The 109,407-nt window shown below is 42.4% G+C and overlaps 2 protein-coding genes across 10 annotated transcripts; one reads left to right on the top strand and one right to left on the bottom strand.

The window, feature by feature from the left end:
- Window positions 1–240: 240 nt before the first annotated feature.
- On the top strand, window positions 241–43,814 carry MED23 (mediator complex subunit 23). 3 transcript variants are annotated; one of them, XM_084776430.1, is made up of 30 exons: window positions 241–392; window positions 677–708; window positions 862–949; window positions 3,775–3,899; window positions 4,794–4,905; window positions 5,059–5,157; window positions 6,446–6,547; window positions 8,028–8,097; window positions 9,501–9,613; window positions 12,113–12,208; window positions 12,770–12,787; window positions 17,899–18,099; window positions 20,841–20,984; window positions 22,776–22,921; window positions 24,031–24,276; window positions 25,693–25,835; window positions 27,606–27,780; window positions 28,070–28,233; window positions 30,565–30,689; window positions 31,571–31,776; window positions 31,860–32,040; window positions 33,294–33,464; window positions 33,845–34,061; window positions 35,473–35,709; window positions 36,977–37,142; window positions 37,734–37,806; window positions 38,829–39,043; window positions 39,923–40,043; window positions 40,892–41,023; window positions 42,988–43,814. In XM_084776430.1, exons 1-30 carry the CDS (start codon window positions 354–356, stop codon window positions 43,150–43,152), a joined length of 4,122 nt encoding a protein of 1,373 aa, XP_084632556.1. In that variant the 5' UTR covers window positions 241–353; the 3' UTR covers window positions 43,153–43,814. The 3 variants fall into 3 exon arrangements, with proteins under 3 accessions (XP_084632556.1, XP_084632558.1, XP_084632557.1); XM_084776431.1 differs by having other exon boundaries at window positions 247–386; XM_084776432.1 differs by lacking the exon at window positions 12,770–12,787.
- A 578-nt stretch (window positions 43,815–44,392) lies between these two features.
- ARG1 (arginase 1) lies at window positions 44,393–59,159 on the bottom strand. Of its 7 annotated transcripts, none has more exons than XM_084776435.1 (11): window positions 59,105–59,159; window positions 57,698–57,823; window positions 57,230–57,437; window positions 55,957–56,166; window positions 52,973–53,045; window positions 50,519–50,693; window positions 48,793–48,952; window positions 47,231–47,325; window positions 46,803–46,907; window positions 46,464–46,600; window positions 44,393–46,219 (listed from the first exon to the last, which is right to left on the bottom strand). In XM_084776435.1, exons 4-11 carry the CDS (start codon window positions 56,065–56,067, stop codon window positions 46,050–46,052), a joined length of 1,026 nt encoding a protein of 341 aa, XP_084632561.1. In that variant the 5' UTR covers window positions 56,068–56,166; window positions 57,230–57,437; window positions 57,698–57,823; window positions 59,105–59,159; the 3' UTR covers window positions 44,393–46,049. The 7 variants fall into 7 exon arrangements, with proteins under 7 accessions (XP_084632561.1, XP_084632559.1, XP_084632562.1 ...); XM_084776433.1 differs by having other exon boundaries at window positions 57,230–57,446; window positions 57,704–57,823; XM_084776436.1 differs by lacking the exon at window positions 59,105–59,159 and adding an exon at window positions 58,904–59,077.
- Window positions 59,160–109,407: the final 50,248 nt, after the last annotated feature.

The following is a 109,407-nucleotide window of genomic DNA, read 5'->3' as shown; positions in this document are numbered from 1 at the left end:
AATAATTAATGTGGTATCAACTGCTTCATAAGATCAGCCCTTAACAGACACCCAGTGAACTCCAAACGCGACGCAGCTCCTCTTCCAGCCAGGAGGTGGTGCAAAGGAGAGCTTGTCAGCTTGCGAGCAACCTTTGCACACGGAACCATGTGACAGGGCTACAGGGATCGGAGCGACTTGTAGCGAGTGAGCACCACGCCCTGCTGAGCTTCCGGGCGGGTTCTGAAGGAAGCGACGGAGAAGAGCAGCGGCTTCCTGCCTGTGGCTCCGCCCCTCCGCTCCATTCTTCCCGAATCCAGGGGCTTACCCGCGCCTTGCCCGGCACCCCGGGAGGCCGGGGCTCGACGGTTCCGATGGAGACCCAGCTGCAGAGCATTTTCGAGGAGGTGGTGGTGGGTGCAACTGTCCGTAACCTAGGGCGATGGCTCGGGGAGGGGGAGACTTTGGGTCCAGGCTCTGGGCCTGGGTCGGTTCCTTTCCCGCCCCCTTTGTTTTGACATTGGGCTCTGGACCGGAATGGCGATCCCAGGTCGGCTGTCAGATTCCAGGGAAAGTATTCTTCCCGCCGCGGTCCCGGTAACAGTTCCTTGCCCTAGAGTATTTCTTTAGGGGACATCGCCCACCACATCTTTTGTTATTCGGGTCGTTTACTATTTTTTTGTTTGTTTGTTTGCAGAAAACTGAAATTATAGAAGAGGCTTTCCCAGGGTGAGTATGTGTCGGGCAAGTTCTTGTGATTTTACTTTTGTTCAGATTTATCGTGTTAAGATTTTACTTATGTTGGTTTGGAAGAGTTACAAAATCTGCAGGCTATGTACCCTTTAAAAACTAGTAGCAAATAATGTAGTTTTTGTTTTTCAGGATGTTTATGGACACCCCCGAGGATGAAAAAACAAAACTAATTAGCTGTTTGGCAGCCTTCCGACAGTTTTGGAATGGGCTTTCTCAGGTGAGAGATTTCATGTCTAACATGCACTTAATGCTCTCCTTTTTAAAGTTTTTGTTTGGGGGTTTTGTTTGTTGTTTGTTTTTCCGAGACAAGGTTTCTCTGTGTAGCTCTGGCTGTCCAGGACTCACTTGTAGATCAGGGTGGCCTCGAACTCACAGAGATCCTCCTGCCTCTGCTGGAATTAAAGGCATTAACCATCAATGCCCTTTTTTTTACTTTTCACATCTACTTTGATCCATCTCTTAAGATCATGTAGGAAAGGGAAAAATAAAACTGTCCATCATTTTACAGTTGTATATTTGCTGGAGAACCCGTGTTGAAAGTTCGAGGTAAGTAAGATCACAGTGGGAGGATGTTTTTTAAAAGTTTCTTCCATATTAGATTATATAAGGTCGTTTTTATCCTGTTTTATATATTTGTTCTTCAAATGGAAGCACATGTGTTAACTTTTTCTTGTTAAAGAAAAATGTCTTTATTTAAAAAAAAAAAAATGCCGGGGCTGGAGAGATGGCTCAGTGGTTAAGAGTCCTTGTTGGAGGTGTACAGTGTCTTCTGGCGGTGCACCTGGAAGGGAGTGAGCTGCTGCGCCCTCTTTGCCAGCAGTGGGATTTGCCACCCAAGTGTAGATCCTAAAGACAGCATGTTCCAAGTTTTAAGCTTTTTATTTAAAAAAAAAAAAATACTTGGATGTGAATCGGAAATACATAAGGCAGAGGAGTGGTTCCAAATGCTGGCGCTCCTCCTGCCTTTCCAGTCTGAAGCCAGCAGCCTGGTGTGTGTTCGCCTGTCTGCCGAGGTCTGGGATTAACAGCGTCATATCTCTGCTTCTCTCTGTGAACAGTGCTGGGGCATTGGACGCAGGGCTTCACACATGCTAAGAACACTCTCGTCTCTGAACTATCATGTCCCCACATGCTAGGCACACACTGGTCTCCAAACTACATCTCCAGTCTCAGAATTATTTTTGCAGACTCACCACATGGCATTTGTAGTGTTCAGCAGTTAGCGCCAAACTTTTCTTGCCCTTACTAATAAGTTCTGAAGGTAACTTGTTGAGTTACTTTTTCTTTCTTATTTCTAATAGCAGTCTAACATGTTCTTTTTTTTTTTTTTTTTTTTTTTTTTTGGTTTTTCGAGACAGGGTTTCTCTGTGTAGCCTTGGCTGTCCACCACCACGCCCAGCTCTAACATGTTCTTGAATATCTGTCTACCACATTCTTTACTAACTGTCTACGTACTTTGGAATTTTTCTATCTTTTTTCCAGAGTTTTGCTGTATAGCCCAGGCTAGTCTTGAATTTTCAGCAGCGGCCCCTAGTCTGCTTCTTAGCATGGTAGGCATGGACCACCAGGCTTAGCTAGGTGTTTCTCTTAACTTTTCTACTTTAAATACTGTCATAGTGAATAGTGTTATTGGTCAGGCATAGGATCAGTTACTGGACATAATTTTGATAAATCAACAGATAGTCTACCTACCTTTTTTTTTTTTTTTTTTTTTTTTAGTTATGGAGGGTAGATGTCTAACACACATGATTGGCCTTGAACTCATGACCCTCCAGTCTCTGCGTCCTTGGTACTGGGATAAAAATATGCATAACCACCCAACAATATTTATAATTTTATGGAAATTACCTAATTGTTTCTCATAAGGGCTGTGTAGTTACACTCCCAGTGCTAGCACACGAGTCTTCACTCCTTAGAGATATACCATAGAATGGTATCGAGCACTGAGTAACTTTATCCTGGTAAAACTTCACTTTGTACTTCTTTAAATATTTAGCATCTTCCATACATTTTTAATTTGTCTTGGGCTTTTTTCACTATTATTATTATTATTATCGGTTTTGTTTTGTGTGTGTCACAGCACTTGTGCAGAGCAGAGGTCAGAGGATGAGTGACAAGAGTGTGTTCTCTCTGTCTACTCTGTGGGTTCTGGGAACCAAAGTCAAGAAGCTAACCTCGGCCATAAGGAAGCAAGTGCCTTTGCATGATGAGCATCTCACTAGCCATATTTAATTGTTAGAGGAATCCCCTAAGCATTTAGTAAATTAAGGTGTGACCCTTCAAGTAGCTTATATATGGAGAGAGAAAGCTAAAAATAAAATCGACAAGTCTAAATCGTATGAGGGGCAGTGATCATGTGGAAAAGGAGGCATATACATTCTTCTGGGGTGTCCTGGAATGGGCAGACTTCGATATGAGCATGACTTTTAGTATCATATTTAACTTATAAAAATCTAGACATTTGATTTGTCATGGGATTCACAGTGGGCTCTGATTTGGGTTCATGGGGCTTAGATTCGTTTAAATTTTCATCAGACTGAGGTACCCATCTATATTAGGGTTTTTTCTTTCAACAAATGGAATAATTATATCACCCTATAAAGATACTACTTGTAGTAAATTAAGTGGGTTTTATATTGGCTATGAATTTGTTAATATGATTTTATGGTAGAAGTTTAATCTATTTAATTGTAAGATTTTAAAATTAATATAACAAATACTATATTTAATTAGTTTATTTACTTGGGTACAAGGTCATGCTAAATATAGCTGAGGCTGACTTAGAACTCTGTACACAGCCCAGGATGGCCTTACTTATGCCTCAGCCCCTCAAGTACTAGGCTTATAGGTGTGCACCACCACGCCTGCAGCTAAATATGACTTCCTTCATCTTGCTCTTTTAGGAACTATCTGCATTTACTCATGTTCACAGTGAAATGTTTCATTTATGGTATTAATACATTCCCAAGTATAATATTAGCCATTTATGTTAGTCAGAAATTGTAACTTCAGGCTGCAGTAAGAGCGCTCTCTAATTTTTAGGAGTCACATGAGCAGTGTGTCCAGTGGATTGTTAAATTCATCCATGGCCAGCACAGTCCCAAAAGGATCTCCTTCCTGTATGATTGCTTGGCGATGGCGGTGGAGACTGGCCTCCTTCCACCCAGGTACGTGTGGGTGGGATGAGCGTGGACAGACCTTCCCAGACACGGGTGGAAGGGGCGTGTGCACAACCCATACGTAAGTCAGCTTAAGAGGCAGGTTTTCTGTCTCAGGTGTGATTTGTTTGTGTGCACATGGCCTGATCGCCATGTATCTGGTTGTGCCCGAGGAGGCCAGGAGAAGGTGTTAGATGTTAACAGCTGGTGCGAGCCTCCTGCAGGGGTTCTGAGAACTGGACTCGGGGTTTCTGTGAGAGCAGCATGTGCCCTGCACTGCTGGCTCGCCATCTCCAGCCTTGCTTTCGCTTTATTTTCATAGTGCGTCATAATTACAATCCAGTGTAGCAAGGGCCGAAGTCCTTAAGAAGCTTTCCACACCCAGTCATCTACTGGGACCTGTGTTGGGCTTTCATCCAGGGACTCAGGTGTTGCCTGCTGTGACCTGCCTTTCTCCTAGTTCCATAGAGTTCGAAAGTCTGCAAAAAAGAGTGCAGTCAAGAAGTAGCTGGCTCTGGCCCTGCCCAGACAACATAGACCGTCCCTCTAACTCCCTCAGGGGTGTGTGTCAGTGTCGTTTCTCACAGAAGCTTGTGGAGGCGACAGTGTAATGTGGTCACCTGCTGCCACCTGATAAACGATAAACATTTAGCCAAAAGCTTTTGACAGTGTTGTGTTTTCTAGTGAAACTATGGCATGGTGAATAGCATTTAGGTGGACTTCACATTTGAGCTTTCTTCTAAGTAATACATAGGAAATGTTCCATATTCCTGGAACACTTTCACAGAGTGGTTGTAGAAAGCATGCATGGCATGGCACTTAGAACACCCAGCATCCACAGTCCGTGCCCACTAGGGAATCTGAGGGAGGCTTTCTTGTAACTGGAATCTTTTCCCACCCCAGGATGGTGTGTGAATCGTTGATAAACTCTGACACTCTTGAATGGGAAAGAACACAGCTTTGGGCCTTAACATTTAAGCTGGTTCGGAAAATCATCGGAGGAGTGGATTACAAGGTATTGTTTCCTAATTGTAAGAGGTGGCTGCTTTCAGACAGGGTTGTATTTTCACAGTGTGCATCTTACTTCACATGAGGGAAACAACACAGTTTTTCTCACAAAGGATTTTATGTTTACTTTTTTAACCCATGGTGTCTCCTTACTTATTAGGGTGTTCGAGACCTCCTAAAAGTGATTTTGGAGAAAATCTTGACAATCCCGAATACAGTAAGCTCTGCTGTTGTCCAGCAGCTTCTGGCAGCAAGAGAGGTAATTTAAGTTTGAACGTGCCTCCGTTTCTAGGTCTGGTTATGTGCTTTTAAACTCACAGTGTCTTATGCTGGGGAAATGGCTCAGTGGCTGAGAGCACTTGCTGAAAAACAAGGGAAACAGTTCAGAAACCCAGCACCCATGTGACAAAGCCAGGCATGAGCCCTGCTCCCCCAGCGATAGCCTGTTGTTATGGGACTGTGTCAAAGCCAGGCATGAGCCCTGCTCCCCTAGCGATAGCCCGCCATTGTGGGACAGAGCTAGGCTGGTCAGTGAGCCCAGCAGAGAACAGCAGGCTGGCACCTGATGCTCACCTCTGGCATCTGTGTGCACATGCATAGGTGGGGACAGCTGCACACATGTGCACATACCTCACACAGCACACGCTCACATAACTTGCAGTAGCTATAGAGTATTCCTTCCACTGAAGTAAATCAGTTTTAATCAAGTGCTCTGCCACTGAGCTACATCTCAGCCCAAGTCATTTTTAATAGTGCTGTTGTTTCATAGCTCTTATATTTCAAAAGGAAATTAAAGAAAAATTTAATTTCTCCTAAACAGTTATGAAAGAAGTATAGGTACTAAAGTATTTTAAACCATTATAAGATAGACAGTGGCCACTTTTGTCTTTTTTAACTAATAATAGTATTATAAGAATTTTCTGTTACTGTCTTAAATCTATGAATATTTAAAAGATTTTAAGGTATTAACTACCAACAATGCATTCTGTGGTTAATTACCCTTCATTCTTATACATTATTTAAGAGAATTCCTCTGTTAATATTTTAAAATAAAAATTCTGCTTTTTAAATTGTGTGTGCGCATGTATACGTATATCCTGTGGAACGGTTAGGTCCAGTCGTTCAGCATAGTTCACCTCTCAGTCTTTTGTTTTTGAGGTAGGGTAGCATGTAACTGGCCTAGTTGCGAACTGTTGTGCAGCTGAGCTGAGGATAGGTCCTAACTCCTGAGTCTCCTGTCTCCACTTCCCAAATGTTGGGACATTGAAGATTCACTTAGCCATTTTCACATTAACAGTATACTCTGGCTAACTGGAGTCATGACGTGTAACAGACCTCTTGAACGTATTCATCCTGTCTGGGTACCAGAAGTGAGTCTTTTTAACCTGCATTTTGTGGGTAGCCACACAGATATAAGTACATCGCCAACTGAGCTGTTTGCCCAGCCCTACTTCCTAATTTTTAAATTCTTTTTTGTCATTGCCGTTGTTGTATTTAAAGGTCTTATGTGTGAGTCAGGAGTAATGTTGTCTTTTTGTTTCTTTTAGGTTATAGCTTACATCTTGGAACGAAATGCCTGCCTGTTACCAGCCTATTTTGCAGTCACAGAGATCAGGAAACTATATCCCGAGGGAAAACTTCCACACTGGGTACATTTTGCATTTTCTAAAATTTTAAATTACCATCAAAATTTAATACAATTGTATTGCATGCACACACACACACACACACACACACACACACACACACACACACACACAGAGTATGTCTTAGTTAGGGTTTCTATTGCTATGATGAAACACCATGACCAAAGCAACTTGGAAGGAAAGGGTTTATTTGCCTTACACTTCTATCACTGTGCATCACTGAAGGAAGTCAGGATAGAAAATCAAGCAGGACAGGAACCTGGAGGCAGGAGCCGATGCAGAGGCCATGGAGGCTGCTGCTTACTGGCTTGCTGCCCATGGCTTACTCAGCCTACTTTCTTATAGAGCCTAGGACCACCAGCCCAGGGATGGCCCCATCCACTATGGGCTGGACCCTCCCCCATTGATCACTAACTGAGAAAGTGCTCTACAGGCTTGCCTACAACCTAATCCTATGGAGGTGTTGTCTCAGTTGGGGTTCCCTCCTCTCAAATGGCTCTAGCTTGTGTCAAGCTGACACAAAATTATCCAGCATAATATATATGTCTGTACACACACCACAGCATGAGTGTGAGCTAGGACAGCTTTTCAAGTTGGTTTTTTCCTTTGCCAGTTGTGTGTAGTATTAAAACTTAGGTTATCAGGTTTGCACAGCAAGGTAATTTCACCTGCGGAACCTTTTCACCTCACTGGCCCTTTTGAACATAATGACTTAGGTATCCAGGCAAACACAGGAAAAGGAAGAACAATTCCCCAGAGTGAGAGAGAGGGCTTCCAAAGAAAGGATAGTGCCGTGTGCACATGTCCAGACAGCTACTCTGTCCTTAGATAGTACATATTTTTACTACACGTAATACCTATTTGTGTGTGTAGGGACTGGACACACCATGCCTGTGGCTACAGACCCGAAGTGACTTTGTAGAAGTCAGTTTTCTATCCATGTGTCCCAGGGATCACACTGATGCCATTAGCCTTAGTGTCGAGCACCTTTACCAGTTGAACCATATTTTTAGAATAATATATTTATTTTGTGTCTCTATTAACCCACTGAGATAGTTTGTTTGTTTGTTTGTTTGTTTTTTGAGACAGGATCTCTGTGTTAGCCTTGGCTGTCCTGGACTCCCTTTGTAGACCAGGCTGGCCTCAAACTCACAGCGATCCTCCTGCCTCTGCCTCTGCCTCCCGAGTGCTGGGATTAAAGGTGTGTGCCACCATGTCCAATGACAGTTCTTATGTGCTTAAAAAATATCCAGTTTCATTGACTATGTAAGGATATAGTGGTATGACTTGGCTTAACTTAGGGACACGTGGAGTGACAAGTATTTGGAAGAAAAAGAAAAACACACTAGTCATTAAAAAAATTGTCCATGCCAGGCTTTGTACTAATTCTTTATGCCTAGTTTCTGAATTTTGATAGATGATCACACTGTGCAGAGTAATCTTGATATTATTTTTATATTCATTTGTTTTCTTTTTCTTTTAGTTACTAGGAAACTTGGTATCAGACTTTGTGGATACTTTCAGGCCCACAGCGAGGATAAACTCCATTTGTGGTAAGAGTACAACTTAGTAGATTAGATAAGGCTTGATCCTTAGTGATCTTTAGGAGTCTTTTGGCCTCCTATGAGTGGCTTGCCACTTTGTATCACTCTAGGAAACTAATAATGTTTATTTTCAGGGTTTTGGATAAGGAAGAGGCAGAACTCATAGAATGGTGGAGCTTTCCTGTGAGACCATTCCAGAAGTCGTGTTATGGCTGACTGGAAACACTTTATCCTATTTTGTGTATTTTAATTAGCTAGATACACCTTTCATTTATTTGGTTCTGGCTTTTTAACATAAGGTCTATAAAACTCAGGCTAGCCTGACACTATGTAGGCAAGGGTGACCTTTAATGTCTGATCTGCTGTTTCTACCTCTAAATGCAAGGATTACAGACATGTGCTGCCACACTCTGTTGTAGGGATCAAACCCAGGGCTTCATGCCTGCTCAACAATCTACCATCTGAGCTCCACCCCTGGAAACGCCTCCTATGCCAGACAACTGGGAATGTCAGCTTTTTCTTCTATTGCCATGGTATTGAGAATGCCAGACTTCCAGTCTATGTGACCACACCTTTGCCATTCACTGGCCATTTTAGTATGCACTTTCTTATGTTTGGTATGATATTTGATAATCCTTGCAATGCCCAAATATATTTCCAAATTATTTCTAGGAATTATAGTAGCCTCATAACTGTCTGGGAATACAGATCATTGGTTTGTTTTTTTTTTTTTTTAATGATCACATACTGAGAATTTATGAGTCAGTGCTGTTCTAGACTCTGGGAATATAAAAATAAACTATAAATTCTGGACAGAAAATTCTGAGCTCTCTAGTTTTTGTAACTGAATGGATATTAATATCATTAAATGGATTGCAGAAATGAAGCAGGTTTTAAGAAAGACAATGTTGAGTTTATTTCAGGTAGGTTGAGCTTGCGCTCTCTGTGCGTTATCTAAGTGATGCTGCTGTTGAGGCATCAGGCATATGCTACATCAGAGTCTTCTAGGGACGTCCTGAAAAGAGTTAGCCCTAGAGAAGAGATCTCAGACGGTATTTGGACAGGTCCATCTCGTGAACTTGGTGTTGTGTGCAGTCTGTGGTGGCTTTGCAAAAGCAGAGAGCCAGGAAGATTTGGCTCAGGGACTCTACTTTGCTGACCTCCACCTTAGACACTTAAACAAAATGCACCGGTTTTGCATTTGGAAGCCTTGTACTGATTTATTGTTCAGCCATCTGGAAGAAATACAGGGAATAAAAATTCTCACACTTCAGTTTCCTGGCAATATTGCTAAAGGCATTTTAAACCAGTGCCTGGCTTGGCATGCATATTTATTAAGTATTAAAAGGGGGTGAACGACCTGGTATTGCCTCGGTCAGATTTACATAGAAATGTTTTTGCAATACATACAGGCCGTTGCAGCCTTCTGCCAGTTGTGAACAACTCTGGAGCCATCTGTAACTCATGGAAACTGGACCCTGCAACTCTCCGCTTCCCTCTGAAAGGCCTTTTGCCATATGACAAGGTAAGTATTAAATTCAGTGTAACTTTTGGGCATCTAAGAGCCACCATCTCATATTGTCTAGTGTTCGATGTCAAATTGCCCTTTAATAGTCTAGAGAAGCAAATGTTTTAAAGAAGCATAGCTTATGGCTTACTATATTTCGTGGCGTGTGTTTCGGTTGTGTCTTTGGTTTCCATCCCTTTTGCTAAGGTCTTGCTGTGTAGCCTTGGCTGGCCTGGAACTCTGTAGAGTAGTCCAGCCTTGAGCTTGCAGTGGTCCTCTTGCCTTTGCCTTTCAGTGCTGCCATGGCAGTTGAGGGCTGCACCATGTGGTATGGTTGTTATGTCATTCTGCTACCCCCACATACTCTGTGATGTGTGGATTCACCCCTGGCAAAGTAGTTAGATAAAGAAAACTCTTTAGGAACAGATCTTGTCTAAGGCTATAAATTAAAAAAAAAAAAAAAAGACTCCGAGTTTGAGCTCAAGACATACACCCATTAACATCCCCCCATGGGTACTTACCCTTGTCACATTGGGAAATGGTGGTTAGCCTCAAGAGTACGTTGGGGAACGGTATCTGTTCTCCTTTTTAGATTTCTAAGCAGAAGATTCTTTTCCTAACAGTGATGTTTATGACAAATACGATGTGTCTGAAGTAGTGTTTCTAGGTTTAATACCAAAGCAAAGAGAGTGGTTTTGTAGTCCCTGAAACTGGGAGACTTTGCTGCTAAGGCACAGCATTTGTTTAACTGCACTAATGAGCAGTCTTGCAAACTGTGCTGGGCTTTAGCCTCCTTGTCCTGAGAACTGTACTCACAAAGCCAGTTGTTGTGGCTCATGTCTGTTACCCCAGAACTTAGAGGAATGAGGCAAGAGGACACTGCTGTCCAGGCTATCCTGGGCTTCAGAGTAAGTTCTAGACCAGAGTGATATATTCTGTCTCAAAGAAAACCAACCAAACCCAAGCAAGCAAAACCAAACTGCCCACAAACAACCCTTGCAAACAGCCTCTGTGTCTAACAGACTCCGCTTATTGTGGTTTTGGGGTTTTGATTTGGTTTTTTTGAGACAGGGTTTCTCTGTGTGTCTTTGGCTGTCCTGGACTCACTTTGTAGACCAGGCTGGCCTCGAACTCATAGCAATTCACCTGCCTCTGCCTCCCAAGTGCTTATTGTGTTTTAAATGACCCAAGGAACCCTTTTTTATTTAGTTTTTTGAGATTTTTATATTTATTTTATGTCTGAGTGTTTTGCATGTATGTCCAAATGCCACATGAATGCAGTGCCTGTGGAAGTCATAAGAGGGCATCAGATCCCTGAGAACCAGAGTTGTAGGCTGCCCTGGGGCTGCTAGGACTCGAACCCTGGCCCTTGACAGAGCAGCCATCCCTCCAGCCTCACAAGGAATCCTTGACGGTTACTTCTCGATGGGCTGTGCATGTCTGTCACTTTTGCAGCTGTTTTACAGCACAAGTGGGAGAAGGAGCAACAAGCAGAGGCATGGGGAACCATTTAAAGGGGAAAAGTTTATGAAGGCAGTAATTGTTGTTCACTTCTACCTCACAGTTCCATTAGTACAGTTTTAAAAGCATATCTTAAAAATCAGCTTAAATTGCTCCCCGCCACACATCATTTCTTTCAGAATTCTAAGAGATCTATTTAAAAAAAAACAAAACACAAACAACCAAACAACCATTATACAAATAGTATCTGAAGTAAACTTTGCAGTGACATCAAAGTGATGGCTCTGGCAGCAACACAGAATAAACGTGATCCCTGTGTAGCAAACTGGCGACTCAGACACTCTACAAACATGCAAATCCAGAGTAAGGCAGCCACAATCTGTCTGTTTGTGTTGCACACGAACCAGCTGTACTAGGACTGTGTGCTGTCAGTGAGGAGTCACTAAAGTGAAAGACACAGTACTCCTTTTCTAAAACTGTGTGTAAGTGCTTAAGTCACTTTGACAATTTCACCAGAGAAATGGGACCCAGCAGCTAATATTGAGGGGACAGGCAAGCCACCTGGTGATTGTTTAAAAGTCAGCCAAAAACTCATAAAAGGCTCTCATGGCAGATGTGCCTTTATAGCAGTGCTTCTACAGACTAGAATCAGTTATAAGAAATCATGTGCTTGGAGACATAGAGGGAAATTACCATTTTTGTACAGAAAGGAAGCAAAAACCCTAATGATGGTGTTTCATTACATCTGCGAGATATCCCAAGAACAAAAGGCTTTCTAAACTGAGAGCATGAAGTTGCTGTTTAGGTACACACTCTAAAATGGAATGAGAACATCTGATTCTACTCTTGTCTTGACTTTTAACCCTTAAAACCCTTAAATGAGACAATTAAAGTGGGAACATATAACCCGTAAACGTTAAATATCATTTTTTCCCACTAGATTTTGCCTACTGTGGGAAACAAGTGCCATGGGAGACTTTATTCTTAATTCCGAAAAATTTAAATTCACATTTTGTTCACCTTGATGCAATAATTTCTTTTTTGTTTCCTTTAAAGGATCTGTTTGAACCACAGACTGCTTTGTTGAGATATGTATTGGAGCAGCCTTATTCCAGGGATATGGTCTGCAATATGCTAGGTTTAAATAAGCAGGTACTGTATTATGCTGGAAGCCGATAAAGTCTATAGATCTGCGCTGTTCTTTTCTATCTTCACTGTAGCTAACCGAGCAAAACAGTTAAGAACTCTTTGATGACCTTTTCAGTATACAGTTTATTCAACAATGTCTTCTACTATCATTTATATATTGCATTAAGAATGTTTAAATATAAAGCGAGATATTTTTAAAGTTGGTTTGTTTTGCATTGCTTTTTTTCTATAAGGCCAGCTTCAAGTTACCTTTTGCCAGAGAAACCTACACATGACTTAATCATATTTTTTTGACTTTTTGTTGTTGTTCTTTGGGTGTATTTTTATAACCCTTGATATCTTCAGAGTGGCCGCCTTGCTGAATTTTTCCACTTCTTTCCTTCTTTCTTTCTTTCTTTTTTTGGTGTGTGCTTGTTTGGTTTTGGTGGTCTGACATGTGGGCGGGTTTATGCTGACTTGGGGTTCCTTGAGGCTGGCCTCATAGTCACTGTTTTGTCTTTTCTTTTTTTCTTCCTTTATTTTTGTTCTGTCCTGTCTTGTCCTGCCCATCCTCCAATGCTCTAGACCTTGAACATTGCTCAGGTATGTTCACAACCTTACTGCTGTATTGTGACTAACGATACGCTGGCCGTGTGTGGCCACTGATTCAGTTAGACATACGTGTATGGTCGGGGCTTGAAATTGGCGGAGCCATGCTGAGACCAAGGCCACTGAAAAACCTTCTTGGGATATGAGAGTTCTTTTTGGTGAATGGTTTTTGTTTTTGTTTTTTGTTTTTGTTTTTTTGTTTTTAAATATATATTTTTTGGTTTCTTGTTTTTTAAGAAAGAGACAACACTTGGCACTCAGTAAACCTGACACTTTTTGATGGGTTTTCCCCCGACTCCCATTTTACTCTTTTCATTTTAGGGCTAAAGTTAGCCTGATGGAGTTTTCAGAATTGGAAAGATTAGTGGTAGCCTCTTATCTTTCCAGACTATTAATAAAAACAAATAACAACAACAAAAATACTTGGGTTGATTTGACTAAAAAACCAAAACAATTTTAAAAAGAAAAGAAAAATAAAACATTTTCATAGAGATGCCTTGCTTTTAAAAAGTCGGAGTGGTAAACTTTAAACAGGGAAGGCGTTTTTGGAAACATGGGGATTGACTAAGAAATGTCACACTCTTAGGTGACCCCACACCTCTTGACGAACACCCTTCTTTGTCAGTCTTTGCCAGATGTGTCCTTCTCTTGGCGTGGGCTCCTCAGTGAGGCCCACCCGTGACAGGAGAAAACCACTATGGCTGCATTTGACACGCCAAACTTTTATGAAGTCCTAAGTCTGTTTCAGGACTTTGCACCTTTGAGATTTTAAGCAAAATAGTGGTTCCAATTATTTTTTATAACAATTTTTGAGCCCAGCATATTAAAGTAGATACCAGCGTTTTGATTTTGAGACGACGCTCTTTCTAGGCTCCGAAGGTAGTGAGCGTTGCTGTTTGCAATACCATAGTGAAGGTTGTGCGGTGCTTCCATTGATAAAGCCCTATTTTTACGGACATACGGCTTGGCCATAAAACTTGCTCAGTGTTGAAACTGCATGCCAAACTCACCGCAGTAGCAATACCTCTTTTATTTTCCTTTTTTTTTTTTTCTGCCAAAAATATTACCAAATTTCCTTGTTTGGAGGAGCCTTTGTACATGTGAAACTGAAATTCCTTGACCACTAAAGTCCCCAACATCACCTCCTGCAATCTGTCACATTAACATTTTACATCCCAAGTTAGTAACCCTGCTTCCCTCTCACTTGAGCTAGAGGTAAGTATTAGCTAACTTTGCAAGAATACTTCACACTTTGTTTCAAAACTAATTTTGCAGTGAATGTTAAGTCACACATGACTCGTTTTTTTTTTTTTTTATAATTCGGTGGCTACATGTCATCTGATCTGCAACTACACCTCCCAGATATCTTTAGCTATCTATGGCTCTGCACCACCACCACCCCTTGGGGGAAGGAGGTGGCTATCCTCAAAAAATAGAAATTGACAAAATAATTTCAAGAAAAGTATTTATGATCTGATCATTTTAATAACAAGTTTCAACCTATAAAAAGTTTATGACTAAGACATAAATCCATAAAAAATAAAGTTTATAATGGAAATGCTGATAGAACATTTATTAGTATTGGTCCCACCATAGTGTAAACATTGTCAAAAATTCACAATTCATCAGTAATTGTTGTCACAGGCAACTCTGTAGTAAGAGAGTCTCAGATGCAAGATAATATGCCGAAGTGCCTTGGTATATTATTTTACACATGGAAATAGGATATGAAAGGAGAACATGCAATATAAATCCATACGAATACAAAGAATGAAATCATCTTATTGCATCTTTTATCATTACGGAACTATATATCCTGTGCTGTACTTTCTTGTCCTTTCTCTAACAGTGCAATAATTAAGGCTTGAAAACTTTATGACCTGTCTGTATTGCATTTTCCAGTAGGAATTGGCCTATGGTTAATCCTTAAGTTGGTCAGAGACAGGTCATAAATAGCCACAGTGTGGTGTAGATTGCTGAGCTTAAGCACATAGGAGGAAAAGAAATGTTGTGTTCTGTGTTCACATAAGTTTCTATCTTTTTTCTTACGACTAAAAGCATCACAACTCACTTAGAGTTCTTAAGCTTTTGTATGCGGTGCGAAGGCGCTGGCCACCGGCTCTGAAGTGACTCTGGGAGCCGTTAACCAGCACAGGGATCTGGTTCGAGATTTGTCCTCTCAACTTGTTCTGAGTAGAAAGTATTAAAACTGATTTAAATTACTATTCAGAGTTAACTTAAGCCCTTGTAAGTTTAATTTGTGGAATGTTTAGTGCAAAAGCAAACTGTTATGTAAAAAGTGTCACTTACCACTCAGAAGTGGATATGAGTGAATGCGGAAAAGCATCATCGTGACCAGCAGGCCTGGCAGGAGGAAGGATGGAAACAGGGCGCAGCGGGGCTGAGGGTAGATGGAGTCTAGTTCAGGCTGAACGATTGGATAGGAAAGTGATTTTAAAATACTGAATTTGGATATTCTCGTTAAAACAGATTTAAACTAAATATACATACAGATATGATATAAACTAAGGAATCAACATTTAGGCTAGAGATTTACAAATAAAAGTATTAAGATACCTTAAAAATGTTCACATTGTCCACTTTGAAGTATGAGGAAGACTCTGTTTTAACATACCTATTTTATAGTAATGGAAACTAAAGCAAGCTAAGTGTGGTAGCACACACCTGTAATCCCAGTGCTCAGGAAGTTGAGGCAGGAAGAGAACCTCAAGTTTGAGTTCACCTGGACCTCATAGTTAGTTGTAGGTCTGCCATAGCTATACAGCAAGACCTTAGATTTATTTAAAAAAAAAAAAAAAGAGGAAAAAAAAGCAGGAAATTAAAGCATATTTATTTACATTTTGGGTTTTTGTTTTGCTTGTTTGTTTGTTTTTGAGATAGGGTCTTGCTTAGGTACGATAGGCTGACCCAGAACACTGCATACAACAGGCATACAGCTGTGCCCTTGTGTAAGCTTTACTGCTCTGCCTCCTCAATGGTAGGTAGTCTGGCACAAAAGTTACTTAACAGTAGAAGTATAGGCCATTTATGTCTCAGATCTTCACTATTTTGATGCTGTCAAACTGACAGATAAAGCAATGTGAGTATTCCTGTCTTTATGTTTAGATTTAGGCAATGTACCTGGCTTTATCCAAAATAATTAACCCAATACATATTTGCATCAGATACCAGGCCTTAGGTACCTACCACCTGGTGTATTTGATTCTCAACTGAAAACCTGGGGGGTATTCATGAGATGCGGAAAGACCATCAGCTTTAGCTATAAATCTCCCAATTGCTTTTATTTTGTCAAAATTGTAATATTTCTGGCATTCCTCTTTAAACTATTAACTATGTGACCATCACAACATGCCTGAAAACATGTAGGTAAAAATCCAACCTTTAAAGAAAAAAAAAAAAGCTAATATAAGAAAGGGAAACTCCAAAGTGACTGAGGTGCTAAACACCAATTTTATTTGGTCTCCTCTTTTTTCCTGAAGTAGATTGATGGGAGACTACCGTGGGTGGAGGGATAGCTGACCAATTGGCAAGTCTCCAAAGTAGAAGCAAATTCTCATCACTAGTTTAAAAAAAAAAAAAAAGGAAAGGAAAGGAAAGGGAAAAAAAAGAAAGAAAGAAATTCCTACTGGAAATCCTGGCTTTCCCTCTTTTCACAGATTTTTCTGACTCTTGCATCCTTTGAGCGATCTCGCTGTACACGTGTGTTGTCTGGCCCTCTCTGAGGTTGCTGGTGGTTGGCGGAACTAGTAAATTTCAAGCCCTGGACACAGTAGCTGCATGCTGACTTGAGAGCTAGTCTGTAGTGTTGTCTGTTGCACTCTGCTCGGCTTCACACTGATAGCTACGTTGGGAGGAGGAGGAGTACTGCAGTCTGAACTGGTGGTGTTAATCTCGCTTCCCGTAAGCCTGTAACGTGGTGGAACTGTGATCATGGCCTTGTGGTTTTGGAACAAAATAATATGAAACAACCATTGATGCTTCCTGTTCTGGGTAGATGTTTGTTTTACATGCATGCATCAAGAAAGTGCAGCTATATTGCAGCTTTACAACGTGGAGCTGGCAAAGCATGCAAAGAGGGGGTGCAGTGGATTGTTTTGTTTTCTTCCAAAGTTGTCCCCATTTTGCATTTTTCTACAAATTCAAGATATCATATCCCTTTTTCATGGCAAAAGACACTGATAATTAAATCGAAAGTATAGGGAAAAATCATCTATATTTTAGTCATTGTGCTCACTAGTAAGGCTTCCAACTGCCTGCTACTGAGTAATACAACATTCATAAAGAAAAAATGAAGTTGCTTTTAAAATATGGCTTACTTCTTTTGGTAAAAGTACATTGTAAATCACTTTTAAAAACACAAATCTTTTTGCCTCTAGAAAGGGAAGTTGCATTTTCATTGTTAGTGTTTAAACCAAGTCTTTCTCTCATTTTAGATTTTAAAATGGTCTAATTTAAAAATTAAAGCTGCATTATGTTTGGCCTGCAGAGGTGGGAAGAGCAGGGCTCACTCATGAGTCTGTTTCCTGTTGGTGTGGAAGAGGTTTCCACTCCTTGTCAGCATCGCTTGCTGGCAGCATCGCTCACTGTCCACACAGAAGGGCAGATGCTCTCACGGCTGCCTTACCTCTGCAGTGGCAGAGCTGTAAACTTGGAGTTGTCACTTTAAAACACACAGGGTTATGTCTTACCTCATTTACTTTTTATAAATATTTAATATCAGGAAATGCAGGCCTTTCAGTTTTTGAGTTAAATTGCAAAAATATGGTATCTCCCTATCATGTCCCCTTTAACCTGCTGTGTTGACAGAGTAGTCTACTATACTTTGATTACCTTTTGTCAAATTGGAATAATTCTGTATCAAAATCAAACACTAATTGGAAGCGGGAGACAAGAAAAGATGCTTTCCATGAGCCCCTCCTCTGTGATGACAGGACACAATGCAGCTCTAATAGACTATAGCTAACCATAACCTCAGCTCCATCCTATGCTTCCTGGCCCCTCGTACGACTACTGCCCACTAACTGGTGACATCTGGAACTGACCAGGAGGCTTTTGGAATACTGTATCTAATCTCTGCCCTACAGCACAAGCAGCGCTGCCCTGTGCTGGAGGACCAGCTGGTGGACCTGGTGGTGTACGCCATGGAGAGGTCTGAGAACGAGGAGAAGTTTGACGATGGGGGAACCAGCCAGCTCCTGTGGCAGCACCTTTCCAGCCAGCTCATTTTCTTTGTGCTTTTCCAGTTTGCCAGTTTCCCACATATGGTCCTCTCTCTCCACCAGAAGGTATGACCAGAGTGCACCTCGTCAGAGCCACTCCAACCTGTTTGTACTATGGCTCAGCTGTCTAGCTCAGAGCACTGCCAGACTCTGGGTTCAGAGGGGACAGAAGTCAGAGCCCTAATTTTGACTTGGTTAACCTTTTAATTTCTTTGTTTAAGGCAGGGTGGACTGGTCTAGAAGTCACTATGTAGATCAGGCTGGCCTAAAGCTCAGAGACCTCTGGCTCCCAAGGGCTGGGATTAAAGGCTTGGGTCCCTGTGCCTGGTTTCTGTTTTTTAACTTTTCAATGTAATACTACCAAGGAGTTTTACATTGGAAGGGAAAGGATGTGTATGTGTGTCCAGGTGTAATATATAACTAGTTAGGTGTCTGTTGCTGTGATAAACACCATGACCAAAGGTGATTTGGGAAGGGAAGAGTTTATTTCACCTCGCAATTTACAGTCTATCATGAAGGAACTCATGGCAGGAAACTGGAGCCAGAAACTGATGCAGAGGCCATGGGCGCGTGCAACTACCAGGCTTGCTCCTGTGGCTTTTTTCAGCCTGCTTTCTTATACAGCCCACATCCCACATCAGTCATTGATCAAGACAGTATCCCACAGAGTTACCCACAGGCCAGTCTTATGAAGGCATTTTTGTCATTTGAAATTTTTCTTCCCAAATGACCCTGGCTCATGTCAAGTTGACCAGAAAAATATAAAAGAAACAAACAAAACCAGCCAGCATACCATGGCAGCATGGTTCCTTATAGAATGAGTGATAGGGTGTAGCCCCTAAATGAAGAGTTCAGAACTAGCTCCATCAAAGAGACTTTTAAGCTAATGCTTCAAAGATAAGTCAAATTTTCCCAAGGGAAAAATATAGCAAAGAGCTTTCCTAACAGTAGCATTAGTATTTGGAAAGATAAGAAGTTGTATGAAAACTAGAAAGAAAAATTTATTTAGGATGACATGAGAAAGGAGGGAAGCAAAGAAGGGCGTGGGCAACTTCATGGCCCACGAGAGCTTAGATATTCTTTTGGCAGTAGTGAAGAGTTGGGAAAATAATCACATTGGAAAAAGTACTGCTAATGGCAACATGGAATAAGTTAACAGTATAGAGACAGGTGTGAGCAACACAGTAAGAGTACATTGCAATGGGTTGAGTGAGGTATGTTGAAGGTCTGAACCAATATAGAGGAAGATAGATAGACTGAAAAGTTGTGTAGCACAAGATGACCAGCAAGTATCAGGGTTTAACAGGAAGCTAACATTGATTGGGTGCTCACAGGTTTCTACTTGGTAATGAGCAGAAGGGCAGGACGGTTAGTTCAGGAAAAATAAGACAAGTAGGAAAGTATGGGATAAGCTGGTTTTAGCTATAAGATCTTAGGCACACTGAGTGGAAATAAATAAATGTTACACCATAGCATCACTACAACAAGGATTCTTCTTTATACACATACACACCCTGGTTAAATATGTTCTTTGATGATTTCATACATTTTTATATAGTATGTTCTGTTTGTTCTCAACCCCCATTCTCTCTTATTGCCCTCCCACTTGTGGTAAGCCAGAGTCTGTGTGTGTGGTAAGTGATTTTTCTCTGGCTTTGTCAGCCAAGGAATAAATTGCAGCATAGGTAGAAGGTCCAGAGACTTCTGTTTTTCCTGGTTGGAGTGAGCACCCCAAGTGGTAAACTTTTTATCTGAATACCGAGGTAGATCTCTCTTGCCTGCATGGGCTTAAAGCAGAAGCGTGGGAGGTTCAGCAACCTCTTACCTGCCAGGGTCACTGTTGGAGGGGCTGCAGCAGTGTGCCTCACAGGACCAGGGCCAGGAGGAGGGTCCTGAGTCTTTGCTGGCTGTGTTGGGTACTGGTGAGGCAGGTTGTGTGCATCAGAAACAGTGCTCACACACAGTTTGCCTGCATGTGCTGAGTACTGGCTGGATGGTGCAGGTGTGCACCAGGGCAGCTTGACTATTTACCACAGAATAGAGAATCTTAACTTTATTCCTTGACAGTGCCATGCCCCTTTGCACCCAGTGGTTTCTGTTATAATCTTCAGTAAATGGGGAGACTTGTTTTAACTAGTCCTTGAAGGATTTCAAGGTAAAAGGTAATTTTGGTGAAGTTTTTTTGTTGTTGTTGTTGTTTAGAAAAAATTACATAATACTGAGCTTGATTCTCATGTATATATGATCAATTTAATGCCCTTCAACAGATTTTTTTGATAGTTATGGTTTAAAGGAGCAGAGAAAACCATATAATGTAGCAGGCTATGCATTGTTGTCTGAGTTGAGAATAAGTAGTTACTGAGCACCCACGTTCAGCACCGAGTGTGTTAGGGAGTGAGTGACACTTCGCGAAGGCACTCATGACGAAGGAAGGTCTGTTTGGCCTCACCGTTTTTGAGGTTTTTGTCCGTGGTGGTTTAGCTAAATTGCTTTTGACTTTGTGGTGACACAGTGCATCATGGTGAGGGATGCACTCAAAATGCATACATACCTCATAGCAGCCAGGAAGAAGAGAGAGAGAGAAAGGAAGGGACCACTGTCCAAATACCCGACTGGCCCCTGCCTCCTGAGCATCCCACCATCTTGCAGCATCACCCTGAGCTGAGGACCAGGCCTTAGCATGTGAGCCTTTGGGGGTCAGGTGGGGTGCAGGTTATAACATAAGGCGCTCTGTTGAAGACGAGCTGCAGCTCTGTATGCCCATGTCTCTAGTAGTGTGCACATCCATCCTTTAACACTTCTTACAGTTAGCAGGGCGAGGACTGATCAAAGGGAGAGACCACCTGATGTGGGTTCTGCTCCAATTCATTTCTGGAAGCATTCAGAAAAATGCACTCGCTGATTTTCTTCCTGTCATGAAACTCTTCGATCTGCTGTACCCAGAAAAGGAGGTAAGTTTTACCGAGCACGGAATAGAGCAGTTACATTTATCCATTCACAGCAGACAGATTAAGTTTATCCAATCACAACACAGTGATTGAGTTTATCCAGTTTGTGTGGTCTGGGGTGTACTAGCCCAGTTTGCTTGAGGGAGGCATAACTTATTTTGATGGTTGCCATTTTCTAGAGACACTTTCTGGAAAGTTAAACACAGAGTACCATGGATAGAGCAGTAAACGCCTATCACCTGGGGACACTCCTATTTCATGTTGCCTCTTTCCTCATTATTTTGTGGTTGGTAATGCTGGACAATTTTAATTTTAAAGCAGATTCTAGCTATCTATATTTTCTATATCCACCACATCTTGGGTTTTGGTTTTGGTTTGGTTTTGAGACAGAGTCTCACTGTACAGTCTGCATCTTGTTACATACTCCAGGCAGACCTCAGGTGTGTAATTCTTACACTTTCCTAGTGTTTCAGTGTCTTCAAGATTTTATTTATTTATTTATTATTTTTCTTGTTTTTCTCGAGACAGGGTTTCTCTGTGTTAGTTAGCCTTGGCTGTCCTGGACTCCCTCTGTAGACCAGGCATGCCTCACACTCACAGAGATCCTCCTGCCTCTGCCTCCCCGACTGCTGGGTTTAAAGGAGTGTGCTGCCATGCCCAGCTCACATCTCTGGGGCCGTGGAGGGAGTTGTGTGCATGTGAGCACAGGTAACTGCAGCAGCCAGAGGAGAGCGTCAGGTGGCTTGGAGCTGTTCCTGTGGGTGGGTGCTGGGAACCAGACTCACTCAGATCCTCTTCATGAGCCATCTCTCCCGCCCTTATCCTCCTTTTTTAATCTTGGAAAAACATTTTTTAAATTACACGAATTTCTTTGTTTGTGGGGGTGGGGGACACACATGGCACAACTCATGGTGAGGCTGGAGAACAGCCTCCCGGGAGCAGTTCTCCTTCCACCATGTGCATCTTAGAGAGCAACCTCGGGTTGCCAGGCTTGGTGACAGTCATTTGAGTTGTGTATGTGTTTTGTTTTATAGTGAGACAGTGTCCCCCTGTACAGCTTAGACTATAGTCAAACCCTTCTTCCTCCTGCCTCTTCCACCTATGTGCTGGGATTACAGGACTGTGTGACTACGATCATCAATTTTTTGGTTTTTGTTTCTTTGCTTTTGTTTTTTTTTAACTATATCTTCTTGGAAATAGATATTCTTTGAAGATATTAAGGGACAAAATGATGGGACTAAGTTGCAGTTGGGCAGGAGGAAGTCTTGGTGTGGTGTTGCCCAGTAGAATGTCTGTCCATAGCTATTGTGCACTAAAGAACAAAAGCTACAGGGAGGTAGAGTTTTTGAGAATTTTTCCATAAAGAAGTAATAAGTGATGGAGGACTAGGTGTGTTTAACCTGATTATACAATATGTACTGTACGTGATAACACATTAACATGTACAATTGTGTGTTTTTATTCCTGTCTTAAACATTAAAATGCATTTGTGAGAATTATAGAAATTTTATTTTTGATATATTATCACAATGTTTTATGCTTGAAATGAGTTTAGTTCAGTACTTCCGTGACATGGAAAGCTTGGCTAAACATCTTTTATTTTGTTGACAAGTAGAAACATGCCTAGAACATCTCTTTTTTAAAAAGGCTTATTCTATAAAGTCTCCCATTGTAATGTTGAATAGTCAAAGAGCCAAACTAAGATGGGAGTTTTAAAGAGTTACACCGTAAAGGATTTCTAAGAGACGGGACTATTTACTTCCCATTCATATGGAAGCTAATTATATTTTCCAGTGTATCCCAGTTCCTGATATTAACAAACCACAGTCAACACATGCCTTTGCAATGACTTGTATTTGGATTCATCTTAATAGAAAAGCTCAAAATGACAACTCCAAGCTCCAGATCCCAATACCCCATTCCCTGAAGCTGCACCATGAGTAAGTTGTCTGTAACCTGGAGCTCAGTTTTCTTGTTTCGTTAACAGTGGCTTGTAGACCAGTACTGATCTCAGTATTTGTGATGCTTGATAGCTCCCACGCCGTTCAGAAGGCTGGTTCTTTTTTTTTTTTTTTAATATTTATTTATTGTGTATACAGTGTTCTGCTTGCATGTACACCTGCAGGCTAGAAGAGGGCACCATATCTCATTGTGGATGGTTGTGAGCCACCATGTGGTTGCTGGGAATTGAACTCATGACCTCTGGAAGAGCAGTCAGTGCTCTTAACCACTGAGCCATCTCTCCGGCCCCTAGAAGACTGATTCTTAGTATGTATGTTACAGTAAGGAAATTGTCCTAGGGCAGCATCAGAAGACAGTCTGAGTGGGTCTGCTTATGTGGCTAGGTATTTTCCTATCCATTTTCAAGACTGCTTTGGCTTTTATGTGTTTTAAATGATAACTTAAAGTATCTTGTCTCCTATCAACGTGAGAGTATTTCAGGGTTTCCCAAGTGCTCATGATTTGCACATGATCTCTCTGACTTGGACTCCTTTTCCTCCCTGGGATAGCTGGCATGTTCCTTGAGTGTGTCCCAGAGCTATGATGACTCAGAGACATGCCTGCTTAGGTAGAGCTGTGTGTCAGCCAGGGTGTAGGAGTGGCTGAACTTCCTCCTTAGGACTGCCAGATTGCGTCATGGGAGCCTGTGCATGGTTAGACCCTTGTGTCACTGGGCTTTTATTTTATGAAATATCTGTGATTGTCTTTTCAAAAGTGAAGGCATATGTTATATCTAAACAGGTAATAAATAGAATCTTTTTTATTAATTTATGAGTCATTTCTTCATTCTCTGAAACAGCCTAAAATAATGCATTATGTGTAGTGTATATACTTGACAAATATTCACTAATTGTTAACTTAGGATGAAGTTTCATCTGCAGTATTAGCCAAGCTTTAATCGCAAAAATCCGTATTCACTAGAAACTGTGGTGTCTGTAAGAATAGAGTGTATTAGTAGCTACATATAGTTGAAATTTTTAAAATGCAAGTTAACTTCATGGATATTGTTTGTGTTTTTTTTTTCTGTTTCATATATGTGGTACTTTAGGTTCCTACAGCAGAGTCTGAGAAATAAAAGTTTACAGATGAATGACTATAAGATTGCGCTGCTGTGTAATGCGTATTCCACAAATTCAGAGTGTTTTACGTTACCTATGGGGGCTCTAGTAGAGACTATTTATGGAAATGGAATTATGAGAGTGCCCCTTCCGGGAACAAGCTGTTTGGCCTCAGCATCTATAACCCCCTTACCAATGAACCTCCTGGACTCACTGACAGTGCACGCCAAGATGAGGTGAGTTCTTTTGCTTATTTGGTTTCATATCTGGGAATTGATAAAAGTCCGATATTTTTGTGTTGATTATACGTGTGTATGTGTACATATATGTGTGTGGTCAATGCATTTAAGAATGATTTCTTCACTAAAATGAATATTGTTAGCTACAGAAATTCCAGACTATACAGAGGAACGCGAGCAGATAGTGACTGTATCCTTTTCCTAAGAGATAAGCGTGGGGAAATTTTTGCATATTTTTTCAATGAGTAAATTTATGAATTTATTTTATATCTTGTTGACAAAAAATGAGCTATTTTATCTTTTTTTTCTGTAATAAACATCTTTTCACATATTTTCCCCCAAAACAGTTTTGAATAGGTACAACCAAGTTTCTTCTTCTGAGCTATATAAGCAGCCACTCTACACTGCTGGGCATCGAGGTTTTGGTAGCATCTTCATAGTAAGGAGATGTTGGTGGAGGTCGCCTTTATAGCAGGCATCATGCTGTCTGTAGTTGCACTGGCTTTCAGTTTCTTCTTACATATTTTACTAAACAGTGTACTGAAAGGAGAATTGCTGAGTCCTGGAATTTAAAGTGTTTAGCCTTTTGCCTCATTAAATCACACAGGGACACTTGTAGGGGTGTATCGGATTGCTGGAAGGTAGAAACGCCTCTGTGGGCACTAGAACCCAAGTGCCCAGAGTAGCCAGGCTTGGCCTGGAGGGGAGGTGGCTCTGCATGGTGCGAGCAGGGTGTGTGGAGGCGAGCAACGCCACTGTGGCTTCCATCTTATGGGCAGTAGACTGCTGCCGAAGCGAGGTGTGCAAAATGAGTCTCTGAGAAGGACTAGGCAGTGCAGAAGTTTTTGTTCTCTCAAGCTTTAAGTATTGGCACCACCTTAAGACAACACCGTGTATAGGCCAAACAGACCTGAGTGGGTCTGCAGACACGGTGTCAGCGCTGCAGAAGCCGTGCTTCCCCTCTCATATGGTTGGCATTGCGGCGCCCATGTGGTACTTCACTTGTGCATGTGACAAATCTGAGCAAAGCCCTGCTAGAACCAAGCACTTGGGTCTTAGCAATAACTTTTATGGTAAATGTTTTCTTCAAAGGCACCTAGTTACCTATTTGAAAGGAGAAGCTGGCCAGAAGCTCTCAGGGCATGCATGCTCTTATGGCTTGTGCAGAGAGTGTGCTCTCCCCTGAGCGCAGGGATCCCTATGTGCATTCAAACTACAACACTCCAAGCCCTAAAGCATCCACAGCTCACTCCAGTTGTTCAGGTCATCGTTACCAAGTGTCCGACAGCTCACACGCATGTGAGCCAAGCCATTAGAACCATTTCATTTCAGAGTGATACGTGTTTGCCGCTGAGTAGAGTAGCTCCTGTGTTTATAGAGACGGCTTTTCATTTGGTTCTTTTTTCTCCTCAGCCTTATTCACAGCATTGCAACCAGAGTGATAAAACTTGCTCATACAAAATCCACTGTCGCCTTAGCTCCAGCCCTAGTGGAAACGTACAGCCGTTTACTGGTCTATATGGAAATAGAGTCTTTGGGCATCAAAGGATTTATCAGTAAGCCAAACTTCGTTGCTGTTTCTAATGATTCATGCATTCATTAATTCAAGGAGTCGTCTCCAAGTGCTGAAGATGCAGCAGGGAGCAGATCAGTGGCAGCATGAGGCCAGCCCGCTGAGTCAGGGCCAGGGAGTAAGGCAAGCAAAGGAAGGGTGCACTGTGACAGACGTGTGCAGTAGAGAAGCGCAGAAGGCCAGAACAGGCGTCACTCTTCAGTAGCGAGAAAAGGATACTATGCTGGGCGCGCAGGTGCACTGGGCAGGACTGGCTCTTCGAGGCAGCAGCCCCACTGCTGAACACATCTGTGATCCACAGCCTGGCAGTAGGGAAGAAGGTTTTGTACACTGCAAAAGACAGTGTCTTGTAGGCTTAATCTTCTTAACAACTATATTTTATTATGAGCTTATTAAACAAGCCTACCTCCCTTATAACCCAACTAACCCAAACAATAGGAAAAGGAGATTAAAGAACACAGTAATGAAACCTTAAGGATATCACTTCCGAGGAGCAATTCTCCCTGTGCAGTCAGCAAACCCGCAGTTCAACCTGAGGCCCAGCTGAGCATCTCTTGAAGTGCAGGGATGAGCAGCCAAAACAATCCCAAGTCCTCTTTCTCAAGCCTCTTGTTTTGGGCTCATGTATGTGTGTGTGTGTGTGTGTGTGTGTGTGTGTGTGTGTGTGTGTGTATGTATGTATGTATGTATGTATGTATGTATGTATGTATGTATGTATCTTCTCAGAGTCTCTACTAGGATGTTTTCAGCTGGCAGCATCCAAGCTCCCTCACGAAGTGGTTCAACTTCTAAGGGGATAAACATCCTGTTCTCTCACTAGTCTGTTCCCCATCCCACACTTGGGATCAACACAAAAACATGTTTATCCCACGGTGCATGGTAGTAGTCAGCAATTCTGAGTGATAGGTCCTTCTAGCTAGAAACATTTTTCTGATTAATGTAACCAATAGTTTGAATTTTAATCATGGTAACTTTTTCCCAGATGTGAGTTCAGCTTTCTTTGGATGGAAGAAAGAATGAAAAAGGGACCATATTAGGTTGTTTGTTTGTTTGTTTGTTTGTTTCTGACTTTTTTGAGACAGTGTAGGCCGGCTCCCGACTTTTTATATAGGCGAGTGGTTCTAACCCTCTGTCTCCCCGCTGCTTGGAACTACAGGTGTATGCCGCCATGCCTGATCTTGTTGGCTGCTCTTTTTTTTTTTTTTTTTTTTTTTTGGTGGTGGGAAGTATTTTAATGCTGTGCTAGTTGCAATGGTGTATAGCTGTGGCCTCAGCTGAGGAAGTGGAGGCAGGAAAATGCCTTGCAAGTTCACTGCCAGCCTAGGTGGTGGAGTCCTTGGGTTTAAAGGCCAGCACTATAAGAAAGAGGAGCGAGTCTTCATACTCAAGAAGTTGGACCCCTTCATTCTATAAAGATAACGTAAAAGGTGGACTGAGGAAGGAGGCCGATCAGAAGGGCTTTTACATTTTTGCTTGGTTTTTGTTTTTGTGTAGTTGTTTTCATTTTATTTTTACACATTAGCTCGAGCCTGACTTGTCAAATTCTAAAAAGGAAAGATTAATGTGTGTGTAGACTCTGCACTTTTTACCCCTACAAGTGGAAATATGTATGTGTGTGTGTGTGTGTGTGTGTGTGTGTGTGTGTGTGTGTGTTTTATAGTCATGCTTTTACATCCTGAATGTGGCAGCCTTCAGATAAGTACAGGGCTGTCCTTCTCCTCCTAACTCGTACCTGGAATTCATGCTCTTGTAGGTCAGCTTCTGCCCACTGTCTTCAAGTCCCACGCCTGGGGCATCCTGCACACACTGCTGGAGATGTTCAGCCACCGCATGCACCACATTCAGCCTCATTACAGAGTGCAGCTCCTGAGCCATCTACACACGCTGGCTGCGGTCGCACAGACCAACCAGAACCAGCTCCATCTGTGGTGAGCAGGCCTCAGGCTGCCCATGCTTGGAAGGTCTGGGGGGTGGGGGGGGGAAGGGGAAGTAAAAATGTAATTACTGAAGTGCTGTTTATCTAGGAGAAGGTTTTTCTTGTAGCCTACAAGCTCTCTTTCATCAAATGGTTAAGTCTGCTGCTTCGAATTATACAATTTAGCATCAAAAAGGGAGTTTTTTTTATATCAAAGAGAATGTATAATCTTCATGTTTACATTTTAACAACTATAGTGGAATTTAACTGCGTGCATGTGAACTGTGCATTCCTGCTTTCAGTGTGGAAAGCACTGCACTGAGGCTCATCACAGCACTAGGGAGCTCAGAGGTCCAGCCCCAGTTCACGCGTTTCCTCAACGATCCCAAAACGGTGCTGTCAGCAGAATCTGAAGAGCTGAACCGAGCCTTGATCCTGACCTTAGCCCGAGCAACCCACGTCACAGGTAGTGACCCTGCACGCAACATCAGCAAAGGGCGGCTCCTCTCAGATCGCCTCAGGAGTGTGGGCTCAGGAGACACCTTTCACTGGTTCAGAAAAGCAAGCCAGTTGCTCTGGTCTCTCTCCTCAGAGTCACTTACAAATGGAAGCTCATTGCACCATCATTCTAATTACAGTCTTATGTTTTGTGACTTCTTTACAAAAAATTTGAAATTCCCAAAGATTTTATGAATTTCCATGTATACGTAAAGAAGTATGTTAGTAAGTAAAATGGACACATTTTTAAAAATATTTATTCATTTAAAAATAATGCAGCATGTGACATTAGCCTAAGTAACGTTTATTTTAAAAAGCATTTTCCTCCTTTAATCCCAGTACTTGGGAGGCAGAGGCAGACAGATCCCTGTGAGTTCAAGGTCAGCCTAGTTTACAACATGAGTCCAGGACAGCCAGGGCTACACGGAGAAACCCTGTCTCGAAAACAAACAAACAAACAAAAAAGCATTTTCTTCAACAAAACTTTACTGAGAAGGGTATTGTTTGTCTTGGTTTTTCATTGCCCTTTAGTATCTGGTATAAAAGAACATAGGTGTTTCTCCAGTCTGCTCTGGTAGTTACCTGCTAAAATATGATGGTGCCATTTTGGTTAAAGTATATGAAAGCATGGCTTCTCACAAGCACAAGATAAGGAAGGAAAGGGTTGGATATCTTAGTTAGTTTTTCAGATAATTGTTAGTATCCTTTGTCTAGAGTTGGAGAGTTCCCATTGTGACACCCCAGTCCTGTCAGTGGATCTTGTATGCCTTGCATTGGCCCACTTTTAACATTGAGTACATGTTTAATGCATGTGTCTGGTGTACCTTTATGAATTGATCACTTGGAAAATATTCCGAGTTAAGTAGTTGTAGCAGATGTCAACACATCTCATTAGAGTTTCATCATATTATATTTGTTGACACCACTATAAATTGCTTAAGAAAATCTTTACATCTTGGAAACAATCACACTTATGGTGGAAAGGGATCTTTCCAGTGTCTCATTTTCACCTGAAACATCAAATTTGCCATCTCTAAATGATACTATCATTTATTTCTCTTAAAGCAACAGGCTGGGTTTGCTAATTTTCAAGAGAGTGCCTGCTGAATGTTTAATTTACATAATTACTAAGTTTTCCCTCAGGTCTCTTTTAGCTAAAATTGAAATTCCATGAAATATAGCTGTTGTGCCTCAGCTCTGCCATGTGTGCGCTTTCCCTCCAGATGCCCTGCACCCTGGAACACCTTATACATTCCTCCACACTGAACACTGAGAGTAGGTTCATATGCGAGCATTTTTGCAGCATCATTGACAATATTTTCTTCATTCTTTTTAATTGACACATTTAAAAAATCGTACATATTTATGGGATGCTCCATGATGTTTCCATATATGTGTGTGCATTGTGTAATATTCAAATCAATGTGATAAAAACATTCAAAGTCCTTTCTGATAACTTTAATATTTTTAATTTATAATACATGACAGTGATCTTAACTGAGACCAGCAGCGTTTGCTGTTGTTGAACTCCAGTGGTGTAGAAAAATGTGACTGCATTGTAGTCTGGTGCCTGCTTTGAATTGTGCAGAGCAGGCATTTCACCATCACACCCTTGAGAAAATGCTAAGGATATCTTGGTATTGTTGTCTGCATATCTTTGAATACATCAAATCCTTGCAAGGACAGTGTGGCCAGGTAGAGTAGCACAGCCTGTAATCCTGGCACTTGCAGGGTTTGAGGCAGGAGGATGGCAAGCAGAGGTCAACCTAGACTTCATTGCAAAACTCTATCTCAGAAAAGAAAGAAAGGTAGGAAGGACTCTGGTAACTGCTAGAGATCAGCAGGCCACACTGGGAGAGTTGTTTGTTCAAAAAGGGAAAGAAAAGAGATGGCGCATTTATCAGCTTCAACCAGATTTTTGTAACTTATTTTGTGTAAGTAAACTTCTCTGATTTAGAGATTTACACTTGTGACATGCAGAGCATATATTTGTTTCAGTCCCCAAAGCCAGATGTCTGCTTTCTCAACTCTGTTCTCTTGGCCCAGAAAAGACCTTATTAATGCCCACGTCCTTTGCTGCCTCCTCACTAACTATGCTCATACTTTCTAATAAAAAGCCAAGTCAGTCCTAGTTACCCTAGGGATGTGAAGTAAGAAAGGTTTGGTCCTGAGTGAAGTACAGGTGCACAGTGCATGCACCGCACTGAAACCCTCTCAGTGTGCGTGGCTGCTGCGGGTGGCTTTCTTTGGCAGTATGTATTTGTGGTCACATAGATCTGACTCGTGTCTGTCTGTTTAGATTTTTTTATAGGATCTGATTCAATACAGGGAACTTGGTGTAAAGATATCCTTCAGACCATCATGAATTTTACTCCTCACAATTGGGCGTCACACACCCTTAGCTGTTTTCCAGCCCCTCTGCAGGTAATTCGGTTCTGAATTACATATTAAACACTGAGTGAATCTTCCTTCCAATCACAGTGGCTTTCTGGGGAATTAGTCTTGGTGACATCTAAAGAAAATTGGCAATTTATTTTTTGGAAACACTTGCTTTTACTCCCAAAATCTCTTTAGTCGCTTCTCATCCTACTGAAGATTGAATGTGTTTCTGAAAATGTAATTATTATGGTTTTATTTTTTAAATGAATGGTTTTAGAATCTGACAAGGGTCAACCTATTACCTGAAAAATTATTTCCTAGCACTAAAATGTAGAAAAGTAAACTTTAATGAAACTTCATAGAGTGCATAGAAACAAAATGTGACTGTTGATTTTTTTTAACCATGCAATAAAATTATAGCTGTGGCTTTATAAAAAAGAAAAAGGCAAACCTCGTGTATCTTGTACTTCTCACTGATTTTCCATAACCTCTAGTGAAGCCAAAGTGATGGTTCTCTCATAGCAGATTGATCTGGAAGGTTTTCCAAGCTATAGATTCCTGGCTCTGAGCCTTACAGGTTTGGTTGAGTAGATCTGGGGTAGGGTCTGAGGACAGGCTGAGACTGCCAAGCTTAATAGATCTTTCTTATCGAGATGCTAAATACGTAACCCAAGAAGAAGCAGTCACATTTCCTTTTCTTCTCTTTCTCCCTTTTCTCAAAGATTAGCAAACAATGATTTAAGAGACTATGAAGTCAAGATTGCTTGGAGTTTCTGTTTAAGAAGTACAGAAGAATGCACTAGGCCAGCCTGTGCATTCACTAGTGTCGCTAGTCAGGCTTTCAGTACTGAGTTACTCAATGCTGAGCAGGTTTCTCACCTCACATTACTGTATCTGGTGCCATAAACTCCTGCTTTTCCTTTCAGGCATTCTTCAAGCAAAATAACGTACCCCAAGAAAGTCGTTTTAATCTTAAAAAAAATGTGGAAGAAGAATATAGGAAGTGGAAGTCAATGACCGATGAAAATGAAATCATTACCCAGTTCTCTGTGCAAGGCTTTCCTCCTCTGTTCCTCTGTCTTCTCTGGAAAATGCTCTTGGAGACGGATCATATCAGTCAGATTGGCTATAGGTGAGCCGGAAGCCTGGGTTTCCAGTCCGCTCGACACACAGTGCTCTCCATGAGAGGGTTAACTCTCACCCTCTGCCTTTTAGAGTACTGGAGAGGATTGGGGCCAGGGCCTTGGTAGCCCATGTGAGAACGTTTGCAGATTTCTTGGTGTATGAGTTCTCTACGTCAGCAGGAGGTCAGCAACTCAACAAGTGCATCGAGATCCTTAACGACATGGTGTGGAAGTATAACATCGTCACCCTGGACAGGCTGATTCTCTGCCTGGTAAGGATACACGCGCTTCTAGGCCTTCTCACCTCCTTTGAGGGGTCATGGGAGTGGGAGACTGGTGCTGCATTCTAGCTTCCTTCAAGAGTAAGGAATGTCGAGTTCCATTTCAGTCTTTACCCAGTGTTCAAGTCCTAGAAGACACAGAGTGAGTAGATTTGTCTGGCCTTGTGATGCTTTAAAATACTGTGTTTCTCTGTAGAGTGCTAGCTGTATAACCACTCATTTTGGTAGCCAGAAGTCTAACTGTCTCTCATATATACCCAGCATCCTCTGAGTACTCCCTTGGCTTCTGCTTCTTAGTATGTTTCAAAGAAAGCTAGTTAGTTCAGTAGTTTTGAGTTTTATTTTTATTTTTTTATATGCATGAGTATTTTGCTTGCATTTGTGTTTGTGTACCACATGTGTGCAGTGCCCATGGAGGCCAGAAGAGGGTGTCGGGGAAATATCAGCAAACAGCAGGCAGAACATGACCCTGAGGGATGCAGCATCAAGGAAAGATTGTTGCTTTGAAAATAGTAAAATCCCAAATCAATCAGTTTTACTAATAAAGACTCAGGAGCCAGATGCTGCGGTGAAAACCTGCTAGCTCAGAGAAGAAGAGAAAGCACCCAGCTGACCTTCCTACTCAGCTCACATCCTGAAGAGAAAAGCCAAAAGCCCAGAGCCAAAAGTTTGCTAGCACAGCTGATGGCTCGGGAAGAAAAGGCCTGCTAGCTCACCCAAAAGCCCAGGAGGAAAAAGCAAAAAGCTAAAAGCCAAAAGCCCAAGAGCATAAAAGGCCAGACAGTTCTTTCTGCTTCTCCATGTCTTAAATACTCTCTCAAAGTCTCTCCTACTCTTTAATCCCTGTCAGCTGGTTTCTTGCTCACCTCTTGACCTAGGGTTAACTTTATTAAATCCTGTGTGCAGAAAGCTCTTGGATGAAAGGTGTGTGCTGGGGCTGAGCCACACCGAACAAGAAACAAGTTTTTACAGCTCACAATCTCAGGGTTCATAATGGGATCAAATATGCTACAACAGATTAACTTTAAGGTGAGAATTCCTAGCAGAAGGAGCAGTGAACCACAGCAGGACGGGAAGGATCAAATCATCTTTAGGATTTCTGAAGATTTGGTTTTGGGTAGACTTGACATTTAAGGAAATTATAGTAATATTGAGACTTTGCTGTCTTAAAATGTCTTAAGATGACAGAAGCATATTTGTGGACAGATAGGAGAGTCTCACTTAATTTCTGTTTATTTCCAAAGGCCATGCGCAGTCATGAAGGAAATGAGGCCCAGGTTTGCTATTTCATAATTCAGTTGCTGCTGCTCAAACCAAATGACTTCAGAAATCGGGTAAGCGACTTTGTGAAGGAAAACTCCCCAGAGCACTGGCTGCAGAATGACTGGCACACCAAGCACATGAGCTACCACAAGGTACTGGCGCTGACTGGGCTTGCTCACTCTCTGAAGCAGGGCTGGGGGCTGGGGGCATGCTTCCTTTATGGTCTGTATAGAGCCAGTTGGCTGTAAGGTTATGCTAATGAGTAAGAGTAAACTGTAGCTGCACTTCTTATAGACATGGTTCCGTATATGGTAAAGTTAGCTATAATAGAGATTAGTATGGCTTATCTCTTGGGGAGCTGGGCTGCTACTGATTTAGGGAGCACATGCTTAGTACAAGCTAGTTCTCAGTACCCCAAAACAAAACCAAAATAGTTCTTTATTTATTAGAAAATTAATATTTTCAGTTTTTCTGTAGCTCCTTTAAGTGAGCTTTTCCGAGATACTCTAAATATCTGTTTCCTCACCCACAGAAATATCCCGAGAAGCTGTATTTTGAAGGCCTGGCAGAACAGGTTGACCCTCCCGTGCCAATCCAGTCCCCCTATCTTCCCATCTACTTTGGAAATGTGTGTCTGCGGTTCCTTCCTGTGTTTGATATAGTAATCCACAGATTTTTGGAGCTGCTTCCTGTGTCCAAATCACTGGAGACACTCCTGGATCACCTCGGGGGCTTGTACAAATTCCACGGTGAGCTCGTTCAAGCATTCATCCCATCTAATGCCCTCAGGAACAGATAGGCCGAGCCCTGCCATTGAAGCAGAGGTTCTGCAGGCTTTAGAGCACTCACTGTTAAGAGCTGTGAGATGACGTCCTAAACATGTCACAGGATACATGGCGTGGTGGTGTGAGCTCAGAGCACTATAAACAAAATGTGTCGTGGCAGGCTTCTGAGTGGTACAGTTTGAACTTTTGATATACATGATTTGTATGAGCAAGAGGGACATAAGAATTCTTGAGTCATAAGGAGTCTTTTGGGAAAAAATGTAGAGGTTGGAAGAAAAGATGTATTTGAAGGAAAACTGCTTCCTTGGGCTGAATTAAGAATGCTTATCTAGGAGTTTCAAAATAAGGCTGGGAAAGGAAAGCATACCTTAATGTAAGATCACATTAAGTGCCAGTTTGGGTTTTATAAGCTATAGATGGTGGTCAGCTGGAGGCCATTGCATAAGGTGGGCACACAGGAACCATCATCTTAGAAAGATGAGGTCAAAAGGAGGGTGGATATGCCTTCTCAAAGCTACGTCAAAGCTCTGATGTGTATTAGCCTCTCAAAAAGCTGTGGACCATGAATGAAAACAAAAGATCCAGGAACACGGGGTGCCTGGCCTTGTTTGTATAGGAGACCACTGAAGCTCAGGTCTTGAGACTGGATGTGGGAGGATGATGCCACCTGTGACATGCATGGAGGCTCAGGGCAGCACCATAGGGAAAAGGTCCAGTGACAGGTGTTAGTCCCTGATGTACAGCATCTCCCTTGAAAGCAGAAGTATATTACTATACAGAGCAAGTGTCGGGTCAAAGGAGAATGCCTGTAAAAACAGTACCCTGGCTTAGGGAGCATGGGACTATAGTGTATAACTGTCTCAGCTAATTGGCAGTAGTCTCTAAGCAGGCGCTGTTACAGGTGCTCCAGTGTCCTTCATAGATGCCGCTCTGGGTTCTTGCTCTTTGTCTTTCCTTGCAAATGCAGTGTGGCACTCTGTACCAGGTTCTTTCCTGTCTTCTGTGTTGAGGTTAATTACTGATGTCAGCCCATAGAGACCTGTGCCTCTTACTGTGATAATTTCACAGGCCTTTATCTATGGCTGCTCTAACAAAAGAACGGAGCATCAGTTGACATTTGTTGATTTCTGTCATTTTTGCACAATAAATTTGCAGAGGCAAGTTGTCTACTCAGAATAATGACTGTCCTTAAATGTGTATGATTAGGCATCTTTTGCTTGACTTAGGAGTAAGATGTTCATTGCATGCAATGGTCCAGAGTGTGAAGTCACATCATAATCTGGAGCTGTTCTTAGGTAGCCATGAAAGCACATGGTTCATTTATCACACTTGTTGGTAGCCTGATAAACACAGTGACCCGTTTTCTTCTTGGCAGACCGGCCAGTGACTTACCTGTATAATACTTTGCACTATTATGAAATGTGCCTGAGAAACCGTGACCATCTCAAACGAAAACTTGTCCATGCAATCATTGGGTCCCTCAAAGACAACCGGCCTCAGGGCTGGTGTCTCAGTGATACCTACCTGAAGTACGCTATGAACGCACGCGAAGACAACCCTTGGGTTCCAGAGGACTCCTACTATTGCAAGCTGATTGGCCGGCTGGTAGATAATATCCTTTCTTCTGTCATGTTTCTTCTAGATCCACCCTAAGTAGCAATATTTAGCTTGTAAGAACAGTTCTTAAGATAATGTTTTTATGTGCTTCAGAACCTCATTTTTAATTTTTCTCTTTGAGTTGCTTCGGCCAACCTCAGACCCCTGGCCTCAGGCCATCTTTCTGCCTCAGCTCCCCCAGGAACTAAGACTGGGAGTGCAGACTACTGCATCCACCTTCGATTCCTCTGATGTTTTTGTTTGCCTGTTTGTATTTTTATCTTGAAACAGTCTAGCTATGTAGAGCAGGCTGGCCTTAGACTCGCAGGTATGCCTCCCACAGGCCACGGTTAAAAGTGGCCATGATAGTTAATTTATCTCTAAAAATTTTGAAACCTTAAATTACGTCATCATACTAGATATGTGAGAATTTTCTCTGTTGCTACTCAAGAACAGACTTTATAGGCATTTTTTTCTCGAAGGAAGTCTTACTTCTGCATTAGTACGCTGTCTCCTACAGTATAGCTGTCAGTTTGCTCCTGGAGAGCTTGAGTCTTGTTGCTTTAGACGGATCTTTTAAAAGCAGGTGTAGCAGCACATAGCATAGTCTTAGCTCTGGGGAGGCAGAGGTAGGAAGATTGCTAAGAGTACCAGGCCAACCTAGGCTACATAACAAGAGCCAACATCAGTTGATGAATTAAATAAATATTAAGTCCTTCAGTTCTCTTAAAGAGAACTGCTGTTTAAAACAGCAGTTAACCTTTGAACTAAACAGCTATTGTCTGATGTCAGTTAATTTCATGTGTACAGTTATCAGCACAGTCTACATAACATGTCTGTACAACATACTACTATTGTTTTCTTCAACAAGGAAATGTATTGCCTAAGTTAAAAGGATTGCTCATTTAAAAGTAATTGTCATATGAAAATGTCCTCAAGCTAATAGGATGAAGAAGCCTGGGGACACTCTGGTCCTGTCTCTTGCTGGCATACTGTGTGTTCTGAGAGTCCGCCTGTAAGGACAACCCTTTGTGCTTCATGGGCATCCCTCAGTGTGCCTCAGTCACGCTGTGTTATCTTGTCAGAGTTAGCTTGTGTCTGGTTTTTATTGTTTATCCTTATGTCTTACTGCAGTTAACTCACTTCTTGACAGCCCATAATCAGATAAGCTGATAATCAAATGAGACGCTTACATTGGAATATTTTGAAATCTGTAAACACTATACAGATGTGGGTCATTAATCTCAGACTGATTAAATTGTTATTGCTTTAACCTTTTGTACCTATGGCTGGCAAGTCCCCTGGACCCTTCCCAAACTGCGACTGGAGATTCAATGAGTTCCCCAACCCTGCTGCCCATGCTCTGCACGTCACCTGTGTGGAGCTCATGGCCTTGGCAGTTCCAGGCAAAGATGTTGGGAATGCCCTTCTAAATGTCGTCCTGAAAAGGTCTGTGTCCTTTAATGAAGTAAGAGTCGGTTCTGAAGCTGTTGCTGTCAGGCTTGTGCCCCAAATTGAGCACCATGCATAGTGTCCATCTTTTGGTTCCCACTTTGATCTCTGTGATATAGATGTAAGAGAATGAATATTGGTCATATTCAGAAGACGGAGGTTCACTCGCATTGATACCCCTCATCCGACTTGATAATTAAGTAGGAATAATGTTAACTTGTCATCACCAGGAACAGGGGATATAGCTTGATTTTAGGTATAGCCTGTTTATATCTAAATGATGGGTTAAGTCCCTAGCTACACCCTTACCCACAAAAAGTCTTTAAAAGCTCAGCAAAAAGTAGGGAATAATGATCAAGAGAAAGTATAAATAAATTCAAATAGTCTTTACAGTCCCACAGCTATTATTAAAGGGCACGCACACCAAAAGAACTTATTTTGTGTCTATCAATTTTTTTTAATGTCCTTTGTTGTTTGGAGTTGATCAATTGTGAATCTTCTTAACAACATCTGTTTTCAAAGCAAGATCCTTGGTCAAGTGTGTAGAATGGTTTGATAATGTCGCCTTTTTCCCGTGTCTTCTCACAGTCAGCCCTTAGTGCCAAGGGAGAACATCACAGCGTGGATGAACGCAATTGGTTTGATCATCACTGCCCTCCCGGTGAGTTCCTGACTGGCTTGTACATATTGATGCATTGCTTCTCACTGCCCTCTGTCAGCCAGGGAGAGCTGCACACAGTGAGCATGCGAGTGAGGGGGCCGTCTCACGCTTCAGCCTTTCATACCATCCCTTTTAAAAGTCATAATGAGGCTGGAGTTTACCCCAGTTGGCAGAGTGCCTGCCTAACACACGTGGAGCTCCCTCTGGGTTAGGAAACTTGGTGTGGTGGCACACACCCAATATCACAGCACTTGGAAGGGAGAGGCAGGAAGATTGCAGCCTGTAGTCATCCTCAGGTACATCAACAGTTTGAGGCTAGCCTGGGCGACATGGAACCCTGTCTCAATACATGCACATAATTACAATCACTATTAATATTCTTCTGCCATTCTGCTTCATTTCTAAATGTCTCTGCTAGACTTGCTGATCTCTGCCCGTACCAACTCACCTATCTAACCCTCATGTCTGTCAGAGTATGCTTTGATGGACTTTTGTCCAGTTAACATGCTATGTATCAGCCATTCCTCCCACACACCGTGCTCATCGAGAAACTTTAGGAAATAAGGCGTGGTACCAGAGGGCTTCTTCCCCCGTTTCCCACAAGCGTCTGCAGCCCATGTGATGTCTCCTTTCTCTGACTTCCTCTTCATCGTCTCTTGACCTTTAAATAATGTTGATTAGCACCGTGCTTGCTGCTCTTCTTGGGTGGCTCTGTTATTCCATGTTTTGTTTATATTTTTTCAGGGCATAGTACAGGTGTTTATTTTTACAGGTGTCCCAGGCTTGTCTGTGTAGTAAAATGCTAATAAAGTCAGTTTGCTGTGTGGTAACTATCAGACACTAAATAATACAATCTTCCCCCCAGGTCAGGCTGCTCAGTACAAAGCCAGTCGGCTCTGTTGCAGACTCAGGCCAGATAAATGGGAACCTCGGCGGCTGTTGAAGCACAGCAGCATATGGGCTTTGAGGATGGATACTAGGGACTTGTCTGTTTTTTAACCAGGCTTCCCTCTGATTTAAAGGAGCCATACTGGATTGTCCTGCACGACCGCATCGTGAATGTTATCAGCAGCTCTAGCCTGACGTCAGAGACTGAGTGGGTTGGTTACCCCTTCCGCCTCTTCGACTTCACGGCTTGCCATCAGTCCTACTCCGAGATGAGCTGCAGCTACACCTTAGCGCTCGCACATGCCGTGTGGCACCACTCCAGCATCGGGCAGCTTTCACTCATTCCAAAGTAAATGTTGGAATGTCTTTGTTTTCATAAGTCTCCCTCACAGGGGAGGTGTGTGTGCTTCATACAGTAGAGACCTGGTTAATCTTGTCTGCAGAATTGCTTGTTTTAGTTTCTTACATGTGTAAGTAGTAATATCTGCTGTCTCACTTTTCCACTGTGGCTTCACGAGGCTTAATCAGATCTATGCCTTCCCCAGAGGACAGCACACAAGTCACTTTTGGAACTGAAAAACTGGCCTCAATCTATTTTCAGATTATTTTTGTTGAGCATAAAATGCTATCAATTAGACCTAAATTTCATGAGAATGGCATTTTCATAAATTCTTTTTTCCTTTTAAATAGTTCACCTGGCATTTAATACCTGTACTTTAAGAATTACTTCTAAACCTGAAGTAATTTATTTCAGTTGAAAATGAGAGTAGATGAAGCATGCAAGATAATCAGAGGTACACTTGTTACCAGGAGAGGAATGTGCTCAGATAGACGGAGAATGTGGCCAGTCAGTCATGAGGACCTCAGTTAAAATCACAGCCCACACATGGCTGCACACACCTGCAGTGCAACCCCAGTGCTGTGGGGAGGCATGGGATCAGGAGGATTGCTGGATGCCAGCCCCACCTCTAGATTCAGTGACAGACATCTGACTTCCTCCTCTGGCCTCTGCATACCCACATACATATGTGTACCACATCCACATCCACATCCACATCCACATCCACGAACACAGAATGAAACTATATTGTTACCAGATTAAGTGGAACTTTTGAGAAAAACAATAAGGCTTCTTAAATACTTTTATAAATAGCATATTGACGTGATTCAAAGAATTCAACTGATTTACCTCGATAAGAGGTTTACATTTTTTTTCTTCATCCTTCAGGTTTCTCACTGAAGTGCTTCTTCCTGTGGTAAAGACTGAATTCCAGCTGCTCTATGTGTACCATCTTGTAGGCCCATTTTTACAGAGATTCCAACAGGAGAGAACCCGGTGCATGATTGAGGTAGAGTGTCAGCGGCTTAGTCTCAACAGTCTGTTTCTGGACAAGTGTTCTTCACCAGGGAGGTCAGCCATGAGTAATGGTGTCAGTTTCTGGGGTCTGGGAGCTGCTGGGAGCAGGGCTCAGTGTACCTGCGGGAGGCTTGGTGTGTGCTGTGCTGGGTTGGAGATGCAGAGAGAGTAGGTGTGGTCAAGGATGAAGTTGGATCAAAGGCCAGAGGTACATCTGAGGGTGCAGTGTCATTTAAAATCACGAGGCTGGGTAAGCTCAAGCACTTCTAGAAAATGAGCAAGAACAGAACTTTTAAGTCACCAGCTACCACGGGGCTGGAGATGGCTCAGTGGTTAAGAGCACTGTCTGCTCTTGCCGAGGACCTGTGTTCAGCTCTCAACACCTACATGGCAGCTCACAACCACCTGTACGTCAGTTTCAGGGGATCCAACTTCCTCTTCTGGCATCTTGGGCACCAGGTGTGCACATGGTACACATACAAACACTTAAGATAAATCTTTTACTTTTAGTTAGCTAGCAAATGGAACCAGGAAGCACACTATGGATCTGTGCATCTGTGGGATGCATTTATTGCAGAAACCATATCTAGAAAGGGGATCTATATCTTATTTCTAAGAGAGGCACCAAACTATAAAGAGGCATTTTTTAGTTAGGCCAGTCTGTAGCCAGTGATTCCACTGTAAATTCAGGCTTGGTTGTAGCTCCTGTGTGCATAGAGGTGCATGACCCGTGACTGTCCCTGTGCACACGCGCCATCCCATGTGCCGGTGTTGGAGACCAGACATGTTGTGTAGAATCATTTTAGTCATCTAAATAACCTGACATTATTCGTTGTATAGATTGGTGTGGCATTTTATGACATGCTGTTGAATGTAGACCAGTGCAGCACACACTTAAATTACATGGACCCCATCTGCGACTTCCTGTATCATATGAAGTATATGTTTACTGGTGACAGTGTAAAAGAGCAAGTAAGTAAATTGTATTTTTTAATTTATTTTTACTTTTAGTGATGTTTGACCTATCAAACTTAATATATGGTGATAAATATTTTTGATTGAGTGAATGCTTTAGTTTGGGTTTGGTTTTGTAAGGTATCTGGTGTCAGACTTCCTAAGACCACAAGCAAACATCATTCTAGATACAGTGGTAAAGAAATGACATCTTAGCTTTTCCCTGTGATGTTTGAAACAGAGCACCTGAAAAAACCCCAAGGCACCAGTGAGCAATTGTCTCAACTCAGTAGTCATCTCATCCAGGGAAGCGGTGTTGTCTGGCTGGGGGAGGGGGCATCTCAGTAAAGGAGACTGTAGGACGTCGAACATGCAGTGTCCCACCAGGCTGGGCAACACACTGGTATTTGGAGAGGTTCCAAAGAACACAGTGGGTGCATGCCCTGAAGAACAAAGTCCCAGGGAACGATCTCATCTCCATACTTGGCGAGTGTCAGATTCGTTCTGTGGCATGCGGCACATCATAAGCTCTGTGGTGAAGTTGAAGGGAGACACTCAAACTCAACATGTGAAGAGATCCGTCTCACTAGAGGTGGCCGAAGTGGGAAGACCTCCTTGGCCATGCTTGTGTTCCCGTGTGTAAGAAGCCATCTGAGCTGTTTTGGGGGGAGGGGGAGGCAGATAGCTGTAGGACACCCCTCTGCCCCTCCTGACCACTGTTCCCTTCCCCTTCTGGCAGGTTTCCCGTTTAGTTCTGTTGGGCTTTTCTCCTCCCTAGCTCTGTGAAGCATGCAGAGCAGTGGGCTTCCACACTTGCAGTGTTGTTCTTGGTCAAAGTCACCCATGTGTCTCAGAGAGGTGCTGCTGTGTCAGCATGAGTGCCGGCCTAGTGCTCGCTCCTTGGAGCTGCTGCCGGGAGACTTACGGGGTGACAGCTTTAAGAATTCTGGACTTTTGGTTTCTTTTAAATACACAGAAATATTATAAGAAAGAATGTGCTTTCGTTTTAACCCCAGGTGTAGGGATGTTGGGCTGCTTTGGACTGTCTGCGCTTGTTGACTGTGATTTGCCTCGTGTGGTTTTGCCAGCTGCAGGTCATTTCTGCACTTCTGTGACATTTGGAATTCTGGGAGCTTTTCAGAGAGTACATGAAGCCAAGGCCTCTGAAAGGCATTGGGGGTTGTTGGCCATTTAGGGAGGTTGGTTGCAGTTTGTTAGTAGCCGCAGTCAAAGAAGAAACAAAAGGAAAGAAATTATATTCAATGATGTTCTTAATTACCCTCTCCCCTCTATCCTTGTTTCTCTACTATCTAGTGTTAGGGCGTGAAAAGGGGGTGGGAGGGGGGAACAAAGGATGGGAAAAAGAAGAACGCACAATGTAGCAAAGACCAGCCACAGACATGCGCTTCTTTATACCTTAGCAGTGTCAGAGCTAACAAATATGATCAATGCTTTTTAAAACCAAAAGGTATTCTTTGTATTTGGGCTTAAGTTGACACGAATAAAGCAAAAGGAGACACTGCTGATGGCCTGGTCCTTCCCTAAGATCAAAGAGCATTCAAGCTAAGAAACCTGGGAAAGTGGTGCCTCTGTCTCCCTAGTACTGTGAGTGTGTGACACTGTGGACCGCTGCTGCTTCCAGCTACTGTGTGTGATGAGCCCAAGTATCAAATCAAGAAAATAGCTATGGAGATAAATACTGTTTCTGCTAGCGCAGCATTTGGAGAGATGGCCAAGTAGTTAGGCGTTCAGCTTCTAATGGGCGCAATTCTGGCTGTGGTTAGCAGGTAGGTGGGTGGTAAGGCCTTGAAGTGCATGCATAGGCAGAGCTGTGGGGAGAGTACATGTGCTTGCAAATTGTATCTGTTTCTGTAAAACTTGTCGAATGCCAGCCCATCTCAATAGTACACTCTTGACAACTGAAAGTCACTCAGCAAATGTGGACTGTTGTTGTTTTTTTTAATTGTATTCTCACTTCTTAGGTGGAGAAGATCATCTGTAATTTAAAGCCAGCTTTAAAGCTTCGTCTTCGATTCATCACACACATTAGCAAGATGGAGCCCGCAGTGCCACCTCAGGCCCTCAGCAGTGGGTCTCCAGCGCCCCAGTCTAATCAGGTGCCAACATCTCTGCCAGTGACTCAGTGAAGCCAGAGGCACCTGACACTGAGGAGTGCACGGCCTGTGTGGGGACTCCGTCTAAATCTGAGCACTGCGCCAAGGAGGCAGGAGCGGCCAGCACGTTCAGATTGGTCTATTCTGATTCAGATACTGAATCTTCACTCCCTTCTCCCTGGCTGTATTTTGTCTCTAAGAGATTAAGTAAGCTACATATTGTCCTATTTATAACAATCTATTAAAGCCCCAAGGAATGTGGGTGGGTCTATAATCAAGGGGCTTTTATCAGGCACTCTCAAATTGCCTGTTTCAGCCATTTTTAAATTATTGTAAGTGACCTCTTCACGTTTTCTATGCGTCATCATAAAGACACAACACATGTAAAATGGTCATTACAAACTTTTGTACATAAATGTCCTTTGGTGTGTCTTCTGCATAGAGCCTTTTTATTAATTAAAGGGCCTTATGTTTCATTTGCATTACAGGAACAAATGAAGTTTCATACTCTTTTTTAACTGGCTGTAAAATTTTACTGTAAATTTTACATTTTCAAATAGTTCCCAATAAGTGATATAAATTTTCTACTAAAGTAGATTGAGAATTTTGCCTTTGCTCTGAACTTTCTGTATAAACTGAGTTAGACATCATCCACAATTTATACATTTAAATAAAGCCATACTGAAGTGTTTGAATCCTGGTCTGTTTTTCTACCTACGTTGGCTGCCTTTCCAGGTTCATACTGGCCCAGCAGATGAGAGGGTTCTTCCAATTCTCTGAATATTTAATAACTTCACAGATTTTAAGTATAGTACACAGCTAATTTGAAGGGAAATGACATTTTGAAAAATTCGAAAGCCAGTAAAGTCAACCCAATAAACTGCCTGGGTCCTTACTGACCTAATACAAGCTCCTGCCGCTTGGAGACACAGGCTGTCCTTGTCTGCAGTAGAGACCTTAGCATCGTCCCCTGGGAACCTCGAGCTGCTCTTGGTAAAAGCTGATGATGGTAGATCTAGCCACCAAAGTTCAGACTCTTACTATGAGGTGTGTTTCTCCGAGGCCTTTACTTTTGTAGTTCGTGTTCTTGCTGTCACTATCTTCAAATTATATAATGTATCACTAACATTTCTAGGCTAATAGTATGCTTAGTCTTCTCCCAAAACTCTGTATTAGGGATGATTCCAAGTGCTGTTTTTAGCATAGTCTCTGTGCCTCAGGGACTAGATTGCCTTACGTTGAGATCCTAGAGGGGAAAGATTTGACACTGATACAGATATATAACTTGTATTTATTATATATGTTTGACATTGGACAGAAGAATGAAAAGCAGTCATGACTTTTTTCTCAAGGACACATACACCCCAGTAAACTTGTTAAAAATTCAAATTTCCTTCTTTAGCTTAAAAAACTGAAATGGCTTTTTCTCTGACTAGGGTCTTAGAGTTATTAATCAGAGATGTTAATAGGGGACAGAATCTTTGGGTTTATAGCTGTGAGAATCACTAGTTACTGTATATTAAAATTAGGGCTTGGGTGCTTGTTTTCAGTGAGTAACTGGCTCTGCCCAACATGACTACAGCAGAGAAGCAGCCTGCACCCATGCCCTGCAGTACAGTAGCTAATAGTTGCATGTGGTTGTTACACATTTAAAATTTGGAACTGCATTTTAATGTTTTATTAAGCTTTAATGTAAATACATGTGGCCACTGTATTGCACAAGGTACTTTAAAGGTACATTGTAATTTTCTAAAATTACATTTTATTTCAAAGACCATAGAGGCAGTAATTAGGCTTAAACTCTAGGACTACATATGAAAACCCAGATGGTCAAGCCTTAGCAACATGCCGCTGCTAAAACAACAATAAAAATTCTTCGTGGAGCCAGTTCCGTTACTGATTCATTGATTCATTCCCGGCCTTTGCCTTGTGATCTCGGGTGACAGCAAACACACGTGACTCCATTTCTTCAGATGATTATTTTCATTTGTACGTCCCCTTTCCTCGTCTTATTTCAAAGTGAAGGTGGGTTTTTAGGATGCGTAAGGGATATTAGCTAACCAGGCATGCTGCAGTTACAGCGAGGAGAGGCTGGGCTTCTCAAAGCCTGTGTGACATTAAGTAGGCTCCTCAAGTGTGTTAGTAGCTCTTGGGCCCTCCCACTTTGATCTCTCTAGTTCCTGCATAGGTGTTAGTGAATCTCTTCTCTGAGGACACATGCACAACGGTTGTTCCTAAAATATCATTGCTTAAGGGAAAAAAGGTCATTTGATATCAGTGAACTTGGGGATGGTCCTAAGCCCATGATGATCAGTTGTACAGGTAAGACAGAAACCAACTTTTAACCTCTTTGATAGTCTTCCATTGTTTTAGGGATAATTATTTCTATGCCTTATAGGAATCCTTAAGATATATATATATTCTGTGTGTGTGTGAATATATATGTAAATATATATTCTATTTAAAATATAGTGACATATACACACACAGTGGTATGATATGTACCTGTGTAGTATGTTACATGTATTTGGAAAGGTGCAGACAACAGAATTTTATTATAAAGAGTTTATTACAAAAACCGCCTCTTTTGAACAGCCTGGACACGTGCTAACCCTCTGGATACCTCTGTGTCCGGCTGTCCTGAGGCCACACTAGTGAGCTGGCACTTACATCACTGTGTTGGTGCGTTTTTAATTGGAAATTAACTTATACTACTTTTAAAGGATAACTTCTTTTAGGGGGGAAATGCATGCTTCCTAATTGCATAGCTGTTTGAATTTCTACACTCTGAATCGCATACTAGGAAGAAAGTGCTAGAACTCATACTGAGTGGAACGAGAGAAGGAGCCTTGTGAGGACCACTGTTTGCTGGGGTCTGTTCACTTTGCGGTCGGGTATCAGCAGCTGATCTTCATGTGATACATCCACATTTACTTAGGGGGGTTAAGGTAGTCAGTCCCTGGCTTATGGTTACCCTCCCGAGTAGTCCCAAAACAAGCCAAGGTTAATGCCACTGCGGTGTTCACGGTACGTGTCACATCTTCTGGTGTCTTCCCTAGAGCTGGGTTTACCTCCATGATATCTAGTCCTGAGAGGAGCCCTGCAACAGAAAGCCATAACGACATAGTGGGTAAAAGTAACTGCCATTTAAAACTCTGTGACAATTGACTCCAAAACGTATTTAGTGGAAAAGAGGTAGTAACCCACAGAAAACACATTATGTATTCCATCACATGATGGGTGTTCTAGAAGGACCAGCGGGCTTGCTTCTCAGGTCAGAGAGGCCTACGTACACACTGGCCAAGTACGCAGCTGTTTCTTTATTGCCTCAGATTTTTACCTACCTGTCTTGCAAATCTCTTCTGTGATGTAGAGACCTTCTCTGTAAGTAAGGCCTCCCATGACAGGTGTGCCAGTGGCTGGCGTGAACGCTGGGTCCAGCCCATCAACGTCAAAGCTCAGGTGGATCGACCTCTTCTTTCTTTTAACAAATAGAAAAGGCTTTCAGCTTAAAAATGGTTTCTGAATCAGTAACCAAATATACCCTGCTTTGTCAAAACAGCCCATGCTTTTTACCTAAACTCTTTTATTTATTTCCTTTGTTGTTGGCTATTGTCAACAGCCTACGTTGGCAAAAATATAGGAGGAAGTGGCTGCCACACGTGCGCACAGAAGCACCATACCTTCCCAGGAGGTAGCTGAAAGTCTCTTCCATCACTTTGCCAATTCCCAGCTTATCCACTTCAGTCATTGAGAAATACTTAATTCCCAGAGTTTTTATAATATAGCTACAAAAGAAGAGACTTAAGTTAATCTGCAGTTAATAAGGCTGACTTTTCTTTCGTTTCCCTTGGTGGAAAGATCACTATCATCAGAGACATAAAATAAGTCCTGCGAACTGTGTATATATGCATACAGTTGTGTTGTAAGAGTAAATCATTGTAAGTTGCCCAAATAATACCTATGTGTATAAGTGAATATAAATATATGTACTGATATAGTTGTGTACACACATATGTGTATATATAGTGACAATTTAAAATAAGCTCTTATAGATCTGACCAGCAAAGCGTACCTAGCTAGCATATAAAAGAACATGGAATAAACTTACTGTTCCCCAGGATCTACGTCTCGCAAGCCGATGTACACGATATCTTTGGCAGATATGCAGGGAGTCACCCAGGAGAATCCTGGTACATCAGGGAACTAAAAACAACAGTGTTCCTGTTTAGATAAATATGTTTCTCGTGGACAGATCTGCAATTAATGTTAAACACACTTGATTGCATATACCTAAGATTTAGTTGTAACTTTAGGAGAAGCGATTTTAAAATAATGTGGAAGGGGTTTGCTTTGGCCTCAACTGCTTTACCTTGTGGACTAAACCTACCCCAGGCCCTTGTTGGTAGCTTGCTGCTCCGTGCCCCATTTCTACAGTGCTCAGACTCTTTCCTGGGACCCTGATACCGAGAAACGTGTGTTTCCATTTCTCTAGTAGCTGCCATCCTTACACCCCTCTTTCACAAGGACTTAATTCACAACGTTAAAGAAGTTTCTAAGGAGAAGGGAGGGGTTCTCCCTCTTGTGGTTCAAATAAGTGCTTCCCAGAGTAAAGATCTTAAGCCACTAAAAGCCTGGGGGCACACTCCTCTCTCAGCACTCAGAAGGCAGGCAGAGAGTTCAAGGCCAGCCTCCACCACCTAGCAAGGACCTATCACAAAAACATTATTGTAACCTGCATGGCAAAGCTGCCCTTTCGACTAGGCTCTGATGTAGAGGGGTCTCTTGGTAAAAAAGGAAAAACTTGTGGCATGTAGTGAGAGGGAGGAACCAGGAGGAAGGACCACATGCCCTTGCCTCGTCATATACTTGGTATGATTCTGGGCAAGTTGGGTACCCTCTGAGTCTCTGCAGCCCTGTTTAGAAAGGGTTAATCTGCCCCATCTACTTAAAAGGGTAGTTTAAGAATCCAAAGAGAAGCCAGGCATGGCAGTCCAGGCCTTTAATTCCAGCACCCTGGAGGCAGAGTCAGGCAGATCTCTGTGAGTTCAAGGCCAGCCTGGTCTACAGAGTGAGTTCCTGGACAGTCAGGGCTGTTAGAGAAACCCTGTGTCAAAAACAAACAAACAAAGCAAATAAATAAAATTAATTTTTAAAAAATCCAAAGAAGAAAGCATCAAACCTTCCCATGCATGTCTCTACCAGCCATAGGTTTAGAATGTAGTAACTCTGTAGTGGTTTGGTCTGCACTGAACATACACAAACATTCCCCCAAGACACTACAGTTTGTAACTGCAGACCTATTTTCAAAGCATTCATATTGTGTTTAGCTATTATAAGTGACCTAGAGCTGAGCTAAAGGGCGTGGGAGGATACACATAGCTTACATGCAAATACTGTGTCATGCTGTTTGAGAGGTTGGAGCACCCATAGTTTTTGTATCTGTGCGGCCATGGGACCAATCCCTCATGGATACAGAGATACAAGTCCAGGTGGGGTCAGTTTGCAAACTGTCCAGCAAGAGCCCTGCCACCTGTATCAACGTATCTTCTACTTATCCACTACAGAGACCTTCGGGTTATACCTAGAATTAGATGCAGAAACACTCCCCTTATTTGCCTACTTCCTGAACCACCGAGTTCTTTCCTATCAGCGTGCTAAGGCGCCTGTTACCTTTCCTTTTAGTTCCTTCAGGAGAAAGGACACGGGTTGCCCATGCAGATTCCCGGTGTTGGTTGTCAGCGGAGTGTTGATATCAGTGTGAGCATCCACCCAGATGACACACAGGTCAGGGTGGACCCTGGCGTGGCCAGAGATGCTTCCGATTGCCATACTTGGGAGGGAAAACTTTGTGTGAACATCAGGTTTACAACGTCATCACATCATATCGCTGGTTCACCAACTATGCCTATTTGGTTATTCTTTAAGTCCATTTAGATTGTGCCTAGACCTCAAAAGTGCTGGTTAACCCACTATAAGAACAGAGAGGGGATGTTTTACCTATCAGTTACCTTAATAGTGTCACTAAGAAAGTCATGGGTGGTTTTATCTTTTAAAACCCACCTCATAATAAAAACACAAATTATAGCTTATAGAAAAAGCACCAACTATACAAAGTAAATTCCTTAGCCCTTAGACACTCTTTAGTCTCGGGGGATGCACTGTCTTTATTTCTGCACTCTCCTCACTCTTGCTACCTACTTGATTACCTGTGTTCAATTATGGCAGAGTCCTCTATTTTTTTTCTCAAAATGCAGCACTTTTATAATTGGGGAGAACCACTAGGAAGTCCCTCTGTGCCCTACAGCCACCGTCTGTCTCTCTGTCCAGCCGGCGCTTAGCTTCTCCACCTTCTCTGCCGACTCTCTTTCCATGCAAGGGCCCGTTCTAATCACCAAAGTCCATCCCAAATGCTCCTGTTTCCAAACAGTAGGCCAGAATGGGAGAGCTAAGTGGTACCTTGAACAGAAGTTAACACACTAGGTCATATGCCTGTACCATCACACTCGTAAACATAAATGCCGCCCAGAGTCCTGAGCATCCATATTCTCAAAGAGGAAAAAAGTCATGCCTTCCTGTCCAGATGTTGCTACTCATTGGGCCTGGTGTCTGCTGTTACATGAAATTTCTTGCCCTTGGGCTGTCTGCACTCCTAATATTTTCACTTCCAGATGTTTCCACTTAGAAAAGAGCGGGAAGCCCAGTCTCCGCTGCTGCTCTCCTGGAGAAGCCCTGTTCATAGATGCCACAGGGCACTGAGGGCACCGAAGGAAGCAGCTCCTGCTTCAAGAGCAGCAGGCGTATTCTCACTCCCTGGCCATGCTCAGCTCCCTGGGCCTGACGTGATTCCGGAGTGAAAACAGTGAGCTGGCTCTAGGCACAACATGATCTAATTCTAAATATCTGGCAATATAGATATGTTTATATATGTATATATGAATATATGTTTGTATACCTGTATTTATGTATATAATATGTCTCTGTTTCTATGTGTGTATACATGTTAATATGTAACAATATAATAATAGCAATAATTGTTAAACTGATCATGTATTCATGTGTGTTCCTTCAGAAGTTTACAGTACTTTTGTAATGGAAAGCATGTGTGTATGATCAGTAAGCTGAATAAACTATGACTTTCCCCAGTGGCTAATCACTATACAATTTAATGTTAAGCTGAAGCATTTTTTGCTGTATGGATAATGATATTTTAAGGCTTCAAATAGAAGCCTTATCTCTAAGTAAATATTACACACACACACACACACACACACACACACACACACACACACACACACACATACGCCCTTTAGTACTTTCTTGTCTGCATTTTCTCTTTTCTTGGGTCCTCTTATGCCCTTTGTGCCCAACCCCCAGGGGTGTGGCCCATTCACAAGACCTGTGGTCGCCACCCAGCACCAGGCTGATTCTGCCATTCTTCTGGGCCTCCTCCACCACTCCAGCCAGCTGCTCGTTCGCTTTCCCCACAGACCTTGGGTTCTTCACAATTTGAAAGGGGCTGTCACTAGGGACGCCAGCAAAGGTCACGTCCCCATAGTCTCTCACATCGTACTCTACAATGAAAAGTTTGACGTTACTAAATAGAAACAGACCTCAAGTCAGCCCTCCAGCTGTCACCTCACTCTGGTGCTTGCGGTATTACCGGGCCCTCCCTATTCCTGAATCGGTTCATAGAGACCGGATGCTTAAGGAGGCCAATGATAAGTCTGTGATCTTGACCCAGTTAGGAGCATTGTCCTGTTCTTTGCCCCACCCCACTCCTGCATGCATGTGTGTGCACACCCATGTATTACATGCTTTTTTAAAAATCTTTTGGTAATAAGCATGTTTGGTTTTTAAATAGATATTTCATATGTTCCCAAATAAAATACATCGGAAGTAGTTAACATGCATTGGTGAAACACCGTAGCAGTCTCCAACTTTTCTGGCCCTGCCTCAGCAGTCATCCTGGCTGTCTACCCAAGCTGTCATCTACTGAAGCCTCCGGCATCTTGTCTCACTGCCATTGAGGGCCGAACATGTTGTATGTGTTTACCACCAAACTCCTGACTCAGAGAGTCCAGGAAATACGCTTTGTTGTCACACTGTTTTTACATTAAAAAAAAAAAAAATGCAGGGAATCCAAAGTTCCTATGGACCTGGTTTTGCTTTCTGTCATAAAAGCCCTGACACCATTTCTAATCTAGCGAGCATCCCGTAGGATGCTTGTGGGATCTGTTCCGGGTTCTGAATTAGGTATTGTTGAAGAATTTACTCTATCTCTGGGGACTTGAAATTTAGCAACAAATTCAAGAAATCTCACCTGATATAACATGTATTTAGTTCATTCTACTTAACTAAGGACAAAGCTGCTTACTCAGGCTTTCTGTTGTCTAATGAGTGACCTGCCTCCCTCCCTCCCTCCATCCCTTCCTCCCTCCTTCCCTCCCTCCCTCCACACTCCCTCATAGCCTAGCTCCAGTCACACCATCTCTTCCCTTCCTAGCTTCATGAAATGATGTTTCCCCGATAAACCTGAACCATTTTAAACGTACAGACCAGCCAGCGTGGGAAACACCTACACTCTGTGACAAGATCACCTAAATGTTTCTGTTCCTGTGGAGGCAGGGCCGGGCCCCCACGCCTAGCAACTATCAATTGCATTCTTTAGCTGTGTTTCTATCTTCCTAGATCATCCTACCTGAATCCTGTGGTCACCCCTGCCCAGCCTCTCACCCAGCACACTCTGCTGAGGCCTATCAGTGGCCTTGTCTAGGTTGTGGTCTGAGCCTCCCCATTGCTGAGTGGATACATCACCGTTTACTTTATCCACTAACCAGTTGGGGCACTCCATTATGCTTTTTGTTTGTTTGTTTGTTTGTTTGTTTTTTACTGTCATAAATATTGCTCTTACTCATGCCCAGGCTGTGCCATCTTGCCACCTCCCTGGGATTCCATGCAGGTCTTTCACCTCAGCAGCATGCCACCGCATGACACTAGACGCTGTCATTATTGCTTCGCTTCATTTCCATGAGGTAAGGATCCTCATGCAATAGTAAGGTGTGTATTTCTTGCAGCATTTAGCTTTCCTTTTCAATTTTCCCAACTCGCCTGTCATCTATCCAACCCTCTTTCTTGCATCATACATTCTTTTGTACTGTAGTATGGCCGGAGAGACCAGGCACTCACGTAAGGAAGTGAGGCTATCCCATCAGCGCTGTCTGCTGGGCATCCTCTCCCCAGGCCCTGCTTCTTTCGTAGGACCTGGTCCTTAACAGTTTAGCAGGTACCTTAGTTCAGTGGTATAAGGACGATTGCAGACAGACACTACCTTCTTGGAAGCCTGTCTTTCCTTCAGACTGAAGAGGACATAATCTGAGCATCTTCCAACTTTATTTTTTTAATATATCTTATTAATTTATTCATATTACATCTAAGTTGTTATCCCATCCCTTGTATCCTCCCATTCTTCCATCCCTCCTGCTTTCCCCCCTACTCCCCTCCCCTATGTCTGTGACTGAGGGGGACCTCCTCCCCCTGTATATGCTCATAGGGTATCAAGTCTCTTCTTGGTAGCCTGCTATCCTTCCGCTGGGTGCTGCCAGGCCTCCCCATCCAGGGGATGTGGTCAAATATGGGGCACCAGGGTTTGTGTGAAAGTCAATCCCCACTCTCCACTCAACTGTGGAGAATGTCCTGTCCATTGGCTATATCTGGGTAGGGGTTCGAAGTTTGTCCTTGCACGTATTGTCCTTGGCTGGTGCCATAGGTTGAGCAGGTCCCCTGGGCCCAGATACAGGACTCTTTTGAGGCCCTGCAATTGGAATGAGTCCACTTTCAACTTTAAAGTTACCTGTTTCTTTAAGTTTCTCCACCAGGCCAGCACTCCTCAATGCTGGGGGGCCTTTCTCTACCCCTCCTCGAGGCTGAATAATGCAAAAAGTACAGCATTTCAGTCGTGATTGTTACTGTCCAGTGCCCACAAGAAAAACTCCCTCCTTATTTTATCAATTGAATTTTTAACCATCCATTTCTGAGCTCCTATGGATCCAGGACCTTACGCTTTCTCATCCAGTCTTCCCAGCAAGGCGAAGTGAGTTGCACCTGTGCCAAGCAGAAGAGACTAGATCCGCAAAGTCATTTTCACCCTGGCAAATAGCGGACAAGTGGCAGAACCAACTTCTTTAAGTTGGCCTTGGAACACCAAAACATGCTTGCTTCTTCCCAAACGCCGTACGCTGCTCGCAGAATAAGCACACGCTCTGTGCAAAACCACTGAACCTGACTATTCAGTGACAGCTTTTGTACACAGGTGGTTGTTTCCACGCTGATGCAAAACAGGATGCTTCTAACTGAGTCCAGAACAGGGTGTGCCCTGAATGCTGGGGACAACAGATAATCTATGGGTTGGGTCTTGCAACCCAGATGGTGAGACACTGTGACAGAGCAATGGAGAAACATTGCAACCCCAGGGGAAATCTAGGGCAAAGGCATCGGAAAGCGAACAGACCATCCTAAAGAGACCTACATACGGGACCACAGAGCAGCAATTTAGGGCTCTTAGGGAGAAACCAGACAAGCAGGAAAATTGTCACCTGTGCCCTGAAACCTTTGTGGCCAGCACAGTAATTTCAAATTCTGACCTGTTTGAACCTGACATGAGAAATCTATCTCACTGTGCTGACATCCAGAAAGCTCTTTGGAAAAGTTCTTTCCGAGGCCCCTGCCTGATGGAAGTCTAAAGAAGTAACTCCATTCCATACCTTTCTGATCTTGATTTTCAATACTTTAAGATACAAAAAAATAAAAAATAAAAAAATTACAGCAGAGACTGGTGCCAAGTGTTTATCCTAGGATTGGGACTGTAACTCTGAACTAAGCAAATACTTCCTCTGAGGTTAAATGACAGATGGTCTTCCCCAGGTGCTGGGCAAATCCAGGGTGTCAGGGACCCTGAATACTGTCCAGAAAAGGCTTCTGCTCCTTTGCACCATGTAAATTATTTAACATCTTATCTTTCAATTGCTGTACCTTATGTGCATATATTCATGAGGATTTGCATGACGTCTGGATCCATGTATACACTAGGACTGCCAACTTAGCTTAGCATATCCATCACCCTAAATGTTTCTAATTTCTTTGTAATTAGGGTGTTTAAACTCTTCTCTGTTCTGGGTCCCCCTTCCCCCATCAATGCATGTCTATGTCTGTCTGTCTGTCTGTCTGTCTGTCTGTCTGTCTGTCTGTATCTCTCTCTGTCTGTCTGTATCTCTCTCTCTCTCTCTCTCTCTCTCTCTCTCTCTCTCTCTCTCTCTCTCTCTCTCGTGTGTGTGTCTGTGGGTGTGTCTGTGGGTGTGTGTGGGGGAGGGGTGGTGAGGGTGTGTGTGTGTGCTCGCACAGACCAGAAGACAAATTCAAGATGCCATTCCACCAGGCCCGGTGGGGAACATCTTTAATTTCACCACTCAGGAGGTAAGCCAGGTGGGATTTCATGAACTCTAGGCCACCCTGATTATAGCTTCATATATTATATTTAGCTCGATGCCAGCCAGTGCTACATAGTGAAATTATCTCAAAAAAATTGCTTTTCTCCATTCGATAAACTTAGTCTAGCTTTTTCATAAATGCCGTGTGTGTGTGTGTGTGTGTGTGTGTGGTCTCTCACTATCCTGGAAGACATCTAGTAAGCTGTATTGGCTAGCCAGTGAGCCTGAATTTCAGAGTTTCAACTCTCTCTACTTTCCCCGGCCTGGGATTATAGATATACATCACCACAGCTAGATAGTTTTCTTTGTTTGTTTGTTTTTTGAGACAGGGTTTCTCTGTATATCCCTTGGCTGTCCTAGAACTCACTTTGTAGACCAGGCTGGCCTCGAACTCACAGAGCTTGCCTGCCTCTGCCTCCCGAGTGCTGGGATTAAAGATGTGTGACACCAGGTCCAGGTGTTTTTCTTTAAGTATAGAATTGGGAGCTGAAACTCAAGCTCTCAAGCTTACACAGCAAGTATGTTACCAGTTTGGCAGTCTCTCCAGCCCTGGTGGATTATTCTTAATTATAGCCATCCTGGTTCGATTGGCTTATAGATTCAGGTCCTTTTTGTTTTAATGTCAGGTTTCAACTTCAGTGTTTTTACCCATGAGGCACTATGTGTCTCAATGGAGGACTGATACATAAATGATACCCCAAATTACAATGTCATAAGACTAACTGGTCTTTCCCCTTCCCCCCCCCCCCCCCGCCCACCTTTCAAGCATCAGAACAAACCCTGTGGATCTCTGAGTTGACACTGTGTTTGCTATGACTGTCTGTCATCGGCAGGATGTATGGGGTTTGTTATATTTTGTTAATAAATGTTCTTATGTAGCCCAGGCTAGCCCCAAACTACATATCCGAAGATGACTTTGAACTTCAGATCCTCACGCCTCTACCTCCTGGGATTTGGGGACTACAGGGATACGCTACCATTCTCAGTTCATATGGAGATAGGAAACTCGCTACCAACCAGGCTGGCACTCCGCTAAAGCCCAGAAGCCAAAGCATGTTTTTCTTCCTTTCTTTCCTTCCTTTTCTCCTTTTTGTGTTTATCTCCCTCTCTTCCTTGTTTGTTTGTTTTATTTGTTTGTTTGTTTGTTGTTTTGGGGAGCTTTTTTGGTCATTTTCAAGTTTGTTTTATAAATCATTTGAAGAATAGATGAAGGATATATACTATTCTCGCAGAGATGGATGAATTAAAAGAAAAGCAAAATCTTTAAAAACAAAAGAACAGATGAGCACATTATGGATTTGCGCCATTGTGTGTGTGTGTGTGTGCTTGCTGTGGGGTGGGGCTTACTCACAGGGGCCAGAAGAGGCTGAGTTAGAGGCACCTGGGGCCCTCTGACGTGGGGGCTGGGACCTGAACCCTGGTCTTCCCAAGGAGTAGTAAGTGCTCTTAACCACTGGGCCATTTCTCCAGACCCATATTGTGGATTTTAAAAGGAACATGTGTCAGGCCAGCCTGGTCTACAAAGTGAGCCCAGGACAGCCAAAGGCTATGCAGAGAAACCCTGGCAACAACAAAGGGAACATGTGTCAGCAAAATACCCCCCCCATCCCCCACCCCAGCCTCACCCCCCACCCCTGTATCCTGGTGTTCTGGGAGAGCTCCTTGGAGGGTTTCCAGGGAAGGTGATGTGCAGTTTAGTGATAACAAATACAGTCTAGGGCCAACCTCTGACCTCCCACAATTTGTATTTTGAAAAAGAAAACCCAGAGGCTTCACAGTTTAAAAGGCCAAAGGCTGTAAAAGTCAAGAGAAAAGCCCCACCTAAAACAAAAGGGCCTTAGAAGTTATATGACTATCTTGTTTGACTTGGATTTTTTTCCCCCTTCCTTTTTAAACACAGACCACACTGGAGCCTAAGGCATTCTGTTAACCCATTATAATTAGCAGAACGTGTGTATCCAAGCAGAGGGGGAAACGCAACAGCTGGTTAGACATTGCTGGTTCACACTTAGGTGGTCTAAGCAGAGATTTATCGATCCATTAGTCCTGACAGCTGTGCCAATGTCCAGTGTTCTGTGTCTGTTCTCCTTAAAGAGACATGGAAAGCACTCCCCACTCCCATAGAATTCACTAGCCCCACTGTGAACTAAGAGTCATAAAATCATCAAAGCTAAAACAAAAAAAAACAAAAATTCCTCACAAACTTGCAAAAAGCTCTATTATTTAAGTTATGCGAATTAAAACAAGTCTGAAGGCTGCCACCAACACATTGCATTTGTCCAGGCATTAATTATGTTTTCTTACCATGTCTCACTCAGATGCTCAGAAAACATTAAACACATCAGGAGCCACACTAACTCACGGAGGAGCTACAGTGCAGATACAGGGGGTTTCCACCCAGATGATTTTTTGCTCATGCATTGCCATGATTCAGATTTATACCGAATGGAGGTTAGCAGCAGCCAAAAGGGGAAGTGGGTTGACGTCCCCAAGTACACACAGTGGTGAGAAGACTCAAGTGCGGGCACCTGGAGGCCAGATAGATGGTGCTGGGAAACTTACAGCCAGACAAGTGTTAAAATGTAACATTTCCCAATACGTTCCAGTCCTTCAGACAGACTCACCTGGCCCTTTGAGAACGGTGCTCCAATGATCTCTATGGCCTTCGGCTTGGAGCTCATCCTCTCACAGGCTTCCTGTAGCTGCACTGGTGCTCCCCAGCTGCACTGGTGCTCTCCAGCTGCTCCCTGCCAGCTATAACTCTAAAATGCAGAGGGCACATCTTTTCCCCCCACCTTATAATAGGGTTCGAGCTGTTTATCCAACCAGTGGCTCCGCCTACTGAGTGGAAGAATGACAGAGTCAACAGAAACTCCCCATCGGTGGAATCGCCCCATTACTGCGAGCCTCTTGAGCCTCTCCGGGGCTCTGGTTAAAGTGAGCATTACTCATCCTCCCAGTTCACACCCTTTTGAAAAAGCCAGCTGGATGGCATCAATCTTTCCTCAGACAATCGACAATTATGTGCGGCTTTATCATCACCCTGTGTGAAGTACTAGGCGCCAAGCCTGTTCAACCTCAAGGCTGGGGACACTCGCCTTTTGTAGGATTTGAGTCCACTGAGAAATGGCAGAGTGAGGTTAGGACAGCAGTGAGGTTTCTTCTCTTCCAATGAGCATCCTGAGTCAAGGCTTCAAGTGCTAGGGAAAGCAGCTAATCTGTGAGACACAGATTATTATTATTATTATTATTATTATTATTATTATTATTATTATTATTATTACATCAGTTATTTCCCTGGTAACCCAAGGCAATTCCATGTTTGAAATTCAGTGTCCAAGAAAATACCATTTTTGGAATCGTGAAATATAAGCCAAGAGAGAGAAAGCAAAACAAGCACCTTGAGTTTTTGTCCCGTGCCAGGCGCTGTTTTAGTTACTATCACATCGTTAACTCTCTGAACAAATTTAAGGCTAAGTATTCTTATTACAGGTTTGCTGAGGAAGGAAATGCGGTTTGGTGAGGTTGCCAATCACATGCAGGTTGCAGGAGGAGATTAGAGATCCCGTGCTGGGCATTCTGGACCCACCTAGCTGCTGTGCTTCTAATCTATGCAGGAGCAGAGCGTCAGTAGGTGTTTTCCCTCCCCCCAACCCCATTCCCCACCCTACCCCCACCTCCGCGCACACGAGCTATTATTGTTTGTCAATGTACAAATGAAATGCACCAGCCATAAAGCACCAAGCCTGATGACCTGGGTTTGACCTCCGGAACCCATATGGTGGAGGGAAAGAATCAACGCCTGCAAACTGACCTTTGACCTCCACACGGGTGATATTGTACAAGCGTAAGCTACCACCAACACTAAAGAAATATTTTTTAAAGTACTAATGTAGAAGAAACACAACCAAGTATTGTCCCAGCTATAAAATTAGATGGTTATAATTTTAAAAAGAAAACCAACAGATCAGAAGTAAATTCCTTTATCCTTCTAAGGAAAACTAAACAAAACAAAATAAAAAACAACAACAACAACAACAAAAATAAAAACACACCACCCAGGAGAATTTTAATGCCTCAAGGCAGATTCTGTCCTCTCTATTCTCAGTACTTAGAATAGTCCAATAGGAGATAAACACTGACTTTATTGAGTCATTATACATTAAATAAATGTATAACATTTATTGAATGAATAAATCAAAAAACCAAAGTCTCTTGGGACCATTTTGATGCCTCCTTTTCAGATATAATTTCCATATTTACTATGTTCTGCTGATATAATCTAAATATATACTTACAGGGTGGTTGTTGTTTTGTTTTTGTTTTTGTTTTTTTAATTCATTTCTTTGAGACAGGATCTCCCTACATACTTCCAGCCAGCCTTGAACTCAGGGTCCTCCTGCCTCACCCTCTTGAAGCCTGGCATTAGCACCATACCTGGATGGTTCTTAATCCAGCCTGGGTATTCTTAAAAAAGGTTTTAATTATAATTTACTCACATTACATCCTGATTGTTATCTCCTCACCCTATCTTCCAGTTCCCTCCCTCCCTCCTTCCCTCCCTCTTTCACCCTATTCCCCTCCCCTAGACCTCCGATTGGGGGGACCTCCTCCCCATTGTTTGGTCACAGTCTATCCAGTCTCATCAGGATAGCCTGTACCCCCTTCCTCTGTGTGCTCCCAAGGCCGTCCTGGCAAGGGGCAGTGATCACATGACAGGCACCAGAGTTCATGTTAGAGGCAGTCCCCTCTCTCCGCCCTGTCCACACACATGGAGCATGAGCTGCCCATCAGCTGCATCTGAACAGAGTGGGTGTTAACCTCTTAACGATACGATGCTGACACTGCAGATCGCTTAAACTGTCGAGAATCACAGAGCTTTGTGTATGCAATCATTCACAGTCATTAATTTTCAGACAGGCAGCTGAGCAGTTTTCACCATAAGCTTTGGGAGTCTAAGTTTTACTTGCTCCCGGGACCACAAGTGTGCACTTCTGCAGTTTTTGTTTTTTGGAGACATGAGGACAAGTCATAGGAGGCTTTGTGTGACAAAGTTCCAGGGACCTCCAACTGCCCAGCATGGTCTCTAGACATCCAGAACAGCTGTTGAGGCTTTGCTCGACAAGGTTCTAAAGATCTCCAGCCAATCACCACTGCCCCTAAATATTCTGTATGGCCCAGGTGTAATTTTTGTCTAGAAATCTGCCTTTTCTCCTAAAACTGCCTTTTTCTCTTTATTTCTCAGCCTAATGAAAATCACATAGGGAGAACTTTTTCACATAGTGTTGAAAGAGGGCATCTGGCCAAAGGCTTGAGACAATAAGAGTTTTTTGCTCTGACTGTGAGCACCCAAGCAGAAACTGCATGAAAGAAAGTTAGGACCTTGACATAACAGTTCCTAGCTAGATACTGTTAGGTGGAGAAAATCTGCTTTGAGAGCACTAGAAGGTGGGCTTGGAACATCATGCTTTACAGGTATTTTACAGTAGAGGTCCCCTTGGCAGTTAGCCTAGGCTTGGATAGTATACCTATTGATTTGAGACTGGGAATAAATCAAGCTTTTTCTTTATTAGAGAATATTTAGCTCAAGCTATGTTGCTATGACAATCATGTAAACACAATGGCTTTAGACCAGGGAAATTCATGATTAAACTTTCCCGAGTATTGTTTAAGAAATAATAATCAGGTTCTGTTGACCATTGCTTAGAAATTGATTGATTTTTGCAGTATGCTTCATTGTAGGTTATAAAGAACTGTTTGTATTTCCTTGTTAGGCTGTTCTCTTGCTTTATTGATTTTTGAATGCCCTATTGATTGTAAAAGAGGAGAAAAGTCATCATGCAATCTGTAATGAAAAAAATTGAACTTCACTTTAAATAAAACACTGGGGTTGGCCCAAGGAGTGAGAGCAGGTGAGACAGATTACAGACAGACAGACAGACAGACAGACAGACAGACAGACAGAATGTGAGAACGACAGAAAAATAAAAAAGGTCTCGTGGGCTTTAAGACCTCCAGTTTGTACAGCATATGCCTGGGTCTCAGTATTTTTCCCTCTGTTCCTCAACCTCGTCTGGACAGCTGGTTCCTACAGCTAGTTGTTCCCCAATGATTGGTCTCCATTAACCAGCTGTTCACTGCCTGCTCAATCTCCCTCCCTCAGATCCACCAACACTTCCTCGTCTCTCCTCTTCACTGTTCCTGGAGCTGGTGTTCAGAAGCCGCAGGTTTCTCTGTGTGGCTTTGGCTATCCTAGAACTAGCTCTGTAGATCAGTCTAGCCTCAGACTCACAGAGATCGGTCTGCCTCTGCCTCCCGAGCGCTGGCGTTAAGAGCGTGCATCACCACCGCCCAGCAAAATCTCTACATTTTCTTCTATTTGATTTGAATTTTATTTTTCTTTGATGTAGGTTCAATTTTCTTAATAAATATATTTTATTATGAACTTATTAACTGAGAGTACCTTACTTATAACCCGACTAACCTAAACAGTAGGAAAAGAAGATTAAAGAATACAATAACGAAACTGTAAGGATATCAGTTCCAAGGAACGATTCTCCTAGCATAATCAGCTGCAACCAGAACCCGGAACCTCAGCAGGAGCCCAGCGATCTGAAGCCTTCCCTAGAGCAGTTCTCTCTAGGAGCGTCTGGAAGTGGAACAACGAACAGACAAAACTGTCCCAAGGACCAAAGGTCCCACCTCTTGTTTTTGGCTCACAATTATACCTCCTCTCAGCATTTGTTCAAGGATACTTTTCAGCTGCTTAATAACCAATCTTCCCCCGCCCCATGGTCGTTCGACTTCTAAGGGGATAAACGTCACCTGCTCTCTCACAAGTCTTTTTCTCATCCCCCACTTGTGATCTAAACAACAACAACAACAAAAACATGTTTATCTCTCCTTCACTTTGGGTCTCCTGGTGCTGGTCTGTAATTCCAGCTATTTGTGAGGATGAGGCAGGTTCAACACCTGCCTGGGCTATAGAGCTAGATCAAAGCCATAGTGGCCAATTTAGAACCTGCCTCAGAAGTTTAAAAGAAAAGGAAGAGAGGTTGTCCAGGGGTAGACTGTTTGCCTACTCCAAAGATGCTGGGCTCAAGTCTCAGAAGCACAAAGAGTCTGTTGTTTACATCGAGCGCTGTTGTTATACACTTCCATATATATATAATTTCAATCTTCCATTCCCCCTTTATCTCGACCAGTTTCCTTCCACAGCACCCGATGGACAGCCTTCCCATATTACCTCCGAGCCATCCCCATCACATGCCAAGTTCCCTGTCACAAATGATATGCTGGTCCATCCAGTTCCCTCTGTGCTGCTGGGCTTCTCACCTGCGGCTACACCAATCTATATAACTCTTTGTCAGTACAGCTTCGTGGAGGATATTATGGTTGGACAAAAGGAATACTTGTGCTTCTCTTTTTCAAAGTTGGTTGATCTTATATTTGTGTGTGTGTATATATATATATATTTTTTTTTTTCATATGTAGAATGAGTTGGTGGGTGTGTTTTAAAAGCTGCCCTACGATGGTTCACTAACTCTACACACTGCTTCCTCACCAGGGATTTTCCTGGAAGTCCTCGCTCAGGCCAACTGAGGGTACCTTTTCACCATTCGATTCATTGCTCAAAACTCTGATAAAGTAAAGCTCCTGACCTCTTGGCTAGCCCGTCTTTCTTGGGTCTTTAGTGCTTAGGGCATCTCAGTTTGCATCAGCAGCTCCAGGTGTAACAAGACTGACTGTCAGGATCATTCCTTGACAGCATCTCCTGCCTCCCTGCATTCTCCCTAAGCCGACCCAGAACTCAGTGACTATAGGTCCAGCTGTAGATGGAATCGTCTGATGAATCAAACATAAGTTTGGTGCTGCTTGCCATGTCTAGGTCACTGCTGAGTCAAAGGACAAGGAAGTACTTAAGGAAGAGCCGTGTTGCTCTTCGGGAGACCTCAGTGCAAAGGGGCACAGCTCTGGCTACCAGATCAGCTGCCCAGCTACAGACTCAGTTGTTGGCTAACAGGACCTGTTCATTAGGAAGTCTAATTAGGAAGTCTAAGAAGAGTGTCATTTACTAACAATATAGTCTTGCTGTGCTTTGTCAACTGCCTTTTGTTCTCTGGCTTCCCTACTAAAGATGAGTTGGCTGGGACAGGTCCCGCCCGCCTGTGGTGACCTCATGCAGACATACAATGATTGTTGCTTCCTTATGTAAACTGTGTTTTTTTGTTTAACTATACAGTTTTTTATATCCATTTATGTATTTGTGTGTGTGTGTGTGTGTGTGTGTGTGGTGTGTGGTCTGTGTGTGGTCTGTGTGTGTGGTCTGTGTGTGTGGTCTCTGTGTGTGTGGTCTGTGTGTGTGTGTGTGTGTGTGGTCTGTGTATGTGTGTGTGTGGTCTGTGTGTGTGTGGTCTGTGTGTGTGTGGTCTGTGTGTGTGTGTGTTGGTAAACATATACCATGGCTCCTCTGGAGGCTCTCTCCTACCACATGGGTTCTGAGAATCAGATGCAGCTGTAGGCTGTACCTGAGATTCTCCAGTCTCTGCAAAGGACTTTCTTTTCAGTCTCTAAAGCTGTGTTTTCAGAACATCTAAAGCAGATGTTCCCACCCTGCGGGTGTCAGATGATCCTTTCACAGGAATCGCCTAAGACCGTGGGAAAACAGGTATTTACATTATGATTCATAACTATAGCAAAATTACAATTATGAAGTAGCAACGAAATAATTTTATGGCTGGGGGGGTGGGTCACTACACCATGAGGAGCTGTATCAAATGGTTGCAGTGCCAGGAAGGTTGAGAACCACTGCTCTAGAGGAAGAAGCCAGGGTCATCTGCCTGTGTCCTCCTCTGGAGCCCAAGCCTTTCATTAATATAGAGAATGCATGCTGGGCTTTCAGGGTTCCTTCCGCAAGATCACAGACTGGCCTGCTCTGGACCACAAACTGGGTTTTAAAAGTTGATGTTTGAAGACAGAGATGTGCTCCCTGTACAAAGGTAGAGAAGTCCTTTGCCTAGCCCCAGTTTCTGGTGTTTTCATGACCGTTGTTAGTGTCGTTTGGCTTACTGGTGCATAAGGCTGCTCCTCTTCCTTGCGTGGCATCCCCCTGCATCTGTCTCCGAGTTTTCACCTGATCTTTTTCCGAGGACCTCAGTCAGAATGCATCTTCAGATAATAAAGAAAATGGATTGTAAAGCTTCATGATGAGAGGGGCTAAGAAAAAAAAAAAGGGAAAGATTCCTCCGCAGTCTACCAGTTTTTCTCTTTGATGCTCCAAGCTGTGGCCCATATTTCTATGGTATTTTTTTTTTTATCAGCCAGATGACAGACAGGACGTTTTACAGATAAAGCCCAGGATTCTTATCACTCACAGGGAGCTGGAAAATACACGGATGGGGTGATTTCAGGGAAGCCTTCCATGTGGTGGTGTGTGGACTCCTGGAATTCAATACAGCAAGGAGAGGTGGTCCCTGAAACAGTGAGTTTGTGGACATGCTCAAATATCGTCATCGGGTCCTTGGTAGGAAGTCTCCTCATCCTTCCCAGAGCAGCGCGGAGCAGAGTGGACGGCTACAAGAAGGCTCACTCTGGACATCTGATTCACGTAGGTTCCTAACTCTGTGACCACACCCCTGACTCGCGCAGATGTGGAGCAAAGTTCACAGCAGGAAACAGAACTTGGAAGAACAACACCACTGGTCCCTCGGTGCGCCAAGCCATCACAGCGAGAGCCACTTGGGACCAGTTAACAGAGGATAACTAACCAAGGAGGGATCTCTACCCACTGCGATCCCTGATGTCTGCAAACGTGACTGCTCATGCCCAGAACCACAGAGTCGGCGTCAGGATACAATACAATCCTTTCGTTCTGGAGGTTTCAGCTGCAGACGCTCGATGGGGGAGCTTCAATAGGAGGGACGACTAAAAGCACCAGACTCATGGGCACACACCAGAATTGCCTCCCGGTGTGTCTAGAAATGAATACTTGGTGCTTTGCCCGAGAGAGTAGGGACTGGAGCCGTAAGACTGCTGTGTAGGACGTTTACAGGCAGCCAGGTTTTCTCCATCATTGAATGTGGCCTGGGACGTATCGAAGACATAGGGAGTTGCTGTGGCTACTGATGTGCGTGGCCTGACCACGTCATACAAGTTAACTGAGAGGCCAGAACTGATCAGGGGAAGCATAGTTTGAGCTTCTCCTGTGAAGTGTCTATATTCTCATGTCTACCTTCCCCCACACAAGATTTGTAAGATTCTTATAAATAAGCTTTTGCAGCTTTAAAAAAAAAATCCAAGAGATCCTAAGAATCTTTCAGAAATAAAAACTGATGAAGAGTGGGTTATTTGTTCTGAGGAATTGACAATCTGCAGAAAATTAATCCTGTTTCTATCCAAACCAAGAGGGACACATTGTGTGTGGTGTGTGTGTGTGTGTGTGTGTGTGTGTGTGTTGTTTTTAAAGTGTATTCATTCTCTTTGCTTGGTCAATTAAATAATAAATGCGCTAAATCCTACTTTGTGGGGAAAGATTGAACTAATTAAATGCAAGCTTTTCTTTTTTCTAAGAATTTTTAGTGCACTATATATTAATAAATGCTTGATAAAAATTTCTTATAATTATTAAAGGAAGTCAAAAGTATATTCTATTCATTTTTCTCTCCATATAGGTAGATATATGTATTTTAAATATTAAAAATTATTTAAATAATATAAAGAAAATATATTTTAAATAACACAAAGAAAATATTTAAAATTAATATAAATAAATGTATAAATATATATTTAGTTTTCATTAGACCCTGTATCTTTATTTTTTGTTTCCTTTTTTTAAAGTCCCTTTTTCATTTGATATCACATTCTAAGTAACATTTCATAGCTTGTTTTCTGGTTCACTAATTTTCTTTCAATGAAGTCTATTTGATGAATTTTTTTATTTCAGTTGTTCATACCTTTGTATGTTTCCTTCTTCCAGTAGTTATTACATTTGTCTTTTCTTTCTTTCTCCGTGTGTGTGTGTGTGTGTGTGTGTGTGTGTGTGTGTGTGATGTATGCACAGGTGTGGTGCGGAGGGTAGGGTGGTGAGAGACACCTGCTCATGTTTGGGCGTTCTGAAGCCAGAGGAAGTCAAAGAGCTATCCAGTGACCTCCTGGGATCCACCTTTCTCTACACAACAGCCCTTCCCCTCCCCCCTCCCTCCCCCTCTCAAACCCCTGTCCCCCATCCCCCACTCCCTGCTTTGCTTCCACCCTTTGGACCCTTGATCCAATGGAGACTGATGTCCCCGGATTATTTCTAAGTATCATGAAATTATATTGGGAGAATTCAAGAAGCAGTGTTGGACAAACTGTATCCACGTCCTGTGTGAGAATATCACTGAGATCATATGTACCCATTGTTAGTGTTCCCTGCAGGCTATGGATGTTCATGTTTTCTTTCTTGGATAATGAGTGCTATGAAACAATTGTTCTTTTGGCTATATTTTCGAGGAAACTCAAAGTTTGTGTGTTCACCTGTAGCCAAGTATATCAGACAACATTGCTTATGTATTTATAATGTGTGTATGTGTGTGTGTGTGCACTTACACGTGTCAAATGTGTTATGTGCACATTTAACTTTGAATTTTAAACTGTTTCTGGTTTTATCATGTCTCTTTACCCCCACATTCTTCTTAGCCTAAAAGCCTGGGGAAAATAAACAAATAATAAATTTTAAATGCTGAAAGGATGCTTTTTATCTTGAAATATGATGTACTAATCAGCTTGCATCTGCCGAAAAGGACTTTCAAGAGGGAGAAAGTGAGTCAGGAAAAGCAGCTAACACTCAAGTAGGAACCGAATGTATAAAGCAGTAAGGTCTGTGAAAGACAGAAAAGTGGTTTTCCAAGTGGGTGGACCTAGTCACCTTCCTTTTTCTAGACTTAAGAGTAACCATCACTTAAAATTTCATTAGAGGGGGTGGGAGTCGAACTTCCAAGCATGGGACCCCCAGAGTTTCAAACATTTTGCCAAGAAGACAGTTTGCAGCAAAATTCTGAGTATTGTTTATTATAAGACGTTCATGAGTTTGTCTTCCAAACTATGATAAATAAACAGCAGGGAAAGCTCAGGTTTGGAGAAGAGATTCTGCAAAATCTAGATTGCATAATTTCCATTGGGTGAAAAAAGGTAAGTTAGCACAATGATTAATTTTTAATAAAATGGACTCATATTGCGGTCTTTTGCTTATGGGAGCTTTAAAAAAATTATAGATAAATGTCTGTAAGATATACTGGAAAATATACTTAATGGTTGATAATAAAATAAAGAGCTATCTAAGAGTTCAAGCGTGCAAGCAGTGAGGTAGTGAGTTGTCCACTCACTGTAGCCTGGGGTACTACGTTGTACTTGATGCATTTGTTCATTTATTCAATGACTATTATTGATTTCAATGAATATAATATGCTTTGTACCATCAACATTCTGTCCTGTTTTCAGAGTGAGAATAATGGACCTTAAAAGCAATATCTTGTAAGACAAACTTCCAAAGGACACATTAAAAGCCCATGATTTACAAATACATCATAAAAAATAACCCCAACCTTTCCACTCAAATGTCTACTTTATAGCCTGAATATGCAATATTTCTCAAAAGGTTCATGTATTTAAAGCTTAGTCTCCAGAGGGCAGATGAAGTCATTTAAAAGCAATAGCATCCTAAGGCTTTGCCTACTCAGTAGATTGTACTACCCATAGCCCCATGGTTTGATGTCATTGGATGGTCCATACCATTGGATGGTGGTAAGGACCAGGAAGTGTGGAATGATTGCCTGGGACAGGCCTTCAAAGTATAACCTCAACTTGTGGAGAAAAGTAAACAAATAATTAATTTAAATAATATATATTGCACACTATTAATAGTATTAATATTTATTTAATGAGGTTTAGATTGGAATAACATTTTATACTTTTAAAAAAAGATTTATTTATTTTTATATATACAGTGCTCTGCCTGCATGTGTACCCACCCACCAGAAGAAAGCATTAGATGACATTATAGATGATTGTGAGCCACCATATGGTTGCTGGGAATTCAACTCAGGACTTCTGAAAGAGCCATCAGTGCTCTTAACCTCTGACCCATCTCTCCAGCCCCTATTTTGTTCTTATTAAAATAGTTACATGTTCCTTTGTAAAATATTGTAAAAATAAAAATATTGGGTAACCAGAGCCCAACTCTCAGCTGCTGCATTACTTCCTGCTATTTTCCTTCGTAAACAATTTTGTGCCTTGACTTTTCTCTTATAATTGTTTTATGAACATTTTGTATATTATTGAAAGTTCTGTTTAAAAAACACTTCTAAAAAGATGCGTGTGTTACACTCTATAATATGATTGGACCCTTTCTGCCATCTACAACCCCACAAGCCTAGTTCCAAACTCACAACCCATGGCCACTCTTTGTGCCCGAGCCTTTCCTGGATGAGTGCGGCCACCAGCCCTCATCCAAGGAGCCTCTCGTTACAGAAAAGGATGGCGATCACAGAGAACCACACCTGGACACCAGGCAGAGATCAGCAGATGGGGGGCCCCATCCCAACACACACATCTTCATCACAGATCCTTCATGTATGGCTCAGGAAACATTGTGGAAGAGAGGGCAGAAGGGCTGTAAGAGACAGAATAGCAGAAACTCTTCAGTGAAACAGTCTCCTGGAAATGGCTGCATAGAAAAGACCAGAATCATGGCAATATTAGTGGAGCTGTGACTGCGGAAGGAGGAAACATTCCAGGGGTCCCACTCCTAGACAGGTGACCTAGACAGGTGACCATTTACTGCCCTGAGGAGGAAAGTTAGTTTCCCCGTGGATTGATTGGCTATCTTACTGGTTCTTCAATGCAGAGTGGTCGTCCCTGAAACCATAGACACACAAGCAACCAAAAAACAAAAAAAATAAATAAGTTTAATTATGCAAGCACATACATATACATACATTTGTGTGTATGCGTGTGCAAATATAACAATAATAATCAAAGAAAAGATACTATCATGTTGAGGGAGGGGCATGGGAGGTGTTTGAGGGAAGAAAGAGGCGGTAAAAAGTGATTCATTTCAATAACGTATTTTAAAATAATGAGAGCATGCGTTGATTTGAATGATAAATGTACAGTTTTATTCTTCATGAGTGAAACTGCACAAACATGGGTAGACTTTACAGGGAAGTTAATTCTTTATCCTATTCCCCCAAACTGCAAAATCCAATACATACATAGATGAGCATGACTTTTGATATAACAACAGTTTGATTTAAGCATCACCTTTATATGTCTATTTAAAAAAAGTTTAGTAACTTAAGCAATATTGAACGGATTAAAGTTCTAATTTTCTGAAAAGACACCTTGATGTAATAAATGAATATTTATTTGTAGTTGAAAAGCAGCATTCCTAACAATGGTCACATCACCCCTTTCCAAGCCTTTGGCATTTCCAAGCCAAATGGATCACAGGCCAAGTGTGATGGCGCACGCCTTTGGTCCTGTCCCTTGGGAGGCGGAGGCAGGAGGCTCTCGCTAAGTTCGAAAATAGCCTGGTCTACATAGCAGGTTTTAGTACAGCCAGGGCTCCAAGGGAAGACCTTATCTCAGGAGAGGAAGGAAAGGAGGAGGGAGAGGAAAGGGAAGAAAGAGGAAAAAATAAGGAAGGATCTTGGATCAAAATTATGTTATCATTTTTGCTTGATATTTTCTTACCCCAGAACTTTCACTTGATTAACTTCTATATTTTTCCTGTGATGACAAAAAAGACCTGTGTAATTAAACATTATAAAGATGAAAGTTGGCAAATTACTGATCATGAGTTAAATTTATCTAATTCCTAATTCCTAGGCCATTACAAAGTAAAACTGACGTGTGTGTGTGTGTGTGTGTGTGTGTGTGTGTGTGTGTGTGTGTGTGTATCTCACATCCATCAGGCCACAGTGGTAGTTTCTTTAAATATATGCTTAAATATATGATTAACTTCTCTTCAACCTGCCAAAGGATGCATAGAGCCCTTAAATCGACATCCTGTTCCATGATACAGTCATACACCATGCAAGCATGCATCAGTCCATTCTACAGGCTCTCCTACAACTGCTGTTCAACGAGAATAAATCACCAGCTTTAAACAAAGGCTTCTTTCATGGGATCCAGAAAGAAAGAGAGGATGAGAGCTTTGCATAGTTGCCACGTGAGTCTTCCCCAAAGCAGCCCCCATGGGTAGAATATTAATCTCAGGATGGTGAGCATCGTCAGAGGCCAGAGGGCTTTAGAATGTAGTGAAAGGTCAGAATTTGAATGTGAAACACATAACTTGAGACAGTTACATATAAAATGAGTGGAAAAACAATAACTTGATTCTTGTGAAGAATATACTGGTTACTTGCTATGTTCAATCCAGTAACTGTCTATGGTAAGTGATCAATAAAATGACGATTTTGTTTTGTTTTGGTTTGGTTTGGTTTTTGGGTTTTCAAGACAGAGTTTCTCTGTGTAGCCTTGGCTGTCCTGGACTATCTTTGTAGACCAGGCTGGCCTTGAACTCACAGCAATCCACCTGCCTCTGCCTCCCTGAGTGCTGGGATTACAGATGTGTGACACTGCATTGGGCGATGGCTATTATTTTAAAGTGTGTGTGTGTGTGTGTGTGTGTGTGTGTGTGTGTACAAGCACACTGTGTATGTGAGCACAAGTGTGTGTGCTCACACAAGGCAAGGCAATATGGCTGACTTAGTGCAGGTAGCACCCAGAGAGCAGTGACTTGCAAAAACTCAATCCATAACCCAGAGGCCTCCAGAGCAAAGATTTCTCTAGCAGTTGTGAAATAAATGTGTCTCAAATGAGTTGTTAGCTGAGTGGCTGATTAGTAACAAAAATTGACTTTTCCCCACTCAGGGCAGCAATTGGAAGTTAAAAGACGCCACCCCAGAATGGATTTTCTATCCTCCAGTTTCATCAGAAGCACTCAGAGATTGTGTGTGTGTTTTTTTAATTTTATTAAAAACTCCACAACTCTAAAGGAGAAATTAACACAAAAATTGAAAGCTCTTCTATAGCTCAGTAAATTAATTGGGGTACATGGGCTGGAACCAATTTCCAAAGTGCCCTAGTGATTGAATTTAAAAGCCGACGGGCTAATGCATCATGCATGTTATGAGTTATAGATATGTAAGTGTGATAGAAGAATTTTCTCTTTGTAAGACTGGAACTGTTTATCTAGAACCACATACCACACCTGCTGTCTTCAAGCCACGGAGCCCCTGCTATGGCAAGCTCTCAGAACTTCCGAGGGAAGTTTGCAGTGCATGTAATTTCAACTCCCACATCTGACAAGATCCATCTCAGCTCCTGGGGACAGAGATTGAGGAGAGAACATGTTTGGCTTAAAGCCAGTGTGTTGTAAACCCGTGCGTGCATCAGAATTGCCCGGAGGCTTGACCGGAATATGCAACCGTGTTCTAACGTGGAGTTTTTCAGCAGGGTAGGTGCTCTAAAAATATTTGCTGTATAAACATTGCCACATCTGCATTTGTCAAGAACAAACTTCTAGGACAAGGTTAATTTGCCGGTGGCCACAGATGCTGTTGGTGGTCCAGGAGCTCTGGAATCTGCCACTTCGCTGGCAGATGCGTCCAAATGTCTTCTCACCTTCATTAGCTTTCTAAGAAGAATATATGACTCAGAAATTGTTGCCTATGTGAAGTTAGATGCCATTTTCCTCCAGGTCTCATCCCCATTAAATAAATGAAGGGGGTAACTTGTTGCTGTTAATATGCTTTCAAAAACATCAGTAATGACCATCACTCACAGAGAAATTTTCATTTTGTGTTTTTTGGTTTTTTTTCTGAGATATGTTGGGGGCTATGCATTTGGAACAGCAAAACAGCTCTAGAATTCAGGGAATAAGGCCCACTGGTTAGCATGCCCACGACTGATGTGTGCTGGTGAGGCATAACCCCAAAAACTGCATGTTCTCAGGACTTCATGCTGTTATGGAGCATAGCTTTGCTTGTTACCCTTGTGGTCCTCATATCCTAATATATGAATTGTGTGAGCACTGTAAAGGGGGCTTCTAGCTCCTCACTGGGCAGTATCATTGGCATATGCAGTAACAATGCTTGTTCTCTCTCAGGCACTGCTGCTGGAGCAGATTAACAATTCAACCACCACCCTTGAAAAAAATATAAAGATGTAAGTTGCTCACAGTGACCCTTAGAAAGAATTTGGGAAAAAAAAATAGATGTTTAGCAAGGTTAGGTAAAGATGTTTTTGCTATTGACTCTGATGCAGAAAATCCTTAGGGAACAATTTGTATTTGAGAAAAAGTGCACTCTAATAGTAAAGCTAGGAACTTTTTGACATTGGTGAGCAAAGACAATACCCCAATCAAGACTGGCTCACTGACTCTCACTGAAGCCGGACTCCAAGATGACTAATTTCTTATAGTTATTTTTGCCCTTAGTTTCCTGATATGATTTGATAAAATCACTAATGAGTAGGTGAGCACCTTTAGGATTTGAAGTAGAAATGCCTGACTGCTTTTTATAAAGAAGTTTAGATTTGTGATTCTTTTAAGATTTTTATAAGATTACTTTTTATGATAATTGATTCTTTCTTTGTAACCTCAAATTGCAGCCTGCCAGTAACGAAAAGATGGCTGAGAAATCACCTTGCTTGCTTGTTCTCTGTTAATATATAACAAGTTGCTTGGTTACAAATGTATGTGGGTTCTTGGAAGTAACTTGTTTTCCATGTTTGTTTCTCACCCATAATACGTAAACATTTGAACATGTGAAGGTATTGAGGAACGTGTTTTTCTAACGAATACTCACTGTAATAATTCACTTACAGAAAATAGACTGTCACCACATTGTGAGTTCTATACTGCTTGAAAGATCTTGCTGGGATATATAAGCTGTGGGAGAAAGAATCATGTTGTTGGAATCTTTTTCCATCCACAAAGATGTGTGCATATGTATATGTATAAGGTTGTTGGAACTTGCTCTTTGGAGGCTGTGCCACCTACCAAAGTATATATGCATATGTACAATAGCTTGTTGGGTTGGAACCAGCTCTTAGGAGTTCGTTCCATCAACCAAGATATATGTATGTATGTATGTATGTATGTATGTATGTGAATGTGGAAAGTAAGAGAAACTTGAAAGAAGAAGCTTGTTGAAACCTACCTGCTGGAGTCTGTCTTACCTCATCATCAAGTGTGTGTGTGTGTGTGTGTGTGTGTGTGTGTGTGTGTGTGTGTATTTCTTTTCACTCCTTCTTTCCCTTTATTTTGTGGACACTTGCCAGCAGCAGTGGGAGCCCCTGCTAGGAGCCATTAGTCCTAGCCCCAGCTTACCACCAACAGTGGAGGCTATTGCTGGTAACAATCAGTTCCGGTCTGGGAGGTTGACCTCAGAGAAAGTCTGCAGGGTCATCAGCCATCTGCGGGATCCATGCCCTCGCTATAGTTTCCCCAGTTGATGTCAAAGCAGATCTTCAGTAGAGATAGGATCTCATGTAGCTTAGGCTAGCCTCAAACTGACGATGTGGTGGAGGCTAGCTTTGGCTTTGAACTCCGGATTCTTCTGTATTTTCTTCCAAAGCTCTAGGTTGGCAGGCATAAATCACCACTACCAACTTTCATCGTTGCTAAACAACACATGGCTCAAGTGTGGTGGTGCACACTTGTGACTCATGGACACAATGAGTTTGAGACCAGCCTGGGATACATGAGACCCTGTCCCCAAGACAAATGATGATGATGATGATATGATGATGACGATGATGATGACGACGATGATGATGGTGGTGATGATGGTGATGATGATGGTGGTGATGATGATGATGATGACGATGATGATGATGGTGATGATGAATGGGCCTCTACAAGCATTAGTATCCTCATCCCAGAGCCTCTCTTCACATGGTTGGCGATTTTTAAAATCTATTTTATTGGGGTTCTTATGCCTCTACCTCCCTTCTTCACCTCAATACCTTCCAACCCAACACCCTGTAGGAGAGAAATAAGGTTAGTGGGGAAAAAGGGTGTAGTTCTCTTTAACTATTTCCTGTTGGCTGAGGCCATCAGGTTCCCTGGGGCACATCCAATCTTCATAATCAGGAGATCTCCAACTTCTTCTCAAAGTGCAACAACAGCAATGGAGGAGCAACGGCAGCCTTCTTACAAGAATCCCCCCCTTTTCTCTCTGGGGTCTGGCATTTGTACCCTCTTGGAGTCCCCAGAATTAAACTAGGCACAGCTGGCAAAGATCATGCCCCTGTCAGAGCCCTCACAAGACAAATAGTCTGCTGCTGTGGACAACCTAAAGCAGCCTCATATGCCATACCTAGGATTAAAGCAAAAACATGTTTGTATTTAAAGACACCAAAACTCTTGATACAGTCCACAGTTTGTGGAGGGTGCCTAATCTTGTTCAACTCTGAACAGAATTGATTGCAGTAAAGGTTAAGTCTGTCAGCTTGCCTTGGCTGGAGCCCTCACTTGGATATCTTTGTACCTCCAAAGCTTGCACAGGCTAGGTACACAGTGCTTGGTTGAAAGTTGAATGTTACTCAATTTTGAAAAATCATACAGTAAATATTAATAAGAATCAACATCATGGTGCATGGTCGTGATCAGCTAATGTTTTCTGGATTGTTCATCAAGGAAATAGATGTTGTTATGTTATGTTTCTCCTTCCACCTATTCTGAATTCTGGTTCAAGACTCAAAGATGCAAATTCTACAAAGCAATTTTTTTCTAATTGTATTATACCTCAGTATGTATAGAATTGTTATTTTTAAAATTAGATTTTATTGTTATAATATTTGGCTCATATAAACTTTTGCTATACTCTTGTCAGATATAGACATGAAATGGAATTACAGGTAAGTCAGAATTGGGATGCTCACAAAAGCACTGGGAGTTTTTTTTCTTCCTTTTATATATAAGATATGTCTCAAATTCATATACAGTTTGACTTAGAGACACATCTTCTAGATTTTATGTTCTGTTTATGATACAGTGAATGTTCTATTGATGGATGCTAGGTCAAAGGTACCAAAGAAAACAGCACTAGCACTAACCTCCATCCACTCCTCCTCCCTCCTCCTGCTGTTGTTCCTCCTTCCCCCTCTCTCCCTCCTTCCCTCCCTCCTTCCCTTCCTCCCTCCTTGCCTCTCTCTCTCTCTCTCTCTCTCTCTCTCTCTCTCTCTCTCTCTCTCTCTCTCTCTTTCTCTCTCCTCTCTCTCTCTCATCTCTTGGTGAAAAAAAATGACCTCTCAGAACGTTCAACTGCATGACAGTCGCTCTGTTTCTACTTTAGTCAGGACCCTATGGATGAACATATATAGTGTCCCCAATTTTTCTGTATGATAAAGACAGCAATAAATACCCTCAAGCATAGCTTTAGTCCCTTGTTTCTCAAGGAGTTGGTGTGTACTTGTCATTATAGCTTTCCTCCTTCCAGCAAGAGCTTTCAAAAGTCTTGTGTACAATCCATGTTCATCACCTAGCAGACATGGAAACTTGAGGAGCATATGCTTGCCCCTGCCCCAATCCCGCCCCCTACTTTCTCTTTTTACATGAAATGGAAACGTTGGTCACGTTCTTGCCTCTCTCACACACTTGGTACAGAGAGACGATATTCTCGAAGGTGCTTTGAGAGCTGCTCATTGCTGAATGAATGCAAGCTGATATCACTCTGTTAAGAGTTTCTGATTCTTGCCCCACTGCACGGCTTACACTGTCTTCCCCACCCACCCCCCACCTACCCACGGTGCCACTTTCTCCTTCTCCCTCAGTGATGCTCACTGAAGGGAGTGCTGTGACTGTGGCTCTTCAATGTTTCTTAGAGTTTGGTTGGTCACAAATTGCCTGATGTGCCAGCTTAAAAGTCATACTCCTAGGTCCTTCATCTCCTTTACCCAGTGTATCTTCTCTCCTCAAGAAAACGTCCCCAATGGGAATCTTCCAGTGCAGGTGGAAGCTGAGAATCTCTGGGTTGGGCTGGCACTGTGATGGGCCATTCTCATTCAAAACTCTTTAGTGAGAAAAGGTACCGTTTCCTACTTGACTGACGACGACGGAGAAGTAAGGGCGAGACAAAGAAGTGTGCCCTGCACATCTTCCTGACTTGAGTCACATCACACACTCCTTTGAGACTCATCTCTGGATGCCAGCCTTTCCAAACAGATGTTTCATTTCTAACCAGTCAGTTCCCATCACCCTCTCACTAAACTAGGGCTGTGTGGGTTTGGCTGAAAAAATACTAACTGCCACCGTTGCTAAAAGTCAAACTGAACACAAGCAGTGCAGACTGTCCCTATGGAAGAGAGAAACTAGGCCAGCTCTTCCTCCATGACGGAGGCCATGACTAACGCAGAGAGAGAGAGTGCACCTACTCTTCACTCGGGTCTTATTGTGTTAATATTTTCAGTTATGTTAAAATGTAAAGACTGCAGGGAAAACAGAAGGGAACACATCAAAATATGAATCACTGCACATTCAACAGTTTCTATTTTTTTCCAGTAGAGTAGGATAGAATAGGATAGGAGCAACTAATAGTATGTCCTCTCCCAAGATCAGACAGCAAGACTCCTTCACACAGGAAACTCCTGCCTGGTGCGAGGTGTGCTAATTAATTTATAAGTATGTCATATAAGCCTTACCACTTCATCAATCATGGAATTGAGTGTGGGAAAAGACAAGGAAGCATAAACAGGCGCTCTGGAATCTTTGCCCCACTAGGTGAGGTTAGTGATCCAGCTTTGTCCTAACGGTTGTTAACTTCAGCTCTAGACTGTTGTTTGCCAGGTTATGGTTTGCTGAGCTACACGGTGAAATGGCCCGGGGAAGCTACAAGGTGATTCTCTTGGGAAAGAAAAGCAAACACATTTGGAACATCTAGTGCTATTTGACTTTTCCACCTTTGACGCTGAGAAAAAGACGACCAGAACGGAGAGGCGTTAATGTCAGACAGTTAACCTTTTTAAGAGTAACCATTTGTGTGATATGTAATATAAGGTGTGTCATCGCGGTGGATTCCCCATCTCTATGAATTCCCACACATCTTTATTTATAAACGTGTGTGCTGATTCCAAACAGTGGTTCAATCTCTACAGATTGATGATAAAAATTAAGAGATGAAAGCGTAAAGAGTCGAGGCTCATTGTGCTGACGAGAGGACTCTACATTTGGGGGTTCCTAGGCCCTGGGAAGTGTCAGTGAGCAGAGAGTAGAGCTGTTAGCAAGCACCTGAGATCACCCAAATGACGCAGGCAAGGACAAAGGGCGTGGGGAAAGTCAAGGCTCAGCTGTTTATCCTTGTTGAGGTCACGTTGGGCTTTATCCATGGGCTCAGAAATAATGTCTGACCTCTCTGTACCCACAGCCTCATGGGACTTTTTTTTTTAACCGTCCTCTCTTCTTGAATGAGTCCAGGCTACCCAAAGCTCCTTCAGCACCCGCAACTGTTAGTGTCCTTAGCGGAGTACAGAGTTCCTGATCCCCCAAATCAACATTCTATTTCATTTTGAGTTCTGCACCCCCTCAACATCTGAATGTGCCTGTGACCCTGTTCTGTAATGATGCTATCTGGGGAGTCAGGGACCGGTCCCTCCAGAAGCTTGATTAGGCAAGTACTTCATTTTTAGTGCTGGCTGAGGTCCTGACTTTTCAAAATAGCGATGATAGCAGTCACAAACAGCGCAAGTGTCACAACGCTCTGTCAACCCGGTGAAGCATGACAAATACAGCCGGTCAGGAGCAGTTGCCATATCTCTTTAAGCTCGTGACAATTGTTTCTGCTCTGGACCTGGGCATGGAGGTTACAAAGTTCTCTCCTGTCCTTCCCCATATCTGAGGACAGCCAGCCCACCAGCCTATGGCTACATCTCCCTTAGAAGTGAGAGGAAAACCTAAACCTTTCCTGTGGCACCCTTCGGTCCCTCCCTACAGCACCCTGCTGTCCCTCCCTACAGCACCCTGCTGTCCCTCCCTACAGCACCCTCCTGTCCCTCCCTACAGCACCCTCCAGCCTTCACAATATAGCAAGTCTGAGAAATCTCCTAGTTTTGCTTCAAACATTTAATTAGGAAATTAGTCAAGCAAATGTCTTGATATTCTGAATTATCTAGGTTAGGGCATGAAAGAATTGTTTTAAAGGCTGAAATGTCACTTGCTGAAGGAGGTTTATAAGAATCTCTGAGAAAGTCTACCTCAAGAGCACAACTCCTCTCTGTACAATTCCTCTCTCGGGAGCAGTCCATTGCAAGGCCATCTTGGTTGACCGACAAGAGAGACACGTGGGACCTAATCAATGCACATGGGTAGGGGACCAGCACTCCTCTGTGTTTTCAGCTGCCATCCTCACACACAAAAAGCAAACTATGGAATTCAAACCCTTGGTGTGTATGTATATTTGTGTGTGTGTGTGTGTGTGTGTGTGTGTGTGTGTGTGTGTGTGTGGTGTGTTTAAGCAGAAGTCAAGGGAAGTGGGTCAAAAGTGACCAAAAGTGGGTCAAAGTTAATTTATTACAAGGAAGTAAGATAAGAGCAGGTCCTTTCCTCACTCTCTAATTTTAGTATTGTCAAGTCGTTACTTTTTCATGAAGAATATTTAGGTCAGAGTTCTGAGCATAGTCAAGCAGGAGAAAGAACTTACTAGAGGGATCACCAGAAGCTTAGGGAACTAGTAAGTGGACTGGAAAATCAAGTTGGGGGCGGGGGTGCCCAAATGTTACTCCCTCTGGGGTTTGACCAAGAGGAGGGGGCCTCTCTCTGCAATCACTGCCAGCAGAAGGCCAGATGCTACTGTTTACTTTGTTACCAGGAAGTAGAACTGATGACGTCACAAAACCAAACACCCTGCTGCCCCCAACACGGCACAAAGCAGAATCAGGCAGCGCCTTCTCACCCACCCAAGTATGTGCTTTCGGCTTGGAGTGCTGGGACGAACCAAAGAAACAAACGCTGCGGTCCCCCTGCACATCCACAGGGTCTGCATCTTCAGATGCAGCCTACTGCAGAGGAAGAATCTTTCAGAAAAATCTATGGCTGTATTGAACATCTATCCATAGGCCTTCGTCTATGTCACTGTAGCCTAAACAACACAGTATCCTAACTACCAGCATCACATCTTGCTAGGTACTTCAAGTAATCTAGAGATGACAGTGTAAAGCATGTGTGACAGTGCGTACGAGTCATATGTATATGCCATGCCATTGGATATAAAAGATATGAGCATCTGTAGACTTTATACACACAGGGTCTTGGAACCCGTCTCTTATGGACACTAAGGGACTACTGTGTGACACTGTTGCAAGGCACAGTATGAGAATCCATTTTGTAGGGTATCTTTATGAACTACGTGCTCCCTTAACACAGGGAGAGCATTTAGAAGAGGTTGCGTGAGGCAGCGGCGGGGAGTGCTCCTTGCAGTTATAAAGGAGCAGATGAGATGGTAAGCTTTCAAGAAGAGATGGCTGGGGATAAGTAAAGGAGTACAACAATAAATAAACAACAAACAAATAACATACTGCCCTTGTGGAGAAAATAAGGGATAATATATTAAAAATAAGCATTAATGGGGTAGCTAAAATTGAAAGCAATAGATGTGGTTCTCTTGATCAGGGCACATGAGGTAGAGGAGTGAGAAGTGGAATAAAGGCTTTGGATCTGAAGTCTGTTACCATGTGGTTATCTACTAAATAATACCGTTTAGTTAAAATCTCAGTGGCTAAAATGAAAGCCAAGCAAAACAAACAAACCTGGTTATAATAATAAGTTGTTAGCATAACTCTAGGGGAATTTCAAGTAACTTTAAAATCAAATATCTTCACCAATGACATTAATTCTAAGAAAAAAATAAAAATATTTTTATTGTGTGCATATGTGTGGGCGAGTGCATAAGTATGCATGTGTTCGTGTGTGTGTGTGTGTGTGTGTGTGTGTGTGTGTGTGTGTGTGTGTGTGTGAGAGAGAGAGAGAGAGAGAGAGAGAGAGAGAGAGAGAGAGAGAGAGAGAGAGAACGCGCATGTGGTCTTATGTGAATCCTGGAACAATGTGATCATGTAAGTCAGAGGACAACCTTGAGTGGCAGGCCTGCTTTCCACTTTGTTTAGGAGATAGGGGTCTCTCGTTGTTCACTGCTGTGTATACCAGGGTAGCTGGCCCACAGGGCTTTGGAGAATTTTCCTTCTCTGGCTCTTATGTCTGTGTACAAGCACTGGCATTACAGACATATGTATTCTTGCATCTGTCTTTTCTGTGGGTTGAACAGATACAAACACAGGTCATCAGACTTTCACACCCAGCTCTTTCACTAATGTGCTATTTCCCTAGGATTGGATATAGTTTTTTTAATGATTTTTTTCTTATTTTAGGCAAAAATGCATGAAGAAGGTGATAAATATATAAAATAAATAAACTAAAAATATTGTTGCCAGCCATGATGCTACACACCTTTAGTCCTAGCACTCAAGAAGCAAGGAGCAGAGGTAGGAGGATCTCTGTGAATTCAAGGCTAACCTGGTCTACATATTGAGCTCCAGGCCAGTAAATGCTGCCAGTAAATGAGGCTCTGTCACAAAAAACAATATTGTAATGATAAATATAAATTGGAAATTGCCAACACAAACTCACAGTATTTATGACACATATATGTATTTTTCCAATTCTGTCCTTCAAAACATGTAAGATATAATGTCGGCACATTGGCATTTAACTCTCTTAGAATTTGGATTTTCGTCTTTGTGCTATTTCTTGTGAAAAGCACTTAGATATTGTAAACCAAAAGGAAACTTCCAGAGATCGATGGGGTTGTATAGAAAGACATCAGGAGCCAGCTTGAAGAGTCTCCCATTGGACAAACACTCACATTTTGTGGCTGTAGTTTATTGAAACCCGTTGGATGTATTTTTATGGGTTTGTGCATGTGTGTGTGTGCCTGTGCATATGTGCATGCAAGTGGAGGTCAGAGGTCACTCCTCCGGAGCCAATCTGACTCTTATTGAGGCAAGGTTTATCACTATCTTGCGGCTCATAGATCATGGATTAGACTGGACTGTCTGGGATAATAAACATATTAGGTTAGGGTTAGGCTTAGGCTTAGGCTTAGGGTTACATAGGAAATAGAACTCAGTAACTTGTGTTTGTGTGGCAAGCGCTTTACCACCTGGGCTATTTCTGTAGCTTCTGAAATTCACAGACTGTGAGCTTAAAAAAAAAAAAAAAAAGCCCCGTAAGTCCATAGTGATAACAAGAAGGAGTCGGGTGGGGAAAGACCTCACTGTCCACTGGGTGAGGTATGTATCTAACACTTAGCCTTGAAGCAAGGTAATGCACACAAGACAGGGTGTGGTCTAGCCTCAAACATTTGGGCAGAATGGGGACTTTCTACCTCCCTTGCAGAATTTAGCTTAGCAATACTGGACTGAAGCGGATAGACTCAGAATTTGAGTTACAATTACTTTCCTCATGGGTGACCGTTCTCTTTGCAAGGCCTTCAAAACATAGCCAGCTGGGACGCGGAGGCTCAGGGAAAAGCAACCAGATGCAATGCATAGTCCCCAAATAAGAACATGTTTGAACAAGCCACGGACACATGATTTGGACAACACTGAGGGCTGTTTAAATGGATTGGTTATTATATATAATCCTTTTATTATATATATAATCCCTTTAAAATTAGAGGAAGATATTGCTTTACCTACACACAGGGGAAAAAGCTTTCATTAAAAAAATAACCAAAATATTAACGGTGAAATGTAAGAATGGCTAAAGGTTCCTTTAAAACAATGTGTTATCCATATACATTTTAGAAATCTAGTAGGCAAGTAGAAAAAAAATTTTTTTTGGTCTGTGGCTTATTTTTTATAATAGAACATTGTATTCTTCGCATTACATTGGAAAGCTTTCACACTGGTGAGAGAGCAAGACAGAAACTGCTCAGGTAGGGCAGGGATCCCAGAGCAACAATTCCAATTGAGAACATCCTTGCTCGAGGCCAGCAATGTCATGGCAGAGTTGTGGCTCCAGTTTTTCTGTGGTGTTCTAAATGACACCTCTGCCTGGAGGCCGTGGGTGACTACGTGACTGAAACTGAGCGAGGCGCCAGGACACCTTGTGGTTTGGCCAACTGGACCAACCAGCTCATCTCCTTTCCTGGGTCTCTTCCCAGGTTCAACAAGTCCTTCAAGAAGCCCCAAAACCAGCCACTCAATGGTACCCTACTTCCCCACCGGCTATGCAGGAGCTTTACTCGCTCTCACCCTTGCTCCTCCCTCTGTGGTCCACGGGTTTCATTTATCAAATTAAGAGATTAAAAACACACAAGCTTGGGCTGGCTTTCGACATTGTCAAGTGTTCTGGGGACCCTAGTCCCACAAGCAAAGCATATCAAGTGCCTAGAAACACTCTGTCATTCTCAAAGGCACGACAATCTTCGCACATTCATATCTGAGGGGACTTTGCAACACTCACCCTAACCTGTGCTATTCTACCTAGCAATGAGGAAACGCCATGCCACTAACGGCAAAGTGATGTGTTTGATTAACTAAGTGCTGTTACGGTGTTATTATGCCTGCCCAGTGAAAGATCACTCCACGCACTTAGAGATTTAATCAAGGAAAAGAGTCTTCAACAACAGCGCACGGCTGGTTCAGGCTAAAGCACACATGATAACCCACTGGAACAGAAATCCGTCAACTTACGGGGTTTCACAGTGCCAAGTTACACTTTGAGCAATTAAACATGTTTTACACAGACAGTAATTGCACGGCCTGCTTGTTTGGACAAATGGGGAGATTTATGATGTAAAAAACTATCTCAGGGACAGGCCACGGCTGCTTTTCCCTGGGGCAGCAGTTCGTCGTCGAGGTCACTTTGCCCGCCCGCCCAACAGAACTATGTTGTCCCTGATAAGAGGGTGTAATCAGTGGCTGTCAGCCAAGATTGAGTTCTCCAAACTGCCCGGACAGAGGCAAATGCTCCATTAGCTAAAATTTACTTTTGTGTAACTTAAGTGTTTTCTAAATGAGCTTACAGGCAAAGCCTTCATGACATCACTTCATTGCGTCCATTTTCCCCTTCAGTGCCACACACTGGGAGGTACAGCACAAACTCATCTTCTTACATTTCTGCAGGCTAGAGTCAGGAAGTGGTGTTGGCAGAGAGGCTTTCTTCTGTAGGTTAGACTGTTCAGTGCATCTCTCCAGCTTCTGAGGGTGTGCTGGTGACTTTGGGCTTACATCAACCTGGCCTTCATCCTCACAGATGCCCTTGTATCAGTCAGAGGTCCCTAGAGAAATGAGTGTGTGTGTGTGTGTGTGTGTGTGTGTGTGTGTGTGTGTGTGTGTGTGTATGTGTCTCAGGCTGTGGTCCAGCTAGCCCAACAATGGATGCCTCCCAATTGGAATTCCAAGAATCTAGTAGCTGGTCAGTCTACAAGCGGGATGTCTCAGCCACTCTATGGCTATATATGTCGGAATTCCTAAGAAGCTCCCTCTAATAGTAGAGAAGAAACGAACGTGGCGTCAGGCAGGCAAAGAGCAAAAGCTTCCATGCCTCTTACATAGGCAGCCAGCAGGTGTGGCCCAGATTTAAGGTCGATATGATCCAATCAAGAAAACTCCCTCGTAAATCTGCCCAGATGCTTGGCCTTTTAGTTATTTCCAGATGTAGTCAAGTTGACTACCAAGAACAGCCGTCACATTCCTGGGGGCGGGTGTAGGGTTGGGGACCTGGGTCTCATATGCAGGCTGACTTTGAACTCTTGATTTTTTTTTTTTTACCTCCACCAATAAACTGTGTGTTACAGGCATGCCCGGCCGTACAAAGCTCAGATCACCCCCTTCTGTATTGGATCGAAGCCTATTCAAATGGCCTCATTTTTAACTGAACTACACCCATAAAGACCCTGCTCCCAATTTAAGCCATATTCTGCAAGCTGCGGTGGCCTGCAATTCTAGGACGGTAAGGCAGGATAATAAAGAATTTGAGGCTGCTCAGGTTAGTCACATAGTAAGACTTTGTCTGAAAACAAAACAGAATGGGGAATCCCACTTTTGGGCTTCTGGGAGCAGGGTCAGCACCCCAAGGTGTTCAACTCATTGTAGCTAGCATGGGCGAGAAAAGCCTGAAGTTGTGACACTCGGAGGGTCTCAAACCTCACAGTCCTCAGTCACTGCTAGAGGAGGGTGTTGCACACCAGTGGGGTTGGGCTGGGATAGAGGGGGTGGGCTCACCCTGTCTTTGATTACAGCAATGACTTAATTACGCTCATCACATTTCCTGAAATTGAAACACTGGTTGGGAGCTATGCTCCATAGAAGGAGCTAACAACACAATGTAGCTGGTGCTAGCCCCACCCAGTGACCGTCCACAGGAGAGGCAAGTGCCAATCATTTCTTGCATCTCACTGGAGTGACATTTTCCTTTTCCGTTAAAATTCCAAGGATCCACAGGAACATAGTACTATAAAAGAGCCTCCTTATGGAGATGGCTACAAATGTGGCAAACCAGCTGCTAGGCAAAATGTCCTTATTTTTGCCACAGACAGAACTCTGCCTGAAAACAGGCAAGCTTTTGTACAGGAGGGTGACCACAAAACTCTGCCTAGACAGGTTGGCAAGTCCTCAATAGCTCCTGCCTCACAAATATGTCTGTCAGATATATTGGGCCAGAAGGCTGATGATGATGCTCCGGCATTATACGGAGTTTGGGTGGCTGTTCAGGCAGCAAATTGTCTCTGGCATTTTTTTTTTCATTTTGGAAGCTGCTAACCTGCACTTCCGGCTTACTCAGTTAACTAAGTTTTACTCCTTCTCAAGTCTCTGATGGGATTGAAGACCTGATAGTTTAGTCTTACAATTAAGCTTAGTTGTTTAGAGGTTTAGATGTTTTCAGGTCTAGATAGATGTTTTAAGTTGATAAAGATGAGATACGATAGATACTGATTTTCAGCCAGAATTTTAGACTCACCAAGATAGCAAAGATGTTTTTCTTCAAGGCTGCCAAATACAAATAGCCAAAACATTATGAATGTAACATTTATGTAATTCCTGATTGTTTCGTGGTTCTTCTTGCTGTATGTAGTTTATTTTATTTATGTGTAATACTATAAATGTATATGTAAAAATGTAATTTAAAAATTGCAAGAAAAAATCTTTCCCCTTTTCTTTTGAGAGTGAGGTAGATGTTGCAAATTATCTAGATGTACCCCTTGGGACCAGGCTCACCTCTGCGTTTTGATTGGCTGAGTTCTTTTGTACTGGTCTCTCCCTCTTGCAAAGAGAAGTGTCCTTGATGAGGGTGAGGTGGGACATAGGGGTGGGGTTGTAGGGAAGAAAGGGAAGGAGGAACTGATGTAATTATATTATAATATAAAAAAATAATTTTAAAAATGTTTTGATTTTGAAAAGTGGCTTTTGCTCTCACCTCAGGACAGGCGACTTGATAAACTTCAGTCTTTCTCACTTTCGCATTTTTGTTATGACAATGTTTAAAAAAAGACGATAAAGCAATATTATCTAATAGTTATACTTCTCTAGTAACTGGATATGGAAACACAATATATAAAATTTCAAACTTTGTTATTAAAACATATTACACCAGAGGGCGCTAGATTAACATATAATAAGACAGCCCCCCCCCCACCCCCCCACCCCCGCCCCAAAGACCAATGAGCAAATTAACATTAGCCTAAAAACATTTTAGTCATTGTTTGCTTCATAACTGAGGACTGGAAATATTTACTCTCTGGGGGAATCTTCTACACATTTCTCATATAACTCAGCATCTTCACATCTGAGAGCCCAGTGTTTCTGAATAAATCTCCAACACATGCAGGATTTGGAAGTACACTGGCAGAGAGGCTTTCTTCGCGGGGTGTGAAGATTACTGAACTTCTCTCTAGCTTCTGGGGGTGTGCTGATGATTTGGGGGCTATTTAACTTATAGAAGCATCAGTCACACCAATCCAGCCTTCATCACAGATGCCCCACAAATCAGTCAGAGTTCTCTAGAGTAGCTGGAGTGTGTGTGTGTGTGTGTGTGTGTGTGTGTGTGTTATAGTTTATTGAAATATATTGTATGGGTTCATGCATATTTGCATGTATGCATGTATGAATGTATACAAATGGAGGCCAGAGGTTCTCCCTCCCTCTCTCTCTCTCTCTCTCTCTCTCTCTCTCTCTCTCTCTCTCTCTCTCTCTCTCTCTCTCTCTCTCTCACACACACACACACACACAAATACAAATGCCTGAAAAATACACGCCTATTTCTTCAGGTGAAACATCAATGATCTCTCACATTATTAAGCCTTTTATTACCCACGTAATATGCGCTATTAAGCAAATCAAGGCAGTTACGAACATAAATTAAGTAAACTTTGCCATTAGTGCAGCATGTCCTTTGAAAGGTTACTAATTTCCAGAGTGGCTCAGTCTAAATCTGCAATCTGCACAGGAGTTACATATAGCACACACCACATCTTGGAAGGCTCACTCTTAACACTTCACCCTGCAGAGATATTTATAGGTGCTTTGAGGCAAAAGAAACCAGCAAGAACTTTAGGAATAGGAAAAAAATGTATGGAAATATCCACGGCATCACTTCAACCTTGCCTAGTCTAAAAACACAATATATAAAGATTTGCATTTATGTAAAAAATTCATAAAGGCAGGAGTGGTGGCACATGCCTTTAATCCCAGCACTAGGGAGTCAGAGACAGGAAGATCACTGTGAGTTCAAGGCCAGCCTGGTCTACAAAGTGACCCCAGTACAGCCAAGGCTAAGCAGAGAAACCCTGTCTTGAAAAACCAAAAAAAAAAAAAAAAAAAAAAGAAAGAAAGAAAAGAAAAGATTCAAAAATTCATAAACTGTAGATAAAGCCAGAGAGGAAAATGATCACAATGATAAATCCTATTAGTGTAGTCAAGTCTTTTGTTAGGTAATGAATGGATAACTTTGCAAAGATAACCAGAATTTATTTTTATTTATTTTTTGTTTTTTAAATTTTGCCTGTGCATGTATGTGCATGTGCATGCATGTGTGTGTGTGTTAATGTGCATGGATGTGTGCATGCGTACATGTGCATGTGTGTGTGTGTATTTGTGGCATGCTGCAGCATGCATGTAGATGTCAGATAGCAGGCTGTGGGAATCGGTTCTCTCCTTCCACCATGTGGTCCCTGAGGATTGGACTCAGGTCATCAGGCTTAGCAGCAAATGCCTCTAACCAATGAGCAGCAGCCCAGGAACCAGGGTTGTTGCTAACTATTCTCCATCATTGCACTGTGTGGATACTGAACTAGGTGGACTTGGGTAAATCCCAAACCTTGAAGCCCAGTATTCTCACCTCTAAAGTAGGATCAATATTCATATTTGGTATATTGGAATTATCATTTTCAATCAGACAGTGTTTGCACTTTACAAACACACTACACCACACTACAAACACACACAGCACTATACACACACACACCATACAATAAACACACACACACACCACCACCACAGCATATACACAACATACAAACACATCACATCACATACACACAAGATCAAGTAATATAAAGTATTAAATAGTCTCTGTTTTCTATGTTTTAGTTCTCTCCATCTTTTATTTTCTTCTTTAATTGTTTTTTTTTTTTTAAGTATCAGCTTTCAGTAACATTTGATACTTGGTTGCTTTCACTCTGGCCACTCCTCTTGGTGCCTCCCTTGATCACCACACTCCTTAAGCTTATTTTACCAACCTTGTGGACTGATCCATGACGATAGCATGTAGAACAGCTGAACATGGTGTCTGATGCACAGTACATGTACTGACTGTTTGTAGGAGTGTCTTTCAGGAGGCACTGACTGTTTGTAGGGGTGTCTTTCAGAGGGCACTGATTGTTTATAGGGGTGTCTTTCAGGGGGCACTGTTTGTAGGGGTGTCTTTCAGGGGCACTGACTGTAGGGTTGTCTTTCAGGGGCACTGACTGTTTATAGGGTTGTCTTTCAGGGGGCACTGACTGTAGGGTTGTCTTTCAGGGGTACTGACTGTTTATAGTGTTGTCTTTCAGGGGCACTGACTGTTTATAGGGTTGTCTTTCAGGGGCATGGACTGTTTGTAGGGTTGTCTTTCAGGGGCACGGACTGTTTGTAGGGTTGTCTTTCAGGGACACTGACTGTTTATAGGGGTGTCTTTCAGGGGCACTGACTATGTGTGGGCGTGCTCTTTACCTGTACATGTATCTCTGCTGAGATTGTGACGCTGTTTTGTCATCTGTTGCATGCCTAGTGATCTTGGAGGTCAGACAAGGACATTCCCTGGAACTGGATCTGCAGACACTTGTGAGCCTCCATGAGGGTGCTGGGAATTGAACTGAGGTCTTCTGGGAAGAGTAGCCAGTGCTTATTGACTGCTCATCTCCCCAGGCCCCTGAAGTCATTTTTAATAGGCCACCAGAGAATCTCTACCTTTATTTCCTGTTTGGCATATTTTAAGGTGATCATTAGAGGTTCCATATACTTAGCTACCAACACTGGTCAGGAAGGTGAGCTGTGCAGAGAACTAGTAGAGTGACCCGCGTTTAAGGTCTTTTTGAAACTAGCTGCTATGACTGGTCTTGAAACTATGAACTTGACTATTGCAGAACTATTTTCTGTCCATTTTGAAACTATGTGTTTTGAACACTTCTGCAAATGATCAAATCCAATAGTATACTATTATGTCTTTGAACTGGATTCCATACTGCATTTCTTGTTGATTAAAAGCAGAATTTTAAGCGGCAAGGGGGACCATTTCACAATCATTATTTTCTTTTCTTTTCTTTTCTTTTCTTTTTTTTTTTTTTGTGTGTGTGTGTGTGTGAAGGAAAGAGTTTATTTGGCTTATACTTCCACAGCACTGTTCATCATCAACAGAAGTCAGTGTATAAACCCAAACAAGGCAGACTATGGAGGCAGGAGCTGATGCAGAGGCCATGGAGGAGTGCTGCTTACTGGTTTGCTCTCCGTAGCTTGCTCAGCTTGCTTTCCTATAGAACCTAGGACCACAAGCCCAGGGATGGAACCACCTACAATGGGCTGGGTGCTTTCCCACTGATCACTAATTAAGAAAATGCCCTACAGCCAAATCTTGTGAAAGCATTTTCTCAGATGAGGTTTTCTCCTTTCAGATAACTCATAAAACTAGGCAGCACATTGTGTTTGATTTATATAGATAACCCCACCTGTTTTGAAGACTCAGACTTCTAAAAGCCCTCTTTGAAGGTAACAACCAAGTTCTTCAAGCTACTGTTAATGCTAGCATTTTAATCTTTCCCCATCACTAAGAATATTTATAACAGTATACACAATCATTATTTTCAACTATCTCCTTTCCCAAAACTTTTTGGCTGCGTAAGTAGAGATGGTAAACCAGTGTCTGGTACCTTGGCCTTAAAATTCTTCAGGAAATTCCTCGTCATCTCTGAGGTGTCAGAAGCAGGAGCATCATCAAATGAGTGGTGACCTACGTCCTTTCACTGGATTGGCTAACAAGTTTCCAGCTCCCACCTACCCTCTCTCTGGCCACCATAATATTTGCCTCTGGGGTCCGATCCAGGCCTTGCACACACCAAGCAAACATGCAATTGCTAATTTTCACCCCTAGCCAGCCTGTGAGCCTTTACAGAGCTTGTAGAAAGCATCCCTGATGAGAAAGATTGCTGACACAACCAGGAGGAACATTACAGTCAATAGGGCCTCCTTTTTCTGCGTTAAATAATTTCCCCTATCTTTGCAGTTCAGATCTGACTTTCTGCTGTGTAATTTCCATCACAATATAACAGATTGAAGGCAATGCTGGGTTTGCGGAGCTCAGAGAGCCTGAAAATTACTGCAGTAGCAAAAATCTCTGCTTCAGATACCATTTTTCTTACCTTTTCACTCTTTTCCTTTTAAACAAAACAAATATTACTGAACCTTTATGGCACCCCAAGCACTGTGCGAGGTTCTTACCTGTGTTGCATATTAAACTTGCACTTGGAACCCGCAATGACTCCAAAATCACAACACACACACACAAAAAAAACCAGTTCTGATACCATCAGAGACAGTAATTATTAGCCCAATCATTTCAATGTCTTAGGACAATGACTAGATGTTCCACTGTGCACAAATTCTTGATTTAAAGCTATTCCCAATCCATATCTGGGTTATAGCAGGATATAGCATGGATAATTTGTATACTTGTGCCTCGGTCAGGTTCCCAGATAAAGTAAAAGCACGCATTAATGTTTTGAGCACAGTGAACTGAGGGGACATTTTACAAAGGTGGAGACTGGGAGTTGAGAATCAATACAAAATAGGACAGCAGACAAAGCTGGTAACGGTGTGTGGGACGAGAGAGCTGTCACCTGCTCAGGGCAAGCAGTGGGGTCATGCTTAGCGGAGAGTCATCAGGCAGCTGCTTGGAGGTGGTTGTGGGATAGGAGGTGACATCTGTAGTGGAAAGACGAAGGCGACCAGCTGTGGAAGGCTAGATGATGGTGGGCTGTGATGGCTGATATTCACACTTAACTTGCTGTATTTACAATCAGCCACGACACACACCTCAGGGCACATCTTCGACAGTCTTCGATGGCAAAATTTTACGGAAAAGGGAAGGCCCATCCTGAGTGTGGGTGGTACCCTACACTGAATAGAAAGGGATGAGGAGAAAGTGAGCTGAGTATTCCTCCCCATCTGCTTCCTGGTTGTGTTTGCGACATGACTAGCCACCTAACATCCCTGATGCCTCACCACAGTGGACCACATCCCCTCAAACTGTGGATCACACGGAATCTTCCTTACTGTGGTTTCGTCAGGTGTTTTTGTACTACATCGAGAAAAGTACAGAAGACCTCTGGGGAAATGAATGTCCAAACTCCACACTATCTAGAGGAGTGGCTTGTCCGTGTTCCACTCCTTTGCTCTTTGAAGACATGCTACTGATCTTCACTTGCTCCTCCTACTTCCATCATAGGAGGATGGCATAAGAAGACTCACACCAGATGAGCATGGGCTTGTGAGCCTCCTAAAAAACAGGCAATAACCTTCTATTCCTCATAAATGACCAACCCTGTGTCATTTTGTTATAGTACCACAGAAAGGATTGAGATGTGAAATTTTTTTCAGTTCTATAGATATTTATGGTTATTTACATAGTAACCTCAAGAAAATCTACAAGCAATTTAGGATAGCTTAAGTAAACAATGGTTCATCAAGTATACTAATAATCCTATTTAAAACTCAAGTATATTTTTAAATTCCAGCAACAGAGAGCAGAAAGGTGCACATGTTCATATCTGTGTTATTAAAATATAGCTCATCTTAGTTAATCCTGAAGTTCATGATAATTTCAACGAGAATGCCAGTTGTGTTTGGCAGAAACTGAAAGCCTATCTTAAAAATATACATTAGCACTCAGGAGGCAGAGGCTGTGAGTCCGAGGCCAGCTTGGTCTACAAAGCAAGTCCAGGACAGCCAAGGCTACACAGAGAAACCCTGTCTTAAAAAACCAAAAAAAAAAAAAAATATATATATATATACATATATATATATACATATATATATATATATATATACATTAGAGACACAGTCAAGAAACACAGAGTAAGAAGGAGTTGAGGGAGGGGAGATCACGGTGAGAAAAAAAATCAGATAAAAAATACAATCTAACAACAAAACAAAAGATAACGGAGTCCTAATGCATCTATGCAAGAACATCATAAAAAAAAAAACCTGAAAAATATTGGATTAGATGAAGACATACACAACTTGATATCAAGACTTATTATAGAACTATAGTAATTAAGCAAAAGGGCTAGGAAATAAAATAGGAGAAGGGAGGTAGTCGAGATGCAGACCTCCACATATCTTACTGATTATATGATAGGTCACCATCTATCATGTAATAAGCGGGATGGAAGCAGGTCTAGGACAAATACTCTATGGAAAATGTGAAACCAGACCCTTACCTGATATCATATATGGCTACCACCCAAAAGGTCTGGGGGGTGGGGTGGTGCTCACTGCTTGTGGTGAAGCCACGCGCAGGCTTCAGAACGCTGCTTGTGTTGCCGTTCTCTCCAACAACAAATGCCTTGTGCTTTACAGAGCTCATCTGACCACCCACTGCACACTTAGATGAGCAGTTACCTGATTACATTTTTAGGCTGTATCTTAGCTAAGTATAGTTGCTGTGATGAGACACCACGACGGAGGCAACTTAGCAAAGAACGCATTGAACTAGGGGCTCACTGTTCCTGTTAGTGAGCCCGTAACTATTAGTCCGTGCTCCTGATGGGCGCGTGGCGGAAGACAGATGAGCATGAGACTGGATCAGTAACCAAGACTGTACATTCTTCTCCGCAAACAGGAGGCAGATTAAGATCTAATTGGGAATGGGATGGGCTTTGGAATTCTCAAAACCCAGCCCCAGTGACATTCCTTCTTCAACAAGGCCACACCTCCTAATCCTTCTCAAACAGTTCCAGCAACTGGGGACTAAGCACTTAAATATATGAGCCTACGGGAGTCATTCTCACCTAAACCACCACACACTGTAAGTCCTGTGAAACCAGAGTGGTCATCTTCATGTTTGCTCGAGACTGAGTCCCTCCAAACCTTGTAGATTTCCTGGCTCCTTTATACACTCTGGTTGAATGAGTGAACAAATGACCAGTCAGCAAGGAACTTTATTATTATTATTATTATTATTATTATTATTATTATTATTATTATTATTATTTTATTGTTGGATTAGGCTGCACAGCCAGTAAGTGAAAGGGCTGAAGTTAAAACCCACCTGAAGAAACATGACTGGACCAACACTGGAAAGTAAGGTCTCCTAAGTTGGGTCAGATGAGGTACTAGACTCAGTGGGTTTCCATGGGAGGTGATTTCTGACATGGAGGGGATGTTTGACAGCATCAGAAGAGAATTTTGGAGTGTCACAGCTATAGAAAGAAGCATTATGCCCAGCATCTGGTGGACAATCCCAGGGGTACTGTTAAATGTTAGGTCATCAAAGAAAACTATGTGGCCTAGGGCTAGAGAGATAATAGGTCAGTTGATAAAGTGCTTGCCTTGAAAGGACAAGGACTCAAGCTAGATCTTGGGAACCTATGTAGGAGAGAGGCAGCACTTCGGCGACGGGAACATTATCCTAGTGTTCACTGCACAGCAGGCCAGCCAAATGGATAAGTTCTAGGTTCGATGAGAGATCTTGCTGCAAAAACCAAGGTGGATAATGATTCTTAGGAACAACACTCAAGGTTGATTTCTGACCTCCTCATTCAAGTGCACACGTATACACACACACACACACACACACACACACACACACACACAAATACACACATGCATACATAAATAAAAACAGGAACACCCACCCCCCCCAAAGTTATTTGGCCAAAGTGTCATTGGGCCACAGTTGAGAAATCCTGGTCTAGGCTGCATAGCTACATTGAAGTCAGCACCAATTTAACTGTCCGTGGAAGACAAGATAGCTGCTGCACAGCCTGCTCCCTGGCCCCACCTCCAACCTGTCATAGCTCTGACTTCTTGGCCCCCTCTCTAGACAAGCACTGGATTTCCCTATGGTCATCCAAATCACTTTCCAGTGGTCACAGCTCTGGCAGACCAACATACACTTGGAATACTAGAGCGCTGTGCTTATTTGTACCCTCTTTTAAAGCGTTCACTCTCATTTTTCTTCTTTCCCTATCTGCAAGACTCTGAGTGGGGGCTTGTTTCTTTCTATTCACTGTCAAAGGTTAGATCTGAGGTTGTTCTTAACAGTAAGAAGTGTGTCGCAGTCGTGGAAAGCAGAGAATAGAGTGTTTTAATGAGCTTCCCACAGTAGGGCGTCTCTAAGGGGGTATTAATGGCACCTTTAAGAGTTATATTCTTGATTCTTTCCATTGCCATCGTGTGCAGTGAGCATCCTGATTTAATCCCAAACTGAGAACTGCTTTTGCATCCACCACAGTGGCACAGACTGCTAAAGGGCTCATTAAGCAAAAACCCATTGCATCACTGCCACCTTGGAGCCATTAGCACACACTGAGACTTGCAGATCAGGCATCCAGGGAACCCAAAGGAAAGCATAGCAGTGGCCTATGTTTCCCACGCAGAAGCTGGTGAAGACATTTTGGCTCTGTGTAATGACAGGAAGCCAACAGACAGGGAAATGATCCAAGACATCCAACAAAGAATTCAAAATGTCTTTGTTTAATAAACATTTGTCTAGAAATGGTGTGTGTCTTTAAAAATCAAATAAAAATAGAGTTTTTAAACCAATGAGACGAGTATCAGTAAAGTCCAGCATTTGCTGTGCTGTCTCTTCATGTAGGACCCTGACAAGCTACTTGCTCTTTTTCAACTCTGGGTTCCTCTTTGTCAAGATGAGTCAGGTGGTGACACATCTCTCAGTACATTATTACAAGGATTACTGAGAACAAACAAGCAGATAATTATGCCTAACACTGTGCCAGTTCATCAGCAGTAACTGTCATTCATCACATCTATCACTTCTCACCTTCAACACACCTAGAAAAGTGCAAGAGATGATAATCAATACTAAATAGGAGACATAAGTAATATACAGATATCTCTTGGTCTCTTAAGACTTTCCCAGGGGCTGGAGGGATGGACCAAGGTTAAGCAGACACATTGCTTTTGCAAAAGACTCCAGTTCGTTTCCCAGCAGCCACACCAAATGACACACAAGCATTCCAGATTCCAGGTTTCCGACGCGCCCTCGCCCTCTATACTCACGTACACAAACCCAACACAGACTCACACCTATACAATAAAGGTTAAAAATAACACTCACAGTCTCATGGAGCACATCCTACTGCATAAAATAAAGGATGATGCTCCCTTATCAAATGCATTTTTAAAAAACAGGACAGAAAGACAAGCTGCCGACTTAGAATTAATGCACTCTTCCCACCCAGTTTTACCACTGTGTTATTTGACGTATCACAAACTCTTCAATGTAGGCATAAAGTGATTGTGTAGTTTAAATGCTGATTTCTGTCTCAATGTTATGTAAACACTGCTCACCAATTGTCTCCCTGTTATGCCAATAAAGCAGCTTACAGTCAACTGCTGAGCAGGAGAGAGAATAGGGCTGGACTTCCTGACAGGCAGGAATGGAGGAGTTAGAAGAGGAAGTAGGGGATTCAGTCCTGAGAGAGGGGTCCAAGAAAGATCAGGTGGAAGGAGCTGGAGCCAAGGAAAGCTACAAAGTGCCAGCATCTCTGGAATGTTTGCTGGAAGTGAGACAAAATAACATAGAGTGTTAAGAACAGACCTAAGCTGCTTATATTGTGTTGTGAAGCCTTGTATTGTAAACAAGTCTCAATCATTTGTGTGATAGCCGGGTTAGGAAATAAGCTAAGAGAAACAAACACTGTTTTATAAAAAATGACTCAACAGTACTTAACTGTGGTGACAGGCTGAGATTGTCTGCATGAGATCAAACCACAAATGTAAACAGATGTTGGTAATTGGTTGTGTCCGCATTACAGAGAATGACGTAATATCATGTGTTCACGTGACCTCTGACTTTAAGTCTACAAATTCATATGTCATGCATAGGAGTACGGGCTTGTGTGTAGTTAGTATCTTAAGGCCTAGAAAGTCAGCTGTGCTTATCTCTGTGGTTTTTGGCACACAAATTTTTCATCTAGTAATGGATTATTGATTATTTGTGAGGAGACCAAGGAAAGTTTTAAATGTGAAATAATCTCCCTTCAAGACTCAGGAACGTTGTGTAAGAGGGGACAGAAAGAGTATAAGAACCAGAACATGAGGAGGGATGCCATGAAAAGATGTCTTCGGGTCATGAACTGGTAAGTATACATGTGGATTCATGGACGCTATGGTCACCTGTGGGACACCTGCACCCCATCATGTGACAGGAAGGAGTTTACAAGGCCATACCCCTCCGTGAACCACTATTGGCACTTAATGGATGCTGGTAGAGGGGGAGTCATTTTCTTCACTAGTGTAACCGCTGGCCAGTTATCCATGCTGTAGCAAATAAACGCCCACTCACAATCACGCAAGTAACTGCAATTAAACTCAGTGGGATGCTAAAAAATATTAATGAAGGGAGGAGGGGAACTTTTTGAGAAGAAAGGACTTAGCAGGAGATGGAGGGTGGCACAGGGGGTAGGGTAAGAGAAGGCAATGAGTAGTAAATATAGTCAAAGCACATTATGTAGATGCTTGAGATGGTTAAAGAAAAAAATGAAATAATTATGTATGCCTTTTGTGGTTGTGTTACTTATTAAATAAGAACTTCATGAAATTCGTGGGTTTTGGAGCAAAAAAAAAGCTAATGCCATGTATTATTTCTTTATTATAATAAAAGTAAAGACACAAGTGGATAGAACAAACTGAATATGCTATTTATGACATATGCCTAATGGTCTGAATATGACTAAGGACAGTGTGTTGTCATGGTGACAATATTCAAGGGTTATTATGCACAAAGTCAACGGAGTGTATTACAGATTATTTGGAGAAATAGCTAGTCCCTTTCTTTTTATGCATGGGTCCTAAATAGCAATTATCCCAGGATGATGATGGTGTGTTGAGCTAGCCTGGGATTTATATGCAGGTCTGTATGTTGTGGCTCTATGTAGAACTAAGGAGGACTCAGTCACTCGCTCAATAAGTACTTGGAAATTAACCCACTTTGATGGTTACTGGACTGTATTCTGAAGGCAAGAGTCGCAGCCTCTTACTAATGTTGTGACTGGTTTAAATTTAGCTACAATACGCCCCCCCCCCATAGTCTTTAAAAGTTCAAGGACTGCCAGGTGTTGGTGGCATGCACCTTTAACCCCAGCACTCAGGAGGCAGAAGCAGATGACTGACTGTCTGTGAGCTTAAGACCAGCCTGATCTACAGAGCTAGATCTAGGACAGCCAAGGCTACACAAAGAAACCCTGTCTCATGAAACAACAAAACGGACCAAGGACAGGCCACTGGACATTATACTCATGATGTGTCCGTTGAGTGCAAGAATCAAGAACAGAGCATTTAGCTCCTGCAGCAGGAGGATGGCTTTCTGTGTTGGCGAAAGCCACATCTCAGGGATACCAAACAGGACCCAGGGTCTCTTCTGGGCCACCTGTAAGGCCAGGCTTATTCTAGAACTGGCTACAATAATTTTCAGAAGGGCTTCTGTAGCATGAACTTCCTTCCCACAATGTGAACTAGCTACATTTCACGAGCACTGGCAGCTCCTTTTCCTTGGCCTGAACACCCCAGGCCTGACTCCGGTTCAGCATGCACCATGCGGAAGAGTACTTGTTGGACCAGTTGGAACCTGGGGATAAATGGGAGTGAGCAAACAGCTATGCCGCTGCAGTGACCTGGAGGTTTGCCTTCAAGTTAGTCACTTGTATTTTGTTTTATTTTATGAAGCGACCTGGATCCTCAACTTTTTCAACACTGAAAGAAATTGTTTACCAACCATACTTATGACTCTGTAAACAAACAAACAAAAACCCCAAGCAAAAACAAAAACAAGAAAATCAACTACAAAGCATTCTCACAAGGCATTCTCAACATTTCTTCTCTCTGGACACAAATGAGCTAATGAAGATTGAATGAGTCCCTGGTCATGGGGGTGCGTTAGTGATCTCATACAGTCTTTTTTAAAAAGCAGGGATATCGGGAACTAGGCACAGTGGAACATGCCTGTAATCTCAGCACTCAGGGAGGTAGAGGGAGGTGGATTTCTGTGAGTTCAAGTCCATCCTGGTCTACAGAGCAAGTCCAGGACAGCCAGGAATATACACAGAGAAACTCTGCCTTGAAAAAAGAAAAAGACAGTGATACCTAGTCTGTCTGGTGATCTTATAGAATCTTGAAGCTTTAAATACCAGAGCTGGAGAAATGACTCAGCAGCACTTCCTGATCTTCTAGAGCATCCAAGTGCAGATCTCAGCATCCATAGGAGACCTCACAGCTGCTTGTAACTCAAGCTCCATTGGACCTGATATATATACACACACACACACTCAAACACACAAGGACACACATGCATACACACATTCACACACATGCACACTCACACACACGCGCACACACACACACAAGGATACACATGCACACACACTTGTACACATACAGACACACACACTCATATTCACACACTCACACATACAAGGATACATATGCACACACATATTCATGCACACACACTCATACTTGGATACATATACACACTCACACACATGCATGCACACACATACTCACAAACACACATATACACACACACACACAAATGCACAGGCACATAAGTAAAAATAAAGGGGCCCGAGGCCTGGCTCATAGGCCAGGAGCACTTACTGCTTTTATAGAAGACTGAAGTTTAGTTCCAAGCCCCCATGTGGTGCTTCACAACAGTGTGTACCTACAGTTTCAGAGTGCCTAATGACCACTTCTGGACTCCATGGACACCGCATACATGCACATACTTATATGCAGGCAAAACATTCATATACATAAAATTAAAAATATAATAAAGATATATAAACCTGAAAAGAAACTTTGATGATGACCATTTAATCTTTACTCTAGCTTCTGTCTTTTTCAAGTTTCAAACTGAAGCATAGTAATTATATACATACATACATACATACATACATACATACATACATATGGTTTACAGTAATTTTTTATACACATACATAGTATGCATTGATCAAATAAAAATCCTAAACACTTCAAGCTCTTCATACATTTCATGGTAATGAGAAACATTAAGTTGTCTTATTAACTAGAATATCAAATAATTCATTGAGAACTATTTTCAAGCATCTCTGCTGTCAGACCCTGGAGCTTGTACCTAATATCTTTCTATTCTTTTTCCCTTCCCAGCTTCTGCTGGCCACTATTCCATTCCCTATTTTTATGACATTAAGGTTTTGTTTTGTGTTTTGATTTTTAGCTTCCACTTATAATACAGACACATAGCATTTCCCTTTCTTTGCTTAGCTTATTTTTACTTAACATAATTTCCTTTCTTCTGGTCATTTGCTGCAAGTGACAAAGTTCCCATTGTTTTTATGGCTAAATATTTCATGGAATGCATAGAACATCTTTTCAACCTATTCAGCCCTCACTGAACACCTAGGATGATCCTGGCTACAGGGACCCCTGCTGCAAAACATCTGGGAGTGCATACACCTCTTAGACATAATGGGCTTTATTTTGTTTTCACATCTCCCTGCATGACAAGAGATACACTGTCTACTGTTATTCTTCTCCTTATTTACTTACTAAACACCTTTTTTTGAGATTATGTCTTTTCTTTAATACATATTGTTGATGCTTTTATAAGAAAAATCAGTTGACCCTAAGCGTGTGGGTTTATTTCTGTGTCTGTTCTATTCTACTTGTGTATTTGTTGGTATTCATTTCAGTATGACACTGCTTTGTTTGTTATAGCTTTGTAATGTGCATTATATTATTTTTATAACAGTTTTATGATTTTCTTTTTAGAAGTCATGAGCTTACTTGGCTCAATTTAGTCCAGGGTAATTTTTTTTTGTTGCTATTATGAATGAAATTTTTAGCTATGTTTTTAAAAACAAGTCTATTGGTAAAGAAATGAAATGCTTGTTTGTTTTCTGAATGAGACAACTTATTAACCCAGCATTCTTTGCTCTAATGCTTCTTACTGGTAGCTACCACCTAGTGATTCTTTCCTGTCTTGTCTAACCCTTGGGTATCAACTTGCAGCTCTGATCTTGGTCCTTTTCCATGACTCCCGCTCCTCCAGAGCTTGGGGGACTCTGTGGCCAACACCCTTGGAGCCTCTACTAAGGATGCTGAGCTGGTGCCGTTTCTCTGGTATCCTCCATAGGTCTTGCTCATAGGGCCAATCTTAGCACCATCCAGGAAGCACTGATGCCACACTGTGGGAACAGCTCACATGGACAACCAGTTCTCACCATAAAGAGCAAGCTCATTATGCTAGGCTAGCTTAACTCTACTTACCCATGTGGGAACTTCCAGCTCTCTGGACTTTTTGAGTGAGACACCCAAACTAGGATGAACTGCCAGCTAGGAGTATTCAGGTTCAGGAATAGCTGCACACTGACCACTCGAACACTAGACTCAACCTGATGGAAGTTTATTTGAACTATGAACAAGAACTGACCAGGCAGGGCCATGGACTGTGACACTGGCAAGAACTGACCCAGTCAGGGCCAGCTATGGTCCAAATCTGGGAATCAGACTGTGACATTGGTCGACTTCTAAGGCAGGCATTTTATAAGAAGAATTGTAGCCAGTGAACTACCAGGGACCAGGTGGAAAGCAAGGAGGAAGGTGTCATTACATCCTTTTGATTAGCTAAACACAAGAAGAACGGATTATGTTCTTAGGATAATGTAACCAGGTGGCTAGACAAAGCACTTTAAGCTGATTGGATGGGGTTTAGGGTAGGGAGCTCTTGGAGGCTTTCCAGCTCTCTGGGAGTAAGTAACATAGCAGGATATTGTAGTCTTAAGGCTAATAGAACATACATTTCTCTTTAAACCAAGCAGAAGATGCATTTTTCGTTTGTTATTTTATTCTAAGAAACAAGCATTGAACCTTCCTGGTTTCAAGCACATAGGGCCTGAGAATTTGAACCTAATTTCACCTTATGATCCAAAAGGAGACTTGGAATTAAAATGGTTTCTGATATGCTAAAAAAAACTGGTGTTAACAGAGGAGCTCCAGTCATGCTAGGAGTTGAAGCAGGTCTCAACGGAGGGGCTGCAGCGTTTAAGCAGGTTAAGCAGGTTGCAACGGGGGAAAGGGGCCTGAAATGTTTTTTTTTTTAAATTTTTTTAAAAATATGGGCTTATATCCTGATACTTTAATGAATTCATTTATCAGATGTAACAGTTGTCCTTTGGAGTCTAAGTTTTTGTAAATCTAAGTCATGTAATCTTCAAACAGGAACAATTTGACTTTCTTCATTCAGATTTGGGTGGTACTTATGTATTTTGTTATTTTTGTTTTTTTTTGTATTTGCTTTTATTTTAGATGGATTCTCTCTACGTAGCCATGGATGGCCTGACCCCTTACTAAATAAAACAGGCTGGCCTTATGCCTTGGATGATCTTGCCTCTCACGTCCTAAACTACAAGCACGTGTCCACACTCCACTCCTACTTTCTGCATTTCTATGGCTGGGATTCCAGGATTCTCTTCAATAAATGAAAGAAGACATTGGCTCCAAATTTTATTATGGTGTTGGTTGGGCTTCTGAACATCCCTCGTCTATCGCGTTGAAGCGCATTTCTTCGGCGGCTACTTTACTGAGAGCTTTCCTCATTGAGAATGTGTTGGCTTTTCTCGAATACCTTGTGTCTGCTGAGATGACCATGACTTTTGTCCTTCACTCTGCTGACGTAACGCATCACAGTCATCGACGTGCATAGTTTGAGCCATCCTTGCTTGCATGCCTAGGATACATCTCACTTGATCATGGTGTATTGTGGTTTTGATTCGCTATTGGATTGGATTGTCCCTAATTGAGAAATGTTGTTGTTGCCATTGTGTCATTACCAGCTTTGATTATTTGGATTATGCTGGCCTCATAGGATGAGTTTGGAAATTTTGTTTAATTTTTTTTAGTAATAGTTAGAGAATAGGTTGGATTGCTTTTTTTCTTTTGTTTTGGCTTTCTGGTTTTTCAAAACAGGGATTCTCTGTGTAGCCTTGGCTGTCCTGGAACTCACTCTGTAGACCAGGCTGCCCTTGAACTAAAAAAGATCTTCCTGCCTCTGCCTCCCAGAGTGCTGAGATTACAGGCATGTACCATCACCCCTTTGGGATTGGTAAAATTTGCCAGTAAAACTATCTTGTCGTAGGCTTTTCTTTTGGGGGGGGGGGGGGACTTAATTCTGACATAACCTCTTTACTTATTATTGAACAATAAGAGTTTTACATTTACTTATAGTTCAATTTTGATAGATTATATGTGCTCAGAAGTCTATCCATTCCTTCTGGGTTTTCCAATTCACTGGGAAACAGTTGCTTATAATGGTCCTGTTTCTGTGGGATCCACTGCAGCAACTCCATTTTCAGCTGTTGTTATTTGTTTGGGGACTCTTTTTCTTGCTATAGGAAATGGCCTGTTGATTTTACTTTCCAAAGGGCGAGTTTTTATTCCATTGATATTTTGTAATTCTTTTTATGTCTAAATTTTAATTCATTATTTCTGCTTTGATATTTATTTTGTTCTACCAACTTAAAGTGCTATATGTAGAAGATTTTATATCTCCTCGCATTACAGTATTAGGTTATTTAAAAATATGTCTTAAGTTTAAAGTGTAATCTATTATTGCTATGAATTACTGTCTAAGTACTGATTTGCTGTATGCTATAAGTTTTATCTGATTCGATTTTGTATTTGTTTTAGGACACTTTAAGTTTTTTCTTTGATTTTTTTTTTCCTTGACCAACTTGGCCTTTTAGGTGTATGGTAGTTAATTTACCTGTAATTATGCAATTTTTTTGTAAAATATTTTAAATAATATTTACCTATTACTTTTAGATTGTGGGTGTATGAAGGTCAGAGGATAACTTACAGCAGTCAGTTCTCACCTTCCACTGAGTGTGACCCAGGGACTGAGCTCAGGTTGTCGGTTTTAGTGGAAACACATTTACCTGGTGAACCGTCTTGCTGGCCCTGACTGTTCAATTTCTGAAGTTTCTTTTCATATTGAACTTAAATTTTGCTCTATCATCATTTGGAAAGACCTACTATAGAATTTCAAATTTTATAAAATTTTGTTGGGACTCTTTTTTGGCCCAACATATGGTCCACATTAAAGAATGTGTTGTGGCACTTTTCCCTTTCTTGTCCACTTTGGGTTTAATGATGGAGCCTACTGGAAAGCTTTACAAAGGTTCTGGCCAGAAAGAACTCTGACCGTCGCTGCCTAAGGGAGTGGGGACTCTGTGCTCTATGGAAAGTTCTCAGCCTGCCCTTACTACAAGCTCATGGCCCTGTGCCCCCTCTGTAGCTTCCAGGACTGAACACACAGCGTGCACCTCAAACTCTGAGGTGTGCTCCCATGAACCTCTGGCGGGGAGGTGAGGGGCGACATGAGAAAGGAAGAAAGTGACTGGGCAGAGCCGCTTCTGACAAGTGAGGACAAAGGTGAGCTGGTTCAGCTGAAAAGGCAAAAGGCGGGGTGTGTGGCTTCCGCACCTGTGTCTATGGGCCTCATCGTAGAAAACCTTGGGCTCAAAAGGCTGACCTCAAGTACCATGTGAGGAATGCAACAGAGGCTGGGTGAAACCTGTGAGGAAGGCACCATGAAGGGTCTAGCCGTGCATCATGGAGAAGTGTATGGAGGTCAGTGCTGGGCGGTGGGGAGGGATATCGAGAGACACTACACTGCTCCTAGTTAAAAGTCTGTCACGGCAGGAAGTGACAAAGAGCCCCAGCATAGTGTTCAACGGAACTGTGAGAAAATACGTCTGTGCTATTTGTAGTAATTAGGGTTTTATTTCCATGAAGAGACGTCATGACCAAGGCAACTCTTATAAAGGCAAACATTTAATTGAGGCCAGCTTACAGTTTCAGAGGTTTAGTCTATTTATCGTCATGGCAGGAAGCATGGCGGCGTGCCCGCAGACGTGGTGCTGGAGGAGCCGAGAGTTCCGTATCTTGTTCCAAAGGCAGCAGAAGGTCACTGTGTGCCACACTGGGCCGAGCTTGGAATAGGAGACCTCAAAGCCCATCTCCACAGTGACATACTTTCTCCAACAAAGCCACACCTCCTAATAATGCCACTCCCTATGGGTAAATCATTCAAACACGAGTCCATGGAGCCCAAACCTGTTCAAACCACCACACTCTTTAAGCACTGCCCTCTAGTCTCTGGTTCTTTATTAAGGCAATTCAAACCTCTTTTTTTGTTGTTGTTGTTTTTTTGTTTTTGTTTTTGTTTTTTTTGAGACAAGGTTTCTCTGTGTAGCCTTGACTGTCCTGGACTCGCTTTGTCGATGAGGCTGGCCTTGAACTCACAGTGATCCACCTGCCTCTGCCTCCCGAGTGCTGAGATCAAAGGCGTGCGCCACCACCTCCTGGCCAATCCAAGCATATTAACATAAACAGCAATATGGAAGATGCAAACTCTGTTGTTGTCTAACGTGTTGTTCTCTATGAATCCTTCTGTCTTTAGTCAAAGATGGTTAAGGCCTAGAGAGGGCAAAATGAGCTGCCCAGGAAGAAGGTTCTCTCCTGAGAGGCTCATGGACAATGTGGCAAAGGATGGCTTGATAAACGCCTAAGACTGCGGCCGGGTGGGGTGGGGTGGGGGGAGTGGGTGTGGGGGGAGGGAGGGGGATGCTAGGACCAAGGATTTATAGCTTTATGGTGATGATGTAATCAGAACAACTGAGAGTCACACCTGCAAATGAACCATTATCTGCCTTACATGGGGTGTCAGAAAAGTGTTATTTTCTCCGACTTCATATTCAGGCGTGCTGTGATCCCAGAGGAACCTGAAACCAAGAAAACATTTCAGGCCCAAGACAGAGCTCTAAGTATCTAATTCAATCCCACTTGTTCTCCCTAAATTGTAAACACAATTGTAGACAAGTGGCTTCCCCTGTGACCATAACCGCCTTTCTGGCCATCAGGGATCTGCCTTTATTTCAGGCTAAAGGAGACTGTGGTTTGTAAGGCAGGCGTGTGGCGTGCTGGGGCCATCATGTGACGAGATGCTTCACAAACTTGATTTTAAGGTACAACCTTCCGTGTAATTTTTTTTTTTCTAGAAGTCAGGAAGCTAAATTGCTTTAAAACAATTTGACCAGCAGTCAGAGCAGGCTGTGCCTGTCTAAGTGCCATTAAAATGTGTTCATTTTCTCCTGCCTGTCCTTCATGTTTGATTTACTCTATGCATGTTAAATTATTCATTGCAGTGTAGAGGAATCACTCTAAGTGGGTAGTATTTTTCCAACCAAGGTAAAATTGCTGATTTTCTGGGAAATAGGAATTTTTTTTTAAAATCACCTCCAGTAGAAAAATGACTAGAATAGTAATCCTTGAAAACAATTACTCAAGATCTACTTCTAACAATTTTGCCACGCCCGAGTGCCACACACAGTAGCTTCTATCTGACCTTCAAAATCTTGACGATCCCTGTGTTGTTGAAATGAATGCTGAACACAAAAGGAGGGGAGTATTTTCAATTTTTTTCACACCTCCAATTTGTTTTTTGAAAATCCCATCACACCAAAACTGATAGAGCTAGCACAAAAGAAGCAAAGCATAGATTTTGCCCATGAGTTTGGCGCTTCCTTAAGCAGTGAAACAGAGTGCCCACACCCCGGGCTCCTTGCTCTGTCCTCAGACGTTCTGTATTCCTATGCTGGCGTGGGAAGGAAAGTCAAAGGAACAGAAAATGGGCTTGGAGCTTCACCTCAAATTACTGTTGGATGGAAGGTCAGTGCAGAAGGTAAAATCCAGCTGTAAATGAGTTCTGAGAGGTTAAAAAATGTGTCACATACAATCACAGCTGAGCCTTAAATATGGTGGTGTTCTGTGTTGTGTTAGCTCCCTCGCAGAGTCCACACATGTGGTCAGCAGTCTGTGCGCAATGTGTGCTCCAGAGGCCGGGATGGTTGCAACAAAGCCCTGCTCACTTAGAGCTCATTTACAGTTTTTACTCTGTGGACAATTCTGTCTCTGGGTCAGCACGACATGGCAGTGGTCTAGTCGGTGACTGCTCCATAATCTGATACAACCTGTTCTTTGTGATTGTTTTCAGAAAATGTGATTTACGTAAGCCTGGAGGAAACTGATCATAATTGCTTCCAATGTGAAAAGGGAAGACTTTCAAGTTTGTATGGAAAATTACCCAAGATTTAAAAGTGTCAATAGCGTGATGAAGCGGTAGACAGGCAGACTGACAGATACACTGCACAAGTGCATTGCATGCATGAGCGTGAACACACACACACACACACACACACATACACACACATACCCCAAATCATGCTATAGTTATATGTGCAAATCCGACTGTGATGCCCACTTAGCAGTTGACAATCAGTCTTATTACACATAGTTTTTGTTGTTTTGAGACTGGTCTCAACTTAGCTCAAGGTGACTTTGAACTCTATGCATCCAACAATGACACTGAATCCCTGATCTTCCTTCCTCACACTAAGAGCCGGGGTTGCAGGTGTGCCCCACCAGGCCCAGCCAACATTAGCCCCTATAGCTCGGTTATCTCCCTATATAAGGATGGAGCGTGTTTGCTCTTTGCTTCAATCTGGCTGGACTCCGTGACCTATTGCTAACTTATTGCTAACTGATGCACTTAACCTGCAGAGGAGCTGCAAATGCGATGCAGTGGATTACCGTCTGCTCTGCACTCCGCTTCCCAGAACATCAACAGATTCCAGAACCACAGTGAGGTAACTTTTATCACTAGAATTCTGCAGACATGAAATTCTAGGACTAAATCGTAACGCTCCCACGAAGGAAGAAAGTCCAGAGAGCTGTGTGGAAAAGTCCACTGACAAGGAAACCAAGGTCACCAGTGAGCAACCCCCGGCTACGCTCCTGGCAGACAGCTGTCATCAGTCGCCATCACTGTGAGGAAGGCGATTTGATCCCTGCAGACATCCCAGCACCCTACCTTATAGGGCAGGAAAAACAACCAAAGAAATAAACCGTTACTTAAGCGGTGCGTAGATGAACGTGCCAGCTATAGCTATTCAGAAATTTGTCCCGTGGGCTAACAACAGATCCATGTAAACAAAACAGGTTTACCAGGAGGACCAGGAAAGGATACACAAGACAGTTTGAACATGTGGTTTTCTAGCCTCCCAACTGAAGAGCTTATCTCTTCTATTAGACTAAACAGAAAGCAAGGGTGTTCTGCTTTGTTTTTGTTTCGTTTAAGTGATAAACCGTTAACTGCAACAGCATAACCTTCTGGGATGGACTTGACCTTCTGGGACAGATAGGCTGACTTGAGTTACATATTATATTGTATTCAAAAATTGTATTTAAAAGATTGTCTACAGCCACCCAATCTGGTTAGCTGCACATTTCCTGCCTCAAGGCAGGAAAATGGACAGAAATGGAGGTCCTGCCATTAAGATAAATAAGCTGGTCTCAGAAAGAAAGCAACCACAGTCTCCCTTATATGTGGAGTCTAGACATAGAAAAGGGGAAGAAGGGATGCAGGGAGTAACAGAGGGTCATGGGGGAGGTAAATGTGATTAAAGTTCTTTATGTGATTTTATATGTAAATCAACAAACAGATCGTAATATACACTAATAAAAAGCAAAATGGCACATGTGAAAAACAAAATGAAACTTAGCATCTTTGAATAAAAATTAAAAATACATCATTTGAAATATAAGATGCAGCTATTATAAAACTTAAAAAAAGTTTTTAATTATGAATGTATATACTGGAAAAGCTTTGCTCATGTAAATGTTAATGTTCAGCATCTAGAAAAAGGCTAACCCACAGGAAAAATTAGAAAATTAGAAAAAAATAAAACAATGAAAAATAAAGTTAATAAAGGAAATTGTAAAAATCAAGAACGACAGGGAGATACAGCAAGGGCTTTGGTGTTTCAAAAAGTTTGATCAAGAAATGATGAGCAAAGCCATGAGTAACCTGTGTGAGAAGGCTAGCCGTGAGCACCAGCACTCAGTGCGTGGATGCTAACACGGTGGTGTGTAATGGTTTGTGCACATGCCCTTGCCAATACTGTTGAAAATTTAGATAAAAGGAAAAAAAAAAAAAAAAAAAAGGAACTCTCCAAGACTGAAAGGAAAAAAAAACTAAGCAGATGTATGCTGTTTAGAGAAAATGAAAGTTCAGCTGCTGACTCTTCCCTAATGAAAAGTCCAAGCTGAGAGGGTCACCTGGAAAAGACACTGACCATTTAAGGAAGAAAGATCACCAATTCCATACAAACTCTTACAGAGACTAGAGACAAGGAGGACGTGCCATGAGGCTTTTGAGTTATAAGGTCAGCACTTATCATCCCCCAAACCCGGGGAAGACATTATTCAAAGAGAGCATAACGCTCTTATCTCTCATAAACAGATATTTTTAGAATGCAATGATTCGTAAAAGAAAGATTCTACCATAGTCTAATGGCATTTGGCCCAGAAAATAAAAATTAGCTTAACTTTAGAAAATTGATCAATTTGGTGCAATCTCTAGAGAACATCCCAGTGTGTAATTCACCACCGTAATAAAGGAGAGGCAGGGGTAATCACTGTAATAGGAGTAAAAATAATTCAACACTTCAGCAGTGAAAACACAAACTCTCAAGAATCAAGCTTTCTCAAGCTGATTGGACACATCTACCAAAGCACACATGCAACTAATATCGTGTAAAAGTGTATCAGCAGAGCAAGGATGCCCACTCAGAACTCATGGAAAATATGATGAAACCATGTAAGTTAAAAATATTGAAAAGACACAAGCATGGATACCGTTATTTGTGGATGGTTTCACTGTATACAGAAGACATTCAAACTAATCTATATATTTCCAGTGCTAGTAAATGAATTTAGCAAAAATCACCAAATATCAATCAATATAAAATGTAAATGACAGTACCATATGTATGCAGCAAACTTAAAACAATTCTTTACAGCAGCTTAAAACTAGAAAATACCTAGAAGTAATTTTACCAAAAGAAAATAATTTCTTCTATGCTGAAAAAGGAGAAAGCTACTGGTGGGAATTTAAAGCCTTAAATAAATAGATGAGTCAATGTTGAATATGAATAAATTGTTGGTTCTAATCACAAAGTGCCAGCCATTGCTTCTTCTACAGATTGATAAACTGGTTTTAGCATATGTATAGAAAAAAAAAAGACTCCAAACAATTGAAGTTGCCTTAAGAACAAAGACAGAATTGAAAAAATACACTGGAAATTTCCAAGTTTCAGCAGTGACACAACTCAACAGAAGGCACGAGGGTCTGGCATGAGGGTAGAGCCACAGAATAGATCAGAAGGGAAGGCCCCGTTGTTCCCTGTTCAACGGGGATGCCAATAGAATTCAGTGTAATAAATAAAACCTTTTCAATAGATCTTGGTAGGACAACTTGCTGGTTTTAAAATTTGAGCTTCATTATTTTCTCACACCAAGTACAAAAGTTAGTTTAAAGGAGGTCATTGAGCCGGCTGTGGTGGCACACACCTTTAATCCCAGCACTCAGGAGGCAGAGGCAGGCGGATCGCTGTGAGTTCGAGGCCAGCCTGGTCTACAAAGTGAGTCCAGGACAGCCAAGGCAAACATGGAGAAACCCTGTCTGGGGAAAAAAAAAAAAAAAAAAGGAGGCCATTGACCTAAATGTGAAAATTATAACTAGAACTTTCTAGAAGAAGATGAGAGAATACATTTTTAAAATAAATGTGATGCTTATGCATGCATAGATGTGTGTGTGTTCAAGTTCAGGTGCATGTGGAGGCTTGACAACCTCAAATGCCGCTCTCACAAATGCCATCCACCTCTTTTGAGACAGGCCAGCTCATTGGCCCAGAGTTCAGCAGCACCTCTTGTCTGTCTGTCTGTTCTCTCTCTCTCTCTCTCTCTCTCTCTCTCTCTCTCTCTCTCTCTCTCTCTCTCTCTCTCTCTCTCTCTCTCTCTCCAGTTCTGGGATTACGAATGTTTGTGAGCCCCCGACACTTAGTTTTGTATGTCTATAAAACAAGGAATTTATTGACTGAGCTATCCGGAT

This window comes from Acomys minous (assembly GCF_964271855.1).
Source record: "Acomys minous genome assembly, chromosome: 3".
Taxonomy (NCBI): domain Eukaryota; kingdom Metazoa; phylum Chordata; class Mammalia; order Rodentia; family Muridae; genus Acomys; species Acomys minous.
The sequence above is the reverse complement of the archived record's forward strand: the minus strand, read 5'-3'. Positions and strand labels throughout refer to the sequence as shown.

Coding starts and splice junctions, on each gene's coding strand:
- MED23 (XM_084776430.1), top strand. CDS start 354: ATGGAGACCCAGCTGCAGAGCATTTTCGAGGAGGTGGTG. Junction 18,100..20,840: donor TCCTCTCTCTCCACCAGAAG/GTATGACCAGAG, acceptor CACTTCTTACAG/TTAGCAGGGCGAGGACTGAT. Junction 30,690..31,570: donor GTTTTCCAGCCCCTCTGCAG/GTAATTCGGTTC, acceptor TTTTCCTTTCAG/GCATTCTTCAAGCAAAATAA.
- ARG1 (XM_084776435.1), bottom strand. CDS start 56,067: ATGGCCCAGTGGTTAAGAGCACTTACTACTCCTTGGGAAGACCAGGGT. Junction 50,694..52,972: donor GGAGAAACTTAAAGAAACAG/GTAACTTTAAAG, acceptor TTTTCATTGTAG/AGTACGATGTGAGAGACTAT. Junction 47,326..48,792: donor TGAAGGAACTAAAAGGAAAG/GTAACAGGCGCC, acceptor TGTTGTTTTTAG/TTCCCTGATGTACCAGGATT.